Below are 122,263 nucleotides of genomic sequence, written 5' to 3'. Positions count from 1 at the left end.
GTTGCTGCAGAGGCAATGCTGTAGGGCTGTGATTTTCAATTGGTGGCTCTCCAGTGTTTGTGAAACTACATCTTTCAGCATTCCCATGCGTGGGAGTTGTAGTGCAGTAATAGCTGGAGAGCCACAAGTTGCTGTAGGGTTACCTGTATGTGGCAGCGTATCTGCAGCTCATATACATTTCCCACCACGATGTTCCCATTCTTGTCTCTGTATATGTATATATATATATATATATATATATATATATATAGAAAAATGGCAAAAAAGGACCAGCACTCCGTGTTCCAAGAAAGTCAAAATGGTTTATTCAAAACTCACAGTGTCTCCAACGTTTCGACCCTCTTTGGAGTCTTTATCAAGGATCAAGCATCCTTGATAAAGACCCCAAAGAGGGTCGAAACGTTGGAGACACTGTGAGTTTTGAATAAACCATTTTGACTTTCTTGGAACACGGAGTGCTGGTCCTTTTTTGCCATTTACCTGCATATGTCCTATATACCTATAGTGGTTTCAGAAGCATTTCTCCTTTGCACGTGTCACTTCCTGTATAGCGGAGTACATGCTTCTTATCCCAGCGTATTCCTGGTTATTACCCATCTGCCTATACTTCCCTTCCAGTCATCATTTCTGCCTTGTTTTCTAGCCGGATCAGTCCTTTATCTGAATGAATACATTGTTTATAATTCCACCGTCACACAGAGAAGCATTAGTTCACACATTTAACCACTGAAGTTCCTCCGTAACGTGAAATAGGAGCATTACAATGTACAATGATTTGGTGGCAGCTCCTCTGATTTCCATCTTTGCCTTCTGTGACTTCATGATGATGTTATAATGCCCCAAATCTCTGTTATAGGGCAGGAGTGATGGATTGTGGGAGAAGGAAAGGAAACACACTCTCCTATTTCATTGTAGTAATTGAGTGTTCTGTCCCATCACTACTAAAGTAACAAGTATCATATACATATACATACATATACATACATACAGTATTTCCACATTTCATTTCTGTGCCCATTTATTTTTCTTTTTACTCTTAAAATGACCCTTCCGTAACAACACAGCGGTGTATTCAGCATCACCCACCAATTGGGCTCCATGTTGTTCCCATCACAGATCCCTGACAGGTGACAGTTGGTAAGGATTGCTGGCATTTTACTCATCTAAAGTGAAGCACTTTATTTTGGTGGCATTTAACAAAGGACCTGGTTAAATAATGCCAAGATAGACCCATCGGTAAAGTACAAGGGACAAAGTGAAAACCAATTCTGTTCTTAAAGTCACAGTACCATTGCCTTGTGTAGATAATGTCAATTATTTATTGAAAGAAATGCAAGTAAAAAAATTTTTTTTTTAACGAGCCTTGCGTCTTTCATTTATTTACCCCCAACACATTCTTGGGATTGTTTCTCTGTCTCTTGCACCCCACTGTGAAATAAACACCAGGGAAATATTCCAACACATTGATATTTCAGCTTCAGATATAAGACAGGGGTGTCAACATTTCCAACCCTTTAACCAACAGAAAGTCCTAACACGGCCAGTGCAATTGTGGAGGAGGTTTGACTGTTCTCTGATAAGCGAGGAAGAGTTTTCCCACTTTGCTGAAACTATTAAGGGTTTTTATGTTTTTTATTGAAAACTTTACAACAAAAAATGAACATTATTTAAATATTAAGGGAGCTTGCACACGGGCAGATTTGGGGAGACTCCAGGCGACTACAGTGCACACCAATTGATACATAGGTATAAGTTGTGAATAGTGGAAAAAAAGTGTTACATCACACGTGCTCTATAAAGTGCCGAGAGAGATTCAGGTAAACGTAATACCCACACTGAGAACCACAGTAAATCCGGTTATTCTGCCTCCAGTAACTTGCGGTAGAAATGGGATTGAATTGACATTTAGCAGTAGCTTACTCACAAGAACACAGCCTTAGATGAGCTTTAAAGGAGACCTATAGGATAAATGAAAAAACCCTAATTTTGTAGGCAATAATAATATATTATATATAGGCAATTAAGTAATACATGATGTTGGCTTTACATTAGCCTACAAATTAATATCTTTAAAAATGTCCCCTTTATTGGAGCTCCCTATAGATGTTCTCTGGTCCCTGTCTTGAGTTTCAAATAAGGGTGGGCGTGGCCTAACGGTCCCTGCCAGAAGCACAGTACAAGGGGGACAGCCAATCACAGCCCTGCAATCACACAAGCACAGGCATGCTTCAGTTCTCTATCAGGTCCTGCTAGCTGCTGATTGGTTCCTGTCCTACAGTGCCAGCTCCCCTGCCCAGCCTGGGAATTCAGGGAGCAGGAAGTGGAACAGAAGGGAGGAATTATTAGGGTTTTTGCTGAAGGTAAAAACAGAATACACACTGTGATCACATGACTCACTTGAATGAGTGACATGAGTTGGGTGAAAGAGAGCAAGTTTAAACTACTTCACTCTGAATGAAATAACTAAACAGAAAATATGTCAATAGTATATAGAGAGAGTTATAGAAGCCCAACAGGCAGCACACAGGTGGTTCATTATACTAACTAGAGCCCCAAATAAAAAAGCATAAATCAGATTTTGTCATGGTCCCTTCACTGTTCTTAATCTTCTCTTCCCCTTATGTGGGCAATAAAATTGACATGTGCAGAAGCGTTTAACAAATCTTTAATAAATAATTAAAAACACACTCACAAACGTTTGTGAAAAAGGCGCATATAAAATCCGAGCATCGCCCTTGGAGGAAGCCAACTGGCGAAACGCATCAACGGTGACAGAGGAGCAGAAGCGAGGTACACGGAAGTAGAGACATGCGCAGTATGTTCTAAAATACGCTAATGCGTAAGTGTGTTTTTAATTATCAATTATTTTTGATAATGCTTTTTACTAGTGTACTTGTGTCTCTACGATCCCTTTGCCAATTTCCAATCATAATTGGGATTCAGTAGCTTTAGTTAGGTTACAACGACAGATCTTCAGAATGGCTTTATTTGTGATTAGCTTGCTTCTTTACACTTCCCAAATTGGACCTTAATTAAGGTGGCAATTTCTGATGGCAGTATTGATAAACAGAGACACCTGATGGGCAAGATTAGACAGTAGCATCTACAACAGCCCAAGCTGTGGCTCCCAGCATTAGGGTAAGGGCACACCTGGAGATTCAGGGAGATTTAGTCACCCAGCGACTAATCGCCTCTTCTTTGGGAAGACTTATCTCCCTGACCTGCTTCCCAGTGTCTTCCGCCGGCGTTAATGGAAAAAACGCCTGCGCCAATGCACTCGTGGCGCTTTGATTTCTGAAGTTTACTCGTGAGGAAACTTTGGGCTACTTCGGAGATCAAAGCGCCGCAGGCGGTTTTTCATTAAAGGCGGCGGCAGACACAGGGAAGCAGTTCGGGGAAATTAGTCGCCACAAAGAAGAGGCAATTAGTCGCCAGGTGACTAAATCACTCTGAATCGCCAGGTGTGCCCTAACCCTTAATGGTGATGGCACACGGGAGATTTGCTTCTGTTTCTATGCTACCCGCAGGCAACAAATCTCCTGAAATTAACTGGGTTTTGTCATCAATGGGAATTGGTAGGTAGAACGGATTACCCATGCCTACAATACATAAGTACTTCCAGGAGATTTGTTACCCACTTAATTCAAATACTAAGTATTTATTTTAATGAGTTCCTTTTTCTCTGTGATAATAAAATAGTTCCTTGTACTTGATCCAAACTAAGATATAATTAATCCTTATTGGAGGCAAACCCAGCCTATTGGGTTTATTTCATGTTTATATGATTTTAAGGTATGAAGATTCAAATTATGCAAAGATCCATTAGCCGGAAAACCCCGGGTCCCGAGCATTTCAGATAACAGGTCCCATTATTGTATTACTTCCAGACCAGCAGCCTCCCTTATTCACTGGATCATGTAAGCTTGGAGTGTTCCTTGAGCCAGGACCTGGAGCTTCTGCCAGGAAACAACATTAATGTATCTACTTTGTTCCTGAGTTGACCTGACTCCCTACCACGACTTTAACGCATTTATCAATAGTTTTTCCTCAAAAAAATCGGAGCGACAAAATCAAGGGTCAATTTGTATCGTACGATTGATATTCCAAAAACACTTTATCAGTCGAAAACCCAGAATTTTTCAGATTATCCATCACGATGTCAAGAAACAACTACAGGGACATCTGCCATTGACTTCTACATGACCTCAACAGGTTTGAGATGGAGTATTTTTGTATTTGGATTTTTAGTAGCTTTGGGGGTATAATAAATCTTTAAACATTTGAGGTTTTACAAACGGGCCCCTTAATGTACTATTTCATGCCCCATACATTAGATTTGTCCTGGTTTTCTGCTGCTCTCTGGAAATGAATGTTGCAAGAACTTATTATCAGGAGCAGAAGTGGCACTGACAGGTGGTAATGTGCTTCCCTCGTGTGGCCAGCCTTTGAATTGCATGTGCACTGATGGAAAAGGAAAAAACAGTTATGGTTTCTTCTTGGCATGGGGATAACTTAAAATAACATAAACAGGAATGCCAACATTTATTATATATATAGAGTTAGCAGCAGTGGCTGATGATGAAACAATTAAAGGCAAGAGTTGGTTTCTTTTTCGGATCACCTTCCTAAATCTCCATTCATCTCCTACTATGCAGCCTTCTTAGAAGAATGAATGGTTATTTGCAATTCACCCTAAACAGATCAGAAAAGTATTATAGGAGTTGTTCACCTTTGAGTTTACTTTTAGTATGATATAGTTAGTGATATTCTGAGACAAAAACTATAAAAAATAAATAATGACGATCAATTGAAAAGTTGCTTAGAATGGACCATTCTATAACATACTAAAAGTTAAACGGAAGGTGAAGCACCCCCTTTAAGTACAGACATATTAACTCTGGTGTCACCTTATAACCCACTTATTTATTCCCTGTAATTTGTCCCCAAATTAATTCTATCACTGAAAGACATTAAAACACACCTGAAGACTCTCAGAAACAGGGCACATAATACTGTAGGGAGCATGGCCGGGGCGTAATGGAGAGCAGTCACGGCATAAGAGGGAGTGGCTAGAGGCACCTGAAATACATTTCTTGGTTGGCACCTCTGTAAATATTATAGTCAAGCCTAAAAATTACTCAAAATGACTGCAACATTGGTCTGCTGCAAAATAAGTCTCAAGGTAAAAAAAAAAACAGGTTTCCACAAATCTTTGTTTCGTTATTAAGATTAATTGTTACAACATTCAGACCTTGGGACATTTGAGGGGTTATTTATCAAAGTCCAAATTTATCTCAATGTTTTCTGAAAAATACCCAGCGCAGATCAAAAAAATCTTTGGGACTTCTCCCATTGACCTATATGCAACCTTGACAGGTCTTAGATGCCAGATTTTCAGATTCAGACTTTTTCCATTTTCGGGGGGTATAATAAATCCTGATTTTTTTTTCGGGTTTTTGGCATTCAGAGTTTAGTAAATAACCCCCTTGAAAAGCACCTTTTCCAAAAAGTGCTTTTCACAACTCACTAAAAGTTTTAATGGGGGTTAGAGCTGGACTCGTTGCTGGACACCTCAACTAACTGTTTTTGAAGTGCTTCAGGTCAGTGTCCTGCTAGAAGGCCCATGGATTAGTGATGTGTGGGAAGGCCCAATACCAGTGGAACCCGCAGGTCAGGTGACTTCGGCACACCGTGACCTTACACTGTTGGCTTCTGGTTTTATAGGCGCACGCTTGCCCTGCCCCTTTTGTGACATCAGCGGGGGGCCACATGGGTCTATAAATGGAGGGGAGAAGGCAGATGTGATGGAGAGCCAGCTTTAAGACAACAGCTTTACTACTTTGCTACAAAATTCCTTGGCAATCTAATGATTCCATGATGCCCTGCACAATCTAAAAGTGCCCAGTTCCAAGAGTAGCAAAGCAACCCCCAAAGCACCAATTTATTCTCCTCCATGTTTGACTGTAGGCATGTTTTCTTGGTTTTTTTGAAGGCTTTGGGGTTCCCTCTAAGAAGATGTTGTGCTTTATGTTACTATCAGTTATAGCATTTTCTGTGGTCTCCTGCAGTCCTTCGCTGCAATCTTTTATCTATTGTTCTTCATGTCCACATCTAGGTTGCTTGGCTACAGTACCATGGGCCTCAAACTTGATAACATTGCATGCAGCAGACACCGGAGAGTCTCTGGAGATGGACTTCTTAAAGGGCACCATTTGGGTAAAAATGTTATAACCCAACTAAATCCAACCTTTGATAAATTGGTCCTTAGAAATCTGAAAATGGGTTGGACAGAATTAGCTGAAGCTTTAAAGGGCACCTGTTGGGTAAACCTTATCCCCAACGCAAGGTGTGGCTAATAGAGGCCGCATTCTGTTTGGGGATAACAGTAATTTTTTAAAAAAAAAAGAAATACCCCCTGCCAGCGCTAGGCTATCTGCGTTATGTGCATGCAAGTGACAACATGGCTGGTCCCACCACGGGTTCCCTCCTCCTCATAGGCTGATTGAGTAAGTGAACATTTAATTATATTTTTTGTCACTTTCATTTTTTTTGGAGGAAAACTCACTGCTTTGTTTGTCAGAAAAGGTTTTCCCTCATCACACACACAAGCAATTTGCACGACATCTAAATGTTCTGAAAAATGTGTTTCATTTTTAATATACAAGAATGAAAAGTACAGCAGTTTTACAATGTAGGAAAAATTAATACACACAATATAAACAAACTATTTACATAGGAAAAAAGCACAACAACATATTTCTTCACAACTATAAATGAATAATCCCAGTCTCCCGCCTGTTTATAGCTGAAAACAAACACCAGGGCTGCTAAGAAACCCGTCATTGCCGCGTTTGTGCGACTAGGGAAGAACTACTTGAGCAATAGAATAAGGACATCTTGGAAGATTGAACCCCTCTTTTATATAACGATACTGTCTGATCTGTGTTCATTGAAATACACAGGAATGATGGTTGTGTGCAATGGCTAAAAATAACGTGCCCCCCCATGGATACATTTCCATCACAAGGTATAGCAGAGGTTACACATATATATTTATATACGTAAGACGAGACTATGTACCTTAAACTCTTCACGTGGAAGTTAATGGCATGCACAGCGATACTGGAAGGAATAATGTAACGGCGCTTCTAAAGCAAAAAAAAAAAAACTAAATTAATTCCCAACCAGGTTTCAGTTCTCTGACACAGTTGTGGACTTATACATATATTACACTGTTAATGAATCAAATCGTCATTTAATAATCACATTTAAGTTGGAGAATTATAATACATTTATGCATCATCCGTCGGAGTGGATATAGTCAGCATGTCCTTCCCCAACCGCAAAACTGTTTAGCTATCGGCAGCATTCAAATGGTGTTCCTTATTCTGGTGGCCGACTCTGGAGAGGTTTTCAACCAGTCTACTCTACTGAAGTCATTAAGCTGGAGCTTAAGAGCCACTAAATGTTGTGAGCTATAGTTTTTATTTCCCAGCAACCCAGTTGGCTCTATTTTCTAGTGCTGGATATACATTATGGGGCTTAAGAAGACTTCTGTTGATTGTGGAAAGGAAATAAAAATATAAGGCATTATTTTTATAGAATAATAAAGTGACTATCTATGGGAGGAACAGCAGTTGAACATAGTGTGAAAATACATTGACGGTGGCTAGCAGCTTCACACAGTAGTAGCCATACAACTTGTACAGAATCACTACTGGCAGGATCTTATAGGCCTTGCTCCACATCCAACCCAACAGATATCGGTGGTTACTGATGTAAATAGTAATTTAGCAAATACAAGCTTACCAGAACGTTGCAAATCAAACCTCAGCACTGGACTGTCTTGCTCCAAAATGAATACAATTTGGTAGGACCACATAATGTAAAAAATAGTCAACATGTGTGGCCCTTACATTTGAGATCACTCCAGCCATAATCCTAGAGCAATATTACCGGTGTGAATCAGATACTGTATATACCTCTAGCATTTATCCTTGAGACCCACACAGTCCATGGTTTCTATATATATCCATTATGGTGGATATTAAAGCGCCCATGTACCACAAGAAACAGCCAAAAAAAAAAACCCGCATTGCTTCTGATTTCCAAAGCGAAGAAAGTGTGGGCAATTTATTTATTATTTACCTGTTGAGAATAAACACCTCATTTATCCAGTTGTTACAAAGAGACTTTGCTCACAATGATAATATGTTTTGTTCACATTCATATAAAGAGAGAAATTATTTCCGGAAGACAACAAAAATAAAATCTTTAATATGACAATTATTTTCATTTGTTTGGGATTTTAGTGTTTTTTTTTTACAGACACAAGTAAATAAACACCAGAATTTCCTATTGCATTCACTATAAATAACTTTTTCAGGATAGTTATGACAGCTGCAGTGCATTGCAGACACTGAGAAATGTTTTAACATTATTCACACTGTTGTTGCCCAGGTATCTAGATCTGGTTCCCTTCTGTGCACCAAGCCAATGCATTGCTTGTTAGTAAGTAGGACTGTACACTCAAAAATAAAAGTGTGAGCACAGAAACAGTTGCTCCATGTCCGTTAACCCATTCTTACCAATCATGTTTGCTTTCAACAAGCAAGAATAGTAATACTACCTTTTGATTTGATACCCGAACTAGGATAATCGTGTACACGTTATTACGTTAGCCCCAATAAATGCAGTTTCCAGACGCTGTATATAGGCCTACCCTTATTAAATACACAATAGAGGGTCAGATGTAGTCTTTTAACTAGTAACTGGCACGGTGATCACCATTACAAATAGATCATATACAGTTATATAATTATCAATGTTAAACACACACATTTGCTACAATGCAATGACAAATCTGGAGGTTTTCTGGTGACATTAAATGGATTTTACAAACCCAGCTGTTTCAAACTCTGTGCCACAACAGTTTCCAGCCTTCAGAATGTTAATGACAATATTCCATGGCTTTTATTTCTTTCCCAACATTATTGAATCATTTTTAAGGCACTCATTATTTTATGGGAGACAGCAAACAGTATATTATGCACACACACAGAAGAAGAAGAAACAAGCCGGAATATCGAATACTGTGCGAGAAACACAATGGTGTATTAATGAGCCTCTGTGCAAATGTGCTCGTTTCCTAATATCGTTTTGGCTTTCATGCTTTTTTTGTTGTCGAGGTTCTATAAAAAGGACCACAAACTGGACAATAGCAAGTCATCCATCTGAAAGAGGAGCTTTGTAGGTCAATGCCAAGATTCCAATATTATATGCCATTTAGTTCAATTATTTGTGAAGCCCAGAATCCTGTCTGTCCATCCAGCTAGAATCGGCTCCATTTTAGGGATGATCATGTCTTGGTCAACCCTAATGTTTCACAACAAACGACTTATTTCATGAGTGTTCATGTCAAGGTGTGAATACATCCCTTGTAGAATTCAGCGATGCACTTGGTCTCCTCGATTTTTTTTTTTTAATGATTTAATATGTAACTACACAAAAACTGGATTGAGACAAATATAAAGTTTCCTCTAACCCCGCAAAAAATAAATCTATATATTACTTGTAAATAAATAATGGTTTAGAGTTAGTGTACCATACCATCTGACCTCTCTAGCTCAAAGATGAATGAGAATCATTAAGAAAATGCAGACCAAGTTTCTCGGCAGTTCTAGCTTGTTAATGGCTGTACTGGATGTATTTGCACAATTATATCATGTCCTTTAAAATGGGAAAGAAATATAAAAGTGCAATGTAGTTCTAATACTGCAGTGTTAAATGGATAATTTGATTTTCATTAAGAAATTTATATATATACCTTTATATATTTTTTACATTTGGCTCAAGCAGAATTTACACAATGAAGTTGGAAAAGCAAATTACAGCCTGCTACATTTATCATGATTGGCGTTGTGTTGGGTGGAATACTCTTAGCAAGGGCGGGGGCTTTATAATTTCAATGAAATACGCTCTGATAAAAAGATCGAATTTTGTGCTGCCGCTCTGCTTATAAAGAGAGAAGCCTTAATTAGTACATATGGAATCCATCCAGAAGATGATTTAGAATAAGGTCGGACAACCTGTGCTCCTCTAGATGTTGCTGCTCATCTAGAAGCCTACATGATGGATATCCTTGTATAAGAGAACACTGAACTGGCATGGGACAAGATACTTCTGTCAAACATAAATCTTTAAAAAGAAACTTTAAGAGAATGGAAAAGGTAGCCTCTCTATCTGCTGTTGGTAACCAGAAGGGAAGTGCCTGATCATTTTATCATGCTTGATTCTTAGACATCCCGTTCACTATTTACATCAAGTTTAAGAAACATAGAAATATTACAGAGAAATAAGGAAGGCTTTTTGAAATGTGAAAAATGAATGGATACCATCAATGCCGATCATAATTCTGCCTTTGTACTTCTTTGCAATAAAACCTTACTCGGAATACAAAGTCTGTCTATAATCCTATGCCCGTGCAGTCACATGTTGCTGCAGTGTATTGCACACTAGTCTGGGATGCCAAATGGACACCTTTTGTTAACTTGACTGCAAGGGCCGGAAACGTAGTTTTAGAGTCATATAAAATGCATCATATTTAACAGTACTGATGTAACGTCTTAAGATCCCAAAACATTCATCCTTCAAGAGACCTTTGTATCTCATATGACGAGTCTTAAATCCCAAGTATGCCACTGAGAGAGAAGGGGTTTCTCTTGCCCATTTGTTTAATTCCATCAAGCTGTAGCAAGTAAAAGATGGTACAAAGATGGTCAAAGCCATATTCTTGGCACAAGCAATAGGATTCTACAACAGCAGCTCGGGTCAGCAAGTTTTAGTAGCAGTGTCCTTGTTGCACTGACTGCCCCCCTGCGACAGAATAGCAGGACTATATACCAATCAATGGCTTTATTTGTTGTATCTACCTGTTCCAATTATAATCTCCGCCTTTCTGTTCTAATGACCTGTCCAGAGGTGGTTTGTTTTCATGTGGGGATTTTTGAGTAGGGGGTGAGCGAGGATCAGAGAGAGAAGTCGATTGGGAAGGACCTTTATACTCCCCTGACTTTTCAGAATGGAATGAGCGGTAGTGGTCCGAAGGTCCTTGACCATGGTAGCCCATGGGGGGTCGGTGGTCGGATCCCATTCTCCTGAAGTCCTGTTGGTGGTAACCCTGGGGTCTAAATTCATCAGATCTTCTTCTTTTGTTGTCATGGTGATGTCTGCAAAGACAATCATGCAAAAACGTGTTATAATACTTCTGCTAAAACTTCACACTAGACAAATATTTGACTCAGGCACCAAGTTCCAAATACCACCTAATTAGATATGCCTGGAAAAAGCACATCTTTGACTTGAACATTTTTTAGAAGCTAAATACTATGAATTTTTGCCCACCTGTCATAATAGTCCCTGTGTCCACGGTGCTCTCGATCATTGTTGTATTGGTCATACGGTCTTTTGCGGGACATATTGTTTGGCCGGAAGTTTGCAGAGCTTCTCCTCGGATCCCCATGAGGTCTTCGATCTGAATAATGGTGATCTTTGTACCTATGCTGGTCATATTGATGATGGCGGTCACCTCCCCATGGCTGGTTATTGTTATTGCCTCCGTAACTGAATTTCCGGTCTCTCCATTCACCTCGGTCTACGCAAAGAAAAGGTTTATTTTGAGTGCTAAAGGTAAGCAATCATAGTCTTTAATGCTATCATAAAAGCATTATTCAAATTAAAAGGCTAATGTTATGGTAAACCTGATTTAAGCTAGTATATACTGTCTTGTGAAGATGCCATATAATAAATACCCATAATTGCTCACCTGCATTATTGAAAGGTCTCTTGCTAGGACTGCCAAAGTTTTCTCTTTGGTGGCCATGCACTTGCTGAGAGTGAGGAAGGGCAACCACAGGTTTCTGTGGTGTATGTGGCCCATGAGGCTGTGACAAATGAGAGTCCTGGCTAGATCCAGATTGTTCTGGCCGAAAAGGTTTCTTGATGGGCACATTCTTTTTCTTGTGATCCTGATAATGACAAAGCATATATATTTAATCAAATAGAAAAAAACTGTGGCATGTCTGAAATGGAACCCTACAGCCTGATGTTAAGTCACAGCCATTTTTTTTAAACACATCAGCAGAATCTGCACTGGAATCAGTTTTTCAAAAGAGCAAACAAATTTTTTATATTTAATTTTAAAATCTGACATATAGACATATTGTCAGTTTTCCAGGTGCCCCCAGTCATGTGACTTGTGCTTTGATAAACATCAGTCACTCTTTACTGCAAGTTTGGAGTGATATAATCTCCCTCCCCCCCTGAAGCCTAACAACAGAACAATGGGAAGGTAACCAGATAACAGCAAAATTACAAGGAAGCAGACGGCACTTCTGTAGATGGGGTTTATTGGAGTACCTGCTGGTAACACCTAACGCGTTTCGGGAGTTATCCCTTAATCATAGGTCATTTGACCTATGATTAAGGGATAACTCCCGAAACGCGTTAGGTGTTACCAGCAGGTACTCCAATAAACCCCATCTTCAGAAGTGCCGTCTGCTTCCTTGTAATTTTGCTGTATCCACAGTGGGGACACTGTGAGACTGTGCACCTGAACGGAAGGGAAAAACGGAGAGCTTGTGCGGTCCCCACTCTGCTTTCTCATTCATTAACCAGATAACAGTTCCCTGAACTGCTCCCTGGCAGATATGAGAATAGCACTCAATAGTAAAAATCCAAGTCCCACTCCTTTGGTTACATTGAGTAGGAGAAACAATGGCCAGTCTGAAAGCAGTGCTGGCTCTTTCTGAAAGCACATGACCAGGGATGGCTGCCTATAAACCAATATTACAACTAAATAAAGATTTACTTGTTGATAGGAATAAAATAAAAATGGTAGAGTGAATTATTTGCAGTGTAAACAGTGTAATTTAGAAATAAAAACGACACCATAAAAATCATGACAGAATCCCTTTAAGTTAAAGCATGTACATACCTAACAATACAGGTCGCTTTCATGGGCAGACCCCATCTGAAATCTGACCAAGACAGAGGGCAATGCACAACATCGCCACCTTTTACTATTCCAATCATTCGGAATAGCAGGAAGCAAAAATTATCAACATCTAAACAGATTTATGAAAAATCTACTTAGGTAGAGATCCCTTTAAGTGCTTTTTATGTACTCATATGTTTATTCAGCCAACAACCCAGAATAACCATTACCCAAAGTATTGCCTAATAAACTAATGAATAATTAGGTCCCAGTATATTCCTAGATGACCAATACAATAACAAAAGAATCCATAACACACACACCAGGAGACACAGCAGGTTTAAAGATACATATAAACACACACACATATATATATATATATATATATATATATATATATATATATATATATATATATATATATATATATATATATATATATATATATATAAAATTTACCTCTTCTTCTTGAGATCTCTTTTTGTGTGCCATCTTATATAATTTGTGCAGTTTTCTGGCATCAAATTCTGTGAATTTAGACACAAAAATCCAGAGGTTTCTAGAATGAAAGATTAATTAACTGATTAAAAATAGGATCCCCAAAGAAATCTCTTTCATCAGACATATACAAGTTTTTTTTTTTATTAGAAGTTATAGTCAGATTTTACACCAAAAGTCCACATTTCCCATAACTTTCTTCTGAATTCCAATAATTTAAATAATATTGCTCATGTCCATAGACAAGTGTAAAAGAGGATTTTGTCTCTTACCAATTATTTTCTCTCTTCACTGAAAAGGGACAGAGGCACTGATGGGTTAACACCACCGGGCTGTTGATGATGGTGGTGATGAGGCGGTGTTAACCCTTTATGCAATTATTATATGGAATACAATGATAAACATAATAAGATGAGTCAAAGCCTCTTAATTTTTTTGCGCCCTATCGATACATAAAATATAACTGCAGACCAGAATGCTATGAAGTTCCCTATAGTACAAATATTAGATAATGAAGAAATAAACAGAGCAGGCAATTGTAAGAGAAACACTGGATGTGGCTTATACTTCTCCCAGATACCCATCATATGAGTTGTAAATTCAGGATATTGTCAGTTTTGCAATTAGGAAAAACAAAGTGTTTTATTTTCCTATTGTAAAAACTGGTTTAAGTAACTGCCTGGTGATGAGTTTGGCTCATCAAGAGAATGAGCAGAGTTAAATCTTACAGACATGTAAGTGGAAAATACTTTTTTTTTTGTAGGGGCTTGAGTATTAGGCCCTCACCTCACAGTAAAGAGGGAAGCAATTTGTGTATTAGGTGTGTGCCACCTTTATTGCATTAAATTGTCTATACCTTGGCCTAGTGTGTCTGAAAGCAAGTGCAATGGTCTTACCCCCAGGAGAGAGACACTATATTGTGGAATTTACCTTCTCCATAACTTCACATGCTCCTGGTCAGAGTACATTTTAAGACACTCAGAGATGCGGTCTCCAATTTTCAGCAAACAGGTGCGGGTGTGCTCCAGCTGTTCCTGTACAGAAAGCCCCTTGTCAGCATTATCTAGCTGTTTAAGAGCTTTTTTGACAGGTCTCATTCTCTCTTTGCACTGAAAGGAGGGAATAAAAAAGTATTAATCCACACTGGAGTCAAGGTTAACATAAAAATTAAAACAATACTACCACAGATACAATTAAATAGGTAAACTGCAAAATCATAGGCAAAAGTTACCAGCACGTCCTAACCTCCTGAGGACAACAAAAAACGGACCTAGGCTCCACCTGCTGGGGGGTATAGCCAGCAAGGGAGGAGCCAGTTCTACTCTTTATTTTTTATTGTTGTGTCTTGCCTCCTAGTGGTAACAGCTATACCCCACTGTCCCTGTGTCCCCCAAGCAGACAATGGAGACATTACATAAATTAGGACAATATCCAGTTTTTTTTTTTACTTTGCATAAATATAAATTAAAGAGCTTATGTAGGCAAAGAATTTGTTATTATACAATCTCCATACAAAATGGATAACTTACAATGCTGAAGGTCTCTTGGTCCAGATCATCATCCTCTTCTTCCCCAATGGGGACTGGCTCACTACCAGCTGTTATATGGACAGGGCCTGTGTTCTTTCTGTTCTTACCACCAGGCTTGGCCTCACCTCGCTTGGTCTTATAAAAAAAATTGCCAGTGATTAGGAGGTTAATAAAACTTAAAGGGGTTGCTTACCTTCCAAACACTTTTTTCCATTCAGTTGCTTTCAGAAAGTACACCAAAAATTAAGACTTTTTTAAAATTTCTATCATTTATTTTTTGCATTTTTCGGGCTGATCTCTGCCCCCTGTACCTGCACTCAAGAGGAAACTGTACTTTTCAGTGCAGATAAACAGAGCTGCAGTAGAGAGTGGATCTGCTTTGCAAAAAAAAAAAAAATTAAAAAAAAGATTGAGAAAAGTGAAGGAACATTTAAGGGCCTATTTATTAAGCCTCAATTTTTGCTGGTCACGTTTTTGAAGCGGAAAACTCAAATTTTTCGAGTAAAAGTTACATTTGTGGATGGGAGTTAGGTCGACTTTGTTTTAATTAAAAAATTAGTTGAATTTGAGTTTTAGTAAATACCCCCCTTAAAGGAGAACTAAACACTAAAAATAAATATGGCTAAAAATGCCATATTTTACATTCTGAACTTATTGCACCAGCCAAAATGTTCCAGCTTGTCAATAGCAGCAATGATCCAGGACTTCAAACTTGTCACAGGGGGACACCATCTTGGAAAATGTCTGAGACATTCACATGCTCAGTCGGCTCTGAGCAGCTGTTGAGAAGCTAAGCTTAAGGGTCATAGCAAATTATCAAGCAGAAAATTATGTTGGCCTGTGATATAAGATGATGCTACAGGGCTGATTATTACATTCTCATGCTAGTTGCACTGGTTTCTGTGCTGCCATGTAGTAATTATCTGTATTAATTACAGATATTAATAACTAACTAATTATATTACAACATTTCTATTCTATGTGTACTGTATATTGTGAGTGGGTCCCAAAGCTCAGTAAGTGATAACAGCACAGAGCATGTGCAGTGAATCAGCAAAAAAAAATGTAGAGCTACTGGGGCATCTTTGGAGGCACAGATCTTCTCTGCTAAACGTCTGTGGTTGCCTTGGGTATACAACATTTCTAGCTAGTTAGGCTTTAGTTCCCCTTTAAACTGGGGGAGCAACCTACCAGCTACAGCGTCTCACAGAGCTACACATACAAGCCAAGCTCCCAGTCAGCACTTCAATCCATGTGAATTTTTTTTAAACATATTTAGCGCTTCCAACTATGTTCTGTACTATAGCTGTATTCATATGCAAAGCCAATGTCGTGTAACCTTGGCCTAAAGTTTTAATTATTACCTTCTCATGTCACCCTACAGCAGCTCTTTGATACATTAGCTAATACATGTCTTAACATTAGCCCTGCTGAGAATAAATCTGGCCACAGATGCAAAGATCCGATCATTGGAATCTTCGAACGATCAGACTTCCCCATCTCCCGACCTGCCACTAACCTTCAGATCAAATAAAGTTGAAAATAACAGATCAGCCGATGTTCTGCCCCTGACAGCAATTGTACGAAAGTTATGTCCGACCAAAGCTAGTGACAGTCTCCCACTGAAAATCGTACAATCGGCAATACATGCAGAGATATTGTAGGTAGCCGACAGAAATTTTCTAACCTGTCCGATCGACCAAACGACGATCTCCGCCGGATGAAAAATATTGGGTCTGAAAATTGTATGAATCCTCGATTCATACGATCAGATCTTTGCGTCTATGTCCAGCTTTAACCCCTAAGTTTCATTAAAGGCAGCTTTCATTATTGACACAATAGTCTCCAATAGTTTGGAAAACAACTGAACTGAAAAAAGTGTTTGGAAGGCAAACAACCCCTTTATTTGAATACAATTTCACGGATTTGTCTATTTTCTGCTTTTGCAATTCGTTTATAACCCTTTGTTTTGTCCAGCACACATGACCCACTGAGCACTTTCTCTAGATACCTTTTCCTTCTTGTCTTTTGCTTTCCTTTTATCTTTATCTCCCTCTTTCTTTTGAGTTTGTTTTTCCTTGTTTTCCTTGTTATCTTTCTTCTTCTGCTTTTTTTTGTTCGAGTTCTTTTCTGTCCCATCCTCCTGCTAAGCAAACATATATTTTATAAATGGTCCAACAGCAGGCCCCATTCTTAGGATAAGTCCACACAGGCGACCAAATTTCCCCACAACGCCCTGTGTGGCCTGACCTTTAGAATTATAACAGTTATTCTAATCCATGAATTGCAAAGAGAGTAAGTTTTTTTAGTACTGTATTTAAAGGAGAAAGTTACCAAAGCAGTTTATTGCCAATAGATTAGCCATAATAGTGCAAGCTATAACACTATATTTATTCTGCAGAATGCTTTACTATTGAATAACAAAATCACAGCATCATCCAAATTGTGTATAATCTTAAAAAGCCTTTATTGGGTTTCTGGCTTGGATCTCGAACGAACGGTTCGTTCGGGATCAAAGCCAGAAACCCAATAAAGGCTTTTTAAAATTATACACAATTTGGATGGTGCTGTGATTTCGTTATTGCATTATCTAGCCAGATGGAGTGGACAACCTTGCATTGTCACCTCTCTATTGAGCTTGTGGTTTGGGTGCTGACTAATTGTTCCAGAATGCTTTACTATACCCGAATAAACAACTCTAGAAGCTCTCACTATTTGTTTATGATAGCAGCTGCCATATTAGCTTGGTGTGACATCACTTCTTGCCTGAGTCTCTCCCTGCTCACTCATAGCTCTGGGCTCTGGAGGTTTATGCTGAAAACAGGAAATCTGATACAAAAGCCCACGTGTACACAATAGAAGGAAAGAAATGTGATGTTTCTTTTGACAGAGGACTCAGAGCAGCATTACTTTGAGGGTTTAATGGTGTATTTATATAGATCTTTCTGATAAAGCTTACTTAATTTTAGCCTTTCCTTCTGCTTTAACCCAATTTTCATTTTATGTACAAATATGTAATAATCAGTAAAGTCGTAGGTCTAGTAATACTAAGAATTACAATTCTGCTATGGATGCACATTATATTAGTTTGCATTCATTTTTAAACTGCAGGGGCCTCTTTACCTCTTGTATTGGTTAATGGCGGTTTTTGTGTGCTTTCCAGTATGTTTGATGTATACACCCATGCAACGCTGAAGAATATTTTGCATATATTTATAAATAAATCATAATAATAATAATAATAATAATAGAAAGCATATCTGTACTTAAAATACGTGTTTTTTAACAAGGCATCAATTCAAAATCCTGTGTCCCTCAAGTGACTAAAAGAAAGAGATGTAATGTTGAGTGCACAAAATTAGCTTTTTGGTGCTGATGGTACCTAAGGCCTTTATTTTCAGACACTTTATTTTTTCTCACGTTAGATTTTTTGTAAGAGGACCTATCCCTGAGTCTCTAAAACATCAGGGATCCCCTAGTTAGTCCTATTCCAAGAGTGCTTAGCCTCTTTCCCAGACAAGATCTTTCTCCCAATGATTCTGTGCCCCCTTTCAGAGCAGCTTTTTACGCTATTGGGGCGTAAAAATTGGTCTTTCAGACCATTTTCTGCCATTCTTTCAGAAGGAAGTTTTTTCCAAGCCTCAGTGGAACACACATAGGCCTCTCTTTCTCCCCACCCTCCTTAAGCAAGTCCCAATGTTACTTTGCCCCCCGAGATCAAGAAAAGGAAATTTCAATGCTTTTGTAATAAAAACGTGAATTCTGCATTAAAGAATTTGTCTTTACATGATCAGGATACAAATGACAGCAATTCAAAGGAAAGTCACAATGACACTGCACATGTGTACCTGCGAGAAGAAAATAAGCAACAGGAAGAAGATTGCTCTGTGTTGCTTGATGAGAAGAACCCTGAGTGATGCAGTTTTCTGCTTAGCGGAGCACCAGCCCAGGGTATCAGGCAAGTGAATACAATCACTGGGGGGATGACTAACTTTCAGCACCCCTCAGTGATTATTGACGTTCCTTTTCCTTTAAAGGGGTGGGTCAGCTTTAAGTTAACTTTTAGTATGTTATAGAATGGCAAATTCTAAGCAACTTTTCAATTGGTCTTCATAATTTCTTTTTTTACAGTTTTAGAATTAATTGAGTCTTTCCAGCTTTGAAATCTGGTTCACTGACCCCATCTAAAAATCAAATGGTCTGTAAGGCTACAAATGTATTATTACTACTACTTTTTATTACTCATCTTTCTATTCAGGCCCTCTCCTATTCATATTACAGTCTCTTATTCAAATCAATGCACGGTTGCTAGGGTAATTTGGACCCCAGCAACCAGATTGCTGAAATTGCAAACTGGAGAGCTGCTGAATAAAAGGCTAAATAACTCAAAACCAATGAAACCAATTACAAACGGTCTCATTCTACATCATACTAAAAGTTAACTTAAAGGAAAACTATACCCCCAAAATGAACACTTAAGCAACAGATAGATCATATCATATTAAGTAGCATATTAAAGAATCTTACCAAACTGGCATATATATTTAAGTAAATATTGCCCTTTTACATCTCTTGCCTTGAGCCACCATTTTGTGATGGTCTGTGTGCTGTCTCAGAGATCATCTGACCAGAAATACTACAACTCTAACTGTAACAGGAAGAAGTGTGGAAGCAAAAGACACAACTCTGTCTGTTAATTGGCTCATGTGACCTAGCATGTATGGTTTGTTGGTATGTTTGTGTGCACAGTGAATCATACGATCCCAGGGAATGGCCCTTATTTTTTAAAATGGCAATTTTCTATTTATGATTACCCAATGGCACATACTACTAGAAAAGTATATTATTATGAAAATGGTTTATTTACATGAAGCAGGGTTTTACATATGAGCTGTTTTATGCAATATCTTTTTATAGAGACCTACATTGTTTGAGGGGTATAGTTTTCCTTTAAAGGTGGAGGACCTCTTCCAACACTTTTTTCAGATAGTTCACCAGAAATAAAGACTTTTTCCAATTACTTTCTATTTTCTATGTGCGACTGTTTTTCTAATATTGAAGTGTAAAGTGTAATTTTCCACCTTCTAGAGCAGATCTGGGAGGGGGGGGCGCCGACCCTGTAAACTGTTCTAAATCGATACATTTAGTTGAAACATTTCTTTTCTTTGCCCCTGCTGAGCAGAATCCCTGAGTTTCATTAGAGAGCTGTTAGAATTGATACAATAGTTGCCAATACTGCAGATGCGGCTGAGAAATGTATCAACCAAATGTTGCGAAATTGTAACTGTTCAGAATTTATACCTGAATTACTGAGCTGCCAGACTGAAACACCAAAGACAGGAACATTCAACTATAAACTTAGATTTTGGAAAAACGGTAAAAAAAAAAAATGTAAAGTAGTTGAAAAAAGTCTTTATTTCTGGTAAACTATCTGAAACCAACTGAACTGGAAAAGTAATAACTGTCCTCTCTTTACAAGTCCTTTAACAAGAGATTGCATAAGAAACTGACACTATTCAATACTACAAGGTATTTACACAAGATTTAAAAGGTTAAAGGTAGGTCAGGTGCAACTCACCTTTTCCTCTCCTTCCTCTGAATTGTCAGAGTGTCTGGGAGATGAAATTTCATTGCCATGCTCATCTTTAGTCTTGCCGCCATCTTTCTTTGCTCGTGGCTTTCTTTTCTTTGTTTTAACCTGCCGGCAAAATAATGAAAAACAGGTTGCTGGAAGTTTTTTTTGTTTGCCCCCATGATGACTGAATACTGCTTAGATCAGTTTACTACAATTAAATTGCACAAACCTCATCTCCAGCACCAGTTACTTTCTCTGTTTCTTTCTTCAGCATTTTCAGCAAATAATCTGCTCTTGTCTGTAAATGTTTCCCTTGAGGTTTCTTCTCTGTTTCCACTGGCAAAATCTAGAAGTGACAGTTATCTGTTTAAGCTAAAAACTTCATTGTATGGAATCAAGATATAAGTAACTATAATATATGTAACAAGCTGGCTAGTATGAACTTGGGTTTCATAATGTATTTATGTTGATGAAACAGTCATTACCTTTTCAGAGAGCTTCAGCTCAGGATCGCTTTTTATAAGTTCCCAATTGCCATAGCCATGTTCATATATCCCAAGAAGTAAATGGGAATCATCTTCTACAGCCCATTCCACATCAAAATGGGCAGCCTTTACTCGACTCGCGACACAATATCTGTGCCCAAAAACATATGAAAAACATCTATTAGAGCTTTTAAGGTATCAAAAAGAATGAAACTATGTGCCCTCTTTAACTTTGTATTAGATCAGATACTGAGCTGACATGGAGATTATTTACTTGCACTAATTCTGGGACATTACAATGTTTTTCCCTTATCACATTGTATTGAACCCTAGACCTGGCTAGGGGTCAATAAACTAACTCAAATTCATTTCTCATCTGAGTATTCCACAGAGTTATTAATGGGCAAGATTGAGACAGAGGCTTCTCCCTGACTTGGAACCTTTTTTTTTTTTGTTATGACTCAAGTATATAAGATTTGTGCTGAAAAAAGATTGAACTCAAACGGACATTGTTCTAAATATTAGTAAAATTTGATATCAATATCTGCATTCCCAAACATTAATGAGCATTCACAAGTAAATATAACTCACTTTTTCTTTTCTTCCGGGTCAGTTGGGATGGATTTAGTGAGAATATCGAAGTCTTCCTCATGCTGAATAATAGCTTTTACATTTACTTGTACACCAGAGATTTTGATTGTGGGGCCCCTACGCTTGCCTGGACCTTTTCCTGAAAAATAAGAAAAAAGTCATTAAAGGAGAAGGAAAGCTACGAAGGTATTGTATTGCCAATAGATTAGCTCCAATAGTGCAAGCTAGAATGCTATATTTATTGTGTAGAATGCTTTACCATATCTGAGTAAAAAGCTCTAGAAGCTATCTGTTTAGGATAGCAGCTGCAGTATTAGCTTGGTGTGACATCACTTCCTGACTGAGTTTCTCCCTACTCACTTATAGCTCTGGGCTCAGATTACAGCAGAGAAGGGGGGAGCAAACTGAGCATGCTCACGTCCGGGCCAAGGAGGTTTAAGCTAAAGGCAGGAAGTCTGACACAGAAGTCCATGTGTACACAATAGAAGCAAGAAATGCAGTTTCTTTTGACAGAAGACTCAGAGCAGCACTACTTTGAGGGTTTAGTGGTATATTTAGGTAGACCTTCCTGATAAGGCTTACGTAGTTTTATCCTTTCCTTCTCCTATAAAGGCTGAATAAAAATAAAGTATCAAGTTCTAGAGCTGTTGCCAGATGCAAAACTAATCTGTATGACTCTATGCTCTCCTTTCCCTCGGCTAAAACTGATAATCATTAGAAAATGATTGTCAGATTTAAAAAGATGACAAGGCAACTAAATGGTAATTTAAATCTTCCAGTCAAACATACCATCAGCAGGGTTTTCTTTTAATTGTTCTTCGAACTCCTGCATGGCCGAAGCACAGTTGTTGTGCAGAAGTTCACCCAACCTCTTGAGATCTGCCACAGATTTATCCACAAGTTCTGCGTCTCTAGCAATGCACTCAAGTCTGCAAACCAAGATATATACTTTCTACCAACCAATATGTGTGTATTCTTGTATATTATTGCAAGTAAAATAAGACAGATGTAAAGCAGTGTATTGTCAACCTACCTTTCCAGTGGAGAAGCAAACTTCTTGTACGCCTTAATAAACCTAATAAAATAAATTGTTACACACAAGTCATTGCAGGGAAAAGGATACATTTTGATTCAGCAATTTAAAATCGTTCCCCTGCTAAAGATGGAGCTGTATCTTTACCACAGAATAAGGGATGTAAATAGTAAATAGGTCCCATGCATGCTACAGGATGGATCTAAGCCTTTTGCCCATGAACATGCAACCAGCTGGGGGTGTAGTACAACAATATATCAAACAGAGAATCTATCTAATTGTGCTGGCTTTAAGAAGTGTTCCCATTAAACTCTTACCCAATTGTTAACCAAGAAAACAAGAGAAATGGTTTGCACCTACCGTCTGATTTCAGCATCTGTAAATCCCTCCACATTGTCTTTCCTAACACTGCGGGGCCGCCCTCTGCGCTTTGGTTTTTTGTCATCATCAGAGTCATCAGAGTCACTGTCGGATCCAGAGGAATGCTGAGCTTTCTGCTTTGACTCCAAATCAGACTCGCTGTCATTTGCTGGAGGCTGGAAAATCAGGCACATTTTTTTTATTAATCCTTGGATTTAAATGGCAACCTGACTCCACATAACTAAAAGGATCATTGTTACAACAGTACGGGAGAAGAACACATTATTGGTCACAGCCCAGCTAAATTATATTTAAATTATGTTCAATTATATGTGCTTAGAAGAAAGAATGTAGGATCCCTTTAGAAATGTTTCAGTGCATTAGTTCAACAGTACTACTTCATGTATTTTTTTCTTTGCATTTTATCTTTTTCCCCTTGCTTTGCTGCTATTGATTTAGTCAGCTGTTTTCCCTCTTGCTGCTCACTCACCTTGCTTTTCTTGGGGTACTATCCAAACTCCCCAATGCCTATTCATACAGATTTACATATTAAAAGCCTAATTTTTTAACCACCCTCTTGCTGTCAACTGTTTTTTTATTGTCTGCTTAGCATTTAAATGGATGAAAAACTTTCTTCACTTGCAGGAGCATAGTTGGTTTACACTCCATCCCCAATCTAGGGTCAAAGAAAGGAGAAATAATCACATATCCTTAGCAAGTTTCTTTGCCCTCTAATGCCTGCTGTTTAACAGTATTATTAATAAGGGAATACAATGCAAGAAAGAATCTTACTAAAATTCCACAATTATTATTTCCTGTTATAGTGATACTGACACTAAACATTTTCTTTTTAAAATATTAATTGACATTAAAAGTTACCTATACGTCATGTTGATAGTTTCACTGATAGTTCTGCTTTTGTAAGTAATTGTTACTTGTTTCTAATGCTAACGGACTCCTGCTGCACAAATATGGCCGCCCCCTCATAGAGGAACAGTGTATTAAGAAAGGTAATGTAAAATCATCATGCAAATAGTTTTATGGCAAAATAATCAATAGCATTCAAAGACAATGTTATGATAGATATAAAAAAGGTTATTTTCTGGTGTCAGTATCCCTTTATTTATACACTACTGACATATTTCTTCAACATCATCTTTATAAATAATTCACATCAGTCCCTGTCCCAGAGGAACTTATAATAACTAGTGAAACTTATTACCTAAGGTGACAAATGAATAGATAGACAGTATAAATAGTGGCAAGCACAGTAAGTGTAATATTTTCCAGATTTAAATCTGCACATGATATACTCCATAAAAGACATTATGAAAGAGTATGCACTCACCTTCCTATTTAAGCTCCGGATCCTGGGAAGCATGTATATTTCATTCAGTTCTTTCTGTCGAGCCTCTTCCTCCACTTTTTTCCTTTGCCCCTCAGGAATTATGTCATCCCATTCCTGTTCGCTCTTTAAATCAATTTTGGGCTCTTCCTCCATTGTTGCAAAGTTGGCTACCTAAAAGAAACCAGAAAACATAGGTTTCTATGTTTTTTATCTTTTAATACACATTTACAGGAATCCAACAAAACAAATTGGGTTCAACACAGTGGGCACCATGGATGATTTACCTTGAACTGAGACAAGAGCTCATCAGTAGCACTGGAAGATGGCTCATTCTCTCGTGTTTCAGCCAGACGTAAAATTTCATCTATATCCATTTCCTGAAAGAATCATGAAATAATAACCTTTTTAAAGGTATGCACTATTTTCTCAAACTTATAAGGAGAATTACTGTGAATGAGAAATATCATACAGCAATATAGAAGACAGAGCCAAATGAGATTTCAATTAAAACTCATGTCTAACCAAAGTAAACATAGCTGCATAGCTGGCAAACATTAGTAGAAATTGTGGTTAAGTAGTAGCTGCAGCTGAATATATTAATGCTGCTGCAATGGAATAACCTTGATTGATTCATTATAACACTCACATTTATCACATTTACTGAATAGAGTGCCATGGGATTCATGCACAAAATGCAACGGATTTCTTCTTCATTTATGTTAGAAGTTGATTTAGCACAAAAAAACCCTCTTACCTGAGGTTCTGATTCCTCTCCTTCAGGTTCCTTGAAAAGATCTGCAGCTCCAAACTTTAGAATAGCAGCAAGTTCTTCCTTGTTAAATGGGTTAGAACTACAAAGAAATGAAAATAGATGGTACCAAATAAGGTCAGTTGGGAGGTATATATTTAGAACAATATCAAGGGTTGTGTGAAAAGATACGCCATTTGCCCTCAATGCTCATTTGCTTACTTAGAGCTCCCTGAGTTATTGTCCAGTACAGTTCTGCCTGTGGTATCCATACGCTGGATGACAAGATGATCCAGAACCATCTTTTTTTTCGCTCGCTCTATTATTTCTTCCTCTACTGTGCCCCTGGTGACAAGCCGGTATATATTCACCTGCATAAGAAAAGCTTATACTAATGACAAAGGCAAAATATATTTCTAGCTGCTGACTCGGTCTAAAGGACCTTAAATCTGCCCGTGTATAGCCACCAAAGGGGAACTATATCGAAAATGAAAAATATAATATAAGCTTCCTCATACTGAAGTAATAACTTTCTAAATACAATAAATTAAATATTCTGCATTGTTTCTAAAACAATCAAGTTTACATTCACTATTCCTCTCTCAGCATCTGTTTCTCTTCATTCTGTCATCATTTAGCAGTTGGTGTCAGATGAATGATCCAATATATCTTATAGGAGGGGCTACCTTTCCTAGCAGATGTAAGCTATTCCAGTACAAACAAGATAACTGCCTTTTGCACAAATTCTGCATGTAGAGAGACATGATATCTGGTGATTTTAATAGAGTGAGCTCTAATACATGTTCTAGGCAAAAGGAGACCCCCCCCTATCAGATAAATTGGATCATTCATCTGATACCCAACTCCTGAATGAAGACAGAATGAGGAGAACAGATGCTGAAAGAGGAATAGTAAAGATGAACTTGATTATTATAAATAATGCAGAAGTTTTAATCGATTGTATTTAGAAAGTTTCTTATTTCAGTATGCTGAAGCCTGTATTAAATTTTCATTTTTGTGATTAAGATGATAGCAAGCATTTGCAACATTCCAGTTAGAGACAGAGAGAGACACACAGACAAATCGAGTAAGCTATCTATCTGTTGTTGCTGTAACATCACAATTTGTTCTTTTTCATTTTAAATGTATAACAATACAATAAATGCTTCTGAGTAGAGATGTATGCATGTAATAAAAAGCTCCTGTTCTCTATATGATGACGTTTATATCAATATAAAGGTATCATAATAGAGATAAAGAAAAGGTCAATATAATTGGTGGATAAACTTAGGAGAAAATAGTTTAAAAACTCCAGTTTTCCTTCCAGATAGCAGTATAAAGTATAGAATTACATTGTTTTTCAATAGCTGTACTTACTACAAAAAAAATGAAAACTACAAATATTTGTTAACTGACGAAGTATGGAGTATTGCCCAGTTTATTAGATCATGTTGACCATCAAAGTATATTGCCTTAAAATAAACCCTTTGCCAACCTGTTTCTTTTGGCCAATACGATGAGCTCTGGCTTGTGCCTGCAAATCATTCTGTGGATTCCAGTCTGAATCAAAGATGACCACTGTATCGGCTGATGCCAAGTTTATACCTAGGCCTCCAGCACGTGTGGACAACAGGAAACAAAAATCCTAAATACAAAGAGATATGTCAAATTATTTCCATCTGTGACTAAAGAGACCAAAAGAATGGCAGTTTATGTTTGCATCAGAACACACTTATGCAGAATAAAACAGTATAATATTGAGGTCTCACCTCAGAGCCTTCTGCATTAAAGTGATCAAGTGCCTGCTTGCGTATCTCTCCTTTTATTGATCCATCTAGTCGCTAGAGGAGGACACAAATCAGTTAGACGGCATAGAGAGCAAGAACAAATCTAGGTCTCAGTACCAAGAGAATAAAAATAACTTTAGTGCTGGGTGTACCTCGTGGACATTCCCTTGCAACAGAAACCCTGTGATGGCACAGATCTACTTACAGTGCTGGCTTGCTACCTGCTACTGCTTTAACTCTTTACACCAAAATGGGAAATGCATACTTAAAGGGATAACTCACCTTTAAGCTAACGTTAAACTAACTTTTAGTATGTTACAGAATAGCTAATTCTAAGCAACTTTTCAATTGGTCTTTATTTTATATTTTGTATAGTTTTTTAATGATGTGCCTTCTTCTTTCTCTTTCCAGTTTTCAAATGGGAGCCACTGAGCCCATCTATGCCCTGTAAGGCTACAAATGTATTGTCTCTGCTACTTTTTATTATGTAGTCACATTTCACCCTTACTATCTGGTAGGGATGCACTGAATCTATTTTGGGATTTGGTTAAATCCAGAATCCTTCATGATTCGGCCAAATAGCGAACTGAATCCTAATTTGCATATGCAAATTAGGGCAAGGGAGGGTTAAAGAGAACCACGCGGTGAAAAAAAAATGTTAAGCTCCTTGTTTGTGTGATGAAAACACGTGATTTTTAGCATCTGGATTCAGTTCAGCCAGGCACTTGGAATCCGAATCCTCATGAAAAAGGCTGAATCCTGGCCAAATGCCAAACCGAATCCTGGATTCAGTGCATCCGTATTATGTGGTGCAATAATGGCACAAATACAAAAAAGGGGAATTTTATGAGAACCTGGCATAAAATGGACCAATATAAGATGCTGATTAAACCATTCCAGGCCGAGATGGCAGATTAATGATCATTCATTTTTAGGGTTTAGTTCTTCTTAAAAGGGGTTGTTCACCTTACAAACATTTTTTCATTTTAGTTGTTTTCAGATTGTTCCCGTGTAATAAATACTTTTTCAATTGCTTTCCTTTTATTTATTTTTTTTACTGTTTTTCCAAAATCTAAATTTTAAGTGTAATGTTCCCGTCTCTGGTGTTTCAGTCTGGCTCAGTAATCAAAAACAGATTCTGAACGGCAACATTTAGTCGATACATTTCTCAGCAGCATCTCTGAAGTATTAGCAACTATTGTATCAATTCTAACAGTTGCTCAGAATGGACAAATAAGAAATGTATCAACTAAATGTATCAATATCAAACAGTGACCCCCAGAGCGACAAAAGGTGAAAAATGAAACTTAAAAAAAAAAAACGGTCACACAGAAAATAGAAGGCAATTGGAAAAAAAGTCCTTATTTCTGGTGAACTATATGAAACCAACTGAAGGTTGTGCTGCAAGTTGTCACATAAAACTGCTCTCATGCCCCTAACCTTAGCAACCAGGATTTGGTTTGTGAAAAATCAACATAAATCAAGTCTTATCTGATTTCTGTGGCAACTGACCTGAACAACCAGATACTATTTTGAAGTTTTGATGAGCAATATTTAAAAAAATAGACAACAGTTTATAAAATTGCCTCAGTAATTTCATTCTTTTATAAAAGTTTTAGATTAAATTTTCCTTTTCCTTTTGCTGTCACAAACTACAGGCAGGATATATATTCAGGTGAATTCACACTTTTTCTTTCTTCTGTATTCTACATTTTATTAACACAAGTGTGCCACATTCAATACTCATTCAATGTCTCCTCCTAGGCGAGTACCTGAAAAGGGTAATGCTTGATGGCCATGTATTCAGCAAGGATATCCAGCATGCGCACCATCTGTGAGAAGATAAGTACTCGGTTTCCTCTTTCACGCAGTCGTGTCAGAAGCTTGTCTAGCAAAACAAGCTTTCCACTGCTCCTGATCAAAGACTAAGGAGATGTTTATTCTCGTTAGTTTACAGTTACTAGCAGTTATCTGAACGCTCTGACACTGCAACAAATCATTCAGACATTTTGGATGGACTTTCTTCAGCCAAATATTAAAGCGATAACAAAAGATGAAACATTCAAGAATAAAAATGATAACATTCAAAAGTTTCTCTGTTTATTTTGTAAATAAGCAGTAAAGTTAAAGGTGACAATTTTCATAGTTTTTTTTAACCAATCAATATAAGAGGGGTGATGACATGAATATGGATAAAGGGATGGACATATCTATGGATATAGACACTTTGCGCAAGCAAATCAGTAAACTCTAAAATATTAGAAGACATAGGAGCTTATTTATAAACACAGGACAAATTTGCACCTGGGCACTAACTCGTAGAAACCAATCAGTGACTGGCTTTTTACAGGCAGCTGCATGTCTCAGTCTCCTATGCAAGACAACCAGTCCCAAAAATGATTAGCAACTGACCTGCAATGCGTCCGATCGACTTTCCCTCTCTGTGTCTTCTGGGGGTTTGATGAGGAAACAGTGGTTGCAACATTTTTTAAGTTCCATGACAATGTTAAGGAAGCCAGAGGTGCTGCCTCGTGTTCCCTTTGAGAGTGCTTTGTAGTTCCTTGTTAATAACCACCTGTAAGCAAATGACCAAAACAGGTGGTTAAAAGGGTTGTTCACCTTCAAATTAACTTTTACCGGTAATATGATGTAGAGAGTGATATATAATTTTTTTAATATTTGTGGTTTCTGAATTATTTAGCTTTTTATTCAGCAGCTGTCCAGTTTGCAATTTCAGCATCAGGTTGATAAGGTCCAAATTACACTAGTAACCAACCATGCACTGATTTGAATAACAGACTGGAATATGAATAGGAGAGGCCTAAATAGAAAGAGGAGTTATAAAAAGTAGCAATAACAATGAATGTATAGCTTTACAGCACATTGGTTATTAGATGGGTCAGTGACCCCCATTTGAAAGCCGAGAAAAATCCAAAGAAAAAAGCGAAATAAAAAACTATAAAAAAATAGAGGCAACAGGCTTTCCAATAGTTAGGTTTGCAATAATTGTGTTTACTACCACAACAGATTATCTCAGCACCTTAACTACAAACTGTATTGAGTGAACAAATAAATAACAATGGACTTTTTTAGTCAGGATTACATAGGTGTGCTTACTACAACTCAAATTACCTCAGCACACTTTTACCTAACTTCAGTTTGGTTACCATACAAATAGCACCAGGCTTTGTATTTTAAATATTTTAAATAAATCCCCTTTTCTTATCATGAGCTCACTTGAATTACCTTTGCTTTTCATGGTGTGTCACAGATTCTGTACAGGGATTTCATGTCCCAGAATCCATCGCTTTACAATGGAAAAAGAGTTGCGTTGCTTTTCACTGTGAGCTTAGCTTAAGGGGGTAGGGAAATGATTCTAATGTTTTAGGAATAGACTATCATGGTTTTATTTTAATCTGTGTAATCACTGTGGAAGTTCAGCACCTTTTTTACAAAATACGAACTAAACACGCTCACGTGAGAAAGGGGGGTTATTTGTCTTTTAAGCATTCAGGTAGGTAATGTTCTCCTGGCATCAAATATACACCAGCCTCATCCATACTGCAAAAGGGTGAATTGCAAGTTGCATTCCGGAGAATGTGTTTCCACGATGACCAGAATCTTTACACCACTTTATTTGGCACTTAGCAAATTGAGCATTGAAAGCAAATTTCGAGCGAATAGCTTTTGTGCTAATTTTGTTCCTCATTCTGAACTCAGCAGCAAATGTTCCAACAGAGGATATACAATGTGTATGCTCTACACCTTTCAACACTTTCTGTGAGTTTGAGTGACCTACCACCTTGCAGCTGAACTGCCATTGCTCCTAAAGATGCTACATCACTTACAATTGATGGAGTTCTAGCAGGGCAGTAATTTTGTTGGCAACAACGCAGCAGAATGCCCTATGCCCATGCCAATGTTTGTTGCTTGATTACAAAGATTTGTGTTTACTCACATACCTGTATCAGCATTATATGTGGCTGATGTATATGTTTGCTCATAGAATGTATGTATTACAGAAAATACATCTTAAAAACTATTTTATTATATATTATATATAATGTGATATACATATATGGGATACTTATCCGGCAACCCATTATTCAGAAAGCTCAGAATTACGGGAAGGCTGTCTCCCATAGACTATTTTATCCGAATAATCCAAATGATTTCCTTTTTCTCTGTAATAATAAACAGTACCTTGTACTTGAGCCAAACTAAGATATAATTAATCCCCAATGGAAGCAAACCCAGCCTATTCAGTTTATTTAATATTTCCATGATTTTCTAAACTAAAGGTAGATCAAAATTAAGATCTACATTACAGAAAAGATCCATTATCTGTAAATCCCCAGGTCCAGAGCATTCTGGATAACAGGTCCCATACCAGTATTCATATGTATTATAGATGAGTAATTCAAAAAACTCCCTGTCCTCATGAAATCCCTTTCAACACCACCAAAATGTAAAAATAATTAAACAAAATCACTATAAAATAGAAGACATACTTGTAATACTGTTTCTGCGTGACACACATCTCTACCCGGAGTATCTGTTCTACTTTGGCTGGAAGTGACTTCTCCACATCTTTCTTTACTCTGCGTAGCAGAAAGGGTTCTAGGACTTTATGTAGGCTTTGGTAACCATTGTCTCTTCCTCTGCCATGCTCATCTTCAAAGTCTTCCCAACACTCAAATCTATAGACAAATTGAAAGTATGACTACAAAAGTTTAAAGGAACAGTAACACCAAACTGGCAGTTAGGCAGGTTAAAAAAAAAAAAAAAAAAAAAAAGTTAAAAGGTTGCACTTGATGGACGTGTGTCTTTTTTCAACCTAACTTACTATGTTACCAAAAAATGAAAGTGTTTTAAAGGAATGACAATATATATACTTTATTAAATGCTTATCTTCTCTCAGAAAACTCCAGTGAATCTGAGGCAAGGGCCTGCCTAGCAGGAATTGGGTTGTGTCCCAAGGCTCAATGCACAAGTACCATATGACGTATGAAGTACCAAATTTGGTGAAGTAGAAATTTGCATAACAAACACTATATTAATTATACTAATTACACAAATTGCAAAGCAGAAAGCACATTGAAAACCTGCCAAGTTTTGATCAGTAAATGAATGAAAGGCGCTAGGATAAAGACTTACCTCTCTGGCATAATAAAGTGCAGGAGTGACCACAGTTCCTTAAGTGAGTTCTGGAGAGGCGTACCGGTGATCAGCAGCCGATTGTTAGATTTGAATTCAATGAGTGTTTTATAAAGCAAAGAGTCATCATTCTTCAGTCGATGGGCTTCATCTACCCCAAGGAAAGCCCAGTTAATACTGTTGAGAACAGCCTGCAATAGTAAACATAATTAATTAAGTCAGATGATTTATAGATGAATATGTATCACTCTGTCAGGGAGCTAATGCAATTCCTTACTTTCAAATATGAGGATATCAAAACTCAGCTCAGACTTAAGTGACCTAAGCTAAAGTACTGAATATAGTTTATATAAACAGGTGTAGTTATGGGGACCAGCCATTCAAGTTGACTAGGGTAAGGGCACATATTTACTAGCACTTAAAGGGGTGGTTCACCTTTAAGGTAACTTTTATTATGTTATAGAACAGCCATTCTAAGCAACTTTTTCAATTGGTTTTCATTATTTATTTTTTTATAGTTTTATAATTATTTGCCTTTTTCTTCTGACTCTTTGCAGCTTTCAAATGGGCGTCGCTGATTCCCTTCTAAAAAATAAATGCTTTGTAAGGCTACAAATGTATTGTTACTGTTTATTAGTGATCCTTCTATTCAGGCCCTCTCCTATTCCAGTCTCTTATTGAAATCAATGCATGGTTGCTAGGGTAATTTGAACCCTAGTTACCAGATTAGTTAAGATCCAAATTGAAGAGCTGCTGAATAAAAAGCTAAATAACTCAAAAATTATCCACAATAATAAAAAAAAGTCTCAGAATATCACTCTCTACATCATACTAAAAGTTATCTCAAAGGTGAACAACCCCTTTAACCAGGAGTCAAAAAATCTGTATATTGTATAATATAGAATAAAACACTTTTTCTGAAAACACTGTATGCTTGTTGTCAAAAAATAGTTTATTAAAGGGGCGGTTCACCGTCCTACACTTTTTTCAGGTCAGTTGTTTTCAGATAGTTCACCTGAAATAAGATTTGTTTCAGTTGGTACCTATTTTCTATTTGTGACCATTTATTATAATATTGAAGTTTTGTATTAAAGTTTCATTTGTCACCTTCTTATGTCTTACTAAAGCAGCTCGGGGGGTCAAAGAATCTGTAAACTGTTCTAAATGATAAATCAGTTGATACATTTCTTATCTATGGCCCTGTTGAGCAGAATTCCTTAGGCAGCTGTTAGAATTGATAAAATTGTTGCTAATATACCTCAGATGCTGCTGAGAAATGTATCAACTAATGTAGCAAATTGTAACAGTTCAGAATCGCCACCTGGATTACTGAACTACCAGATTGAAACACCATCGAACATTAAACTTTACATTTCAAATTTGGAAAAGCGGCAAAAAAATAAAACATGGAAAGGAATTGAAAAAAGTCTATTTCTGGAGAACTGAAAGAATTGTTTGGCAGGTGAACAACCCCTTTAATAAGTGCTGGATGAGCTTAGAAATCATTAAAGTCATTGTAAAGTGTTAGATAAACATACTTTATCCTTCAGCAAAATTTCATACGTTGTAAGTAGTGCATTAAATTTCATCTTCTTGCTCTGCTGGTGGACCCATTCATATTCACGAATCTGGGAAAAAAAAGCAAATAAACATGTTAAATCTACTATAGAAGATTATTTTTATTGTTTTAACATAACCTACAAATGTCAACTCTAGTCAGCAAGACTGACTATAGATACACACCGTGTTTCTGCTTCCGACGTCCCCAATGTAAACCACCACATTTATATCTGGTGCCCAGATCTCAAACTCCCTCTGCCAGGATGTCAGGGTTGATAAGGGAACCACTAACAGAAAGGGCCCATAAAGCTGGTGAATATGGAAGAGATAGGAGAGAAAAGAAATTGTCTGAATGGTCTTTCCCAAGCCCATCTCATCAGCAAGGATCACGCTGTTATTCCTGCAGACAGGAGATATAAGAAAACACATTTAAAGACATGCACATAAAAAATTAAAACATCACAATATTCATAATTCAAATTACTATCAACATACATTGTGTTGAATTAACGAAGAGCCAGACTCATAAAAGGACACATACTTAAAATTAGCTACAGACCTAAAATTAGGCTAAAAAAATAGACTAAAAATTCTATTTGTTGAATTTTTTAAAGTTTTGTACTACAACAGAGTCTGTATTTTGTGGAAATAGCACCCATTTGCAGTCATTTTGTATAAGGACAAGTTATATATTATATAAATGATGGCAGCACACATGGTGAAAGAAAACCGAAGGTGAAACATTTAAATACATTGTCGTTGGCTTTATTACTTAACAGTAACACCAAAAAATTAAATTGTTTTAAAGTAATGAAAAGTCATGTACTGTTGCCCTGCACTGGTAAAACTGATGTGTTTGCTTCAGAAACACTACTATAGTTCAAATGAACAAGCTGCTGAGTAGCAATGGTGGAAATTGAAAAAAGGCTATATGGCACAGGATAAATAATGGATGACAGATAAGATTATGTTCTACAGAGCTTATCTGCTATCTGCTGTGTAACCTGAACCTTTTCTCCATTGAATGGCTGTCCCCATTGCTACACAGCAGCTTATTTATATGAATAATAGTAGTGTTTCTGAAGCAAACACACCAGTTTTACCAGTGCAGGGTAACACTGCATTATATTTTTATTACTATAAAACAATTACATTTTTTGATGTTACTGGTCCTTTAAAGAGGTGGTTCAGAACCTTTAAGTAACTTTTAGTATGTTATAGAATGCCTTATTCTAAGAATTTTTTCAATTGGTCTTTATTTTTACATTTTTTATAGTTTTTTTTAATTATTTACCTGACCCCATTCAAAAAAATAAATGCCCTGTAAGAATAAAAATGTATTGTTATCGCTGCTTTCATTACTCATTTTTCTATTCAAGCCCTCTACTATTTATATTCCAGTTTTTTATTCAAATAGATGCATGGTTGCTATGGTAATTTGGACCCTAGCAACCAGATTGCGGAAATGGCAAACTGAAGAGCTGCTGAATAAAAAGCTAAACAACTCAAAAACCACAAATGAAAATGACAACAAATTGTAAATTGTCTCAGAATATCACTCTCTACATCATACTAAAAGTTAATTTAAAGGTAAACTAATCCTCCAACCAATTGTATTACTCTGGCCAGTTACCACTAGGAAATTAAATTTTTTAGTGGTACTGATCTCTTTATAGACTATAGGAAATACTTCAATGAAATAAAAAATGTTTTAATGTTATAACTTACTTGCACCAAGAGTGAGCCAGCCAGTTCAGACCCTCTAGCTGATAATCACGCAGTTCTAGACCTTCTCCTCCTATGAAAGAAGGCTGCTTCTTTAAGGTGACAAACCTTGGTCTCTGCCTCAGAACCTAGCAAACACAGAGTTTAGATATTAAAAGCATGCAGAATACAATAATAAACAGAAAATATGTTTTTTATATGTAGGTATCATCAGCCCCAACACATGGATTGACTATATTAGTATTGGGACAGGTCCAGCAGTAACAATTTCATAGACAACTGTGCAGTGAAGCTTGTTCTTTTCTTCTTACTTACAATTCAAATGTGCAAAAGTACAATCATCTAGGTGCAATAAGTTGACCAACTGTTTCTTTTGCTGGTAAATCTAGTTTGACTACCTCCAGCTACTCAATAACATCGTTCATGTCACCAAAATAATTAATTTTGTAAGAACCTTGCAGTCTTTTAAAGGTGTTGATTTTGAGTTGTTTCGGCTGTTGAAACTGTCAATACAGTGCTGGAACTTCTTCCCAACAAGGGCACCATCTTCCCAGCTGCATTCAGAATATGGGAGACCCATCCACTTGCAAAGATACTCCGGTTCATTGGAGGAGGGAGTCTTCCTGCTGTGAACTAGAGCACAGTAGGGAAGGTTGGGTCAGATTGCCCTGCCAAAACGTTTCTAACACTGACAGAAGTAGAATGTGAAAATGGCATAAGTAGTGAGATACATTTTGCTAAATCCTGTCAACTGACAGGAAAAAATGCTGCCCAGTACTATACAAATGAAACTGCTGGCTGCAACATGGGTACGTTTTGATCCCTTTATCACTAGTGACATTAAGATAGCCTCTGCCTTAATGTGGAAGTGAGCATGCTGGCATCCACTAATAACAGGCACTAATCTTACATTACAAAAAAATAAGAGTTTTACCTGGAAAATCTGAGTTCCCAGAAGACGACTTGCTTGTTTTTACAGCTGCGTGGTGAGGAAAGAATTTAATTAATAAATATATATATATATATATATATTTATATTTGCATGCGGTTGACAAAAGACACCATACTGAGCCCTCAAAAAGCACGATATGTTGTGCAAAACAGGTCAGGGTCCAACATACTACATGGGGAAAATTCCTTTCTGACAGTAACTTGGCAGTCAGTAACCATGGTTTGTTTAATACTCATAGTTTAACAAATCACAGCTACACATGCCCCCTACCCCTTACTAAAAAGCTATTCTATACATTTTTGACCTCGACCAATAATTCAGTTATTACAACTCATAAGGCACATACAGCTGATCAGTTTAAACAGTAAATCATCTCTTCCTATTCTCAATGAAACCACCAAGATTTGTTCCCAAAGGATGCAAAGAAAAGTGACAAATATTGTGTGGGGCACAAGCCGTGTATAGTATAGCTTTAGATGAGATCAGACTAACAACACTTACCTATGACTCTCTCAATTATCTGATACTGCTTGTTCAGCTCAGATGCCAATTCTTGCTGGCAGCTGAAGTATTCTACATCCTCAGGTGAAACTTTTGATAACCTGCAGACACAGCCATACATTAAAGATTTAACTCTAAAATATTGATGGGAAATATTAGCAAAATGAAGTAATTTAATAGTCTTTACCATTGTTTGATTTCATCGTCCTTTTTCTTGAAGTTCTCAAGCTTTTTCAGGCCTTTCACCTTCTGCTGCTGAAGAGTATCTTCACTCTCCCAGGTACTGTGGATGTACGACCAGCCTTTCCACTTAATAAGATATTGTTGATCCCCTTCTTCTGTTTCAGCTTTAAATTCAGAGTTGGGATCTCCATTTTCTTCTGTTGCATACACAGTAGTGGAAGCTCCAGTGGCTAAATTAAGACAGTTGGCATGTGATACAATGTACTTTTAAGTATCAGAAAAAACAAGCTGTCAAATACTGCCTCTGGACCTATATTTATACATAAATCTTTTTTTTTCCCCAATAGGAATGTTTGGTATGTCACGACTTGCTTTCCAGTAGGTAGAAAGACAAACTGGCTTCTCCTTAGAAAACTATCAAAGATTAAAAGCCCTCTGTGCTCTCCTATAAACACAACAGGGATTGCTTGTCCATGTATTGCAATATATTCAAGCTGGTCAAAGTCATCTCTGGTCTGGTCAGTCCTACATACACTTTCACCTGATTCATTAAGAATTCTACTGCTTCATTTTACATAGGAACTAAGTTTTACCTGTTACCTGCTTTACATGTTAAAACTCCCAGATGGTTGACCTTTTTATTGGGTCACTAGGAGCACCTGACTGTAGCTGGGAATGATGGGAGCGACGACTATATCATTGCTCAGCACCCATCTTCCCAGTGGCCTACAAAGGATATTTGAATCTCAATATACAGGGAATATCAAAGATACCTCAGTGCTGAAACGTTTTATGCATGGTTCCAGTCTGATGCAAAATTAAATTTCGAATATTCTCACCTCCCTTTTTGCCAATTCTGGTGTCCAAAACTTTCTCTATTGTTTCGTGATTATCTTCCAGTTCCTCTGCTTCTTCACCCACCATCTCAATCAGATCATCTGAATCTGTCTCAAAGTCATCATCTTCCTTGTAACTGCATATGATAACCAAAGCATTTAGAAGTGCTCTCAGATGGATGAGAGTTATGCAATGATGTGATCACACAGTCTGCATTAAAAAAACTTCCAAGTAAGAATATGCAAATATTTTTGAGAGTGAATGTGGGAAGAATACGGTGCACAAACTAATAATAAACTTTACTGCTATAGCAGCTGGAGGAGCATACAACTACACATGATCCATGAATATTCTTAAAGAGGAACTATCGCCAAAATGAAAATTTAATATAAGCTTCCTCATACTGAAGAAAACTTTCTAAAAAAAAAAATTCTGCATTGTTTCTGAAATAGGATTTATGTACTCACCGATAAATGAGTCGACAGGGGGACACAGGAGACCGATGGGGTAAAGCACCATCCTTCAGGAGGCAGGACACTTGATTGACAGATCAAAAGAGGGCATGCCAGAACTCCAGCTTTATACCTAGCACTTCCTCTTTTACATCAGTTGGTACCAAAAAACTGGCCACCAGGCATAAACAAGGTAGAACAGAAACACTATTGTAACTTTAAGCTATAAACAAGCATGAACCGGGTGGGATGTCCTGTGTCCCCGTCGACTCAGAGAAACAGATTTAACGGTGAGTACATAAATCCTATTTTCTCTGACTCTCCGGGGGAACACAGAAGACAGATGGGGACTTACCAAAGCAACCCCAAAAACAGCAGGGAGGGCAACAGTGTTGTGAATGCTTGCCATTAGGCTTGCCACTGCTTGCAGTATTTTGCGGCCAAACGCCGCCTCCGCCGATGCAAATGTATTAAATAGTAGACCAGGATGCTGCTCTGCAGATCTATTCCACCAAAGCAGAGTTCCGCCAGGCCCAAGAGGTTCCTATTGTTCTTGTGGAGTGTGCTCGGATTTGAAATGATGGAGACTTTCCTATGGCTATATATATGCCCTTCCGATCCATCTCGATATTGTTGTCTTGGATGCTGGTTGACCTGCACGTGGACCAGATGGAATGTCGAATAGTGAGTCTGAATGTATTGGTTGTACTGTCGGTATAACTCTTAACTATATAACTCTATAACTCTTTTTTTCTTTAGGATTCTTGCGATCCGGTCAAAGAGTTCAACTATCTCTTGATTGAGGTGAAAAGAAGATACTACCTTAGAAATGATGACTTGGTTCTAAGCACTGCTTTGTCCTTGTGAAGAGTTCGGGGTCGCATGAGAGTGCTGCTAGTTCCGAAACTCTACGTGCTGATGAGACTGCTACTAGGTAGGTAGGTAGTTGGTGGATGTCGCCGTGGTGGGGCTATATGCACCACTCCTTTTTAACTTTAACTGTGTTATCCCAGGCTATCTTTTGCTGAAACAAAAGTGACAGTGCTGAAATCTGTACCTTGAGAGAGTTTAACTGTAGCCCCATATTGAGTCCTTTTTGCAGGAAAGATATTATAGATGGTATAGAAAGAGTTTCAAAGTCAATATTCCTCTCTTGGCACTATGACCAGTAACTCTTCCAGATTCTGTGGTAAATCCTAACCGAAACTGGTTTTCTTGCCTGAATCAGGGTAGCAATCACTTCCTCGGAAAACCCCTTCTTTCTCCAGATGGACTTTTCAATAGCCATGCTGTCAAATTGAATAGCATTGGAGTGATGAATGGGGCCTTGTCATAGCAGGTCTAACCTGCGAGGTACAGGAATAGAGGCGTCCACCGACAGATCTTGTAAGTCGTTGAACCAAGTTCTTCTTGGCCAGAAGGGAGCTATTACTATCACTAGGAGATCCGAGTGACGTATCTTCTTGAGAACTCTGGGTAGCATGGGAATCGGTGGGAACACATACACCAGGTCAAATCTCCATGACTGGGTCATGGCGTTGATCCTGCCCGCCAACGGGTCCCTGCATCGGTCAAAGAATCTGTTGACCTTGCGATATGTTCTGGACGCCATGAGGTCTATTTGTGGGATTCCCCATTTTAGAGTCAGCTCCTCGAACACTTCGGGGTGAAGTTCCCATTCCCCTGGGTCCATTTAGTGGTGGCTGAGGAAGTCTGCCTGAACGTTATCTACTCCCGAGATGTGGATTGCCGACAGCTGTACTCGGTTTTGCTCTGCCCAGTGTATAATCTCTTCGGCTTCTTTTAGAGCGCTCTGGCTCCTGGTACCTCCTTGTCGTTTTATGTATGCCATGGCATTGTCGCACAGTACTCTGACGGCTTGTGTCCTCAACTGAGATGCCCAATTGACTAGGGCCAATCTAATCGCTCTCAACTCCAGCAGATTTACTGGCATCATGGTCTCCTTTATTGACCATGTCCCCTGTGCCATGAATCTTTGTCGCTCCCCACCCAGACAAGCTGGCATCTGTGTCAGAATGGTCCATTCTGGGGTTGCCCAAGACTGTCCCTTGGTCACTGTCCTTGGACGGAGCCACCACTTTAGCGAAGTTTTGGTCCTGTGGGATAGAAGAAAGGTCTGCATCAGTGATCCCCTCTTCCACCACCGTAGTATGTCTAACTGCAAGGGACACAGATGAATTTGGGCAAATGGGACTGCTTCTATAGTCGACACCATAGAGCCTAGGACCTTCATGGCTTGGTGTATAGTTTGGCGAGGCGATCGTGACAGGTTGGATATCTGTTTCTGTAACTTGGTCTGCTTGTCCCGTGGCAGAAACACTTTTTGCAGAATCGTGTCGAATTCCAACCCCAGAAAAATCATCCGGGATGGCTGTATCTGCGATTTCTTCCAATTGATCCACCAACCAAATTGTTCAATTATCTTGGTTGCCTGACTCAGGGCCGCTTGGGCTTGTTCGATTGTGTTGGCCTTGAGGAGGAGATTGTCCAAGTATGGATCACTGATATTCCTTGAAGTCTCATTGTGGCCGCTGTGACTGCCATTAGCTTTGTAAATACCCTTGGGGCTGACGACAGGCCGAAGGGTAGCACCACAAATTGGTAGTGTTGATTGAGGAATGCAAATCTTAACTAACGTTGATGTGCCGGCCAGATCGGGACATGTAGGTATGCATCCTTGATGTCTAAGGACATGAGAAGCTGATTCGGTTCCATCCCCCTGATGACTGAGCGTAACATCTCCATCTTGAATCTGACCACTCTGATAAATTTGTTCAGGTCTTTGAGATCCAGAACAGGCCAGAATGTTCCCTCTTTCTTGGGAACCACAAACAAATTGGAGTAGAAAACGTAAAAATTTTGTTGAGGGGGTACTGGGATAATTACTCCCATCCTTTGGAGAGTTGCAATGCAACTGTAAAACGCTTGTGCTTTGTTTGGATCAGTGGGTATTGTAGACATGAAGAAATTTCTGGGGGGGGGTAGCCCAAAAGTCGAGACGATGCCCTTCCGTAACGATTTGTTTTATCAAGGCTTCTGAGGTATGTTGTAAATTTCGATTGTGGAAGAAAAGTACTTTTGCCCCCTGTGGCCTGAGATATTATCTTCTCCAAAGAGATGGAGGCCCTTAAACGGGAGTGCTATCAATGACTTCTTGGAGCTGAGGTCTGCTGACTAGTTCTCGAGCCATAAGGCCCGCCGAGCGGCTACCGCTAGTGCTGAAGAGCGTGCCGATAGTTGGGTTGTGTCAAGTGCTGCCTCACTGAGATATGCGCTGGCTTCCGCAATGTCGCGGGCTGTATCCATGAGACTCGCTCTAGATGCTCCTTCTTGTAGTCCTAATATAAGGGACATAGCCCATGTTTCCATGGCTCTGCTGACCCATGCTGTGGCTAGAGCTGGATGAAGTGCTGAGCCAGATGCAGAGAATACCGCTTTCAAGAAGCCTTCCTATCTCGTCAGTAGGATCTTTAAATGTGGCCGCATCTGTTACAGGTAAAGTGGTATTTCTAGACAACCTAGAAACTGGTGCATCCACCACTGGAGGTGTTGCCCACTTGTCAACTTGTTCTTTCGAAAACGGATAAAGCTTAGGAAATTTGCGGTTAGGTTGAAATTTCCTATATATATGTATAACTGCCACTAGTTGACCGTGTGAGGGAAACTCAGTTGAAGACTTATGCTGTCTCTTAAACAGATCCTTGGCTTGCGTCTGTTGACCTGTATGTGGATCTAGTTTTAGGGTTCCTATGACCGCCTTAATAATGCCCTACACATTGTAGAGTGCGTTTGGAACTTTTGTTCATTTATGCTTTTTACCTGCGCTTTCTTGATTTTTTGACATAGATTTTTCAATGGAAGTTACTATGTGCTTGCTATAGAGTTCGCTATAGAGAGGGTATATTTTGGGGTGAAGCAAGCGACTGTGACAATTGTATAGCAAAGGAAGGGACTGAGGTCTATGAAGGTGGCCTTATAGGACTTTGGGCAGTACATTCTAGAGGCAGTGTGACAGCCTGGCCTCCTTGGTTAAGTGGTAACTCTGTGGGTGCTGGCGGAAGCCACAGGCATTATTCTTTGCGCGAGATTGTCGGGGCCTTGCTCAGTGCTCCCGTCCTCCCTCTTCCCCGTGTTATTGGTGAGGGGAATGTGTCTGCAGTGCATAGCACCTAAGCTGTCATATGGGGAGGAAGAGTAAGCATGGAGCGCCAGATAAAATGTCATATAGATACTGACTGAGGGGGGAGTAAAAACCAGAGTAAGCTCCCCTTAATTCAGCGTCTCTCTTTACCCCAGTCACAGTCCCTTTCACCCCTCGGGGTGCAGGTTGTGATCTGGGAGGCCACTCAATTATTGAGAAAATCAAGTTAATATTCACTATTCCTCTCTCAGCATCTGTTTCCCTTCATTCTGTCTTCATGCAGCAGTTGGGTGTTAGATGAATGATCCAATATATCTGATGGGGGGGCTTCCTTTGTTAGCAGATGAATTAGAGCTCACTCAAATAACTGATTACAGTAAAAGCAAAATCTAACAAAATAACTGCCTTTTGCACAAATTCTGTATGTAGAGAGACAGGATTTCTGGTTATTTTAATAGAGTGAGCTCTAATACATCTTCTAGGTTAAAGCCCCCTATAAGATATATTGGATCATTCATCTGACACCCAATTCCTGAATGAAGACAGAATGAGGAGAAACAGATGCTAAGAGAAAAATAGTGAAAATAAACTTGATTATTTCAGAAACTGTACAGAATTTTTAATTGATTGTATTTAGAAAGTTTCTTATTTCACTATGCAGAAGCTAATATTATATTTTCACAATAGTTCCCCTTTAAATTGTATCCTTATAAATGGTGCTTAGTGATGTCATCAGTTATAATCGGCGGCTAGTGAAGAAATTTCTCACATTACTCACTGAAACCCATGTAATATAAACAATAATGTACCCCTTGTTGTAAAATGTAAGACTATTAGAAGTCACCTGGCCTGTATAAAAATACTCTGCCTTCAGCATTGTGCCTTATGATAATGGAACGCCTTGTTATTGTACAATTTTACATTATTTTTTATTTATTATCTATATAACAACCTGAACACAGCAGAACACCTGAACACTTCTAACATTTGACAGATGTCTCAATTAATATTTGGGCTGTGGAGTACTGTAAAATATATAGTGAATAAAGTACCCCCTCTTGTAAAATATAAGGATATTATAAGTTACCGAGGAGTTTCATGACCATATAAAAACACGAGGCCGAAGGCCGAGTGTTTTTATTCAGGTCATGGAACTCTGAGGTAACTTCTAATATCCTCATATTTTGCAACTGGGGGTACTTTATTTATTATAATACACAAGTTTCAGTGAGTCATGTGACAGAAATGACATCACTACTCACCGTTTATAACTGATGACATCAGAACTCACCGTTTATAAGGATATCATTTACAAGATATTCATGGCTTTTGTGTATTATATACAAATACATTTCATTTGCAGTTGCCAAGGGTAGGAAAAGACACTGTAGTCTATTTGTTGCCTCTTCTCATTCGACTATATTATATGGTTATCCTGATTAATTATACTCCCCAAATGAGAGGGTGTAGCAAAAATAAGTATCCATATAAGTATCGATTTGGATACTATAATAGAACTGATATAGTCCAAAGCAGTGTATGCAAAGTAAATTCTAGGAACAAAAAAAAAAAAGATATAAGCATACCTGACATTTTTAGCTGCCCTGCGCCTGGTTTGTCTTTTGGGAGTTTCTTCGTCATCATCATCATCGTCATCATCATCATCTTCCTCAGACGACGCTTGTTTTCGGTTTTTTCCACGCTGAGACCTTCTCTGCTTGTTTGTGCTGTTTTTGGCCGCTTTCCTAAAATTACATTACAGGTAACTTTCTGTCACAATACTAATTGCTGGAGAAAGTCAGTGATTCAGGAGAGTAAATGAACATTTAGGGGAAAACCTAAGTGGCAGTATAGCCCCTTTTTCAACTTCAGTGCAATGAATAGGACTAAACAAACGTTTAGCCTATTGTCTTAATTAAGTCATATCTATGGTTTTTGTTATTTTACAGGGCAAAATTTGAAAATTAAACTAAAGTCACATTCAACTGCCTAATCTCAAAGAGTAAAGTCAAACAAACCAGCAGACTACTGAGAAGCCCTCTGTATAAACAAACAACTCCCCTTCCCCAGCTTTTATATAAAGAGCCAGTAATTATAAACAGGCTTCTCAGTGGAATGCTGGTTTGTTTGTCTTTGCACTATTGAACCAGAAAGTAGAATGTGGATGTAGTTTCATTTCCACATTTTGCCCTGTTTAACAGCAAGAAAAACAAACCATAGACAATTCCTAATTAAAAGAATAGGCAAATTACGTTCAGCACTAGTCCTATTCACTAAACCAGTGTTGGGAAAAGTGGTATACCGTCCCTTTAACATGTAGGAAATATCTTTTTACCTCTTTTGCTGCAAACGGCAAGATCGGACTTTAGTCTGTTCTGCATCACTTTCTCCGCTGCTTCCTTCCTCGTCCTCATCATCTGAAACTATGCTTTTCTCTCTACTAAAAAAAAAGATACAACCACGGTTTTTCCTGCTTATAAATGCAAATCTTGTGAATAAATAGTCAATGGTTTGATTTAACGGTTTTAAATATGTAAAAGTGCCCTTAAAGGGCTGGTTCATCTTCAAGTTAACTTTTAGTATGTTATAGAATGGACAATTCTAAGTAGCTTTTCAATTCTTCATGATTTCTTTATAGTTTTTTAAATTATTCGGGCATTTCTTCTTACTCTTTCCAGCTTTCAACTGGGGGTCACTGACCCCCATCAAAAAACAAATGCTCTGTAAGACTACAAATGTATTGTTATTGCTACTTTCTTTACTCATCTTTCTATTCAGGACCTTTACTATTTATATTTGAGCCTCTTATTCAAATCAGTGCATGTTTGCTAGGGCAGTTTGGACACTAGCAACCAGATTGCTGAAATAGCAATCCAGAGAGCTTTAGAATAAAAAAGCTAAATATCTTGATAACTACAATAAAAAAATTCAAACCAATTGCAAACTGCCTCAGAATATCACTCTCTACATCATACTAAAAGTTAAAGGAACAATAACACCAAAAAATGAAAGTGTCCTAAACTAATAAAAATATAATATACTGCTATGTGCTGCAGTGGTAACACTGGTGTGTTTGCTTCAGAAATACAACTATGGTTTATATAACCAAGCTGCTGTGTAGCCATTGGGGCAAGAAAATTCTCACCACCGCACTCCTGTGTATTTACTCCTCTGCTTCCAGTGGTGCTGGGTCTCCGTGAACCCGGCAAGGTCCCTGTAGTCAAATGAAGTAAATTACGGATCCGCACACACTATATCTTCAAGCAGATGGGTGTTAACCCCAGTTTATTGTGCCACCACTAAGATCAACGTTTCGGGGGGGTTTACCCACCCTTCATCAGGATACTTAAACTGTGCAAAAAACCACCTTATAAATACAAAGCCCCTCCTTGTTTACCCATAACACCACAGTCTGTTAAGTGTTTAACCCTTTAGTGTCCATTTTTCATTTTATGTCCATTTTGCAAAGAAAGTCTCTTTTTATGGTGTTGGGTCCGTGATGATATCCTTTTAGGAGACGGACTGTTGTGTTATATTACAATATAAACAAATATGAATACATAATACATAACAATGCGATTATCATGAAACAACATGTGTATCAAAAAATTATATGATGTATTAAATAGACAACTTACAGCCAGTGGGGTCATAATTTTAACCTTACTTTTCTATGTCTTCCCACCGGCTTTTCTTATCTGCATCATTTGGAAATTAAAAACCTTGTGGCCAAAAGGACTGAATGAGAATTTTAGCCTCACATGTTTTCTTTGAATATTTCACTGATTTTATCTTTGTCTTTTTTCAGATAAGAAAAGCCGGTGGGAAGACATAGAAAAGTAAGGTTAAAATTATGACCCCACTGGCTGTAAGTTGTCTATTTAATACATCATATAATTTTTTGATACACATGTTGTTTCATGATAATCGCATTGTTATGTATTATGTATTCATATTTGTTTATATTGTAATATAACACAACAGTCCGTCTCCTAAAAGGATATCATCACGGACCCAACACCATAAAAAGAGACTTTCTTTGCAAAATGGACATAAAATTAAAAATGGACACTAAAGGGTTAAACACTTAAGAGACTGTGGTGTTATGGGTAAACAAGGAGGGGCTTTGTATTTATAAGGTGGTTTTTTGCACAGTTTAAGTATCCTGATGAAGGGTGGGTAAACCCCCCCGAAACGTTGATCTTAGTGGTGGCACAATAAACTGGGGTTAACCCCCATCTGCTTGAAGATATAGTGTGTGCGGATCCGTAATTTACTTCATTAGCCATTGGGGCAGCCATTTAAAGCTGGAAAAGGCACAGGATACACATCAGATAACAGATAAGTGCTGTAGCATACAATAGGATTCCTCAGAACTACTGTTATGTACTCTGTGTCCTGTTCTTGAATGTATACCCTATTGCTAACTATGTATAAACTATAGTTGTTTTTCTGAAGGACATATTCCTGTTTTGCCAGTGCAGGGCACAGTAAATTATATTGCCTTTAAAACACTATTTGTTGTGTGTTACTGTTCCTTTAATTCGAAGGTGTTGTCCCCCTTTCAACAACTTTCCATTTGTTACAGTTTTTGCAAAATTGAAGTTCAAAGCTTAATGTTTCTGTCTCTGGTGTTTCAGTCTGGCATTTTAGTAATCCAGGTGCACATTCTAAACTGTTACAATTTGCTACATTGGCATCTGTGGAAAATTAGCAGCTATGTAATCAATTATAACAGCTGCCTTTAATGAAACTCAGGTATTCTTCTCAGCGGGCCAAAGATAAATGTATCCACTAATGCAGTGCTGTCCAACTTCTGTGGTACAGAGGGCAGGATTTTTTTTCTGCCCTACGTGGTGGAGGGCCAATAATGACAGCCATTGTTGAACACTTCCTGCTTTTAACCACACCCACTTTAAACCACACCCATGTTACCACAAGAACTTTTCAGACCATATCCACATTAATGGTGGTAGCACACCAAAAAACCAAATGGTTGGTGCTCACTGCAGGAATATAACTCATATGTGGGAAAATGCTGGTGCCCCTCCAGCATTTTATCTGTGGTGTGAACAGGTGAACAATGTGGACACTTTCAGTCCGAGTCTGAGGTGTGAACAGTACAGGGCTTTAGGGGTGTGAACAATAGAGGTGTCACAGGTGTGAACAATGCAGGAGTTTACAGTCTGAATTTGAAATGTAAACAATGCAGGGGCCAGTTACTCTCAGTACTGATACCCTTTAAAGCTTACACAAAGTAAGGGAATGCCGCAGGCCGCCAGTTTAACACAATGGCAAAAACATATTATACACACTTTTCATACAAACCCTGCCTCAAAACTGTTCTGTCAGAAACACTTTTCCATGCTACCCATCACAGCAATATCAGGGTATAATTATTAATTGTTAATACCAGACCTCCTTCATAAGATGTGAATCAGACAATATTTAAATTGCTATTTTACAGCTGAATTAACACTGCAGTTTCAGAAATGTGCAGGTTTGCAGACCACTTTAATATAATAGCAGGTATGATTCAACTAGGCTATAATGCCCACAGGTCTCTGCCATGCCCAGAGAAGCAAGTTGGTGTTTGACTGTTGGTGTCCAAGACTGTCTATGGGACAGAATTTTAAATCCAGTTTTCTCCATCAGTTCATTGAGGATGGGAATGGAATGAGGAACCACACCTTATACACCTGCCATTTAAAATCCAGTAACCCCCTCTGCCCACCAGAGGTCTTACTTTTTCCGTGTTCGCAAACTTCGTCTTTTTGGGCTTTCACTTTCAGAATCGCTACTCTGAAAAAGAGGAATGGAATAATGATAACATTTTAAATACAGCACACATTTCTTATTAAAGGAGAAGGAAAGGCAAAATTACAAAACTATCCCAAAATGTTGGCAATCACCCCCTGTCCTGAAACACTGGGTTAGATTTTCTCTCTGTGCCTTTCAAAAGTTCTGCCCACTTTCCAAACATATCTATAGTTCAATAACTTAGCGGGCGCCATGTTCTTAAGGCTATACGTCACTTCCCCATTCAACTGAGATCCCCACTGACTTCCCTGTGCTTGATCGTTGGTTAATCACATGAATAAATGCAATACAGACCTCAGTCAGACATAACACGCAGCCTTTCATCCCCCTTCCTCCGGCAATGCTTTCTAAACTCCCGCTCCGCTTACAAGATAGTGTTGCGAACAGGGGAGAAAGGGGGAGGAAAAGCTGCGTGTTTTGTCTGACTGAAATCTGTAATCAGTATTGCATTTATTCATGTGATTAACCAACGATTTTTCAAGCACAAAGTTTAAATAGAACGGAGTAAGCATTGACAGTGATGACTTTTGGGTGTCATATTACCCTGCACAGGGAAAGCATTTAATTTAACTGCACATGCCCAGGGCACAAGGGAATGGTTGTGCGCATGTGCATGCCCTGAGATGGGGATTTTTACTAAGAGTACAATGTGATATACTTTCAATCTACTTGCCAATAATTTGTAATTTAATTTCAGAATAGTTTCACAAGGAAACTCAGTTGTAGAAAAGCTTCCGGTAAGCAGATCTTAACATTCTGGCCAATACTTTGAGCTGTATTTGTATTTAAACTTTTAATGTTCTACAGGACTCACATGCACAAACTAAACTGATGCATACAAGACTATATTCAATTACTTCGCATAATAACACATTATATCTATTTATAATGTTCTCCGATTTATACATCTAGGTCCAGAGCCATCATATAAGATATATCCTAATAAGTAGCCTATTATATTTGGTTTGCATGTAAGTACAGTGGCTCATGAGCCAGAAAGTGGACTTTAATACTTAAAGGAACTATTCAGTGTAAAAATAAAAACTGGGTAAATAGTGTGCAAAATAAATGTTTATAATATAGTTAGTTAGCCAAAAATAAAATCTATAAAAGGATAGAGTGCAAAAAAACTAGGTTATAGACAGAGAGCTTATTGAACCTGATAATTCTGAATTTGTGAGATTATAAATATATATCTGGATTCCACATGAAGGTCACTAGCATGGACTGATCCAGTCATGCAGCATACTCTCTGATTGGATGAGAGAACCTAAACGGACTGGAAATTAAACAGTTTAGATTATTTGGTAGTTAAACAGGCAGATCAATAGGTTCACATGGGTTTGTGGACATTAACCACATACAAAGAATTACTCCAACATAAGACAGTCACTACTGGACTGATTGGAATTATTGGGAATTACCAGATGCTCTGGACAAAATTATGCATTTGTGGTACTGAACGAACACGAGGGAACAAATTGTTTTTAGGAGGGGATTATGTTTGCTGCTGCAACTAGAACAACCAGTGATCATACTAATATGTAAAAAGTAGGGATGCACCGAATCCACAATTTTGGACTCGGCCGAACCCCCAAATCTTTCTCGAAAGATTCAGCAGAATACCGAACTGAATCCTAATTTGCATATGCAAATTAGGGATGGGAAGGGGGAAAACATTTTTTTACTTCCTTGTTTTGTGACAAAAAGTCACGTGATTTCCCTGCTTGCCCCTAATTTGCATATGCAAATTATGGTTCGGATTCGGTTCAGCCGGGCAGAAGGTTTCGGCCGAATCCTGCTGAAAAAGGCAGAATCCTGGCTGAATCAAATCCTGGATTTGGTGCATCCCTAGTAAAAAGCCGTTGGTTTGAGGTATGGGTTTATCTGTTAGATCAATGCAACATTATTATCCACTGTCCACTGCTATAAATACAGAACACATTCTATACGTGGCCTGTTTCATACCATAATCCTGTTGCTGTTTAAAAGCTATGCCCACTGCTTGGAAAGATTCTTCTTTATTACCTCAGCTTTAACATTAAACCGTGATGGCTCCTGTCTGCTTCGGTTTGACCTCCTAACTCCATAAACATCAGGGTATTCTTCCCACATCTGCAAAACAAACAGCCCATCAGTGGGCCTTTTTCCACCACAGCTAATGAACGTATACTCAACTCTGCCAATTCTTCTGCCTCCTGAATGCGCTACATTCTTAGCCCTTTTGGGCAGGGCCCTCTTTACCTCTTATATCAGTTATTGGTAGTTTTTGCATGGAAATCTAAATGTTCATAGTATACACTCATTTATTTTACAGTGCTGTACAATATGTTTGGCACTTTATAAGCAGGTGCTAACAGGCACGTTTCAGGGGGTGCTGCCGCCTGAGGCAGCAGCCCCAATGCCGCCCCTCCTCCTGCTCCGCTCTTCTAACTACCAGCGTCGGAGCGGGTGGAGGAGGGGCCGCATCGCTAGTGCAGTGAGCGCTATTGCGCTCGCTGCGCTAGAAGAGCCGAATTTCCGTTTTAAAAAACGGAAATTCGGCTCTTAAAGTTACCAGAGGCGGCTTTTTGCCGCCCCTGGTAACTGGCCGCTCCGTGCCGCCTGAGGCAAGATTCTCACCTTGCCTCATGGCCAGAGCGGCCCTGGGTGCTAATAATGATAATAATACTACTAATATAAGGAACTGTGGCACTACATGGATCTAATGCTGTTGTGGAAATGCTTTATATTGGGGATAAAAAAAAAGTTACTGCCTCAAAAAACTACACTTTTATTTGAGCTCCCCATAGATATTCTCCTCCAGTGTGTGTTGCAACTGCGCAGCTGAGGTATCCTAAAGTGCATTCCTAAAATCACAGTAGAATGTTAGCATTTTGATCTTTAGATAATCACAACTTTGCCCTTCTCACAAGGAACGGTATGCTTCTACAAAACATAGCCACTGGCTGGCATACTACAATGTGAAGTGCTGAGAGCTGCTGAATTGAATGGCTCGATGGCTCAGGAATATTAATGTGGTGCAAAAAGTAACTTTAATGTCATATTTCTTCTGTTTTTAGAAGTGTATAATGAAAATGTACAGTGGGCTCATTTATAAACACTGGGCTAATTTGTACCTGGGCAGTAACCCACAGCAACTAATCATGATTAGCTTTTTTCAGTCAGCTGCAGGTTAAGCACTGAAAGCATTCATCCGATTGGTTGTCATGGGTTAGAGCACAGGAGCAAATTAGCCCACTATTTATAAATGACCCCACCATATCCCTTTGTTGATGAAAACTGTATTTTACTCCTTTCCTAATACAAGTGGAAATTTATATCCAATCACCTACATTTTCTACCATTATGGTAGAATTTAAGAGTGTTCTAACTATGCTATCCGTGTTCACTTTTCACCATTCAAAACGTATTCTAAAGATCAGATTCTGTGTTACATGCTATACTGTGCCCTAGCAGCATAAAGAGTCGTGAGAAAAAAAAAACACCCAAGGTTCCTTGCCTTCTTCACATCAGCCAGTCTCTCCTTCTTAGGGAGAGGCTTTTCCTTGGAGTCAGCATGTGCGTCATTTGTCTTTGAGCCGGTCGATTCACAGTCTGATTCTGAATGGCTTTCTGAAGACTCAGAGCTGCTGTTTGATTCACTGCCTTGCTCAGTAAGATGCTCACTCTCTGACTGGCTTGCAGATTCCGATCCATACACAGAGTGATTAGACTCTTCTGACGCAGAATGGCTGGTATGACAAGTGAAATATCAAAATAAATTAAACAGATTTCTTTCTGCAATATATTTAGTGGTACTCTAATCTGTGAACATTTGCCCTTATCCTTAGATGAAAAACAAAGTGGAAATTAGAAATTAATTTTCCCTAAAGTTACCTAATCATTCTGGCTAAGTATAAGAATTATTTCTCTTTTCATAAATGTGTAAAATAAGACTATTATTGGGCTACAATGATAAAAAAAAATTTTTTAGCCCCTATACACAAGCATCATTAATATAATATTACACCAGACTTCAATTTACATCTAGGTTATACATATCTCCAAGTCATGTTTGCTATTTTATAAATAACACATGCCAAGCACATTAACTTCTGTTCCATTTAGAGCAAGGACGATAAAAGTTCATAAAAATAACAGCAGAGGGCAGCAGAAACATGAGCTGTACAGTGAATGTGATCAAGGTGGAAATGGCAGCCATTTTGTAAGTGAATTCCCTGTAGTCTGTTGTTCTTGAAGCTGCTCTCTCACTCCTAAAATGGAGGCCAAAGTGATTTTAATTCCTCATTTGAAAAGTTACAGAGAAGCATACTGACAAGTAAAGGAAACCTGCAGTAAAATAATGTAGTTAGTCTATAAGCAGATCACTGAAGATGTGTTTCTGTAATATTTACAAAAACTGTATAAAAGTCTGTAATACTGTCAAAGGGTGTAACTCCACACGAACTTGGGATCACTGACATATGAAAACATTTCATAATGTACTGAAAGTCTTGTAAACTATAAAGATATTATAACTTCTAATATCCTCATATTTTGCAACAGGTGGTACTTAAATTATTATAATACAAGTTTCAGTGAGTCGTGACAAAAATGACATCACTAGTCACCGTTTATAACTGATGACATCACTAGTCACCTTTATATATATATATATATATATATATATATATATATATATATATATATATATATATATATATATATATATATATATATATATATATATATATACCTACAATAAAGGCTTAATCAGTGCTCCCCTATGCTGAAAAAAGAACCAGCCTGGGGTACTAACACTCTGTCCCACCACCTTCTGTTTTGTCCCATGAATCCCTTGTAATTACCCTGGGCTATAAACGTAAGAGCAAATCACTGATATTCTGGACCACTTGGAGGTACCACTTGAAGACCCCTGAAAACTGCAGTAATTTACAGGGTTTTGCCAGAAAAATAAAGATTTATTTATTTTTTTGAATATTGAGCTGTCCACACACTCGTCAGGGAAGGTCACCGGGTAATGAGCCAAATATGGATGATCTATCCATATGATCTCCAAGCCTACATTCAGATCATATAGGCATTGGCTTAACTACCATACAGCAGAACCAGTGACTGCAGGGGTCCCCAGGCACTTTCTTCCTCCCACAGGTAGGAGGATGGTTTGGGCCCAGGGTTTAGCAGTTACTTCAAGTTGGGGGCCTGAATTTCATTTTGTGGGGGTGGAGCCCCGCAAAGGCTAGTTATACACATAAGGACCGTGTGCAGGCCCATAGGGAGATTAGTATATCGACAACCCCAAGCTGTTCACCCCACAATGAGATGTCCGATGTACCTAACATATCTAATCAATTAGGAGAGTATTCTTCATACAGCACCAAATAGATTAAAAATGCCTTTATTTAAATTTACATGGAACCCCGTTAGTAATGTTTCAGGCCAGAAGAGGCCTGAAACGTTGCTAACCGGGTTCTGCCATGTAAATTCAAATAAAGGATTTTTAATCTATTTGGTGCTGTATGAAGGTTTTTCTCCTAACTGAATGCTGGTGGAAGATGGACCACTGACGGTACGTGCACCAACACTAAAATCGGATGATTGGAGAGGACTCAATTATACTTTCACGATATCTAACCAAGTCAGTAGTGGCTGAGACTATGTCCATCTTTAATAGTGATTCTAGGAATTGATACATATGGTCAAAAAGGGGATGTAGACACCTTCCTAGAATTAAAGCAGGACTGCATTATTTATATATATATATATATATATATATATATATATATATATATATATATATATATATATATATATATATATATATATATATATATATATTCGTGTTCCAAGGAATGACGCACTCCAGGACTTCATAATGAGATCAAGCAAAGTGAAGTTTATTTGTCAACGTTTCGGTCCAGTCTGGACCTTTATATATAAAGCTTCTGTCAAGTTCAGGAAGGTTAACTTGGAGTAGATTGTTATTCACATTGGACTGCATGATTTAGTAGGTTGGAAGCATAATTGACAGAACCAACTTTCTCTGCTCAGTGATGTGGTGTGTCAGGAGTTTTACTGAGATACAGTTGGCTTATCGGGTGATTTAAGGAAGGGAAGAAAAAAGAAAATTGTGGTCTCCCATTACTAGTCATACTGACAGTTCAATTATAGGAATATCTCAGTATTGTTTTAATGGACTGAAAAGACCAACTGCAAGAGCTTCAAAAAAGGTGGTCATTAAATGACAAGTAACATCAAAAGTGAAAATGATTGATTTGACCAAGCATGCCATTCTTATCATATATTTTAATGGCCAGGAATACATTTTAGTGTTTAGTCGTACCATCTTTTTTATGTTGTCTAAACAAAGCCCAGCACACTCTATTTTGTTCAGTGGGCTAATGTCAATTCATATGTGCAAATGTAATCTGTGGGGTACATTGTTTTAAAAAAAATAACTTGGCTGAAGTGAGCAGTTTGACAAATTATTGCCACCAGTCAATAATGTAATTTGCATGGGGTAGATTTTGGCCAAAAAACAAAAGCAATTTGGCCCTGTAAGTACACTGAAAAGTGGTTTTCACTGATATTAATGCTAGTTTGCACTGGCAGTATCAGACGTTTCTCAGCCAGCAGAACATGCACTATGCCCCCATTAGCCATATGGTAATGGCACACAGAACTTCTTAGGGAGCGTAAAGTACCACATTTAAAGTAGCCCCAAAACATGCCAAAGTGCCAAACAAACTTGAATGTACTTGACTTAGATGTGGTCAGCACTGATGGTAACATAGAAAATGTGTTGCTTCTAAATGCCTTTCTGCCCATATGCGGGCCAATACTAGCTGTAGTTTGTTGGCTAGGCCAGAAAATTTAGATATTTAATTGGTAGGATTGTAATGTTCCGTGACATGTTCTTGGCATTGGGCCAAAGGGACAGATCATCCAAAGAGCATAAAAGACCTACTTTCCAAAAGAGCAGATCTTTAAGATAATTGCACAAATGGTCATGTTGGCCTCTTGTTTCTTTGCCACTTTAAAATGCTTTAAAGTTGTGGCAAGCTTTAGATACACATTTTCATGAATAGCGTATGAACATTATACATGAATGCTATTATGTTATCGTAATTTTCTGGTGTCTATATTCCTTTAGGGCTTTAGCAGGCGGCCAGTTGTCTGGCGAGTAATCGCCTCTTCTGCTGGGCGACAATCTCCCCGAACTGCCTTCCCCCTCCTATAATGAGAAAACGCCAATGCACTCGCGGCACTTCGATTTCCGAAGTCGCCCGAAGTTTCCTCATGAGGCAACTTCGGAAACCGAAGTGCCGCGGTTGCATTGGTGTTTTCTCATTATAGCAGGGGGAAGGCAGTTCGGGGAGATTGTCACCCCGCAGAAGAGGCGATTAGTTGCCAGGCAACTAAGTCTCCCCAAATCTGCCCATGTACTAGCTCCCTTAAACCTCAAAAACTGTTGTTGATAACCAAACGTTCTAGCTGATAACCAGCTTGCTCAGATTACTGCCTTTAAAAGGGTAGTTCACCTTTAAGTACGTTATAGAATAGCTAATTCTAAGCAACATTTCAAATGGCCGTCATGGTTTCTTTTTATTTATAGTTTTTAAATTATATACCTTCTTCTGATTCTTCCTAGCTTTCAAACGGGGGTCACTTATCCCCTCTGTAATGCTACAAATGTATGCTATTGCTACCTTTTATTACTTATCTTTCTATTCAGACTGTCTCATTCATATTCCAGTCTATCATTCAAATCAGTGCATGGTTGCTAGGGTAATTTGGACCCTAGCAACCAGAATGCTGAAATTGCAAACTGGAGAGCTGCTAAATAAAAAAGCTAAATAACTCAAAAACCACAAATAGTAAAAATGAAAAACAATTGCAAAGTGTCTTAGAGTATCACTCTCTACATCATACTAAAACTTCATTTAAAGGTGAACAACCCTTTAAGTGAGTTAAAAGTGAAGCATCTTATTCCAATTTTGATTGATTTACTATGGTAGGGACAAAAGTATGTATGGTATTCCTGGAGGCAGCTGAACTGTTCCAAAGATAGACATGCAGTCTGGGCTGATGGTGTCACTGCAGTTTGACTTCAGTAGAACAACTGACTTATCTGTCTGGTTTCTTGTCACTTGTGCTGTCTCACCCGTGGGAGATCTCCTCTCCCATATGATAACTGCCTGAAAATACCCATTAATTAAGAAGAATGGAGGTTACTGCAAGTAAAGCACTTTATATGCAGCAATCCAGCTTATAACAGGAAAAAATGAAAGGCATAATGATTCCTCGTGAGGCAATTTCGGGCGACTTCAGAAAACAAACCGCCACGCGTGATTAGCGCCAGCATGTTTTCATTTTAGCCGGCGCAGGAACAGGGAAGGCATTTGGAGAGCTTGGTCACTGCAAAAACGAGGCCATTAGTCGCCAGGCGACCAAATCTCCCCAAAACGCCCTGTATGGCCTGACCGCAAAGGGGAGTACTGCTGATTCTGAGAGCATAAATAGTTAAGACAATTATTCTGCTAGGGGACAGACGCTGATTTATACAGTCTTCCTGGCTCTGGTGTTCCGTCAAAAAATAAGCAATAAAACACTGAGGCTAAAAGATTATTTTAAAATTAGGTTACTTAGAAATCATAATGGATGTAACGAATATTTACAGATACTAAAGTGCCCTTTTAAAAAAACTACTTGACATCGTAGGATTTTGATTAAATATATTGTAGCGTACCTGTACAGAGAAAACTACAATTCTGCAATGGCGGAGCACATTATCGCCAGCAGCCCACTAAGCATATTTGTTCAGTAACTTGTGGTAGATTGTTTCTATAGGATTTTTTGGTCTGAATCAAACTGGGAGGAATCAGTGAAAGAAATCCCATGCAAATCATGTTTTGGTTTCCCTGCCAGAGATGCAGAATTCATTGTTTCTGGGACCATTGCACTGTACTAAAAACAATGTCAGTGTGCAATTAGGTTCAAGTCCCTTGTGTGTGCACATGCAACACAAAAAGACATGTAAGTAACACCACTTCTTAGCAGGTGTTTAATGCAGGGCTTACTTGCATCTTTTTGCCCAGTACTTTGAGTCTTATTCAGCAACAGTGAAAGTGTAGGAGTGTGTACTGGCATCAGTATCTTTGTGTATACAATTTGGATGGTCACAATTTTAGGGCTTGTGTTAGTAAATGAACTCACCTGTATACTACATTTACAGAATACAAACATATGAGCTGCTCCAAAAGCCCTGCTGCATGAAACGTCTTTTTTAATAAAAACATTTTATGCCTTCTAGATTTGTGCAGAAATTTTAAAACAAGAGAAAATTATGTATAAATCAATTTAGAACATTTTAACTGCTGGTGTCAGTGGCCCTTTAAATAATTGCATCACACATATGAAAATGCATTTAGAGTAACTTTTTTTCCCCTAGTATTACGGACCCTTTAAATAAAATACATGTACATATAGCACAGTTGGTGTAATTGCTGGATGGCTGGTTATAAGCAGCATCAGCTATAGATAAAAAGGAAATATGTTCTGTACTCTAAGCTGAAAAACTGCCTGTAATAGGTCTAAGTAGTTCCATGGCATTACAGTATTGCCTGTTCCTGTGTTTGTTTTTCAGGACTAAGCCCCGCCTGTGTATTCAACAATGCTTGGTATTTATTGCCCAGCCATTCTTCTTGAAACCCAAACTTTGAACTCTGTCAATTCTGTGCAGGCTCCATGCTGATGGTGTGGGGGCAGGGAGCTATAAGAAAACCTATCTATAGAGAAAAAGATTTAAACATTTTCAGGATTCAGCAGGAGAGGGTGGATTCAAATTATGTTTTCTATAACTGATTAAATAGGGGCTCTTTTGCTATCTCATATGTATTTAACATCTCCTTGTTCCCTGTCCCAGGGTCCCATTTATCCTAGCAAGCAGCAGGGGGGTTTCAAAGACCGAATAAAGATGAAAAAGAGTGGATTGTGGATAAAAATATTAATACAAAATAATTAAAAACGTATCAATAGGTAATAAAATAATCTACGCTCTGAATGAATGAGAGAGACTGTCAGGCAGAAGTAAAAAAAAAAAATATATATATATATATATATATCTATATCTATCTATCTATCTCTATCTATCTATCTATCTATCTATCTATCTATCTATCTATCTATCTATCTATCTATCTATCTATCTATCTATCTATCTATCTATCTATCTATCTATCTATCTATCTATCTATCTCTATCTATATCTATCTATCTATCTCTATCTATATCTATCTATCTATCTATCTATCTATCTATCTATCTATCTATCTATCTATCTATCTATCTAAAGACCAGCTATAATAGCTGTAGCTTTCCAGTTCATCTACATCCCCCCACAGAAAGGTTTTGAAAAATGTTAATTGTGCCTTTCCACAGTTTGAGTGGTGGCAACAGATGTGCTATCAAAGGACGTGTGTATGTTTTTTTTTTTTAAACATGTTTAGGGATTACTGCATTCTTAAGGTTTGCTTCTAAAGTTAGTTTTTATGCATTTTAGTAATGGTTTCCTGTGTGTTACACACGGTTTTATTTGAGGTGTATGCAGCAGCTGTTTTTCTGTTGACCAACATTCTGCGCTGTAAAGTATGACGAAACAGAGTCTGCACTTTTTTTTTTACCGGATGTATGTTTCAACTTTATTGCTTGTAGGAATAAATGTCTAATAAATGCACTACACAAATGTTGGGGCCTTCACTTGACAGCTACTGAAACAGAATTAGGTGCTTTAGGTTGGACAAGCTGAAAAAAAAAAATGAACTGTACAGAGAAATCCTCTTTAAAGATTTGGATGTGTAAAATAAAAATGACATCCAAATTGTTAGGCTGCTTTACTTCTAGGCTGCGACTATAATGGTGTAAATGTACAGGAAACAGAATGAAAAAAACGTCAAGGCTTGAGAGATATTTCCTTTTTACTCCCTCCCTCCAGTCACAAACAGTAGACGTGCAGCTGGCTGTGTACACAAGCTTGCCAAAAGGAGGAGGTTGTTTTAAGCATGCTCCAGCTGACATCACTCAGAAGGGGCAGGGCATCTAATCACTGCTTACACCCCCTGTTGCCAAGGGAGCGGTTAGCCAATCAGATCCAAAGCAACCGCAAGGTGGCCTTTGAACTCCTGGAAGCAACTTCCTCCTCCTGCTTGTGGAGAGCACACTGTGCATCACAGAATGTCAGCCCAGCTCTGCTGCACAAAGGAAAAGCCATTTTGTGACTGAAATAGAAACTGCAAAAAATGTGGCTTTTTTTTTTTTTTACTAGAACGCGCTGCCATTTGAAGCTTTCTTGGCAATGCCAGCCCCACAAACAAACATTAGCTACGCTGGAAATGTTCCATTTCTTTGGTTAAATGTGCACATACAAAAATGAGTCTCTGGCTCTCCCTCTCTAAAGCACTTTCATAAAATGGCTGCCACTCACAAAATGTACTCCAGGGTTTCTAACATACGCTGCAGTGTCTTAAACTGTATCCAGAGCAGGCTTTGTGCCGCAGAAGTGAATAGATTGCAAGATGTGTGCAATACGAAACCAGGCAGGGCTTTCATAATATTAATTTTATTTACCACAAAAGGGCATCCAATAAAATGCATGAAGTTGTTGTTACACACACATTATATATATATATATATATATATATATATATATATATATATATATATATATATATATATATATATATATATATATATATAGCTTTTCAAACACAAAATGACACATATTAAAACATTTCACATAAATAAGTTCATAAAAAGAGCTGTAAATCAATAAAGGCATATTAAATGCCTTTCGTTTGTATCCAGCCATATCCTATACGTTCTCTTGCAAAAAAAAAAAAATACAAATATATAAACTAGATCACAGGGAAACATAACAACCAGTTAAGCCTGGACACTGAGACCTGCAAAATAAGTGCTGGAAACGCTACAATGTAAATATGTATAAATAATGGACACATTAGCAGTTTATCTATTGTAACACACACATAAGATAGTATGTTTGGGGCAATTCCTAGAGGACTCCTGCTGCACTAAGCAAAAAATTCACCTTTAGGATTTTGTGTTAACTCTTTCCAAGAAAAAAGGAAGCTGTTCTAAAAAGGTAAAAAAAAAAATACGCCAACACACCACCACATAAAATGGCTTTTAACTGTTGCAACACCATTAAATCCAGTTTACAGATTATATAAAGCTGGTTCTGATAAGGAAAACATTGGCCCATAGTGCATATATAAATTTGCCAGCATGATTGCACAATCCAGTTGATCTTTACTGAAATATTACACAAAAAGTATTTTATATATATATATATATATATATATATATATATATATCTCCATGCATACCCTTAACAATGTTCTTTCCTATATAAAAGTAAGGAAAAATGAAACCAAAGAAAACTCAAGATTGCATACAGTATTTAAAGGGAAAACGGGAAAACAAAAGAAATAATTGTTTTGAACAAACTGAAACAGGTGGCAAAAAATATATCTATGCATAAATATATATGTATATATAACATATGGGGGTAGGCAGGAGCATTGGCTTCCCCTAACTTGTATAAACTTTGGCAAAACAAAACTTCTTGAATTCTCAGATTCGTGCCCTGAATGTAAAATGGTGCAATGCAGCAGAGATTAAAACACAAGGTCATTGAGCAGAACAATAAAGTAGCACAAAATATTAGTGTGTATGCTAAAAAGAGGCAATAAATGGGAGAAGGCATGTGCCTGGGAGACATGGGCAATGTTTGCCTTCTATCTGGGCCCTCGAATTTTCAATCTGACTTTCTGAAACCACAATCCAAAAAGTAGGGTGTGGCAGTGGAAGCCAAGTCAAGGTCAGATGTGGAAATAAAGTGCAATAAAGAAGCAGGAAAGCAAATAAATGGGGGGTCGATGAGGGGAAGGGGTGCAGCTGGCCAGGTGAAGGAGTGCAGCAGGAGTTTAGGGAATAGCTAGTGAAAGTTACAAGTCGTACCTGGATGCATTGCTACGAGCTGAGCAGTCCTCCTCTTGCCCCGGTTTATCCTCATTGCTCATCATCGTGTATTCCTTTTATTAATAGGGGGGCCGAGGTGCCCTTTGAAGTGGGGGGTTGAAGAAATATGCTGTCAAAAGTTGAAAAGAAAGGTAAAGTGACCTCCCGAGCTGAAGCCATGTTACCGTAAGGAGGATCCGAGAACAAAGCCAGACAAAGCGGAGGATCCCCTAACGGTAGCGCAGTACCCCAAATGGTGACCATAGGACCCCCAAAATCAAAACAGGCCATGTTAATGGCCCGCACTGCCCCTCTGAAGCTGCTATGGGACTACAAGTCCCGGTACCTCCCGGCACCCTTCGTCTTTGGGAGGATGCTGGGAAATGTAGTTTAATGACTGGAGGGCTGCAGCAAGTTAGCCAAAAGGGCAATAAAGAGGGACCGGTGGGCCAGAAAACGCATGGACTTGGCTCGGATCGTCGCCGAGACCCTTTAGATTCCGTTGCGTCATCACAAAGCAAAACAGGGACATCTCGAAAAATTGCGATAAAAAGAAGAAAACGGAAGCGGTAAAAATAATGAAAAGCTACCGGCGTCTCACCTGCTCAATCCATGCACCGAGTTAACAGGAAGAGTCCCGGATTCCGGCAACTGTCGTAAATGCCATCAGAAGAAAACGAAAAAAAAATCCAAAAATCAGAAAAAAAAAGTATTTGGGTATAAAGGTTTTGGGGTTTGGAGGGATGAGGCTGAATAATAGGGGTGCGCTGGCCAGAGAGAGCGGCGCTGCCAGGGAAGGGCTGCTACTCAGAGAGCACAAATATGGTGGTGCGCCATGAGCGGTGAAAACAACGAGCAGTCTCCTCGGCTCCTTCTCACCGACGGGACGCGAGGAAAAAGCGAAAAAATGCCCTGAAATTCATGGGTTCCATAGCCCCACGAGAGCCACAGCAGGGGCTGAATGGAGGGGCCCCTGGGAAGCAGCCCAAACTTGCCCAAAGTGAAAGTAGAGTAAAAGGGAAGGCAGGGAGCTAAGTCCGCTCTCTAAGGCACAGCCGCCATCTGTAGCTCCTTCCCAGCTCTGAGCTCTGCCTGTGATTGACACTCTCTACATTTACCCCAGAACTCAGGTGATGTACTAAAGACCCACCCCTTCATTTCCACCATCATGAAACAACACTTGGGAATGGGGCAGAGTGGAAGAAACCCCATTTTTAAGATACAAGGTGCACATTAGTTGGTATTATTGGGGGTGGGGGGGCTCCTCACAGCAGTCAGCTAACCCTTTAGCAACTAGGAAAGAAACACACACACACAATTACTAGCCTTTGTCTTAGGCACTGCCATGAATCACTTCCTCTTTGCACAGGAAGCACTTTAAAGTAAGCCATTTTGGAAAGGCATGAAGCCTACTTACATCTGGTAAAACAAGGCAAATGGCAGACTGGGGCGTTGCAAAGTGACCTTGGGGTTGCTTCCCCCATATACCATGATCAAGTATCCCCCACTTTCTGTGAACATCACCTTATGCACACAAAATATAGTCATGCCACAAAGCGAGTTGGGCTGTTTGTTGTTTGACTCCATAGCACCACCCTAGTGTCCAAATGTGGATTGACAAGTCAAAAGGATGCAGCAGGAGGCTAGAGTGTGGCACTAGGGCTCTTTGGGGGTCAACAGAGATGGGTACGTTACCCAGTTAGATGCCCATTAGTAGTGAGAGTCGAGACTGGTTGCTCAGTTCTACCCATATACATGAGCAAGGGCTACCAATAGTTTGTCTTCATCAACAGACAATTGGTCCAATTCCTTAAAAATAGAGATTGGTTGTGGAACTTTTCATTGTTGAGAATGTAAACAATGTGACCGGCCTCTAGATCAGAATTAATGGCTAGTTGCTCACAATGGGACAAGCAATAGTGTCACTTCCAGTGCCTTGACCAATGGACATATACCCGGCCGTTTAGGTAGAAATCATGAGGTAGCGTTGTACAAAATGGAGGTCACCAAATGGTTGCCAACTACAGTTAATCCATTAGATAAAAATTGTGAGAACAGAGCACACGTATATTACACATAATCAGCTAAACACACAGAATCAGACAATAAGGAACGAACTTAAATTCTAGAAGTTTGTACAGGAGCTTGTTCCACCCAGAACAGTTCCCTCTAGAGGTTATTACTCCTTTGTACTTTAAGCACATTCAGTCGTCACCACATTGCCCACATTCATTTGTAATAAGTAAAAATCACTCCGTAAAAATGAAGCACATCAAGTAGAGTCTGAAAGAACCAACGGAGACAAGCCAATTGGAAAGCAAACATTACCTTTATTGAAAGCTTTTTCTTACAAAATTCTCATCAGCATGAAAAAACACACATGTATTATGGATTAATTTTGTGCAATGTCAAGACAAAATTCCACCACAAAAACAGGCAGTTCATTCTAGAGAAACCCCAGTCTAAAGGGTTTTAGCCAAATGTTCATTTGAATTGATCTTCTTGAATAAACTAAAAGTCAAGGCTTATTCCAGTTCTTTAAAGGTCCAACCATCTTGATTTTCCATCTTTGACTTCATTAGAGTTTGCTTCATTTTTTTTCCAAGAAGTTGGAATGCTTTGAAAAATTAGAAAAAGAGCAATTGGAATGTGGATATAATCACATTATCTTACATCTATCACCTACCTGGACAGTTGCAACCATCATCAATATTCAAGCTTTTATAAAAACAGGACAGTCACGCAACAGTGCTCTTTTTAGTGTATATACAGTAATTCATTAAGAACCATTATCCATGATTTAAAATATTTACAGAACATTAAAAACATTGCAATAGGAAATATACCTTAAACCCCTGGTGTCCATAAGGCCTTATTCACACTGCAGGCTTTTCTTGAACAGGGTCAGATTAGTTTTGATGAAAAACACCCAACTGTTTACTATAAGTATGTGATGGGTCTTTACCCGCAAAGCAACAAATCTACTACAGGTTGCTCTACTCTGAGTCGATTATAACCAAGCCACATAAGAGTCTATAGTGTGAAAAAGGCCCAACAGACAGTAAAGGAAAACAGTTGCATAGAATATCCTTTCCACAAAAACAAACACAAGGGATCTTGTTTTAATATAATTCTACATACAATGTCATCTGTACCATGTGAGGGGAAGAACACTTAAATTAATGTTAAAATTAAATACGAGTCAAGCAATGCATCAGGACTTATCCTTACGTTTTAAAAAGGGAAAGATCTATACAATGCCACAAAAATGCCAAGAGGGTAGTTATAGAAATCCATGGGAGCAAAATGTGCAGGGACAATTGTGAACTCCCTCAATGTTTTAAGGATAGGAGAGCAGAACGCCTATTAATAGGTCTTTAAAACAAAAATCAAGCAAATGCTGAATTTCAGCTTTGATCAATCACATTTAGCAGAAACACTGTATTAGTATGTACAATAAAAAGTCTGGCAGAGAGGGGCTGTGGCATAAGCTAGGCAAGTACTCCCTGAAAGAATTTCAACAGTCATAAATACAAGTGGAATCATCCAGTGGGGATGTACAAGGGTCCCTTTAAAGGGTCACAAAAAAAGATTGTGGCCCCAGCGGGTCTCAGGTTGGTTGGCGCATGCCAGTTTACTTACACAGAACAAATGCGAGACATATTGGTTTGAATTATTTGTCCCAGGAATGCTTTAACTGCGGCAACAATTCTCAGAAATATTTAGAAACTTTGGTACTAGCCACCACAAAAACATAAACCGGACTATTAAAAAAAAAAAAAAAAAAAAAATCCTTCTCTGACAAGGTTTAAGGAAAACTAGACATCGGATATCAGAAATGTGAAAAGTGCAATTGTGCAGCTCCCAAAATTTACTCCTAATGGCAACAAACTATCAGATCATTTTTAAAGTATCACACAAAGTGATCAGAGTGCACATACTTTAAATATATTTCTCCCCAGGATGATTTACACGGGAGTCCACATTTCAGTTGAAGGCGTTACCTCCAGCAATGGAGACTACTCTCACTTATTTATATACAGATCTTTATGTATTCATAGAAGCTTTCCATGTACAGTAGAAACCATGCTTTTAGTTACATATATTAAAAAAAATGCATTTATACTAAAGCCCAGTTACATTTTACTTAGCAATTCTCTACAGTTTCTAGAGAATTTAAAAATGCTTTGTTACTTTCTCTTGGGTTCTTTGATCAATGAAAGCTCAAAATAAAAAGCATAGCAAAGATAAAATTGGCCACACATTGGGCCTGGGACACAAATAACTGGACTGTATTCCTGCTAAAGGAGAAGAGGAGACTTAAAGGTTCTTTCCAAACATTGCCATTAATAAACTGGGCATATGAGCCCAACAGCTATAGTTTAAATACCTGCTCGATGAAATTAGTGCCTAAATATGTGTGTGTGTGTGTGTGTGTGTGTGTGTCATCATTCAAGAGGCTATGTGCAAGATTTTACTCTCTGTACTCCACATAAAAAGTACTGAACCAATGTGCATACACAGGGAAAAACACTTCTACACATACACCAATAGGCAGATATGATAAGAGATTGGAGTGAAGAGTAAAACATATCACACGGAAGGCACAGGTTAAACTGTGGATACACTTATAGACTACATCCAGCAGATAATATGCACAGGACAATGTCTACCATTGCCATGCTAGTGAGTTTTCATGCCTTGATTCCATCCACTTCCAATTTAAAGGGAAGGAGAGCCAATCCTTTATTGACAATAGCATTTATGTCACTTCAATAAAGGTCTACAAATATCAAGATGATTCTGTACACACAGTTACCATGCACTTGTATAAATCCTATTGGATTCTAAACCTGTAACAGCTTTTGCACAAGTGAGCTCCTTCATAGCACTGCCACGAGGGTTCCATAGGATCCCTCTGCATAGCAAATAGCACTAGCATGGGACATCCAGATAAGGGGTTTCCTCATATTTTGGAATCCCACATCTAAAATCTACTAAAACACTAACTAAATAACAAAATGTACTATGGTTAAAATATTTTGTTTGTTTACATAGCACCCCTTACTATGTTTACATAGCATACAGGATAAAGCCAATTGGGAGGGAGGGGTTAAGGAATATTGTATTTAATTAAATTGTGGGAATGGCATTTCAAGATGTAGAGAATTTGGGACAATTGGTGTCAGAATAAAAGGATTCAATAGAGGCACTTTTAAAATGCAGTTGGTTTAGTAATTATACAGCCTTAAATTGGGAAATTGAGAGGGAATATTTATTTGCCAAATCATTTCAACAACATAGCAGATGTTGGTTAAACCACCTATATATTTTAGAGATTCCATATTTGCCAATTGAAGTGCCTCTTCTAGCAACTTGATACCTATACTGCGATTAGTTCAGCACAATTGTAGTATAAACAGTAGGGATGCACCGAATCTAGGATTTGGTTCGGGATTCGGCCGTATCCTTCTGCCCGGCCGAACTAAATCCGAATTTGCATATGCAAATTAGGGGCAGGGAGGGAAATCACGTGACTGTCACAAAACATATAAAAAATGTTTTCCCCTACTTTGTATATGGAAATTAGAATCCTTTTGAAGGATTCGGGGGCTAGGCCGAATCCAAAATAGTAGATTTGGTGCATCCCTAATAAACATGTTCCCACAAAGGCAGTATAAAGTAATTACACACAAAGGTCAAAAATAAGCTGAAAATTGCATAATTTTTTTTTATTAATTTCTATCCTTGAATCAAGAAGACGAGTGAACAAAATCAAACTTCTTGTAGACATGTTGTTTCAAAACACAACATCCGCAGTGTGATAGCTAACCAAATGTATAAATTGGAAACAGACCAGGAAGACTAAGTACTGCTGATTCCTGGTCTGTTTACAATTTCTACAAATCTGTTAATTTCTAGCCTTTTCTGGTTCATGTAATACCAAATATTAAACAGTTATTACTAAATAATTCAGTTTTATATCAGCCAATGTAAGAGGCATCACCAGCAAACCTGGTATTTCTTACTGGCCAATCAAGTATGCTATTCCAAATGCTTATATGGTGATTGTTGCAAGCTCTACTCTGGATAGACCAGAGGGGGACCGATTGCGTACCCCTAACCACTATCCTGCACCATAGGCAGGGACATAATAATAATATTATTATAATTCTGTGCGCTGGATACGGTTTCCCAAAAAGAACCTCCACTTAACAGGTTCATGGCTTGGACCTAAACACTAAAAAAAGCTTTTAGATATAAATATATTTCAGAGAAATGTATACTTCAATATGTAATAATTTTTTTTTACTCCTGAATTAACAGTATTACTTCGCTTTTCTCCTTCCTCTGGATCTACAAGTTAGGAAGGTTTACTAGGAGAAAAACCATGGAAGAGTTTCTTTGGGTTCAACCTCGCCTATGTTTGCGTTGGTTAATATTTAACCAAAAGATCGGATAACTATATTTACTTTTGCAAATAATTGCCTACAATGTTTTTTTTATGTTGCTTTATACATTATATGCACCAACAAGCAGTTTCAATAGCTATACTGGACTAGTTTAGTCTTATGCAAGGCTGAAATGTTACTTCTACATCAAGTCTAATAAATATTAAATCAGAGGGTGCAAGAAGATTAGCTACTGTAAAAAATTCTATTTAAAATGATTTTCCCAAATTAAACATAAAATAAAGATCTAGCTTCAGAATGAGTGTGTCTGCCAGGGTCAGCAACACCCTACAACCAGAAGGTTTTTTTTAGATCAAGTCTAAGCACACCTTAAATCACTGGTCGTTCCATGAACTGTGAACTTCCAGGAGATCAAAATCATTTAAAGTATACAATTTCCCAAATCCTTAAACAGTTTCTTATCCAACAGAAAAGTGACAACTCCAGATTACTCAAAAACTAAAATGTTTTATCATCGCTCTAACTGGGGCAGCCAATTAATGACAAACTAATGAAAGGTGCTTTTAGGGCTCTGATGAGCGTTTTTACCTGCGCTCCCCTGCGTTCCGTTTTTCTGCGTTCAGCCACAGGGGAGCACAGGAATAGACACATTACATAGAATGCAGGAAAAAATGCAGCATGTTAAGTCTCAACCTGCGTTCGGCGCCTACAAGCGCCTGTGTGAGTACAGCCCCATTGGAAAAAAATGTAATGCGTCTATTCCTGCGCTCCCCTGCGGCTGAACGCAGAAAACGGAACGCAGGGGAGCGCAGGTAAAAACGCTAGTCAGTAAGAGCCCTTAAGAAAGGCAATTCCCATTTTTGTAAATGACAAGAGGTACCGCTTTCTTCTGCATATGCCAAAGCAGCACTAGTGCAGACGTCCATACATTTGTAAGCACATGGCTCCATACCCAAGCACATGCACAATTGCATAAAATGGCACTTCACACCATTACAATGTTAATAGCTTTAATTCTGCCCCATGGGGTTGTACTCTAAGTGAACGCAGAAAAAAAAAACTGGACCATGTAGCAAATTAATTATAACTGCCCTTAGCTACAAAGCATATATAGATATATAGATATATTTAAAAAAAAAAAAAAAAAAAAAAAAAAAAAAAACACAAGTGTAACTAACATAAGTTACACTACTGAATAGAATTTAAATTTAATCCCCACAAAAGACATTATGTACCAAAATAATGATTCACTACCAATTTGAATAACTTGCTCAGTAAAAACAAATTTACTCTACAATAGGTTTAAAACATTATAGGCATTTTCCATTCTGTGCACTGGATATGAAATTATCCACATCCCAATGGCAAATGTTGTAGCTTCAATTCCCCTGTATAGTTTAAAAAACCATAGAAACCTTGGATTTCTTTCATGATGGGCAAAGTGTGTTTTATATAATCACTATTTAAATACACTAATATTGAACAGGTATACAGACCCTTTAAAGCACCTACAAAAAAGTTCTGCCTATTGCCCTGTTTTTAATACAAAAGGTTTTCCTATTACGAGTCCCACAGAAAGTGATTAATGACATTTAACCCCGTTTATGTTGCGGTGTAGAGCTGGACATACATCAGTAGATATGGGAACTTGTCAAACAAGTGGATCTCGGTGAACCTCCCTGCTTATCTCAAAAGATTAAGTGTTCAGCCCAACCCTATTTAACTGAATAAAAGGGTATGCTCCTTTAAAAATCAAAGGACCAGTAACATCAAAAAAAAAAAAAAACTTAAAAAAAAATGTATACATAGTAGTATAGTATACATAGAAAAAAAAACCAAGACAAATTAAACTTTAAAATCGAAAAGCCTTTAAGAAATAACTTACGGAAATGCCGCTTCTCTTCAGTAAAGGCGCCGCGGCGTCGATCCATTGTGCAGCACTCTATTTCTCCTCCCTGGCTCTCTCCTATAAGGAAGGCAGGGAGGCGAAATAGAGCACCGCATGTTGGATTGCCCGATCGCTTTCTGAAGAGGAGCGCATGCGGAGTTTCGGTAAGTTATTTCTTAACACAGGGTTTGCGATTTTAAAGTTTAATTTGTCTTAGCGGGGTTTTTTTTTTTCTTTTTTGTATACGAACAATTTTTTTTGTTGATGTTACTGGTCCTTTAACGGCATTCTATCCTATACATCTTATCTGCTACATGCTGTATAAAATTAATTTTGAATGGTCAATTTAAATAAACTATAGTAGTGTTTCTTTCACCAGTGCAAGTGCAGCAGCACATTATATTTAAAGGCATATAGAATGTTGCTCCTGTTTGGATACTAGAAATAGTGAATTTCAAAGAATTTAACGCATAATAGGGATGTATGGGTCGAGTGGGTTCAGGCTGACTTCTGCAATGTCTTCTGCCCCACTTTCGACCTCTGTGTCTAACTTTTTATATACTCGTGCTGGTCCCACCCCCTTCCATGACATCACAGCTGGACGGGTTTATAAAGAGGGGATTGTGCCGGGTAAAATTTGTGTCGACCCACACATCAATAGTGTTTAAATAGACCCCCAAAAATACAAATAATGGTGTGCTGAGCAATATGTTGGCTCTCAAAATATGTCAATAATAAAATAATTGCCATCAATTTGATAACTTCATAAAAAAGTACTATATAATTAGAAGTGCTCGTTAAAAGACTTTGGAAATGTCAAAGTAGTAAATATGAGCTTTCTAATTAGACCCCATACCTGTATACGGTTTTACATGTGCATACTTGAGCTTTCTCGATTTGTATATTGAACTTGAATAAAAAGTTCCTCTCACACAAATACTGCCGAAGAATGCAAAACATTCATATACAAATGCAAATACACAGAATGAGGTCACATTTGCATGGTCTATCAAAAGGAGAATTATACTGCTACGTTCAACATGCCATAAAATAAGGTGGGACATTTTCTCTGCTAAGAACAGTACTTAAAGATCAAAGTTTTGTTCTAGCCTTAGTACCTCTTCCTCTAATCAGCAGCTTTGTAATATTTTAGGAGCCACTCCTGCAAGTCAAAGTATAAATAAGTAGCCCATAAATCAAGGAACTTAATTAGGGGCATGTAATACTGCAGCTGTGATATTGCCATCAACCATGCAATTAACCTGACTAACGTGAAATTTTTAATTAAATTATGAATAAAAAAAAAAAAGTGATAGATTTCAATTTTTTTAAATCCAATTTCTAATGAAAACAGTAATTACTACTGATCCATTGTATATGTACCACTGAAAATGTTGCAGTAGCTCTCCTCTAGAGAAGACCCCAGTTCCCTCATGGACTTGCTTATTGCGTATTCAAAATAGTAGTATAACGCCACTTTGCAGGTTAAACAAACAGGATACCTTTGTTATTTTTGATAAAAAAAAAAAATAGTGGATTCGGTGCATCCCTAATTTTTTTACCTGCTGATTATAGGGAGAGGAATGTAGCAAGAATGTTATTGTTTTTTTTTTAAATTAGAACCAATGTTTTCTAGCCATTTTTTTGTTTTACTCATATTGATAAAAAGAAAAGTGTATACAGGTATGGGATCCGTTACCCAGAAAGCTCCAGTTTATGGAAAGGCAGTCTCTCTGACTCAATTTTTATCCATACAATCCAGATTTTTAATGATTTCCTTTTTCTCTGTAATAATAAAGAGTACTTTGTAATTGATCCAAATTAAAATAGAATTACACCTTGTGGGAAGCAAAACCAGCCTTATTGGGTTTATTTAACGTTGACACGATTTTCTAGTAAACTTAAAAAGGTATGAATTATGGAAACATCTATTATCTGGAAAATCACATAGTCCAAATATTTCTGGATTACAGGTCCCATATCAGTATATGCACAACTGCCCCTTTGCAGAAGTATTTAATTCTCCTTTGACTCTGTTAAAGCATGGTGGGACGTTTAGTTCCTGAAGGGGAACTAATAAAACTGCAACATCATTTTGATAGTTGGGACAAAAAAAAAAATAAATAAAAAAAAAAAAAATGTGGCTTGCAAATTGCACTTAATTTACAAATAATTCATTGGATATTTTAAAAGTTATTTAGAATACAAGCCATTTAAAAATCAATGTCTTCAACAAACATCAACACTTCACTCTTAAAGGGGGTTTTCACCTTCATATGTAGAGATTGATATGCAATTTTTTTTTTTTGCGTTTTTTTAAGCTATTCAGCATTTCAGCAGCCTCCAGTTCGCAATATCAGCAATCTGTTGCTAGGGTCCACATTACCCTAAATCATACATTGATTTCACTAAAAGACTGGAATATGAGAGCATACATAAAGTAATACAAAGTAGCTATAATTATAAATTTGTAGACTTACAGAGCATTTATATTTTAGAGGTCAATGACTCCCATTTGAGTTGAGAGCCAAAAGAAGGCAAATAATTAAAACTATATAAAATAAATACTGAAGACAAATTGAAAAAGTTGCTTATTATTGGCCATAACATACTAAAGTTAACTTAAAGGTGAACCATTCCTTTAAGATCTTAAAGTGCTAAAAGTCAAGTAATAAACAAAAAATTACTTCTGTAACCTTGCCAGGCATGTTTCTCCATGTTATCCATAGCTGCCAAGTTAGAATCAGCCATGACTTTCCTATGCTGTAAAAATACACCCAGTTTTCAAATTGACAAACACCTAACAACAATGTTTAAACTTCCTTTTGAACAACATTTAATTCTTCTCAGGATAATGCATGCCAATTTTCGTGCCACAAGAAGTTACCGCAGTTAAAATTTTTAGCATTTCACTTCTCATTATAGTTAAGACATCACGCCAAATAGGAAAAAAGCATGTGACAGGTTTAACAGCCATGTTTGCACAGAGATTACCTCTAACTATATAGAGAAGGGATATGTGACTTCCTGTAATCACTTCAGAGGTAAAACAAAAATTGTAAAAAGGCATAATCATTTTCATGCACTCGTTTATACCTTAAAATAACTGGGTATTAAAAAAAAAAAATCTCCTTACCTTAATCTATATCCATGGGTGACTTCTGTTTCATGATAAAAGGAAAAAAAAAAAAAAAAAAGTCAGATCAAGATACGAATTTCTGTAATATTTAAGTCCTTTAACAAACCAAATAGTGTTCATGTATTGTCTATCTGTATTTACAGCACAAAAATATTTTAAATTAATTAAGCAGCAGCGTTCGAGACACGATAATGGTTTGAAGTCAGTGAGATTCTGTTAAAGCAAATCCGACATCCACTTTCTTTACATACCAGAATATGTATTATGACAGACACACTAATTATATTCAGTAAATACCAAACAACCAAATATCGGTATCAGTTGTATACCACAAGCAATTTAAATGTATTGAGGCTTATCTTCAGTATTGTGGTCAAAATATTTAAGGAGTATGATTTTATTAATTGAAGAAGCCTGGCCAGGACATTCATTTTTAAAGCCGCAATAAGTCTCAATGCCAATAGAATAGAAAGCCGCAACAAGTAGCCCAGACAATTTAATCTCCATTTTTTTCCCTTTCAGAAGTGGATGGCAATACTTGGGGAGATAAACCAGTTGACCCTATGTGAAAGAATAAGTATAACCACCAAATACTGTAACATAGTTCTTTACTTAATGGGGTTGTTCACTTTTTTCAAATGGAGTTGTTTTCAGGCTTAAAGGAAAACTATACCCCCAAAATGAATACTTAAGCAACAGATAGTTTATATCAAATTGAATGACATATTAAAGAATCTTACCAAACTGGAATATATATTTACATAAATATTGCCCTTTTACATCTCTTGCCTTGAACCACCATTTCGTGACTCTATCTGTGCTGCCTCAGAGATCACCTGACCAGAAATACTACAACACTAACTGTAACAGGAAGAAGTGAGGAAGCAAAAGGCAGAACTCTGTGTTAATTGGCTCATGTGACCTTACATGTGGTTTGTATGTGTGCACAGTGAATCTTACGATCTCAGGGGGCGGCCCTTATTTTTTAAAATGGCAATTTTCTATTTATGATTACCCAATGGCACATACTACTAAATAAGTATATTATTATGATAATGGTTCATTTACATGAAGCAGGGTTTTACACATGAGCTGTTTTACTCAGTATCTTTTAATAGAGACCTACATTGTTTGGGGGGTATAGTTTTCCTTTAATACCAGAAATACTTCCCCCCCCCCCCCAATTGCTTTCCATTTTGTATTTCTCACTATTTTACCAAAACTGAAGTTTAAAAGGAGACATGAACCCTCCCTAATTTTGGAGGCAATAATGAATACTATATGGTTCTGTCCCTTTATTGGGCCCTCCCCATAGATGTTCTCCGATCCCTGTTCAAATGAAGGGTGGGCGTGTCCCAATGGTTCCTGCCAGAAGCACAGTAGGAGGGGGACAGCCAATCACAGCCCTGCAGTCACAAGCACAGACAGACTTCAGTTCCCCATCAGGTCAGCCTAGCTGCTGATCAGATCCTATCCTACAAAGCAGCACTGCCAGCTCCCCTGCACAGCCTGGGAACGGAGGCAGCAGAAGTGGAACAGATGGGCAGGACTAGTAAAGTTTTTTGCAGAGATTTTCAATAAAGTAACCAGAAACATAACTTTTTAATTACATTTCTTCTATTGGAACTTCTTTAAAGTTTCTATCTCTAGTGTTTCAATCGCAGCTCAGTAGTACAGGTGTAGATTCTGAACGGTTACAATTTGGTACATTAGTCAATACATTTCGCAAAGGCATCTGTTAAATATTAGCAACTATTGTATCGAGTAACTGCCTCCAATGAAACTCCAGGATTCTCAGCAGGGACAAAGATAAGAAATGTATCAACTAAATGTATCCATTTAAAAACAATTAAGTCTGTGCCCCCCCTGGGCTGCTTTAGAAAGACAAAAGGTGACAAATGAAACTTTCTATTTTCTAATATTAGATTTGAAAAATGTATTTATGTCTGGTGAACTATATGAAAATAACTGAACTCTAAAGTGTTTGAGGGTGAACGACCTATTGAAATAGATTACATAAAAAAACGCTCCTATGTAAGGATCAGCTTCATCCAAATAATCCACTCCTAAAATATGTTTTAGTAGTATGTTGCATTGGGTAGTTCTAAATAGAAAATTGTTATTTAAAGTACAACCCCCCAGGATCATAACATTCACGGTGCACACAAATGAAACCAAGGGTACACATACTAATAAGACCACATCAGTCAATAAAGTCTTACTCCCACACGGCTTCCTGTTAGGGCTGCATTATTTTCAGTCAGGTAATCTCTGAAAGGAGCACACAGACCATCACAAAATGGTGGATATATGCCAGTTCGATAAAATTCTTTAAAGGGGTTGTTCACCTTCCAAACACTTTTTTCAATTTAGTTGTTTTTAGATTGTTCCCTAGAAATAATGACTTTTTCCAATTACTTTCCATTATTTATTTTTTAAGTTTTTTCCAAAATCTAAGTTTAAAGTTGAATGTTCCTGTCTCTGGTGTTTGAGTCTGACAGCTCAGTAATTCAGGTGCAGATTCTGAACTGTTACAATTTTGCAACATTTAGTTGATACATTTCTCAGCAGCATCTATGGAGTATTAGCAACAATTGTATCAATTCTAACAGCTGCCTGTAATGAAACCCAGAGATTCTGCTCAGCAGGGACAAAGATAAGAAATGTATCAACTAAATGTATCAATTTAGAACAGTTTACAGGATCGGCGACCCCCCCTCCCAGAGCTGCTTCAGAAGGAGAGAAATGACACTTTATACTTCAATATTAGAAAAACCGTGACACATAGAAAATAGAAAGTCATTGGAAAAAGTCGTTATTTCTGGTGATCTATCTGATAACAACTAGTTGTCTGAAGCTGAACAACCCCTTTAATAGATCATTTAATATTATATAAACCATTTGCTGGTTAAGCAATCATTCCGGGGACATAATTCTCCTTTAGCTCAGAAAAAACCTGAGGCATATACAGAAATTTTAAGAGAATTGCCACATTTTGGCAATCATAGCAGGAGGTACAGATATAGGATCTATTAAGCAAAATGTTTGTCTTCAGATAATTTGAATTGAGATTAAATACCATATCTTACCACCAATGTGGATTTATACTGCACAGTTACCAATGTACTGTTTATAATTACAGTGAATATTTGGAAAATGGGAGTTGGCCTTCCCATAATTCAGAAAAACAGACAGCAATGGAATCCACTATATATGGTTGTGGGGGGGGGGGTCAGACAATAGAAAACAAAGGGGGGGAGGGGCTTTGCCATTATTCTTAATACTGATAGTTTAAGGCCCTCTACTAGTCATTTTTATTGACATGCACAAACCTTTACTATATTAAAACCTGTCTGCAGCACTAGTTCTAATCTAATAATTGATGATGTGCTTCACAGCAGTAGAGAGTAAGGAAGCTAAACATTAGTAGAGAGGATTCCTTAAAAGAAAAAAAAAAAAAAAGAAAAAAGGCTCTTCACAATTGGTAGGTTGCTTCAAGCTGCAATGCACTGTACTTTAGTGATTAGGTCTCCAGAACGGCATTATAACCGTTTGGCAACATCCATTAATAAGAGGTTTAATAAAAACAAACCCCCAAACCTTTGCATATAGTAGACACAGTGGTGCAAGAGATCACTAGGCTAGGAAATCTCTGCTATAAAGCAGTTTTGTATGGCTACATTCATAAATGATGTTTGGAGATACATACAGTATGTACACCCTTATAGGAAGAGTCTCTTGTTTATGTTCTGTCAAGCAGTGGCCATGAGTAAAACCCAAGGGCAGTACATTTTCTCTACCACAAAACTGTAGGAAATGCTTTCACATACTGAAGGTACTGTGGCTTTAATCAAATAACCCCAGCCCTCCCTAGTTTGATTTTGAAAAATTAAAATAAATGTAAAAAAAAAAAAAAAAAAAAAAAAAAGACCAGGATTAATTTAAAAATACAATGGAGTTTGTGTCAGAAGTCGCACCTGTTAATTTAGATAAATTGGTGTGTATAGCCATGGCTGTAGCCATTTACAGTAAAGTTGGGCTATAGGGCAAATTCTGAAATAGCAAATGACAGACTGCGTAGAAGTAAATGGTGTTATGAGTCCATTAGTTGAAGTTAGACTTAATGCCCTTATTAGTGGAACACAGATCACTAAAGATGGATTTTACAATTCGATGACACAGTAGCCAATTCCTACTATAAAAATTGGCCCTATAAGCTAAAGTATCTCTTAAAAATGTATTCATCTATTCACCACAGGGGGAAAAAAATCTTAATCCGGAATACATTGTGAATTAAATATAATAAAAGTTATGTTATTAAACAGGAGTCATAAATATACATAAAATAGCTCTCTAAACGATCAATAAGAAGCCTTCATCCCTCTTACATTAAAGGTTTAGCTTGTACCTAAATGAAGAGTTTATTTAATTACCTGCAGACTTGGAAAATAAGAGCAAGGGTTAAGGGACTATAATATTTAGTGCAATTGTTGGCATACAGTCAATTTCCCCCTTGCCTTTGTTAACAGTTGCAAATACTTACTTCTGTCCAAAGCCAGCTGTTGAAGGCATTCTGGAACTAGCAGTACCTGTAAAGATCAACAAAACACACACCTTTAAAATATACATAGAAATGTAAACCTACGCCAGGCTTTAAAAAAAAAAAAGTAAATGTCAGAAATACATAAAAATTCCACAAATGGAATCACATAGGTAAAGCAAACATACCTTAAAATTTAAGTCGGTGTTCTTTTGTTGGTATACAACTCATGGGCGATGATAAGCAACCTATTATAAAAAAAAAAAAAATACATATTTATATTACACACACAAAAATTGCCATAACAAGTTACACGTAACAATCACGAAAAAGGGGAAGGCGACTTTACCAGGGACATTATTTTTACATTTAAATTAAGCAATGTCTGCACACGAAAAAAAAAAAAAAATTCTTAAACCGTACCTTGTTAAAAAAAAGAATGGAACTCTCAGCATATTCACCTTAAAGAAAAGAAACCTACATTAATTTCAGAAATGTAAAAAAAAAAAAAAAAAAAAAAAAATCTATGAATTGATTTTGCTAATTGCAGATCCGTCAGATAAAAGGTTATGCTTTCAGTGTTGCGATTTATCCCTATCAATAAATGCATGTTTTGTCACAGCCATATCTTTACTTGACAAGTGAACTAGATAGTTGTATTATTAACAGCTTAATAAAAATGTAAATACTGCAATACATATATAAAAAATATGAAGACTATACAAAAAAAAAAAACTATGTATACAATAACACAAACCAATGCAGGTAAATTAAAAAAAAATAAATAAATAGTGAGATCAAGAAATAAATCAAAAATACTTTGCTGCTATGGTCATTGCACGCTTTTAGCTACAGATTCAGGGAGAGATCAGACAGCAGTTATTTCTTCCTTTTAAATGTCACAAGAAAATAAAGCGTATTGGGACGAATATATATGAAACACTTTAAGGCATAAAAACGTATGCACAATACCCCCAAGAGGTTAACATACACCAACATAAATCTACTTAATTCTTCAATAGAAGAATAAAAGTAGTGGCTCATATAGACATTATTAATCTGGCCCTGATAATTCTTACAAAACGAATAAAGCAAAAGCATGTTGCAAAGCTTCAAGTATCGAGAATAAGGGGGGAGGCAGTTATGAAACTAGAACTTGTCCTGAACTCCTGCAAATATCAAGAACAAAGCAGCATAATGCGGTATAAAATAGAAAATGCATGGAAAGAGTTAATAGCCAACACCCTTAGTGCCAATGGATAAGAAAAAAACCCACCATTTAAATATTGCATCACCAAAAACCAAAGAGACAGCTGAAGTTTAATATTAACTGAATTGGGTTTTGTCTGATAAGTTAAATAATGGAAGTGTGATCCCCTTTGGAAGCATTAAAAAGCTAAAACTTGCCATGCTCATGAAGAAAAAATGAGAGCCGCTTGGTGAAAATACATTGTGCACTGCAAGGCTATCCAATCTGCGGCCCTCCAGCTGTTTAACTAGAAAACACATCAACCGTAGTCTCTCAGGGGATTGTGGGAAGTGTAGTCCAAGACTAGTAAAAGGGTCGATGTAAAGGAGCCTTGGTACAGTAACAAGTGGCCGTGTCTATAGGCTCACATGGGAAGACTGGCTGCAGTGCTCACGCGCAATGCAAGGGCGAAAAACCCGATGAAAATGGATGTAAATGTAAAAGTGTATATTTGTGTGTGCAAAGTGGCCGATGTAAAGGAGCCCGATTATCTGCTGGCCCGAGAGCTGCCGGGGAAATGCCCAGCCGGGCGCACAAACATTTGCAATCGTCACTATTATTTTTCAAGGTCATTTTGTTTTTTTCCTCTCGCTCTCAAGGACAAAGGGGAAGCTGCGGCGCCATACTTACCCCAAGCTTGTCGGCGCCATTGCTGGGAGGATTCGGGGAATGGAAGGCAGGTAGCCCAGCCAGCGGCTTCTTACATTCAGCTCCCTTCTCCACACGTCACTTGCCTCAGGGTCACCCGGCAACATGAGAGGGTACCCGGCCGCCCAGATCTGCTCTCGGTGGAGACGCCGCTTTGCCTGCCCCGCCATTTTGGCTGCTTAATTTTTCTCTCTTACATATGTCGTCTCTGTCTCCCGCTCACCCCACTGCCACTCTCCGCATACACACAACCTTCCCCGCCTGCCCAGGAAAACTGGCACTTGGGAAATATATGGTCCTACAACTGCAAGCACCCCCGAAACCCCGACTCATGTCTCCCAGCTGCGTCTTGCACCTCTCCGCTGTTGTTCCTCCCATCCTTCTGCTCCCCCTCACTAGCTCGCAGCCTCCTTATCACTGCAGGCAGAGGAAGGCGCCCGGCCTGTTAACTACTCCGCGCCCAATAGAAACCTATTGCGCATGCCCAGTTGCTCAGTTCCTAGCCCGACTTGGTTAAGCATCAGTCCCAGTTGCGTGGGAACCCGGCTTTCCCATTGGTCCTCTCTTTTCCGCTCACCTGATTGGCCAGCATACATTCTTTTCGTTTCCCACCTCTTTCACCCGCCTTTCATATTTACTGGGACGCAGTTGCCATAGTGGGAGTTCGGTGATCATTTTGCAGGTGCTGAGAAACGTTGTAAACATTCCAATAGTCTCCTTGAGTGGGACTCGTAAAGTACAATTCATGGCTGGTTGCAGGTTACAATAGGGGCGATCAGGAAAGCCACCTAAGTTTCTACATCAGCCAAGGTGACAGGGAAAACGGGTAGTAGCCAGGACTGGGATTCAAAATTGACCCTGGCATTCCTAGTACAGAGAGGCCCAAACAGTCCCCACTAGCCCACTTAATAGTGAGTGTCTATAGCATGTTACAGCAGCCCCTCTGGCATTTGCCAGAACCCACAGATTGCTAGTCCTGCTAGTCAGGCCCGGATTTGTGGCAAGGCCCAGGCCTAGGGCAGCAAAGTTTTAGTGGCACAGTTACACCTTGGAGGAGGGAACCTTATTTTCACATAATGTAAATTGCAAAAGTTGAAGTGGGACCGGCTGGAATGGCAATCTGGGGATTCTGGCAAATGCTAGAACGGCCATCTATTAACCGGGGCCACTCTAATGTACCATCTGGCAAAATTTCATTGGTGGGCTTCCACAGCCAGGGTCAGACTGGGCCGGCGCTACACTGGGAAAAATCCTGGTGGGCCCTCGCCGGCCCAGACCCCCGGCATTCGGCCATGCGTGCCGGGGGTTCACGCATGCACGCCGCACACCGGAGTTGGCACATCCGTGTTAGGGGCCCTGGAGGTTTGTAACCTCTGGGGCCCCCAATGTCCAGTCCGACCTTGTCCTTGACATCTTTAAGATTTTGTGATAAAAAAACACCCTCAAGCACATGCAGTTCAATAGATTAAAGCGGGTAATGATTAGCAATGTGCGGATCAGGAAGAACTTAGGCTATGGGCACACAGGCTGTTGTCAGCAGCTGTTGTCAACCTGAGTAATTCTGCATTCTGAGAGAAGCAGATTTGCTCTGCCCCTGCTCCATTGATCTGACCAGCCTGTGTGCGGTCACACACAGGCTGAGGTCAGCCCAATTAGCAGGCTGAAAACAGCCGCTGACAACAGCCTGTGCGTCCATAGCCTTAGGGCAAGTTCACACGTGGTGTTTTTACATTGCGTTTTTATAAGCGTACAGCCGATCGCAAATATGCACAAAATGAAGCCCTATTGAAAATAATGGAATATGCACTATAGCAATTCCCACAGGGCGCTTGTAAGCCAACATCCACCAAAAGACAACAGTATTTGCGTTTTTTAGCAGATATGACAAGGAAACGCCATATAATTGAACTCTATGGTATCTGCAGGTTTGGAAATACACTTTGCTGAAATATGCAGCGTATTTTCAACATGGCAGCCAAACTCTCGTGAGATGGATTTTGCATATACGTATTTACGGCATTGTATGCTGGTGGCGTAATTACATTGCGTATTGACAAGCCGTACAGCTACATTCTGCTTGTTAATTGTTTTCCACTTGGCTTTTTTCGCACAACTTTACTAAAGTTGTAGGAAATGAGAAAAAACAGAAATGCATGTTGGGAAAAGAACTACTGGGGAAAGAACTACTGGCTAAAAAACACATATTATCATGCATGTGTGGTTTTTATTGGCATATTTACGCTCAACCGTGCCTTTTTAAAAAAAGCAACGTAAAAACGCCACGTGTGACCTTGCCCTTAACCCACAAAACCTTAACCTGCAATTGACCCTAAAGTGCAAAATGTTGCTATTGTAGGACCTGCACTGACCTATGAGCACCTCTGTTTCCAAGACACAGAATCTTCAAAAGCAGAGGAGGAGTGTACTTCCCCAATCTGACCTGCACCCAACCCTTACCTGCAACGGTTGGCCAAATTTCAACCTGAACGCACCCATACGGTGCGGTCAATCCGCACATCACTAGTAGTGAAGAAATGGTCTGTGCTTATTGAGGTAGACATGATCCCCAGCTGTGCCACACTGGGTGCAGATGAATGGCAAAATGATAATACCACAAGAAAAAAATTAAAATAACCACGCTGTTGAGCTTCTGCCAAAAGTTATCTAAGTTGAAAAGTGTGTTAGTGGGCCCTGGGCAAATGCCCCCTTTAAAAAATTTTTTTTTTTTTTTGTAACTTAGTTTTTTATTGCATTTCTCATGTTCACACAATTGTCAGAACGACAAGAAACATTGAAAAGGCAAAAGAAAAAAAACATATGGTATATACATTCCGACAATCGTATATGAGTATACAGTATTGATATCTGCATTTTTATATAATGTTGCAACAAGTTGAAACATATCTCAGGTATATTTTGATGTGAACTAGAGTTATCTTTGTAAATAACCTTTCAGGCGAGGCCTTGAATTTTCATAAGATATACCCAAAGAAGAAAATGGAGGTGGGGGAGAAGAAAAAAAAGGGGGTGGAAAAGCCCTTGGGAGGGGAAGGTTGGTAAGTCTGCTATAAATCACCTTAGGTCGTATCTGCTCCATTATCCAATTGAGGCACATTTTCATTCACATTATGGGTTACAGTTATATATACATCCCATTTAGACCAAACTTTCTCCCACCTACAGTATTTCGGAAACCCCTAACACTTGCAGTCATAAATTCCATCTCCCGCATGTCCTTTACCCTACGAACAATATCACTTAGCTTTGGGGAGGAGGGAGTTTTCCATAGAGAGGTAATTGCCAGCCTAGACGCTGTTAGAATAAAATTTGTGAGTCTTTGTTCTGCGGAAGTGTTGTCTGGCAGCGGCTTTCCCACTAAGGTTGTGTATATATCCAGATGAATCTCCCTATGTAAGATCTTTGAGAGCAACTCCTCTACTTCTCGCCATAATGTTAAAATCTTAGGGCAATCCCACATGTAGGGGCCCATTTACTTAGCTTGAGTGAAGGAATAGAAGAAAAAAAACTTTGAATTTCGAATGTTTTTTTTTGGCTACTTCGACCATCGAATTGGCTACTTCGACTACGACTTCGAATCAAACGATTCAAACTAAAAATCGTTCAAATATTTGACCATTGGATAGTCGAAGTACTGTCTCTTTAAAAAAAACTTCGACCCCCTAGTTCGCCACCTAAAACCTACCGAAGTCAATGTTAGCCTATGGGGAAGGTCCCCATAGATTTTGCAATCTTTTTTTGGTCGAAGAAAAATCGTTCGATCGATAGATTAAAATCCTTTCGAATCGTTTTTCCTTCGATCGAACTATTTGCGGTAAATCCGGTAAAATCCCTGTCTAGTCTTGTTGCATATGGGAATCTGGGTGTGAGTGTAGCTGTAGGATTTACATTTGACAGTCAAATAACAAGGGTTAATTAACCCTCGATATTCGACCCTAGGTAAATCTGCCCCTAAGTGTTGTTGAGTTCCCCTGTGACCACATTCTCTACAACACATTGGAGAGGTACCTGGAAACAATTTTTACAGGAGTATAATACCAAAAAAACATTGATTTGTAAATACTCTCTTTTTGTCTAACACAAGTTGCACTTTTGTTAGCATTCTCCCAGATCTCTGACCAATCCTCCAAGGAGAGGGTTGATGAGATGATCTGTTCCCATATTAACATGTAAGGATGCTTAGGGAAAGGTTGCTCATATATTGTCATAATGTTGCTATAAATCAGAAAAATCAAAGCTTTTCGAGGAAGCCCCTTTAAGCAGAGTCTCTCAAAATATGTAAGTGGAGTAATAGGAAGGTTCTTAGGGAGGAATGTCTTAACAAAGTGGAGGATCTGTACATATTCATATAATCGGGTGTGAGAGATTTGAAATTTATCTTGAATCTCTTCAAATGTTAACGGCTTAAGAGTTAAAGGGTTTAAAAGATCATATATCCTAAATAGGCCTTGTGGCCCCCAATGACTCTTAAAGGAAAACTATACCCCCAAACAATGTAGGTCTCTATAAAAAGATATTGCATAAAACAGCTCATATGTAAAACCCAGCTTCATGTAAATAAACCATTTTCATAATAATATACTTTTCTAGTAGTATGTGCCATTGGGTAATCATAAATAGAAAATTGCCATTTTAAAAAATAAGGGCCGCCCCCTCGGATCGTAGGATTCACTGTACTCTCAAACATACCAACAAACCATACTTGTTAGGTCACATGAGCCAATTAACAGACAGAGTTGTGTCTTTTGCTTCCACACTTCTTCTTGTTACAGTTAGAGTTGTAGTATTTCTGGTCAGGTGATCTCTGAGGCAGCACACAGTCCATCACGAAATGGTGGCTCAAGGCAAGAGATGTAAAAGGGCAATATTTACTTAAATATATATTCCAGTTTGGTAAGATTCTTTAATATGCCACTTAATATGATATGAACTATCTGTTGCTTAAGTGTTCATTTTGGGGTTATAGTTTTCCTTTAAGATGTTCCGAAAGGCCTGGTGAGAAGGAGGGATTAGCCAGAAATGGGGTTACCAAGGAGGGGGAATTAGCTAATCTACAGTATACTTCGCTTAAAAATTTCCATATCCGTAGTGTAAAAGACATTGGGGAAAGAACTGGCGGGAGACCCCTTTCCCTTGTGCCCCATAGGAGAGAGTTGAGGTGTATAGGAGTAACCCAGAGTGCTTCAATATATGCTCATTTTGAGGTATACTCATATGTGGTCCAACCTGGGATCTGTCGTAGATGGGCTGCTTCATAGTGTGCGCTCAGGGATAGGACTGCAAATCCCCCTTGCAATTTGTTGGCCATCATGACAGTAGAAGCTAATCTGTGTCTGCACTTACCCCATATGAACTTGAACAAGGTTGTTTGGAGATCCTTGAGGACCTGTCTGGGAACTGCCACTGGAAGAGTCTCAAATAAATATAACATTTTGGGGAGGATTGCCATCTTGACCACTGTTATGCGGCCTAGCCATGATATTGTGTATTAATTACATTTAAGTAGAGATTATTTGTTTTTTTGTATCGGGGGGGGGGGGGGGAATTACTTTGATATAATTGGCTATATGTTTTGGTCAATTGGATGCCTAAATATTTGAGTGAGTGAGTTTTCCATTTATATGGGAATATAGCTGCTAATGCTTCCTGGACTGGTTTGGGGATATTAAGGGGAAGTGCATCTGTCTTATCCACGTTTAGTTTATACCCGAAATGTTGCCATATAGTGACAGGAGGTGGTGTAAACTTGGCAGGGATACTACTGGATTTGTCAGGGTTAGGAGAATGTCATCTGCAAATAAGGAGATAACAAACTCCTGTTGATGGATTTTTGGCCCAGTTATATCTTTGTGGTTTCTAATCACAGTCGCTAGGGGTTCAATGCTTAGGGCATAGAGCAGTGGTGACAGAGGGCACCCCTGTCTAGTCCCGTTGCATATGGAATCTGGGTGTGAGCGTAGCTGTAGGATTGGTATAAAGATTTTGGATAGCCTTATAGAAGTGGCCTGCCATGCCCAACTGTTTCAGCAAATCAAACATAAAATCACAATTGAGGCGATCAAAAGCATTTTCCACGTCTAAGTAGTAAAGTTGGTGTTTTGGTCTTGTCAACAACATCAATCAGATCAATTGTTCTGCGCGTATTATCTACTGCCTGCCTTCCATAAATAAAGCCGACTTGGTCGGAGTTAATAAGCTTGGGCATGAGAGGTCCCAGTCTATTTGCCAGTAGTTTAGTGAATATCTTGAGGTCAGAGTTCAAGAGAGCTATTGGCCTGTAGCTAACCACATAGACCCGGGTCTTTCCCTTCTTTATGTAGTAGGGTTATATATGAAGATAACATAGGTTGGGGAATTGGTTGCTCGGCCATGAAAGAATTAAATAGTTTTGTTAAGTGAGGTACCAGTAACTTGTGAAATTTTTGTAGTAAGCATATGAGTAGCCATCTGGGCCTGGAGCTTTGGAAGAGGGAAGTGATTTAATTATGTTTTTAACTTCTTAGTCTGTGACTGGTTTATTATGGGCTTCTAGGTCCATTGGGGTTAAAGCTGTATGTACATTTTCTTCCAAAAAAGATTGTCTGAGGGTTGTTAGGCTATTATGTGCTGGGAGCTGAATAGTCAGAAGATTGTTAAGGGAGGAGTAATATTCCTCAAAGGTTGAGGCAATCCCCTAAGGTGAAAAGGTTATTTCCCCATCAGATTTATTTATCAAGACTAATGCAGAGTGAGCTATTTGTTCTCTAAGTTTTCTGGTTAATAGGGAGTGTGGGTTGTCTCCCCTTTCATAGTATCTTTGCTTAGTCCATTTTAATGCTTTTGCTATGTCATCTGAGGAGAGTAGGTTGAGTTCCCTCCGGACCCCAAGGATCTCCTTTCGTATAGCAATTGAAGGGTTACGGTGCACTTTATATTCCAGATTGTTTAATTTATGTATTAAAGAAGTCCTAGTGAGTAATTTTGCTTTCTTCCTGGCTGTTGCTATCGCTATTAATTTACCCCTAAGTACCGCTTTATGGGCTTCCCATAAAACAGAGAACTTTTCCACTGATTGAGCATTTTCTTTAAAGTAGTCCTTAATCGTTTGGGAAAGATCTGTGCATGTATGGGGGTTGTTCAATAGATCTTCATTTAGCCTCCAGTACATAGGCTTCCGTATCGGAGAGGATAAATGAATATCTAGTGTAACAGCACAATGGTCTGACCATGAAATCAGCTTTAGGTCTGAGGATGCTGGGTAAGCAAGCAGGTCTCTGAAATCCAGTCTAGAGTATAAGAGGTGGCGGGCTGAGTAAAAAGAGAAGGCTCTCTCATTTGGGTGGTGTATACGCAATAGATCTCTCAGGTCTAGCCTATGTATTAATTGGTGAAACCTCTGACATTGAGATTTATAATGCTTAGATCGAGAGGAGTGAGAGCGATCTCTGTTTTCTGAGTAGACCAAATTATAATCCCCTCCAATAATAATGGGGCTGTGGTGGTCGCTTCTGGCCTTGGGAAGGGTGGTCTTAAGAAAACGTAGTCGGTCTTTATTGGGAGCATAAATATATATTTGTCTAAGAGGTTTGCCTTCTAATGAGCCTTCCAGGATCATATATCGGCCTCTGGGGTCTGATTGTATATTTTGGACCTCAAATGGGTAAACCCTGTGGATTAAGGTGAGGAGGCCTGCTTTTTTGGAGTTGGCAGTAGCTTGGTAAACTTTAGGGCAGAGTTTGGTGGAAAATTAATTGTTCTCTGAGGTCTTAAAGTGAGACTCCTGTATCATTGCGATGTCAGGCTGTTTTTTATGTAGCTCACTACTAAGCATGTAACGCTTCATAACACTGTTTAAGCCATTTACATTTAATGTTAGTACTTTAACTATGATGGCTTAAATCGCAAGAGGGCTCAAACATATACGCTTGGCACCTATGTCCTCCCATGGGCCATTTGTGTGGCTGTGGACCTATATTAGGCTGCATTAGGGCATATTGCAAGAGTGAGTGGTAGCAAAGAAAAAAAGTTAAGCGGCCCCCCAGGGGCCAAATATTAATAAGCCATCGTGAGACATTTTGTGAGGATATGTGGAGACAGAAAAAAACAATTGAGCGACCTCCCGAAGGTAACAATATAAGGCAAAAACAACATAAGATAAACTGAAACAGTTGAAAATAAACATTAGCAAGTGAATTATACTTATGCAAAAAACTCTTTGTAGATTGCAGCAGGTCTGCAAACGACCAGTAGGTAGTGGAGTCAGTAATTCACTGCTCTACCTCTGGATGAGTGAGGTAAGGTTTCCACAGACAAACCATGCCTGCATTGGGGGAGTCCCAGGTGTCACTAGATGAGGAAGGGTTAAACAGAGAATCCTTCGAAAGCCTCCATCTCAGGAAAATTTACATTGAAGAACATGGCATAACAGGAGGAAGACATTCATGTCTCATCAGGTGGAGTCGTCAGTTTGGTGGAGCTGGGTTTCACTTTTTCCCAGATTAGAAAGAGATGTTTAGACTGTGGTTTCTTCATGGCCGATGCGGGTGTCTTTGGATCGGGTTCTGGTAGATCGAGGTCCCGTAGCAGCTTGGATCCTTGAGTGTGGTCTTGAAGGGTATACTGTTCCCTTTGGTTGCAATCAGCCTAAATGGAAAACCCCAGCGGTACGGGATATTGTGGTTTCTCAGTGTTTGAGTTATAGCAATCCCACGCCTCTATTAAAACTTATTCCTTTGACTTGCAAACACAACAACAAAAAAGCTTGCTATCCAAAGTGCTGAACAGTGGACATACTGTACATTGTTTTGGTGGGAATTTGGTAGCTTGACTTCAGAGACCATCAGACAGCAACTGCACTGTACAATATTAGAATATATAAAAGTACATGCAATAAATAAAATAAACATAGACTGTATTTATTGTATAAATTATGCCAAATTAATAGGTATCACCCATTATGCAAAAATGCTAACCTCTTGTCCAGGGCCAGTACATTACTTCTTTAAAAAAGTACCGGTCTTGGGTACTTTGCTGGGAGCACAGCACCACCATGATTTTTCAGCTCCCAGGTGTTTCTTTTTATGGACTTGGTCTCAGTATATGCACAGCCTGCCCCAGCCCCACACTGGGTCTAAAAAATCACAGTGCTGCAGTGCTCCCTATACAAAATACAATTTTGTTTTATAGAAGAACTGCACTGGCCCAGGACAAGAGCAATTAGCAATTTTTCTAGCTGGTGGTGTAATAAATTTACACTACTTCACTTTAAACCTGAACTTTAGTTCTCTAATCTTGTTCTCCAGCAATCAAGTGGGACAACAAGTGGTTTCTTTACACAGGCTGATGCTCCCTGCCAATGCCAACTTGGCCACTTTTGATCAGATCTATATCTGATTGGGGGTTAGACATTTTCCAATAAGGTTGAAAACCTCATCAGACCATGGATTGGGTCCTCTAGTGACAATCTGCATGGGACCTCACATGTTCTGCCCTGAGGCCCCCATGATCACATCAGCTCTATTTGGCCAAACCTGGATTGCCAAAGCAAGCTAAAATGTAATTCACAGTTCCTAGCCCGACTTGGTTAATCAGTCCCAGTAGCGTAGGAACCCGGCTTTCCCATTGGTCTCCTCTTTTCCGCTCACTTGATTGGCCAGCATACCTTCTTTTCAATGCCAACTTGCCCAATTTTGACTCAGTCAGCAGCCTCTTGGCTATGTTTGGGGTTAAATTGATGGTCTCACAGATCTACAGTATATCTGATTGGGGGTTGGTTAGACATCTTCCAATAAGGTTGGAAAATCTCATCCAAAGAGCACCCTATCAGACCATGGATTGGGTCCTCTAGTGACAATCTGCACGGGACCCCATGTGTTCTGGTAATTGCCCTGAGGCCCCCATGATCACATCAGTTCTATTTGGTCAAATCTGGAATGCCAAAGCAAGCAAAAATGTGCTTAATTTACTACCTTGCCAGAAGGGCAGATTTTTCCAGTCAGCATTAACTTTCTGGAAGCTTGTATATTGCAATTTACAGTCCTGTTCACAGCCAGCCCCATTTAACACACATTCAGTTTGACAACACACAAATCAGCTTAGACAACAAGTTGTTTTGGATAAGATCCCCCTGAACAAAAATTATATTATTCTATATACATCTTTACATTATTGAGTATGGTTCTGTATTTAATAATGTATGTTAGAAATGGGAAAGAGAAGCCACTACATTTGAAATTTATGCATACGTCTTGTAATTGCACAAGTGCAATACAATACCTCAAAAGTCACACAATTATTTGTTTAGTTCCACTTGTGATAAAAATGAACAGATACCCTGTTGTCAAATTTTTTGCAATTATAAAAAGACCCTTTGAGATCCTTACAAAATGAGAGTGCGAGACAACAGTGAAAAATAATGATGGCAAAAGAGCATTCTAAATCAGAGATCAGACTGAGTGAATACATTATGCAGTCATGGAAAGCACAGGAAACAGGGCAATACTGTCCCTCCCGCAGTTTGGTTTCTGTGTTATGTCACAAAGACAACACTGACCATTGCAACATTCTGAACTAAGAGAGTTTGTTTACCAGAATAAACAAAAATCAGAGAAAGAGTGCATACAGAGCAGGAGGATTTTTACTGGGGAAAAGAGCACTGGGTGCAGGTTACAGGCTGAAAAATAAATAAAGTAGGCAAAATTAAATAAGCATACATTCGAATTCAGAGAAAACATTAGAACAGAAATAAACAAACTATGGTGGAATCATCACTTCCAGAGTCCATTATTCTCATTGAATTACCTTTTGCATGGTTTATACATGATGCCACTGAACAAAATTATGGTCTGTTCATTTTTATTTTTGTTGCTGTTAATTATCCTGAATTCTTGGGATCTGATTTTCCAGGTAAAGTGACTGCCACAACAGGTGGATACTTGGCTTGCAGATAAATGCAGGCCGAGAATTATCCAGTATGCTCCAATTGATTTTTTGATGTGACTTCTCTGGGCCCAGTTGCAAACACACAGCATATTTTGGTGCCGAAACTCTACTCCATGTGCCTGCACCCAGGACCGCCATCAGAAATCGCAGGGCCCCATAAAATTTCCTGGGCTGCGCCCACCGCAAGCCCCACCTACAGGTCCACCCTCCCCACCCCACAGGTCCGCCCCCCACCACACAGTAAAAAAACAAAAAAAATATTGGTGGCTAGGGTTCCCACATGTTAATAAAAAATAAAAAGATATTGGTAGTCAGGGCCCCCTATAAAAAAAAACATTTTTTGACCCCACACGAGAAAAAAAAATTGGTGGCCAGCCCCCCCCCCCACATTAGAAGAAAATTGGTGGCCAGGGCCCCTTAAACGTCCATAGCAGCTCTCAGAAAGATGGGGGGCCCGGATAATCAAGTAAGTGTGGCGTGGCAGGGCCCCCCTTACCCTCGGGGCCCCCTACAACTCTCCCCCCTGTCCCCCCTGATGGCTGCCCTGCCTGCACCCAGGCCGATGCAGTGGCACCTCGTGCAGGCACATCAGAAAGATAATAGAAGCAAAGGGACATATTTATTCTCAGGCCGAGGTGTTTTTCTGTAATGTTGAGACTATACTAAAAAAAATTGAAAAAACTGTAGAACTGCTTTGCCATCTGCATTTTTTATGGTAGCTTAGTTGGTGCAGTTGGTGCCTGAGGTTTTCAAGATATTAATCCATCAATAATTGGTTCAAGCCTTATAGCTACTACAACTTTCAAATTCAAGAAGAAAACAATAGGATTGCTTTATAATTAATATGAATTCATGTAACATAGGTACAATTTTATTAACTTGCCTCCAAGCCTGGAATTCAAAAATAAGCACCTGCTTTGAGGCCACTGGGAGCAACATCCAAGGGGTTGGAGAGCAACATGTTGCTCACAAGCTACTGGTTGGGGATCACTGGCCTAGATAAAGCCTTGACGTAGATAATCAGGCCTTGAGTACAGAAATGGATACTCTACTCAAGAGATCCTACAGAACTGTGAGGTGAGGCAAAAAATTTAATTTTTTCTGTAATTAAAGAGATTTTTACCGTCAGTTCCAATTGATGTTGAATGAAAATGGTCCAAACAATGTAAGAAAGGCGAGAGACATGATAATAATAATTATTATGACGCCTAAGAAAAACTGACAAAAAAGTGACAAAAATCAAGAATAAAGTATGTGGGTGGGGTCACCGTTTGTAAAACTTATGGGGGGGGCCTATAACAGATACCTATCCTCAAATAACTGAGCATATTTAGAAGAATCTACTGTTGTTAGTCACCCCTGTCCCACACTTTTATTCGCTCAAATTTTCATCATTGGGACCAGAGCAATGGGGATTGGCACACAGGAAATTTAAAAAAATATAATATTACCTACGCATCCCCACCCCAGTGTTTCTGAACCAATGTGGGTGTGGTTGGCCAGCATGCTGCCTCCTAAATTCCTGCCAGCCTAGGCCCGGGCCTTGGTGGCCTCTCCACAAATCCGGGCCTGAGAATCTAGAGACAAATTACTCTATATACTAGCAATTGGGCCCCAACAGAGAATTACTTCATTGTGTCATTTTATGAGTTGTTATTATTTGTTTCTAAAGGAAAACCAATTGCTCCCACAAACTCTAGTCTGATCTCTCAGATTTCTATTTATCAGAATGGTCCAATCAGACTTCTCACCAGGCTGTAAAAGACAATGTAAAAAGTATGGCTTAACATTTTGTAAAAATAATACCCCCCCCCTACAGACCAATAGTTTTGGTTTAGTAACAAAAGGATATTTTACATTTGTCTAGATTAAACATTTCCTTAATACTATTGAGAGCAGCAACTTTAGCTAAGCCCACAGAGTTCAAGAACACACCTCTAAAGTAGGGATGCACCGAATCCAGGATTCGGTTCGGGATTTGGCCAGGATTCTGCCTTTTTCAGCAGGATTCGGATTCGGCCGAATCCTTCTTCCCGGCCGAACCGAATCCAAATCCTAATTTGCATATGCAAATTAGGGGCGGGGAGGGCAATCACGTGACTTTTGACGCAAAACAAGGACGTCTAAGATGTTTTTCCCTTCCCACCCCTAATTTGCATATGCAAATTAGGATTCGCTTCAGTATTCGGCCGAATCTTTCACAAAGGATTCGGGGGTTGGGCCGAATCCAAAATAGTGGATTTGGTGCATCCCTAACCTAAAGAGATGTTATCTCAAGATTTATCACATATTATGCCCCCCAGTCAGCTCAAGGGCTCCATAGACTTCACTGTATGACATTATCATTTTAAAATAATGTAGCCCTCAAACACAATGTATGAGAAATGATCAACCTACTATATGTAGAACACTGATTTAGATGACAACAAGCAAAATGGGAGCTCCCCGTAATATGCTAATATACATAGAAACAATGTATTGTGAGTATCTAGTAAACATATGTTAATATGTCCCCCATGAATTTGATGGGTGAATTATGTAGTTTGCTGTAAAACTAAATATTAAGGTTCTTTTATTTATGAATTCCAGTTACACAATCTTTCCTTATTAATATTTTGTTTGCAGGTCTTATCATGGGGACTGAATGTTAGACGCGTACTGCACACATGGAGGCAGGAAGACTATATATAGTAACTGGCTGATGGTTTTATGTTATGAGTAGCACTTTTTGTAGGTAAAGATGCCTGGTTCTCTGCTTTCAATTTAAAGTGTAATGTTGAACCACTTATGTGTGATAACGTCTATTATTTTATATTACCTGTTATTTATAAAGCACTATTATATTCTGTAGCACTTTAAAGTGAATATTCATAGTCATCAGTCTCTGCCCCAATGGAACTTACAATCTAAGTCAGTATCTCATACACACTAGGTGCAGTGTTATCAGGAGACAGTTAAGCTACCTGTATGTTTTTTGGAGTGCAGGTCTCCCCAATAGATATCTGGCCAAAAATTGGCCTGATATCGATCAGGCAGGTTTGGTTTTTCAGCTATGATGCATTAAAAGAGTTGTTCACTTTTAAATTAACTTTTAGATAGGGAGTGAGATTTTGAGACAATGTGAAACTGGTTTTAATTTTTTTATTATTTATGTTTTTTGAGTTATTTAGCTTTTTGTCAGCAGTTTGTCTGTTTGCAGTTTCAACAATCTGGTTGCTATTGTCCAAATTACCATTGAACCACCATTTTGTGATGGTGATGGCAATTTTATATTTAGGATGAACCAATGGCACATACTCATAAAAAAGTATAATTTTATGAAAATGATTTATTTAGATGAAACAGGGTTTTACATATGAACTAGTTTATGTGAGACATATGTGATATATACTCTGCTCAAGTATAATAAAAGGTCAAAGTAGGCCTGAAATGTAGTGGTTCTTTGTCTGTGCCATGATGTTATAAATAATGGCATTTTCGTTATATATAGATGTTTCAGAGTATTGGGATGGTATAATAACCACTGCATGCTAAACTAAGGCATATCACCTCAGCAGTGTGTGATCTTTCAGGGCCTCTATCTTGGCAGGCAGAGCTGGGTCAAAAAATGGTGCTTACGCTTTCAATGTGATCAGCATTTTATCAGAAACTGTTCACAGTGTGAATGTGCAGTGCCTGTTGGGCTTGCGCTATGAGGCAGCCAGCAATGATGCCATCCTTGAATGAAGAAAGGCAGAGCTTAGTTTTGTGATTTCTACTGTATTGAAACTGACAGGACTCAGTAAAAGATTCATCTGAGAACAATTAAAGGGGCAATATGAACCCGTGTCCAACATGAGCTCATTTAGAGGGTTTGTGTTGGACATTGCTTCTGCCAATTGTTTTAGTTCAAAAACATCTATTACAGTTTACCTGCTACATTTTATGAAAGACAGAAATAAATATGCAAATGTTGAAAAAAACTTTCCACAACTTTGAGCCAGTGTAACTTAATTGGAAACACATACCACAACCTACTTTACTAAAAGAATTTGTATTTTTCTGTACTGCAGAATGTGTACTGAAAGAAGAAAGGACAAGAGGGGGTGGGGGTGGGTGGGGTACAACACCCACATGTGGATGTCCCAGCCTCACTCGAAGTCTATAAAATGTTTTTAAGGGTAAGGGCACATGGTGCTATTTCGGAAGATAAGTCGCCCAGCGACAAATCGCTTCATCTTCGGGAGACTAATCTCACCAAACTGCCTTCCTGCCGGCTAGAATGTAAATTGCCAACGGGAAGTTGCCTCACGAGGAAACTTCGGTCAACTTCAGAAAGTCGCAGTGATCCGACTGCCATCCCACCAGCGATTTACATGCTAGCCGGCGAGAAGGCAGTTTGGGGAGATTAGTCGCCTGAAGAAGAAGTGATTTGTCGCTAGGCCACTAATCTCCCGAAAAAGCAGCGTGTGCCCTGGCCCTAATACAGGAATGGGATCATATCATATCTGTAAATCCAATTATCCAGAATGTTCCAAGGTGGAGCTACAGGGTCAGGGGTTACCAGTATAGAAATCTTTGTGCCCATGTTATACAGATAACTTGGGTGTAATCTCAAAAATGACTGTAGTAAGGACTCAGTGTGCATCAAACCTGCAGTAGCAGTTGTGGATATCAGGTACTCCATGGTTTCAATAAAACATTCTTCATTTGTGCCAATATTTGGGGAAAAAAATATTGTGCTTTTTAAATAAGTCTACAGTCTTTACCTCTTGTATCAGTTAGTAAGATTTTTGTATGTAATCTGTATGTTTCATGTAAACACTTTTATTGTACAGCACTGTCGAATATGTTGGCGCTTTATAAATATGTTTTTATAATAATTGTAATAATAATGTTATGCTTGCTGGTTAAAACAAATGAAATACCCTAACCCCAAAAACACACGTTCCAAGCATTATTCAGTGTCTCTTGCAACAGTCAGCCTCAACGAATATTAATTCTGTGTATTCTTGGTGCCAAGTCAATAAATACTTTGAAAGCATCACGGGGCACTATATAAATTATTCTGTGTCACTACAAAGTGTGAATTTCTCATATCCAACCCAGGAATATAATCCTTTAATTCTCAAAGATTTAAGAATTTTTCAAAGGGTAGGGGGAAGGGGTACTTAATCCTTAACAAGAAGCATTCCAGGTAATAGAATTTTTTTTAAAAAATATTTCAATTTTCAAAAAAAAAGAAAAAAAAATCAACAGAAAGAAGAAAGGGACAGAGAAGAAGAGAAAGAAAAGAAAGAAGGCGGTAAAAGGAGGCAAGATATATTATATTTTTTACAGAATATAAAACTGTTTATAAAGGAGGCAGGGAGGTGCCACTAATCCTTTAAAATTTGGAAAAGACTGCAGGTTTATCAGCCATTTCAGCACAGAAAGTGTTAATGCTCTGCAAAGAGAAAGACTGAGCACACAAGGAACCACCCAACAAACCAGTTTGCATTCCTGTAGCTGTAACCAAGCAACTGCAAGTCCGGTCAGAGTTCCCATGATGCACCAGTAGCACAACACTAATTCCTGCCACGTTGTCAAAGCAGTTGAGTGGTGGAAAAATACCGCAGGGCGTTCACTTAGAGGGAGGAAATATTTCTACGTTTAGCTGCTGTTTAACCCATTCTCATCATTAGGCTCTGAAACATTAAAAAAAAAAAAACAATAATTTGACATCTCCTTTAGATATAGACACATGCAATAGTAAGGCAGCCTAGATGTTTGTGTTGTGTGGATGTTTTGATGGGGAAGAAACAGTCTAAACATTAAAGTGTAAGCCCTAGTAAAAAATGACCTGTTACCTGTATGTACCACCTGAAGGCCTATGATACACTGCTGGCATTTTTCAGCGAACACCCATAGGTCTTAGTATTTACCCACCACTAAGTTATTTGTAAACCGACCCTGAAGGTGGCCATAGACGCAAAGATCCACTTGTTTGGTGACATAGTCAAACTAGCGGATCTTTCCCCGATATGCCATTAACGAGCAAGGCTATATTGGGGGTAATCTGAACGTATGGCCGAACGATCCGATTACGATGCGCAATGGGTTCCGGCGGGATCGGTCGGTTTAAAATCAAACCTGTCCAATCGACCAAACGACCAATCTCCGCCGGACGAAAGATGTCAGAACTCTCCACACAGGATCCGAAAATCGTACGAATCCTCGCAGGGGCGATCCTGGCACCTCTGCCGCCTGCGGCAGTAGCAGTTGCTGCTGCCCCCCTCCCCCGGAAATTCGCTCTTAAAGTACCAGGAGCAGCATTTTTGCTAACCCCTGGTACCTAGCGCGGCGCTGCCGTCTGAGGCGACAGCCTCAACTCGCCTCATTGGCGAAGCACCCCTGAATCCTCGATTCGTACGATAGGATCTGTGTGTCTATGGCCAGCTTTAGGCCCTTCACAGGGTATTTTGGCCTCCACTGTTCTCTGCCTGAGGGCAGTTGCAGACAAAACACTCCATATGTCTGAGTCCTTACAATCAATGCGTCCCTACTGTTTTTATATGTCCTTCATTAGAGAGCTGCTTTAACAAAAAGCCCATAACTATTAAAGAAATGTTGACTCTTTTCTTGGTGCAAAATATCTTCCACTATGCCCTGTAATTAATATACCCATCTTCCTTTCCTTGCTTTGGTCTTCGTATGCAGCATCCCTATATATAGATGTGATCTGTAGGTATAAAATATGTTAGCTCAGCTGCTAAGACTGTAGGTCTAGTGTTACCATTGATGTATATGCGCCTCTAAAAATGTCTGCACCTTATTCATACAAAATCTTATTCAAGTGACAACACCCACTTTAATACAAATTCCAGCAGTGATCAGGGTGGTAAAGGTAAGCTAGCCATATTAATGGAACAGTAACATCAAAAAATTAAAGTGTTTTAAATTAATGAAAATATAATGCAGTGTTGCCCTGCACTGGTAAAACTGCTGTGTTTGCTTCAGAAATACTACACTTGCTTATATAAATAAGCTGCTGTGTAGCAATGGGGGCAGCCATTCAAAGGAGAAAAGGCTCAGGTTACACAGCAGATAGCAGATAAGCTCTGTAGAACAAAATGGTGTTATCTGTTATCCACTATTTATCCTGTGCCATATAGTCTTTTTTCAATTTCCTCCATTGCATCACGTGTATAGAAAACGGATCCGCACACACTGGTTAATGCAGTCGGGGAGTATCCCCTTTTATTCAGCCACCAAACATTCAACGTTTTGGGGGGAACACCCACCCTTCATCAGGACCCTGCGATGTGCGGACCATCCCGAAGCTTATGGCTCCCATGGGTTTACCCACGGGTTGGGCGGGTTTGGGCCGACGTTCACACAAAATATTTGGGCCAAGGGCAGGTTCGGCCCGAGCTCTTCCTGCTGCCCTTCCTGCCCATGATCTATCTATGCTCCACTTCCACATCCGGCAGCGCCTATTTATAGACGCACACCGGCCCCACTCCTCTGTGATGTCGGGGACGGGTGCGGGCATATAAGTAGTCATGCCCCCACAGGCATGGTCGGGGGCAGGTCGACAATTTGTCAACCCTCACATCACCAATGTGCAGATGAGCTGCCGACTGGGTCTGATGAAGCTGAATCCAGCTTAAATATGGCTATGTATTGCCAGCTGAACGCCTGGATCCTTGCTACATTTGTGTTAGCTATATAATGTTAATTTGAGAAAAAAAAAGCATAGGGAATTGTCATTTGTGCAAGAATAGCTATACCTATTCACTAAATTAAGTGAACAGTTGTTTGTTACTGTGGATAAAGTATGCCTCATTTACTAATAACAGGGGGGGGGCAAAGTACACTATGATTTTTACACTTTGCACCCTGCTGTGCACCTAGGGCCATATTTATCAAAATGTGAGATTAGAGGTTGCCAGAGAAAAACTAACCCATTTTTTTTTCATTCACCATTCACCTTTTTAAAATACCCTTAGGAATGAATAGAAATTATTGAGTTTTTATGTAGCAAGCTCTAAGCTCACATTTTGATAAATATGCACCTTAGTATTTGAACCTGCTTTTTATATGTATTCATGAGCTGTGTTTTTTGGACATCTGTTAGATATGGTGTCATGTGCTCAAGCTAGGGTACACTAATAGGCGCAAAGTGCACAGTGGGTCCCAAAAGAGCAATTTTACTTCTCTTAGGGCTCTTGCACTTTTATCCCTATTAAATGAGCCCTTGTGTTTTTTCGGTTTTTAGCATTTTTTTAATGTATTTTCCATTTCAATAAAAATGTCCCTTTATTGATCAAAATAATCAATCAACAATCATCATTTTAATGTTAGATGTGACCAGGCCCGGACTGAAAATTAAAATAGGTCCTGGCATTTCAGGTATACAAAGGCCCAATCAACCCACACAGAGGTCCAAACAGCCCCCACCAGCCCACTAAATAGTGACTTTTTATGGCACCTTATAGCAGCCCCTCTGGCATTTGCCAGAACCCACAGATTGCCAGTCTGGGCCTGGGTGTGACAAATTAAAAGATGCTAGTAAATTGCCTTGTTGCTGTTATGTTGCTTTTTTTGCTTAACTGAACATTGAGTCCTTAACTCTTTAACCCTTGTTTCTCCTGGTGATAATTTAGTGGAATTTCCCCCAGGCAAAACTAACAGGAAACAGGTGAAGACATAAATATGGATGAAAAAATATATTTTATATGTTAAAAAAAAATGTATCAACATGTCAGGTTGCATTGGTCTATCACTTTCGGGAATTTGGCATTAGGGAAAGGCAAAATATGGATATTTCTCAAAGTAACATGATAAAAGTAAAATGTAGATAAAACCTAGATACTAAATGCTTTAGTTATGGTTAGGCTAATGTGCTTAGGGTCATGACTTTTAGTCCTTTTGCTGTTTTCCTGTTTTCCTTAAAGCAATTTAGTGAACTTCATTTTTAATGCTCATGTGGTTTTTCTTTTAATTGTTTCATCTCTGTAGGTGTGATTGTGGTTTCCTGTAGAATCATGTTTCACCCAAGATGCAGCTTACTTGCTCTGTTTAACTGGGTCCTGAAAACAGAATAACCAGATCAAAATAAAGTTAAAAAAATCTGTAGGGATAAAGCACAGTGGCAACCTTCAAAGTCAGTCTATGATAAATTTGGTTGAGTCAGAAACCATCAGTTGTGACGCAGCAGGAAACCCACACTGGTGGTTGTGGTGAGTATCTCATGCAACCTCATTACTTGTGTACCCATTTGGCTTGCAACTCAATGAAGCACATTGGGGGTGTCAGTGCCTGGAGCTCTCTCATATCATCTGTAGAATCAGTCAGGAGAATTTGGAGCATGTTATTTTCATGATTAGTGGTAGATAGGGATGTAGCGAACGTCGGAAAAAAAGTTTGCGAACATATTCGCGAACTTGTGTCAAAAATGCGAACGGTTCGCGAACGTCGCGAACCCCATAGACTTCAATGGGAAGGCGAATTTTAAAAGCTAGAAAAGACATTTCTGGCCAGAAAAATGATTTTAAAGTTGTTTAAAGGGTGCAACGACCTGGACAGTGGCATGCCAGAGGGGGATCAAGGGCAAAAATGTATCTGAAAAATACATTGTTGACACAGCGCTGCGTTTTGTGCTGTAAAGGGCAGAAATCACACTACGTCACTCAGGTGATGTTTCTGGACACGGAATGTGAAAAAGCTCACACAGCTAGGTGGCACTTGGTTAAAGACTGGGCAAACAATGCCTGCAAGGGCAACGTATACAGTAGTGGATACGGAATATATTATTGCTGCTGTAAAAACATCACTCAGGTGATGTTTACGGACACGGAATTATTATTGTTATTTAGACAGAATGTGAAAAAGCTCACACAGCTAGGTGGCACTTGCATACCTCCCAACTGTCCCTCTTTTGACCACTCAACCCCCTGTCCCTCTTTTGTACTGGAAAGTCCCTCTTTTCTCTGCACTGAACAGCCAGAAAAAAACCAGTTTCTAACTTAATTGGCTTTTGGCAGAGAGCTCAGAACAGCTAACAGGTGCAAATAAGATACTTTGTAACAATTTTGACTCTGGTTGGTGCTGGTAGTGGTGAACTACTAGGAGGAGCAGCACACCAGTCCCACTCCCCAACACAGCTAGACTAATAGCACTGGGCTCTTACAGTAGCAAAGTAAAAAAAACAAAAAAGAAAATAAAAGCAGTTCTTACAAGGACTATTGGGTTACAGGCAGCAGTCAGCAGATGAGAGATCAGCAGCAGGACAGCTGCCCACAGCAGCTACATACAGAGCACTGCAGTAGAAGGTAGATTACTAGTCAGCAAAGCTACCTAACCTAAAATGTCCCTCAAATCCCTGCAGAGTTCTGTCCCTACAATACAGAGCAGTATCAAGTAGATTACTAGCCAGCAAAGTTACTATCAACTGTCCCTCAAATCACTAACAGCTCTCTCCCTACACTAGCTCTTGCAAGCACACACAGGCAGAATGAAAAAACGCTGCAGGGCTTCAGTTTATATATGGAAGGGGAGTGGTCCAGGGGGTGTGGGGGTGGTCCAGGAGGGAGAGCTTCCTGATAGGCTGCCATGTATCTGCTGGTCTGGGGGAGAAATGGCAAAAAAAAACGCCAGCTAAGGCGAACCCAAATTGGCGAACGTCGCGCGACGTTCGCGAACATTCGGCGAACGCGAACAGTCGATGTTCGCGCGAACAAGTTCGCAGGCGAACAGTCCGCGACATCCCTAGTGGTAGAGTCCTGCAGCGGGTCGGTTACCCATGGTTTTTCAACAAAAACGTGTAAACTGTGGATTGAGGGTAGGACTTTTGGGTGCGGGTATAGATGCAGCTCTGTGGCCAGTGGGTCTTATCTATAGCAAGCAGGGCCGGATTTACCCTCCTTGCCCCCCTAGGCCCAGCTACTGTGCCGCCCCCCCCCCCGCGCGCATTTTCTGGATGTGAACTTGGCAGCAGCATAATCTTTGTAGTTCCTATTTCTCAGCAGACATCACAGCAGTATTTTTCATTATTTATATAATTAATTTAATTAAATAAAGTTTTAACCTACCAACTGTAAGAGACTGAGTTTCAATTTTAAAAAATACAGGTCAGTAAATGACTGCCGGACTGCCACAGTGAATGATTTTAGTTGCAGGCTTGCAGCCAAGCCTAGGGGCGGGCAGCCAGCCAAATTCTCAAGCACAGCACTCCGTTTGGGGTGCTCCGGTCCTGTGTGCTGGCGCCTGTTGCGCTCAACTTGCACTGTGCACACGCCACAGGCACGGCTCACATGACGTCACACGCTCAGTAAGAGTCGCAACTCCCCCTCCCTACTCCTCCTATCCTATTCCGTCTGAGAGTGGTGCTACGCCTGCGCCGAGACGCTTGCGCAATCACGTGACGGGGTGACGTCACCGCGCACAGCATGCGTGCATACTGAGCCGGAAGAGATCCCCACTGACACACAGGACAGGCGCACAGGCACAGCGATGTGGATGTGGGTTATAGAGAATGTTAGGGGGGCGCCTGCTTGCCGCCCCTAACATCTTGCCGCCCTAGGCCCGGGCCTAGGGGACCTTTCCCTAAATCCGGGCCTGATAGCAAGCCCACTTCTGATGATATCACTTCCACTTTACAGCAACAGCACTTCCTGTTTCTTGGTGGTCAGTGGGTTGTAGGCAGGCCCGGACTGGCAATCTGTGGGTTCTGGCAGAGGGGCTGCTATAAGGTCCCATAGAAAGTCAGTATTTAGTGGGCTGGTGGGGGCTGTTTGGGCCTCTGTGTGGGCTGAGTGGGCCTCTGTGTACCTGAAATGCCAGGGCCTATTTTAATTCTCAGTCCGGACATGGTTGCAGGTCAGGTTGCGGATAAGGCAGTTGCGGGTCAAGTCACGTAGCAGGTACAAGTGGGTAAAAATTCAAGTCACAGGTCGGGTCTGGGCTTCAAAAATTAGTGGATCATGCAAGGCCTACCAGGTCCAGGTAAAGTGTGCTGTAAAATACAGACATACACTAGAACCTATTAATTTTTGAAGCTATGCCTAGACAGACTACCTCTGTACATGGAACCACCTTTGACACCACAAAAGGGAAATTACCAAAGAGGGATATTTTGATTCACTCTCAAAGACGACCAGTAAACAATACTTGCTAATTGTTTGTAATGTGTTATTAAACGTGGTACAAAGTTTGCATCTCTTATTATATTACGCCTTAGTTATGTAGTATGTGGATGAAGAAAATTAAATAGATCAATGCATAACCATGTTGCCATATTACTACTTTGTATCAGCTGTAGCCTGTGGTTTCTGTAAGAATGTACTGCCATCTAGCGGCCAAATGTGTAGGAGTCCGGAAAGCTGTCAATTGATATTCAGCGATTGCATACCTTTTGTGAAAAATCCGGTGTAAACAGAAGCAGACATTTAAAAATGCATTCGTCCATCGCCATTTTTTTTCTACTTTTTTTCATGGTTTTTTTCTTACTGAAACTTATTTGAATCCTGAATTGTTTTTCATTAACTCTAATGGATTATGCAAGGTGTGAAGTGGTGTAAAACAATGGTGTCAAATAGGTGTAAAATAAAACACAACTTGATAAATGTGTCATTTATTTTACACAGCTTTTTACACAGTTTTCCTGGCATTAGTTGTTTTACACAGCTTGATAAATAGGCCCAAGTCTAGTGGACTCGGAAGAAAGTAGTCACAGATAAATTGAAAGTCACTGAAGTTTCCAATGTATATGCAAATTACATGTCTGGTGTTTTGCTGTCTAGCAGAGGGCTTCTGAAATCCCATGACACTTGCTACAGGATGGGCCCATGCCATTTTTTTGCTAAATCTTTGCTTAAGTTGGTCACTATAAATTTAGTTCTTTCTCAACAATCTATGCCTCGCCCCAGATTTCTGAATCCTATCCAGTAGTTTCCACTAAAAATAACTTTTATTGTGTTCTTATTTTAATTTTGCTGTAGTTCATTTCAGCAAGCTTAAGGTAGTCACTTTGTAAGACTTTACATTTTATATCAATATGTTCCTGTCAAATGAATAGTGTGACATTCAGTGGTGCAGCTAGAAATCACTACAGCTCATTTACAACTGCAGTTGCAGAAAAAAGGCGCAGTCTTTGCATGAATTGATGGCATTCATTAAAACTACTTGCATCCAAAGTCCCAATTTTTGACAGCTCAGCCTGCAGTCCTGGATTGTCCTGCACTGAACAGCCAGAAAAATATACAAAGTTTATAACTTAATTGGCTTTTGGCAGAGAGCCCAGAATAGATACTTAGATACTTCTGTAACAATCCGAGATAAGTAGGTCTCTTTGAAGAACTTAGACTCATAATTCAAAAGGCCATTCATCTTCATTAGCAAAACTGTAATAACACATAAAAAACACAGAAATGTGTTCAAACTTTCATAACCTGCTAAATTTTGTAAAATGAACATGGTAATAATGGGGGTGTGGCCGCAAAATGAGCATGGTCAAAATTGTTCACTGTTTTGCACGGCAAATCTTTCTGTCCCTCTTTCCAATTCCAATGTTGGGAAGTATGTCAATGCACCATACACAGAGGCACCATTCACAGAGGCACAATACTAGATCCCATCAGATTGTGTCTTGACCACACAGCTCCTCCCCCAGCCACATCCCTATTCCACCCAAGCCATGCTCTATGACTGTGCTTCATGCTTGCGACTGCGTCAGAGTTTCAAATGAAACTTCTATGTATTTCAATGGCAGGGGTGAATTGAGATCCGCATGCAGGTTACATACAGTGGCTTACTTACTGACTGTCTAAAAAATATGGTTGAGTTGACATGTCTGCATACATTGGCATATATGAATTGATTGTGAAAAATGCAACAATATTACAAGATCTATGATTGGCTTGTTTTAGAAATATGTGATAGACGATAAATGATAGATATAGATAGATAGATAGATAGATAGATAGATAGATAGATAGATGATTGATAGCTAGATAGATAGATAGATAGATAGATAGATAGATAGATAGATAGATAGATAGATAGATAGATAGGATGATATATAGATAAGATCATAGATAGATAGCTGATAGATAGATGGATATAGATAGACAATAGATAGATAGATAGATAGATAGATAGATAGATAGATAGATAGATAGATAGATAGATAGATATAGATAGACGATAGATAGATGATAGATAGATAGATAGATAGATAGATAGGATGATAGATAGACATATAGATAGGATGATAGATAGATAGATAGATAGATAGATAGATAGATAGATAGATATGGATATAGTGAATAAAGTACCCCCTATTGTAAAATATAAGGATATTATAAGTTACCGAGGAGTTTCATGACCATATAAAAACACGAGGCCGAAGGCCGAGTGTTTTTATACAGGTCATGGAACTCCGAGGTAACTTCTAATATCCTCATATTTTGCAACTGGGGGTACTTTATTTATTATAATACACAAGTTTTAGTGAGTCATGTGACGGAAATCAGAACTCACCGTTTATAACTGATGACATCAGAACTCACCGTTTATAAGGATATAATTTACAGGATATTCATGGCTTTTGTGTATTATAGATAGATAAATAGATAAATAGATAGATAGATAGATAGATAGATAGATAGATAGATAGACAGATAGATAGAGGGCCAGATTTTGTGAGGTGAAAATGTGTGAGGGCCGACCATTCAGCCTTACATCCATTCCGATGTAGCTAGTTTGTGATCAGGATCATTCACTCCTGGAGATGGACACGTACACGGCGTTTAAGGTTTAAGAAGTGGAGTCTGTTTGGACTCATTCTCCGCCCCTCATTTAAACAAGAAATTGCGTAGCAATATTTGGGCACATGATTAGTGAAACGATCGTCTATACTGCTGCCTGTGTGCTGAAGGTGTTAGCAATAGATACTGGCGTGTAGTGACGCACCACTCTCGCATACTTCTTTAGTTTACTGTACTGGTACGTCAGTACGTCTATTGTACCTTCAGCCCTAAAGGAGTATGCGAGAGCAGCGAGTCACTACGTGCCGTTACGTGACTATTGCTAACACCTTCAGCACACAGGCAGCAGTATAGACCAAGAGGCACATCATTTCACTAATGTGCCCAAATATTACTGCTACAGCTACGCGATTCCTGATTGCACTGTGCTGGGGGGGCCACATTGTTATTGATTTCATGATGGAGGCTGAGAGCAGGTTTAAATTTGAAAATGGGCAGCAGTTGGCCCCCGGGCCTGACTTTGGATATGCCTGAGCTAGATAGATAGATAAGATGATAGATAGATAGATAGATAGATAGATAGATAGATACATTATATATAGGATGATAGATAATAAGCTCTCATGTGCAGGGCCCTCTCCCTATTGTCACCTAACATTATTGTAATTGTGATTCTATATGTAGATTGTTATGTCTTGTATTACTTTCACTTTACTTTGTAAGGGGACAATGGCGCTATGTTTATAATCAGCCTAGGGTGCAAAACTGGGGGGGGGGCGCCAGGCACATACCTTCTCTGTCGCCTACACCATGTCCAGTCCCCTCTCTCCTGCGGTTTCCCCGACAATTAGAGCTTCCGCGCATGCATGTTTTGATTCGCGCATGTGCATGCGTTGATTAGGCCGCCTGGCCCGGCTATATATATAATCATAGATGATTTAATCATCTCAATTGTCAATCAAATATTCCTTGCCCCTCCTCTATGCCTTTGGCATACTGGGCGGGGCAAGCAATTACTTTCACTTTCCATTCAGCACTTCCTAGATGTCACTGCACTCCCCACATTCCATTCAATGAGGTTAATGGCGCATTCTCTGGCTCAATGGTGGGGATAGAGATTACCAATGTAGGTAGGATAAAATCCAGATTTATTGTTTCATTTAAAATACATTTGAAAAATCAAAAATGGATGAAGCAAAGCAGGGGAGTGCATGGCTATATGCGTTTTGTGACTATAACGGTCACTTCATCAGAAGCCAAAAGCGCTCCCAGCTGACAACATATTTATACACAAATTAAAAATACCAGGTGATTTCTGTAATATAATTAAAAACATAATAGTCACAATAACTTAAATCAATTCATGAAATACATGAAATACATATCAATCTGATTAGGATATTGATGGATTTCATTAGTGATTTTAATTTGATTTTAATTTGATATTAATCTATTTCATTATGTTATATTTTGTTTATATTTTTAATTGTAAATCAATTTCATGTAATTTATTCCAATGCAATCGATCAATTTCATCAAGTCCAAATACTAAAAAGATAGATATTAATGGTATGCACTAAATGTAGAAGATTATGTGTGTACAGAAAATATATGATGCCTAAAGCAGTTAAATAGTTCAAACACACGAGAAGGGGAGGGGGGGAGGGAGGTAGATAGATAGAATAAGATGAAATAAGGATAAAGCAGCATATATGATGTAAATATTTTATAAATGTAGAGTAGAGTGTATACTAAGATATATGAAACATATAGACACTAAAGAAAAAAGGGACCAAAATATTTAATGAATGAAACATTTAAATTCCCATTCTCTATTTAGGCCCCTTGGTGTCACTGTATCCATAGTAAAAATCCAAAACGCTTCTTTTTTTATGAGGGATCTCTCGATATCACCCTTTCTAATACCTGAGACCACTCTGTCAATAACCTGGAAAGAAACACATCTTTTTCCCTCATGTTCTTCAATTAAATGCTTAGCTACTGCAGAGCTCTTGTCCCCTCTCAAAACCACATTCATGTGTTCTGAGATACGTTTCCTCACTGGTCTATTTGTTTTGCCAACGTATTGTATACCACAAACACAAGTGATTAAATATATCACATGTTTTGTCCGGCAGTTGGCATAAAACCCAATTTTGTGTTTATAAGGGTTATTCCTGGACCTAAAGACCTTTGATGGATTCATCAAAGTGCAAGCATGGCATCGTGATCTGCCACACCTATAGCAGCCCTTGACACTAAGCCAATTGGAGGGACCTGAAGTTTTCCCTTCCAAAAACAGACTTGGAGATAGAGATGAACCAATGGTCTTGCCTCTCTTGAAAATAAACCCGGGTTGGGATGGTAACATGGTTCTTAAGATAGGGTCCTGTGTTAGAATCCCCCATTGTTTCAGTATTATTTTCTTTACAAGGGGAGTATCTCTAGAATAGGTAGTGATGACACAAGGAAAGTCATAATGGGCATCCGAGGGTTGGGATGTATCTCCACTACATCTGTTGGAGTGTTTATTAGAATATTTGTTAGAATATTTATTCTTAGAGCCCCATACTCCAACGTTCCTAATAGATGTATCTTTTAATAAATCACATCTATTTGCACCCACTGCAATGCAATGCAATGCAATAGAGTATTGCGAGTAATGGGCTTACGATATAAGTCTGTATCTATCATTCCTGTTCTTGAAGTAAATTTAATATCCAGATAAGCAATTTCATAGGAATCCACTTCACTAGTAAACGAAATGCCCCAACCTGTATCATTGCAAAAGTGTACAAACTCATCTACTGTAAAAGAATCAAGATCATATCATCGATATATCTGAAATAGCTAACAATATTAGCATGAAAGGGATTCAGGTCACCATAAACAAAAAGACGCTCCCATAGACCCATAAAACGATTAGCATACAAGGGCGCGAAACGCGCATCCATTGCCGCACCCTTTTTTTGTAGATAAAAAAAGTGCTCAAAAGATAGTATAGGGCCTCAATCAAAAACTCATTTTGAACATCTGAGTACAATCCATAATGGGTCAACCAAAAGCGAACAGCAGAGGTGCCCTTGTCATGATCTATAGAAAAATATAGCGCAGACACATCCATAGTCACCCATTTATAGGAATGCTTCCAATTCACTTTCTGAAGTTTGTTAATACAGTCAGTACTATCCCTCAAGTAGCTAGGCAATTTAAATACCATTGGCAATAGGAGACGATCGACATATTCCGATAACGGTTCATTCAGAGAACCAATGCCTGATACTATAGGCCTGCCCTTAACTTCAATCAAACTCTTGTGGACCTTGGGCAACCAATGAAAGATAGGGATACGTGGACTTACTCTATTCAAATATAGAAATTCTGACTCATTCAATATTGACTCAAATTAAGCCCAATCAAGTAATCTCAAAAGTCTAGTATGGAACTCGGGAGTGGGATCACCATCAATTCGGTAAGTGGCCCCATCATATAGCTGTCGCAAAGCCTCTGATTTATAATATTCTGCATCAAGAAGCTGGGAGGGGCGCCAGGCACATACCTTCTCTGTCGCCTACACCATGTCCGGTCCCCTCTCTCCTGCGGTTTCCCCGACAATTAGAGCTTCCGCGCATGCATGTTTTGATTCGCGCATGTGCATGCGTTGATTAGGCCGGCCTGGCCCGGCTATATATATAATCATAGCTCATTTAATCATCTCAGCTGTCAATCAAATATACCTTGCCCCTCCTCTATGCCTTTGGCATACTGAGCGGGGCAAGCAATTACTTTCACTTTCCATTCAGCACTTCCTAGATGTCACTGCACTCCCCACATTCCCGATGTTCTCTTCACCATTTAATTGTGTAACCAGTGGATGGACATCAGGTCCCCCAAACAAACAAGATTTTGAGATGATGCAAGGCTTGTCTTAATAACAATGTCTTCAAAATGGCTCCTGCCTGCTTGCTATAATTATTAATTCCTAGATGGAAGGAAACAAGATTCAAATAATTTTTACAGTGTAATTTAAGTTTATTTTGCTTGACTAACATTATAAAATCAGATTTGGAATAAATCTTTTGGGTGACGGGTCCCCTTTAACAATCACCCTCTGTAGCCGATCCTGTAGCCAGTTTCCTAACCATGTGCAAAATCCAAATAGATCACATATACTGCTCCCCCACTGTCCAGCATTTTACTTACCTCATCATAAAAAGCAATCAAATTTGACATGACCTATCCTTCATAAAGCCATGCTGATTGCTACTCATAATGCCATTCACTAGGACAACATTTTAAATGTGATGCCTTAACAAGCCTTCAAATAATTTGCCCACCACAGATGTCAAATTTACTGGCCTATAATTGCCAGGCTGAGATCGTAATCTGTTTTTAAATCTTCAATCCATAGGTACCATACCAGATGAAAGCGAATCTGAAAAAAATCAAAAATAGGGGCCGGTCTAAAACTGAACTAAGCTTTCTTAGAACCCTGGGGTGTATGCCATCTGGCACTGGCACCTTGTTTACATAAATTTTTTATTAAAGCTTTATGAATCAAATCCTGAGTCAGCCACTGACTAGATTGAGCTGAGCCATCAGTGTAACTATGAAGTGAGCCTGGGAACTCTAGGGCCAATTTCCTAACCGGCGAAAATTCGCCAGCGACGGCTTCACAGTCATCGCAACACTTTGACAGGCTTAATTCGCTAGGACAACACCAATTCCCTAAATGTCCTGTTTGAGACAAAGACTGTACGGCATATTCTAGATGGGGCCTTACCAGTGCTCTATACAGTGGAAGAATGACCCCTTCTTGCTGTGAATCAATGCCCCTTTTAATACAGCTTAAAAGGATACTGTCATGGGGAAAAAAAAAAAATTTCAAAATTAATCATTTAATAGTGCTGCTCTAGCGGAATTCTGCACTGAAATCCATTTCTCAAAAGAGCAAACAGATTTTTTTATATTCAATTTTGAAATCTGACACGGGGCTAGACATTTTGTCAATTTCCCAGCTGCCCCTGGTCATGTGACTTGTGCCTGCACTTTAGGAGAGAAATGCTTTCTGGCAGGCTGCTGTTTTTCCTTCTCAATGTAACTGAATGTGTCTCAGTGGGACATGGGTTTTTACTATTGAGTGTTATTCTTAGATCTACCAGGCAGCTGTTATCTTGTGTTAGGGAGCTGTTATCTGGTTACTTTCCCATTGTTCTTTTGTTTGGGTGCTGGGGGGGGGAAGGGAGGGGGTGATATCACTCCAACTTGCAGTACAGCAGTAAAGAGTGATTTAAGTTTATCAGAGCACAAGTCACATGACTTGAGGCAGCTGGGAAATTGACAATATGTCTAGCCCCATGTCAGATTTCAAAATTGAATATAAAAAAATCTGTTTGCACTTTTGAGAAATGGATTTCAGTGCAGAATTCTGCTGGAGTAGCACTATTAACTGATTCATTTTGAAAAAAAATGTTTTTCCCATGACAGTATCCCTTTAAGACCTTATTTGCACTTGATGCAACTGACTGGTATTGCTTGCTACTGCCAAGTTTATTATCTGCCTTTTCCTTAATGGATTTGCCTAGTGCAGTCCCATTAAGGGTATAAGTGGCTTGAATATTTTTACATCCCAGGTGGATGACTTTACATTTATCAACATTGAATCTCATTTGCCACTTAGCTGTCCAGATTGCCAGTTTGTCAAGATCCTTTTGCAAGGATGCCACATCCTGGATGGAATTAATTGGAATTAAACGCGCATTTCGCTGATTACCTTTATCAAGGCCTTCATAAAGCTAATCAACGAAACACGCGTTGGCGAATCTTCTGCATATATTGGTTTTATACCTAATTTATCTTTTTAGCTTAATTGGTTCTGGTCTAATTGCGGGTGGGGGTTCTAGTGACCGCTTTGCTCTGCTCAATCCTTTTCCTCTCGAAATACTTCTTTCTCTGAATCTTTATCTATGAACTTGAGCATACTGGTCAAATAATTTATCCTATTTATTGGTCTTATCCTTATCATTTATAGCCTTTTAAATCAAATCAACTGATCATTGCATCACTAATTAATTAGCTAATTAATTAATATTTATTGCACTGCACTTTCCTCTTTTCTATTCTTATTAATTCATGAATTTTGGATAAATTCATTGTTATTGATTCTAAAGATAATTCATTGATTTAAAATTAAACTAGCACTTTATTAATATTTTTAATTAGCTATTAATATTCATCAATTGGAGTATAAGCACTGCACTTAACTTTTAATTATTATGGAATTAGAATTTAAGACTTTATTAATTTGAGATAGAGACTAATTGATTAAATTGTTGGCTACAAGGGGGGTACTTTTTTCTCTTAATAAATCATTCCAATTAATTCTGACAAGTGAAAGACCTCCGCAGTAACCAACAGGATAATATTAAGATTTGCAAGTGAAGAGGGGTATCCATTTATCTTCTCATCATAAGTCCAAGGAAACTTAATAAATAAAATAAAGTTGTTATAATGCCCTACACCTGAGCCCAGTGTATAGTTTGTGTTCCATATGTTAGAAAATGGAACCCGGTTACCCTAAAAAAAAATTTACGGACCTTTGCAGGCTATCACTCCGGACTGAAAATTAAAATAGGCCCTGGCATTTCAGGTACACACAGGCCCAACAGCCCCCACCAGCCCACTAAATACTGACTTTCTATTGGACCTTATAGCAGCCCCTCTGGCATTTGCCAAAACCCACAGATTGCCAGTCCGGGCCTGCTCAGAAAAAAGGAAAAGACAGCAGCGTTTTGAGTTTTTTTTTTTTGCACTAAAAATTGAGGAAGTCCTATGCACTCCATTGCAGTTCGCCTGGCCTGAACATTTAGGGGCATATTTATCAAGGGTCGAATTTCGAATTTGAAAAACTTCGGTCAAATAGGTCCGTTTTCGAATGAATAGGTCAATATTAGGCCGAATTCTAATAGTATGAATCAAAGTAATAGCGCATTCGATCGAATTTGAATCAAAGTTTTTTCCAAAAGTCTTTCAAAAGTTTTTCAAAGTCCACCAATTGACTCCAAATGGGTTCTAGGAGGTCCCCCATAGGCTAAAAAAGAAATACGGCAGGTTTTAGATGGCGAATGGTCCAAGTTGAATTTTTAAAGAGGCAATACATGATAAATTTCGATATTCAAATTTTCATTTTTTTTCTGAATTTGAATTTGGACTATTCCCTAGTTGAAGTACACAAAAAATAGCTTGAAATTCGAATATTTTGAATTTGAAAGTTCACCTCGACCTTTGATAAATCGGCCCCTTATTATATTGTTTATATCCATCAGTTTTTAGATGCCTTTTTCTTTTTTCACTCTGTGAAGCATATTTATCAATGAGTAAAGTTAGAAATCTCCACATTCTGCTAGAGTGAAATTCCACCAATCTCCATGCATTTCTATTGGATTTTGAAAGGCATATTTATCAAAACTTTCACTTTCACCCACTGATAAATGCTTTTTAAAAAATCCCGAAGAAATTAATGGAAATTGGTGGAGATCTCTAACTTCACTCTTCACTCTTCCTTCTATTGGCTTTTTTATGGTGCACGCCCAACCCCCCTTTTGTGTTGTTAGAGATGGGGGGTTGGGCGTGGGTCTACAAATAAAGCTTCTGGTTAGGGCCAGGTGCGGGTAGATCACTGCAACATAGTGCCTGTCAATGCAGACAAAGGAGGGAGTCTATGTTTATACACAGGCCTAGAAATAGCCAGTCTGGCATAAATCTATTAACCCAATAATCCTGCCCCAAACAGCATGTGCCTATGGAGCAGAACTGCTGAAACAAGTGAGTAAATAAAGTAGCTTTATTTGTAAACCCCAGTGTTGTGTTCCATTCAATTTAGATGAGTTCACTAGAGAAGGCTGGGACGTACTGTGCTGCAAAAGAGCTCTCAAATAATTACAATTCCTCAAAAATTCTGGGACTATCCAAGTATCTATACTTTTTAGTGTGTGTGAGCATCATTACTACTTTGTAAAAAAAATACAGCTGAAAATAGCCACATTGATTTACAGAGAGATTAACTGTTCAGAGGAGTGAAAGATCTGTACTGCCATTGAGCTTTAACACTCCTTTAAAAATCACAATGTGACTACTCAAATCAACTGTCACATTTGCACACATCACATTGAACTGTCACATTCATCTGTCAGTTCATTAAAAACTTTCCTGACTGTGTGGAAAGTTTTCCTGGAGGTCAGTGCTTCGTAAATTAAATGAAATTCAAACTGTCTTAGTTTTATTTTAGTTATGTGACACATACAGTACTACAGGTAAAGGATCTATTATTCAGAATGCTCTGGACCTGGGGTTTTCTGGATAAGAAGTATTTCTGTAATTTTGTTTACAAAAATTTTTTTTAACATTAAATAAAGTCAATAGGATTGTTTTGCCTCCAATAAGGATTTATTATATTTTAGTTAGGATTAAGTAAAATATACTGTTTTATTATTACAGAGAAAAATGTAAAAATGTTATTTGTTTAAAATGGACTCTTATGAGAGGTTGTGTGCCTGTAATTGGGAACTTTCTGGATAACGGGTTTCCAGATAACAAGTCCTATGCCTGTAGCAGCAACCTTTTCTACAGCCCACGCAAATTAAAAAATGGTCCCTCTCTGTCTTCAGTCACATAAATTAAAAAATGGTCCCTCTGTGTCTCCTGCCCCATGATTATACTGTATAAGTAACTGTATTTATTAGAGGGTAAACAGAGCTTGCCATAGTCAGCCAAAGGAAGATTTCGCTGCTCTCTGTTCACTTGAATAGACTTTTCTAAAGGAACATTAACATTAAAAAAATGAAGGCGTTACAAAGTTATTAAAATATAATTAACTGTTCCCTGCACTGGTAAAACTGGTGTGTTTACTTCAGAAATCCTATTGTCGTTTATATAAACAAGGTGCTTAGCCATGGGGGCAGCCATTTAAGGCTCAGGTTACAGATAACAGATGCACTCTGTAGAATACCATTACTATTACAGAGGTTATCTGTTAAGTAACCTGTGCCTTTTCTCCTTTTTTAACTTAAATGGTTGCCCCTATGGCTACACAGCAGTTTGTTTATATTGTGGCAAGCTGGCGGCTTGAACACATAACTTTGGGGGGAATTTAGCAAATGGTAGGGCAGGCAGCAGGCCCAGACTGGTAATCTGTTTGTTCGGGCAAATGCCCGAGGGACCATACCCTGCGTTTAAGTGGGCCGCCCAGTGCCTGGTCAGATGCGGCGCTCGCTGCACTTGTTTGCATAACCTGTAGGCAACGGAACCAGGGGCCATGTCAGGGGACCGCAGCAACGGTGGATCAGTGGGTGGCTTTAAACTCTCCGCTCATTGATCGCTTGCTTTTACTGGCTCAGGCTTGTGGTGCGCACGTCTATCTCTGGAATCCTGTGAGAGAGAAGCACACAAGCAGCACAAAGCACGCGCCTGACCCAGGACAAGCAAGCGGTTACAGATCACTGTAAGGCCACGCTCCCACTGAACCACCAATGCTGCTCGAACATTAACCTACAAATAAATCAGAGGGAAAAGAGAAAATGACACAAGTGTGTGTGCATGTTGGGGGAGGTATGGAGATTCTTGGAGAATAAGTCTCTGTCTGTGTGTGTGTGTATTTGTGTGTGTGTGTGTATTTGTGTGTGTGTGTCTATGTGTGTCTGTGTATTTGTGTGTGTCTTTGTGTGTGTCTGTATATTTGTGTGTGTGTCTCTGTGTATTTATGTGTGTGTGTGTCTGTAATTGTGTCTTTGTATTTGTGTGTGTGTCTCTGTGTGTGTCTGTATTTGTGTGTGTGTCTCTATATGTGTGTCTGTGTTTCTGTGTGTGTCTGTATTTGTGTGTGTGTGTGTCTGTGTATTTGTGTGTGTGTCTATATGTGTGTCTGTGGTTCTGTGTGTGTCTGTATTTGTGTGTGTGTGTGTGTGTGTGTATTTGTGTGTGTATCTCTATATGTGTTTCTGTGTTTGTCTGTATTTGTGTGTCTGTGTATTTGTGTATTTGTGTGTGTTTTTCTGTGTGTGTGTCTGTGTATTTGTCTGTGTGTCTCTGTGAATGTCTGTGTGTGCGTGTTAACATATGGGCTGCTTTGCTTTTTTTTGCCCAGGCTGCTTTTTGCTCCCTGTCTGGCTCTGGCATGCAGGATAGGAAAAGGAGCAGTTAAACAGGGACACACTGAAACATTTGGTGTATTTGGTTTATTTTCCCAAACAGTAAGTCATTCACAAACAGGGGTGACCATTTCAGTATTTATAACAAACTATAAAATTAAATCCTTGCCCACTGGGCGCTACCTTCATATGAAGTGTTCCCTCACTTTACTGGGCCCCTTGTGGACTACCAGTCAAAACATAGGTTGGTGTCACCCCTGTACTCACAGTCTTTGAGGGAATTTCTAAGCCTCAATGTCCCACACAAACAACAAATTCTGGCTCTTAAGGTCCTCATAGACGCGACGATTCTTCTTGCCGAACGACCGATTTTAGGGAAGCCCGACCAATCCTTCGAAATTATCATGCGGTTAGTGGGATTCAAACGATCGTACATCTTACGATTTTTCGGCCGACATCTGTCAGGAAATTGATCGGCCAGGTCAAAAAATCTTTGTCGGTCCCAGTGCAATCTATCTATGTTTGCAGGGCCAAGCAGGCAGCTCCCCTTTGTTTTCCTGGCAAATTGGTCTTTTTAGTTGATGGTAAATTCGTACGATCATTCTGAGAAGATCGTGTTCTCACGATCAGGATCTGATCTTTTAAAAATCTCAACATCTATGGCCAGCTTTAGTAGAGCCACCGGCTTCCTCTGCTTCTTCCAGTATCAGGCGGCATCCCCAGCTCCACTGGGAGTTCCTAACACAGCCATGTCTCCTACCTGCTGTGCCCTGCTGAGAGACTCTTTCTAAACTTTCAATTAAGTTGAAATACCCTTTCCACAGGATAGCCTTCCTTTGGAAGGGGAGCTCCAAAATGCGAACTGGACTAATGAAATGGATTGCCTGTTCCTTCCAGAACACTATAGCATCCAGGGCCAGATAGCAATATCCATTAAACAGGCAGACTATGCTCTGATTAGTAACATCTCCCTTGCAGCTTTCATCTCCTACTGGGGAAAAATCAGAGGTAAAACAAACCTTTTTACACTTTTCCTTGGGCACTCTACCACAATATAAACTATATTAGTATTTCTAAAGCAAACACATAACCTTTACCAATACAGGGCAATATGTTCACAAAATAACTATGCTAACAAAAATCCCATATAAGTGCACAGAGAGTGGAATAATTTCACACTGGCAGACTAAATATAGTGCAAAGTGATTATCACTATTTTGTCTGGTGTGCTTCCCCATCATAGTAGCCATTTGCAGACCTACTCCTTCTATTCTGATTCTCCTTTCCATCACATATTTGATGAATGTCCTGATCAGGGTTGAAGTAGGGAAAATAGGCAACATACTTACAGCTTGTGGGAGACCAAGCAACCCTGTAACCTGCTCCAATCAACACTCTTACTAAGTAACGCCTATATAAAAAGCTTGTTTGGTGGGCAAAGATATAACATTGCCCTGATATGTTTAACACTTTCTCACAAACTGTCGCTTCACTAGCCACAAGCATGCTGGGTACCCTGTATGTTAACCGCATTCTGGGAAATAAGGGACGGATTGCAGGCACTATAATAAAGGAGTGCTTATTTCTCTGTTAGTTAATGAGCTTCTCTGAATTGTACAACAGTAATGAGATTCAAAATTATCTAGCTCAAGGCTTGTCTAGAAATGAAAGAGCTAATAAAAACAATAAAACGTAGCAAAAACCTGGTTAATTACATTTTACATATGCCTACTGCACAGCAAATGCACAGCTCAAATCCTTGGTTAACAAGCACGTCTTTATTTGAAACAAGAAAACATATTTCTAGGTAACAAAACTTGCTGTATGAGATATATATATATATATATATATATATATATATATATATATATATATATATATATATATACACACACTTTATTAAATATGAAAAATGTCTTTTTACATGAAATGGATTCTACATTACATTAGAACTAAAATGAAAACATCCATGCTTCTACAGCTGCTAAGGTAAAACCACCGGTTGCTAAATGATCTTTTTTTAATTTAGACAGAAACGGCTTGTCTTTTTCCCTTTTATTCTGTAACTCAGATTCATTTTAGAGTGTGATGTTCACTATATGGCATCACAGAACAGGACATGGATATTATCAAACAAAGGTTATGTTAATTTGTTTTTTAATGTTTTTGTTATTATTATGAAAGGAGAGCGATTAATACTTAGTTTGTCTTTAAACCAGCCACTTCTTTGCTTCATTCGGTCTTCATCATATGTGGCCATGACCTTTACAAATAGGGGCATTATTTGTAAAAATCATTTTTTATATTCTGTACCAGTAATAAGGTCACCATAAGTAAACTGAAATATACCTGTAGTAAATTCTACCACAATTGTCCTGTGTGTTAGCAAATGCAGTCAAACCCGACGGTTAAAATGAAAAAACCCCGGCGCTAATCACACACGACGGTTCGTTTTCCGAAGTTGCCAAACTTCAGGGGACTTCGGAGAACGAATCGCCGCATGTGATAAGCTCCAGCGTTTTTTTTTCATTTTAGCCGGTGCAGAGTGAGGGAAGGCGTTTGGGGAGATTGGTTGCTACAAAGACGAGGCGATTTGTCGCCAGGTGACCAAATCTCCCCAAACGCCCATGTGGCCTTACCCTAATTAAGCTGTTAAGATCCCCTATCTCCACTCATATGGCTACAAAATGCAAATAACAGAACTGATAAAATCACTGCTTTCTCAGTTGGAACAGTGCATTCATCCCTCTCAGTTGTGTCCAATGTAAACATTGTGGACACCAAGAAGCCAAATCATTGAGATCAGTGATATGCTCCTTCCTCTCCCAACTGATACTTTGTTAACATGCTTATCCAGTTGAACATAGGAAAAATGAACATATACTGATAAAAGAGCACTCCTTTGTTTTCTGGACACACAAAAGAGCAAGAGAGAAAGTTTTAATTAATATCTGAGTCTGCCTTAGTAAGTGATGTTACAATGGCTTGGTAAAAGGGTTAAGGAGATGGGATATGCCCAACCTTACAGATTGGTATATTACTGTTCTGCATTCAGAAGGGTATTATGTTACAATAGATCTTGGATCTGGTTTTTTTTTTGGTTCTTTATGAGCAAACATGGCAATGTGGGCAATTTTATAGACACATGTGAAGGTCATCTAGTCCTGAATCATTCCTATGAAGGTTTGGGTGCAATTTCATTATTTATAGAGTAGAGAAAGGGTTTGTAGGGGCAGAGTAGAGTAGAGAAAGGGTTTGTAGGGGCAGAAGTAATGGTAAATCCCAGGGGGGCAATCCCCTCTTTTTAGTAGTGGATATGCAGCAGGGAAAGACATGGTGGGGCTATGCATAGTCTGGAAGGCTTCAATTGGACAGCCTTGTTGAAACCAGTGGCTAAACCCTCACAAGGGGTGCACAAAGAAGAGACAGGGACATATACTATTGCATCACATGGTATGTTAAAGGGCAACTAAAGTCTAAAATAGAATAATGTTAGAAATGCTGTATTTTGTATAATAAATATAAACATGAACTTACTGCACCAGAAGCCCAATAAGACAAATGATTTATGCTTTCAAGTTGGTGCAGGGGGCTGTCATCTTGTAACCTTGTTAAATATCTTTACAATACCAAGACTACGCACATGCTCAGTGTGGTCTGGGCTTCAGTTGGGAGTTTAAGCTTAGGGATTGTCATAAATGATCAAAACAGCACAAGTCAAATAATACATAGAAGTCAACTCATAGAAGCCAATACATCAAGACTGATTAATAATCAGAATATACAGACTGCACTGGGTCTGTGGATACAAATCTCTACAGGGAAACAAACAGAGCTGCTCGAGTTCTGGGAAGTAAGGTGGGGGGGCTCCCCCTGCCATTTAAAAGTATGATAGTTTCCCTGCAGAGCAGTTAGGGACCATCTGAAGTTTCCTATCCGCAGCTGTGAGAGCAAGTAAAATGAAAGGGGAATTTCACTGCATACAGTCAGGTTTATTATAAAAATGGTAGACATTTTTAATTAAAGTATATTGGAGATAGGTTTCTTTTTCATTAAAGAAAGTAAAAATGGGATTTTATTTTTTTGCCTTTACATCCCCTTTAATTACCCTAATTTTAATGTTGTTTGCAGGTACTGATTTTTTTCTAGTTATTGTTTAATAAAGTTTTTAAAATATGAATGTACATGTAAAAGATACCTATAGGTCTTATATGTTGATCATTTTTTGCTGAGATTTGTTTATCATTCTAAGTTATTGTTAGTTGAAGTTCCTAAACCTGACTGTCCCATCTCAACCTGTCAGTTAAAATTTCTAATGCTAACGGACTCCTGCTGCACAAATATGGAAGTCCCCTCATACAGGAACATGGGGCATCAGACAAGTAATGTAAAAGCATTGTGTAAATAATTTATTGCAAAGTTATAAGTAGCTTTCAAAGGCAATATTATGATAGATGTAAAAAAGAGTTTAATTTCTGGTGTCAGTAGAGTCAAGTGTAACCCTTGCTCTACTGTATAGCTGGACATTAACATTTTGTGGCCTAATATAGTACAAAATTGCTTTACTTTTTTTGTAGGTTGTAATGCATTTGATGTATTATCATAAGCTCTGTTATGCTGAGGACTGTTTCATGGACTAAGGCGGGTATGGGGTGGCTTTTATTAACTAAAGACCAGCCATTACTGCCTTCCCCAGGACCTGGCACATGTGCAGAAATGATGGGACCCTGCCTCCTTAAGTAGAGGGAGCAAACATAGGGTTCATAATTAATTTTTTCCCCACCATCTCATTCCAACTTTTTTTGTTTTTTAAATGCAGATGTCACATGCTCAAGAGTTGTTGAATGTACGATGAAGCTAAAGGCTGAAATATAGCAAGATAAGAGAGCAGAGCTGTCATTCTGTTAGGCTTGTAGTATGGCCCCCCTATTTAGCACACAGAGCAGAGACAAGCTAGGGAGGTTTGGGTGTTGTTCTCATCCAGACAAACACTCTTCAGTTTGATATATTAAGCTAAATGTTAATGTTTTTCAAATTATTATTGTTTAATAAATCTGTGACCACTTCAATTATTTCCACACTTGGCATATATGTTTTTTTTTTTACTAGGGGAAGTTCAGTAAACATTTCACGGTTAGGCCAAGGGCAGACAGAGCATTGGCTCAGAGGCTCTCGACCTGCATATTTTTTTCAGACTGAGAAAAGTGGATCCGCTTTGTGCCCCATAGTGATGTGTGGGTAGAAAACTCAACCCGTCCTATTTATACACCCTCGCCCACACTGTCATGATATCACAGAAAGGGACGGGGCACATTGGCATGCGTCCTGCAGAAGAGGGGCACTAGGAGATCAAGGGGTGGATGCAGGCTAAAGTTCAACCCACACCTGCCCACGGCCTCTAAACTTTGTGCGGCAGTTGATCAGAAGCCACCCAAACCACGGGTAAACCCGCTGGCCCCGTGGGCTTCGGGTCTGCCCTCCACATCACTAGTGCACCATAACCATTGGCTTGGGTGCAGCCACACGCTGCAGAGGTTGGGCCAAATATGCAAAAGCAGCCAATTTCAGGCCGCTGCTTACGACTGCACTCAAGTGGATCTTATTCAAATCAATGGAGATAGGGTACAGAGCAGATCCGCTTCTCTCAGCCTGAAAAAATACGCAGGTTGAGAGAGACACTCTATCTGCCCCTGACCTTAAGGCTTACTGATATAGTAAGTCAGGCAGTGCAGAGAAGCAGGTAAACATAATATGAAACCATTTATTGCACAAATTACAGATGAATATTCTTACAATAAAAAAAGTCAAAATGAACAACGTCTCTGGGGGTCATTTATCAACACTGGGCAAATTTGCCCATGGGCAGTTACCCATGTCAACCAATCAAATTGTTGCATTCATTGTTCTACCTGCAGCTGCCTGAAAAAAAGCCAAGCACTGATTGGTTGTTATGGGTTACTGCCCATGGGAAAATTTGCCCAGTGTTGATAAATGAACTCCTCTGTGTTTGAGAATGGGTGATCACTCACACACTTATACCACTTGTAGAAGGTAAAGGTCAGGGGAGTCTTTAAAGGGGATGTAAAGGCAAAAAAATAAAATCCCATTTTTACTTTCTTTAATGAAAAAGAAACCTATCTCCAATATAATTTAAATAAAAAATGTGTACCGTTTTTATAAGAAACCTGACTGTATGCAGTGAAATTCTCCCTTCATTTACTGATGTGGATAGGAATTGTCAGACGGTCCCTAACTGCTGAGCAGGGAAACAATCATACTTATGAACAGCAGGGGGAGCCCCCGCCTTACTTCCCAGCCATGCAGAACTCAAGCAGCTTTGTTAATGACGATCCCTAAGCAGCCCAGACCACACTGAGCATGTGCACAGTCTTAGTCTTGCAAAGATGTTTAACGCAGTTACAAAATGGTAACCCCCATGTAGCCAACTTTGAAAGCATAAATCATTTGTTTGATTAGGCGTGTGGTGCAGTAAGTTCATGTTTATATTTAGTATACAAAATACAGCATTTCTAGCCTTATTCTATTTTAGACTTTACATGCCCTTTAAGTGGTTATACAGGCAGTGATCAGCCCTACAATATGATCAGCCCTACAATATATAAGGCAAGAGCTGTCTAAACCAATCCATGCATATCTGGGACAGTTATGTAGGTCCTTAAGAAGACTACAATATGTATTAGACCAAAAGGAGATAGTAATCACTGTAGTTGTGGAGGTTATAAGAGAGGCAAACACAAGTGCATATTAGCATATTCTAGCATATTCAGCTACAGTATATATAAATATGTTAGTGATAAATAAGTATGTGGGCTTGCCACAAAATGCATTTAGGCTCTCCCCTCACTTGTTTCAGCACCTTGCTAATTTTAATATAGAACAATAACGTTTATGGATTTTCAGCCACCAAATGTCGATCCATAACAGCCCCATTCTGCTTTTCCCTCTGCGGAAAACACTTATAAACTCCAGATTTCCAAGTTAATTTCAAGGCATGATATGTTTCCACTTGGCATAGGATTGTATAACGCACATTTTTAAAAGCACAATGTACCTGCCAATGCTGCTGAGTTTTGTTCTGCCTCAGGCAGAGTGAGTCCCACACAGGGCAGCCTGGTGTATTTTAGTTCTTCCTGAACAACACTACTTTGTTATGACTGACTGGAAACATGAGCAGGTCATCCATTACAAAACATTGCTAGTGGCAAGAAACTCATA

The 122,263-nt window shown here is 38.9% G+C and overlaps 1 protein-coding gene across 9 annotated transcripts; it reads right to left on the bottom strand.

The window, feature by feature from the left end:
- Window positions 1-6,631: 6,631 nt before the first annotated feature.
- chd2.L (chromodomain helicase DNA binding protein 2 L homeolog) lies at window positions 6,632-79,675 on the bottom strand. Of its 9 annotated transcripts, none has more exons than XM_018253244.2 (44): window positions 79,571-79,675; window positions 77,742-77,779; window positions 77,507-77,566; window positions 77,322-77,367; window positions 72,776-72,800; window positions 61,940-63,955; window positions 61,339-61,468; window positions 51,800-52,031; window positions 50,326-50,412; window positions 48,224-48,279; window positions 44,813-44,917; window positions 44,064-44,222; window positions 37,866-37,999; window positions 37,031-37,256; window positions 36,844-36,944; window positions 36,325-36,369; window positions 35,845-36,023; window positions 35,394-35,518; window positions 33,849-34,065; window positions 33,644-33,733; window positions 32,106-32,296; window positions 31,460-31,648; window positions 29,361-29,523; window positions 28,721-28,873; window positions 26,931-27,002; window positions 26,657-26,806; window positions 25,384-25,532; window positions 25,168-25,264; window positions 24,698-24,790; window positions 24,414-24,584; window positions 23,066-23,241; window positions 22,706-22,747; window positions 22,462-22,601; window positions 21,673-21,811; window positions 21,082-21,232; window positions 20,826-20,942; window positions 20,600-20,719; window positions 17,033-17,167; window positions 15,022-15,156; window positions 14,423-14,601; window positions 13,454-13,553; window positions 11,825-12,026; window positions 11,404-11,653; window positions 6,632-11,228 (listed from the first exon to the last, which is right to left on the bottom strand). In XM_018253244.2, exons 7-44 carry the CDS (start codon window positions 61,401-61,403, stop codon window positions 10,928-10,930), a joined length of 5,436 nt encoding a protein of 1,811 aa, XP_018108733.1. In that variant the 5' UTR covers window positions 61,404-61,468; window positions 61,940-63,955; window positions 72,776-72,800; window positions 77,322-77,367; window positions 77,507-77,566; window positions 77,742-77,779; window positions 79,571-79,675; the 3' UTR covers window positions 6,632-10,927. The 9 variants fall into 9 exon arrangements, with proteins under 9 accessions (XP_018108733.1, XP_018108732.1, XP_018108736.1 ...); XM_018253243.2 differs by lacking the exon at window positions 79,571-79,675 and adding an exon at window positions 79,198-79,335; XM_018253247.2 differs by lacking the exon at window positions 79,571-79,675 and adding an exon at window positions 79,198-79,335 and having other exon boundaries at window positions 17,033-17,164.
- Between the last annotated feature and the right edge of the window lie 42,588 nt (window positions 79,676-122,263).

Source organism: Xenopus laevis, chromosome 3L (assembly GCF_017654675.1).
Source record: "Xenopus laevis strain J_2021 chromosome 3L, Xenopus_laevis_v10.1, whole genome shotgun sequence".
Taxonomy (NCBI): domain Eukaryota; kingdom Metazoa; phylum Chordata; class Amphibia; order Anura; family Pipidae; genus Xenopus; species Xenopus laevis.
The sequence above is the reverse complement of the archived record's forward strand: the minus strand, read 5'-3'. Positions and strand labels throughout refer to the sequence as shown.

Excerpts from the sequence above, each read along its gene's own strand:
- chd2.L (XM_018253244.2), bottom strand. The coding sequence starts at position 61,403 with ATGATGAGCAATGAGGATAAACCGGGGCAAGAGGAGGACTGCTCAGCT. Across the intron at positions 44,918-48,223 it reads AGTTTGCGAACACGGAAAAA|TAGAGAGAAAAGCATAGTTT; the intron begins GTAAGACCTCTG and ends CTTTTTTTTTAG. Across the intron at positions 37,257-37,865 it reads CAGAATTGGCAAAAAGGGAG|CCACTGGAGCTTCCACTACT; the intron begins GTGAGAATATTC and ends GTCTTAATTTAG.